This window comes from Mesoplodon bidens, assembly GCF_964165515.1.
Source record: "Mesoplodon bidens genome assembly, chromosome: 18".
Lineage (NCBI taxonomy): Eukaryota > Metazoa > Chordata > Mammalia > Artiodactyla > Ziphiidae > Mesoplodon > Mesoplodon bidens.
In genome coordinates this window covers 34,203,191-34,346,228 of record NC_138175.1, presented here as the reverse complement: position 1 = coordinate 34,346,228, position 143,038 = coordinate 34,203,191, and the positions used below count along the sequence as shown (strand labels likewise).

The following is a 143,038-nucleotide window of genomic DNA, read 5'->3' as shown; positions in this document are numbered from 1 at the left end:
CCTCGGCTCAGCAGGGCAGAACCGCCCATGGTTGAGAGTATGGGCACTGGAATCAGGCAGACCTGAAGTGAGTCCTGGTCCTGCTACTTCCTAGCTGTGCCACCTTGGACAAATGACCCGGCCTCTCTGTGCCTCCGTTTCCTTCTCTGTAACATGGGACTAATCAGAGTATCCAGCTCACTGTCAGGCTGTTGTGAGGATGAGATTAAATGATCTCTTGGGCCTGAAGCGTTCAGCTCAGAGCCAGGCAGAGCAGGCCTTCCGGACGTGGCTGCTACTGTTATGAGAATCCGGCCCCACCGCGCTTGTGGGGAAGGAGGTAGAGTCCTGATTGACAAAGGGTGCAAAGCCCCTGTGGATCAGCAGCTGCAGGGTGCCACCTCCCCACCTGCCTTGTTGCTTTTCCCTTCCACACTCCATGAGTTCACTCCATTCCTTCCAGCCCCAACCTGCAGTGTGAACTTGGGCAAGCCCCAGCCCACTCTGGGCCTTAAATCCCGAATTTGCATAATGAGATTGCCCTTGGCTCTGACAAGCTGGGCCTTGGGGTGGCAGCTCTGTGCCCTAAAAGGATGGGGCAGTGAGTGGTGGGAGTGGCAACCTAAAAGCCGGGCCCAGCAGCTCCTTCCCCCGGGTGGAGGGCGGGGGGAGCCCCAGGAACAGTCCTAGGCTGTCCTGCATCTGGGCCTCTCCTTGTCCTCCAGGAATCTGGCCCAGCCCCTGGGACCAGGCCCTGAGCCCTAGGACTGCAGAGAAATCTAAATCGCCATATCTATCACTCAGGGAGCCCTCATTGTACATTCAGTCTGCATTTGCTGACATCCTTGGAATAGCCTTGTGAGGAAACAAAGGAGGAAACTGAGTTACAGTCCAGCTAAATGGCTTAGCAAGGTTACCGTTAATGTGTTAAACACAGTGTGATACCTGTCCCTGGGGACAAGCTGCTAGTCACTCAACCCCCCCTTGCCAGAAACCTGTGGACGCTGACAAAGATTAGCAAAGACCAGCCCTACCCCTCCTCTGCCATCACCCCAGTCAAGTCCAGGGACATGTGAGTGCAAGGAAGGTCTGGGAGATAGGGCTGCTGGTCTGGCTCGAGGCCCCAGCTGCAGCCAAATGGTGCCCACGCTCTCAGGGTGCCCTGCCGGTCCCCTTCATTCACAGTGCTGATCCTGTTTGTAATTACAGCAGAGCCTCGTTACTCACGGTATTTACTCTCCATAAAGTTATTGCCAGCACTGATTTAGCCAGGTCTTAGGGGAAATATAGGGTTAGGTTCCTGTGAGCCTCTGGTCACAACGTCTCCATCAACTTTTTTTTTTTTTTTTTGCGGTACGCGGGCCTCTCACTGCTGTGGCCTCTCCCATTGCGGAGCACAGGCTCCGGACGCACAGGCTCTGTGGCCATGGCTCACGGGCCTAGCTGCTCTGCGGCATGTGGGATCTTCCCGGACTGGGGCACGAACCCGCGTCCCCCTCATCGGCAGGCGGACTCTCAACCACTGCGCCACCAGGGAAGCCCTCCATCAACTTTGTTTTGTGTTTTTGTTGAAAGACACCTGGTTTATTCTACAATGTTGATTGGTTAACACTGAACTCAAGGCCATCAGCCACAGTAACCCATGCCTGAATGAAGCTTGTCTAGCACACATATTCATATTTTCTCTGTAAGGCACACCACAGCCTTCTTGCTTGTAGGACCACTAGACAGCCCTTCAGCCATGGCTAACACAAAGCACAAAAAATGCAAAAAGCACAGTGCTGAATAGGCCACAGTAAGAACATGTTTATAGTATGAGAGCCGAAACGGAAAGGCAGAGTGTTGCCTTGTTTGATGTCAGCTGAGAACGCACACGACTAGTGGCTCAAATTTTTTCGGTGCTCTGCGCGTGACCACGAGTGACCATGAAAGCGCCATGAGTATTGATTTTGAGGTTACAAATAAATTTTAGTGAGTAGGCGAATTCACAAATAGTCTGTGAGTAATCAGGATCGACTGTATAAGCTTGCTTGTGCCTCTGATTATTTGGTTAACATCTGTTTCCACTAAAGTACTATCTTGTTCACCAAAGATTATTTTGTAATCCCAAAGGCCCAGCAAAGATAGGTGCTTGTTAAATATCTGCTGAGCTTCTGAACGATAGCACGTTCCTGGCCTGCCCACCCGGCCCCAAGCCAGATCTAGCATATGGCCGGCTCTCGGCACTCAGCACATCTCCGTTGATTGGATTCATGAGGACGACCAGGCAGGGGACACCCTCTCACAGGGTCCTGCTCAGGCTCCTTGACGTGCTGATTCAGCCTCCAGGAAGGGGTAGCAGCCTTTGGACAGACTGAAGCCCAGGGATGTGCCAGGGATGCTCTGGGTGGCACAGAGCTGAGGGGCAGCATCCCTGGGCTTAGCTAGTGGGCTCCCAGCACAGACCAGGGACATGGGTCTCAGGTGACTTTGAGTGGCCCTGTCCCCGGGCCAGATCCTCTCCTGATGGAGAGTGTGCTTGGCCATCTTAACAGAGGTCACCCGATTCCATTTCCTCTGGCTCTAGTCTCAAAAAGCAGCATCTGATTGTGATTTGTTCAGAAATTCCTAGCCAGAATGCCAGACTATTCTAGTGTGGTCCATCTGACCTTTTTTTTCCTTCCTCTTGCCTCCCTCCCTCCCTCCTTCCTTCTTTTGTGGTGGAGAAAGGATCTGGCATTTGAGTACCCCACTCCGTCTTGCTTTGCAGTTTGGTGACTGCAAGTCAGTCTGGGGTCAGACCACCCCTGTGGTGACAAGGAGTGGCCAAAATCAAGACTGATCAGAGCAAAGGGTGACCCAAACTTGGTGCTCACGGCTCAGAGAGGTCCTTCTCAGGTCCAGGTGGCCTTTCCCTGACCACACCTGTCTCAAGTTCATCACCAGACTCCCCTAACCATTCATACTCTCAGTTACTTACTGATCAACTGCTACGTGTCAAGACCATGCTCAGCACGAAATAAAACAGGTCTCCTTCCTCCCTCCCTTCAGAGCTTTCAGTCTCCTCAGGAGACAGCTGTCACACCCAAATTATATTGTTATCAACTGTGATAATTTGGGGGGAGACATGTGAGGGAATAACAGAGGGGGCCTGATTGAGATTGGGGCTTGGAGAGGGCCTCTCCAGGAAGCCACATTTAGGTGGAGACCTCAACAATGAGGAGGAATTAGTCTGGTGAAAGCTAGAGGAAACAGCTTGTACAAAGGCCCTGAGGTGCAAGAGAGGGTAGGCCATTGGACACATGGATGGAGACCAGAGAGGCTGAGCGCAGACAAGAGGGAAGCCCAGGGTGGGCAGGGTCTGGGGGGGCCACGGTGGAGAGTTTGCTCATGACCCTGAAGAAACATCAAGAAGTAGGAGGGTCCACAATAGGTTGGAAGGTGGGCACAGAATATGACCATCTGGCTGCTTAGTGGAGAAGGAACTGGAAACAGTAGCCTGGAGAGGAAGCCCTCATCACAGGACACAGGCCAGCCTGGTGCATACAAGTTGCTTATGACATTCTCACCCATAAAAGTGCTAGGGATCCACTTTTTTGTCTATACCTGAGTTCAGCAATGCCTTGCCTGCTGTTGAACAACGTCGTAAGGGTGAGAAGGAACAAAAAGTAAAGTTGGGAAGAACAAGAAGGCAAAGACAGAGAGAGACAGAGGCCTCAAACTGCTGAATTGGCGCTTGTGAAGGCAGAAAAGGAATGGCTGACTTATGTCCCTCTGCCAGGAGAGGGGAAAGAAGGGAGGCATGATATTGACTTAAACATGGGGGATTTAAAAGGCCCCTATGTTCCCACTTTGTGCTTTGCTTCTAACAGACAGCCTGGGACCTTTGAAGTCGGTCTGGCCCAGTGGGGAGCAGGCTTCTGTGGAGACAAGATGCTAACAGGGGCGGGGGAAGGGGGCCAGGGGGCGGCCGAAACTCTATTAGGCATGCTCTAGCAAAAAGAAAGGCAAATCCAATGATAATGTACATCTGTTTCAGGGAATTTATAAGCTTTGAACATTTTTTATGGGCAGATAAGTGGGTCCTTTTCTTACCATAACTTAGAACTTCAAAGCTGAGTGTGTGGATAATGCAAATTGCTGAAATATGAGATTTTCCCTACAAAGAGGTTTCCAAAAAAGACGAGGAAGCAAAAAAAGAGACCGAGAGAGAGAGAACGAAGGCTAATTGATGCCACAGTCTTTTATGTAGATGGCAAAAACGGGACAGAAATTGATTTTTATGAAAAAAGAAATTGATGGGAAAGATAGGGCGAGGAGGAAGAGGCCACGAGGCAGGTATGGGGGCTGAGACGGGGACCAGGCAGTCTGGTCTAGGCTGTGGCTTGGCCCAGGCGACACACGTCCCCTCCCTCTAGGAGTCCTCGCTCTTAATGGGGAAGATGAGACAAACGGACACAAGGACACTTCAGAGCCATCCAAGGCAGTGTCAGCCCAGGGCCTGATCCATCCCAAGTCCAAGGGGGCTTCGATGCAGGGTAGCGCCTGGGGGCCTGGGGAAGTCAGGAAAGGCTTCCTGGAGGAGGCAGGCATGATGGGGCTGTGGGGGGGTTTGGGGGTGTGATTCTAGATGGCGAAGCAGCTGAATCAGGGGACCACTGGGTTATGCCTCGGCCACCCAGCCCCCATCACACTCAGCCCTCTGTGCCTTTCTTGTCTCCACACCTCTGCCCCCAGCAAGTAGCCTGTGCACTCCTTGAGGGCAGGGACATAGTAAATAATACACGCTGGTTGAATGAACGAATCAGTGAATGAATGGCATTCCGAGTCAACCAGCTCCATCTTTTCAGTACTTCACGTCTATGGTGGAAGACTCAGACTGGAAGGGAAGATGGGGGCGTGCTTTGGTCCTTGTGATTGACCCCAATATCCTTTCTGCCCCTAGGTGATTAGTCTAAGCCAGTCTTTTTGGGTTTTTTTTTTTTTTTGCGGTACGTGGGCCTCTCACTGTTATGGCCTCTCCTGTTGCGGAGCACAGGCTCCGGACGCGCAGGCTCAGCGGCCATGGCTCACGGGCCCAGCCACTCCACGGCATGTAGGATCTTCCTGGACCAGGGCACGAACCCGTGTCCCCTGCAACGGCAGGCGGACTCTCAACCACTGTGCCACCAGGGAAGCTCGCCAGTCTTTTTTTTAAAACTACATTTTGGTTCTAATAATTAGAACATAACCAAATATGAATTTTTGAGCTTGTAAAGTTGTTCTCTTGGCATTATATATTTGAGTTCTTTTTCTTCTCTTTTCTGACCTTTTCTTCTCTCTCTACTGCCCCCCTCCCATTCCTCCTCTTCCTCTTCCTCCTTCTTCTTCTTCAACAAATTCACAGAAGTAGGAGGCCTTTTCAATTAATCGTACTGTTGGTCTCGGCCAGTCTTGGTAAAGCCTTCATCCCCTTTGCCAGTGATGGGGTCAGGAGAGGTCACGTGACCCTGTTCTGGCCAATGAGACCTGAAGGAAAGTCTGTTGAGGGGCCTGTAAGGCGTCATGATGACCGCCGTCTGGCCACCAGCCTGAGGACCACAGAGCAGGCACGGGGAGAACCCGGGCCCGAGAGGATGTCATTGAGCTACCACTTGTACAGTAACTGGTGGCTACTGAGCATCTGCACTCCAGTCGTTTGGCTTTTCTCAGGAGAAGATGGTGAGATGAGGATTTGAGAGCGAGTTGTTTATTTTGAGGCAATCCTGGGAAGTGCTGGTAGGGAAGTGAGGAAGGAGACAGTGCAGGAAAGATACCTAGAGCTTGATTCTGCTGGGAACCCACGTGAAACGCCCATGAGAGTTACCTACCCTCAGAGCCAGGAAGCTGGGGTATCTATCCACCCATTCCCACCAGTCATTAGTTGAGGGCTGCTCCCACCACAGGCAGGGGGAGCTCCGGTGGCCAGACGGAGCCTTCCACAAAACGCCACAGGCACTGGCAGTTGGGGAGCGGACTAGCAGACACAGAAATGCTTCACGCAGGGGACTCAGGGCCAGGCACTGGCATTGTATGTTCCTTGGGGTTTCTGTTGCTGACAGCATCTTAATCAATGCCAGGTGATCATGGAGGGCCTCAAAGGAAAAGGTGAGGGGTTTGAACATTTTCCTGGGAATCCAAGGGCAAACGTTCAAGGTTTGGGGCCATGTCATGATGACCATGAGAACGTTAAAGATTTGGAGGGGTGGTGTGGAAGGCGCCTGGGTCTTCTCTAAGGGAGCTCAGCATCTGCCTTTACCTGACATCCAGCCAGCATCTTAGGGGATTTCAGCACTCACCTAGATCCAATCTCTAAATTTTGTAAACCAACCCCCTCCCGGAAACAACCTCCTTTTTTCTTGTCTTAAGCTACCCACTCCTGAGTCCCACTGTGGACCCAGAAGTACCCACCCTGGAAGCCAAAGAAACTGCTGCCTTCCTCTGTCCTCACGCCTGTCCTTCTCACAGTGGTTCCCTCTCGGTTCTTCCCAACTAGCTCCCTTTCACGCCCTCATCTTCACTTCCTGCTTCCTCTCCCATAGCCTGTGGTCTGGATTTCCACCCCTCTCTGTCTAATACCTTCAACTCCATCACCTCTGTCTTTCTGCCCCATCCATCTGACAAAAGCCAACTCTGGAAAAAGTAAAGCGCTCAGGATCAAGAGCTCTGGGGTCAGATGGACAATTATAATTATCCCCACCAAGTTGCCACTGATTTTTTTGTCCTAAATCCAATGGGAGTTACAGTGGCTACCTTTCCTGACTTCTTGGCTGTGTTCCATGATGGTGACCATACCCTTCATTTCAGAACATCCTCCACCCTTGGATTCTGTGCACAGGATGCTAGTTGCTCCCCTGTATCCATTCTCCCTTTGTTCTTGGTAATAGGATCTCTGGTTTTGAGTTCAAGAATAAAGATGACAGTTTTCAGACTATTTTGTCACTAAATTTTGTGACTAAATTCCAGTCAGTTTTATGTGGCAGTTCCTGGAAATCTGCCTTAAGAGCTGGCTTGTTTATTCCTATCATCCCTTTTATTCTCCATTCCTTCTTCCATTCTGCTGCCTGGAAAGCAGGTGTGATGACTGTAATTCTAGCCACGATTTTGGACCATGAGGACAAGAACAACACCCCAGAGATGGTGGAGTGGCTGGCAGAAGCCTGTGTCCTTAAGGGTTTAGAGGAACAGGGCTTTTATTCCAGACCTGGAATCTACATTTAGACTATTAAATGAGGAAGAAATCAACTTCTCACTTGTTTAAACCACTCTCCCTTGTAATCAAACTGAATCCTAAGTGAAATTGCTTCCCTGACATCAAGCCCTTTTGGATTTTCTCCAGCCTCTCTGAGCTGCTTTTAGCAGTCGGCTTTGCCTAATCCTCCTTTAAAAATTGCAGCATTGAAACTGGGTACATGGGACCTCTCTGTACTATCTTTGCATAATCTGTAAGTATTTCAAAATAAAAAGTTTTAAAAATAGTGGCATTGCTTCAATCTCAGTTTGGGCTTCCTTGTCTTCTCCATGGACTCACTTTCTGGGACCTCATCCACTGCCATGGCCTTGATGACCATCTCTAGGCTGTTGACAAGGAGTTCCAGCTACATGCCCCTGAAGGAACTCATCATCCTACCTCAAAACTTTACTGTGGAGGTGGTGGACCTCTGGGAGGTGTACGGAGCGCTCCCGGCATGTCCACCTGCAGGACGAAAGGCTGGAGCATGTGTTCCCTGGTCCCAGACTGTGTCTTGGGGTGATGCCTCCTCACTTCCAGGCTGTGTGCTTGCGAGCAGACTCCTGGGGGACTGGAGGGGGCCCCAGGAATTTGCAGGGAGGCAAGCCTGCGGGGCAATGGGAGTCTGTGCTTGCTGGGCTGTCCCTCAGAGTTGCAGCTGAAGTTGTAGGTGGCCTTGGGTCTGTGGTGCATCTGCCCCACTCCCCCTTCGAGACCTAGCTCCTCTAGCAAACCCCCCTTGACCCCCAAGGCTGAGGCATGTGCCCCTCCTGAGCCATCCATGCTCCCCCCACATCACAACTGCTTGTCTGTAAACTAAGGCATACATGAGATGTGGTGATAGGGTTTAAAAGCAGACTGTGGAAACAAAGTTGGAGCAGAGACAAGGAACTGTAGAGATCCTTTAAATTTATAGAACACTGTAATAGGGCTTTAACAGAATCTAGACGGGCTTGGGGACCCACGGAGTTGGGGTGAGGAAGCAGCCACTTCCTCTAGGCTCTCTGAGGTGCCATGGTATCCAAATCCCACTGGAGGTAAAGCACTGCCCATTTAATCCTCACTTTATAAGGTAGGTTTTCTATCATGTCCATTTTACAGATGGAAAAGGTAAGGCTCTGAGGTTATACAATTTCTCTAGGGCATTTGACCTAATCATGTTGCAAAGCTTGTGTTCTGTGATATTCTCTCTCTCTCTTCCTTGCCCTCCCGCCTCCCTTTTTTCCCCTGAGCATCTCCTGACCATCCAAGATGCAGGGGCTGTGGTGGGCATCACATCTGCTCCCATCCCATTGGCCAAAGCAGGTCACAGGGCCAAGCCAAAGGCAACGGGGTAGGAGAGCACCCTCCACGCTAAGGGGGTGAGGGGGAGGGAAATCTGCTGGACAATAGCACCAGCTATCATGCCTGCAAATAGGGTGAGGCCACTCCTGGGGGGTTAGACAACTTGCGTCCGAGTCCCAGGCTGGCTGCCGACTTGCTCTGCAGTCTTGAGGAAATCATTTCCCTTTTGTGAGCCTTAGTTTTCCCACTCATGCAATGGGGTTAATAATACCATAAGTGGCTGGCTAGTGTGACCGGGAAGGGGGGCTCCACGGCTGCCATTAGTGAGGACGAGGACAACACACAGTGGTTCAGAAGGTGGTGACCCCAGTTTCCTCTCCACATCGCCTCCCACCCCGCCACCCCACACACACTGATTTAAATCTGGTTCGATCTGACCTGGGGTCCAGCTTGACCAGGTGCCGGGGGGTGGCAGCCACCCCAGCCTCGCTTCCACCACCATTCTCTGGACCCCACGCCTGCTCGGACAACCTGTAAGAATGCTCTGGAGGCCCACGGTAGCTTCCCGTCTCATGGTGGAGGGCGGGCCCGGGGCGGGGTCGAGATGGCCAGGGACGGGCAGGCAGGCTGTCCCATAAACAGTCGGCCAAGCGTCATGTGCCGCTGCCAACGGGTGGCTTCAGATGCGGGGATTATGAGAAGAGAGAATACAATTTCCTGATAAAATAGAAGAGGCGATTAAGTTAATGAAGGATCATTTTGCTGGTTTGAAAACTATAATTAATGGGCATTAATTGTATATTTAGAAGTTTAGTGTGGTGTGGGCTCGGGAGCCGTCGTCAAACACAATGACGCTGTAAGCGCTGCGTAATGAAGATAGGGCCCAGATGGTCCTCAAAGCCCCTAGCGAGAGCTTTGCGAGGGGCTGCTGTAATGATAAAAGATGCCACTTGCTGTTCTGCTCTTCCTTTAACGACATCCTTTCCGAGATGATGCTTATCATTTGTACTTTCATCTTCAGTTAAATAGCATATGGCCCCGGCTGATTAAACCCCCCTCCTGGTTTTAATCAGCAACTGGGGATCAGGTTTCTAATGGTGGCAGTGGTGGCCTTGCTGGTCCTGTGGTAAGCTTTTCAATCGTATCTAAGTCTGGAGAAAGAGCAGTGGGGGTGAGGGGCTTGGAGCTGACCTTGTCCATGGCCCGGTGGGTGGGAGAGCTGCTATGGCCCTGCTGGAGTGACCTGAGCCAGCAGCCGGTTTCAGGGATGCCTCGGAGGTCAGGCTGGGTTGCCTCAGGTTATCTTTGGGGAACCAAGTTGGCTCGAGGCCAGGCATGGCCAACCTTGGCTTTGGCCAGGAGGCTGGGCTGTCAAATCCCCTCCTTATAGAAAGTTTAAAAGGTTGAGGGAAACTCTGCAGGGGCCATTCACTCAGGGAGGTCTGAAGAGACCAGAGCCACTGAAGAAGCTTGAACCATGGAATCAGACTGATGGTGTCTGAATCCCGGCTCCATGGCCCAGGGCTGTGAGGCTTCCCCAGTCTGTGACTTACTTTTCTCATGGTAATTGGATGACTTCTGTTACTCTCTTATTATCCCCATTATACAGATGAGAAAACCGAGGCTCAGTCAAGGGATGAAAGCTGACTAATGCCAGGAAGGAGGGTGATGCTGTAACAAAGGGGGCACAGAAATGGGGTCCTGGGAAACTTCGATGAGGGTCTGCTTGATCTTCCCACCCCACCCCCCGTGAGCTCCTTAAGGGCTGGGACCAAGTTTGTCCCAGTCATGGTGGTGGACCCCATGCTGTGTACGGGGCAGGTTCTAAGTCATTCCTCAATAGGTGTTTGGTGAAGGAATGAGTGATTCCAGGGAGGTGGCAGAGTGGACCAGAGCTGGGGGTGTCTGAGAGGTTCCCCCATGTGTCCCAGCCCCCTCGCAGCTACCTGGGGCCACAGGCTGGTCCTGATGGATGGACTGCCAGTGGAAGTGACCCGGCTGGAAGGATTTAAGAGCTTGTGCCCATCCCCCCAGTCCTCCCTGCCCCTAGAGTCTTGTATTGAGATGGCAGAGCTGCAAGAGCAAAGCAGTTTGGTTTGCTAAGATGACGTTGCAGGAAGAAAACTATCCTTGAAAGTCACCTGACTTGCTCTGGACTTTGCAAGAGGAGGAAGGTAATATGCGATGTACAAAGCTACAGAGAGGTCAGGTTAGTGCGTTACTGCCAGGATAACCCAGGCTTATCTTAACTAATATGAGGTGGAGTTACTGAAAAGGAGTTGGGGACAGAGGGAGGACTGTGGTCAGGGATCTGGCTGGCATCTACTCCTAGCTGGTCTGGCTATGTGTCATCGGGTCTGGCTTTGGGTCATCTGGTCAACCATGGCCCAGTGCTCACACCCTTTGGGCCGTGCCCTCCTCTCCATATGCTGGGCCTGGCAGGATGCTTCACAGGGTTTCTTCAGTGGAAGAGGTCCCCAGGAGGAGGCTGGGGCAAATGGGCTCGGAGGGATTTGGAGGTGGTGGCCATCCCTTGCCTTGCCACCTTGCTTGGTGCAAGCCTGTAGGAGAGGCATGGGGCCACTGTACTGGCATCTATAAATGCTAAGTGTCCCCGAGATGCTTGTGAACCGGAAAACTCAATAGCTGGGCTCTGGGCTCCCCGTATCTCTTCTCAATAGTAACTAATTTACTCTCTTCACTGAGCACATTTAATTTATTGAAACGTCTAAACCAGTGGTGCTCAAGCTTTGTTCAGCATGAGAACCCATTGGAAGTCTTTTTGAAACACAGATTGCTGGCCTCAAACCCAGTTTCTGATTTAGTAGGTCTGAGGCGGGGCCTGAGAATTTGCATTTGTTATTCCCAGGTGATGATGATGCTGCTGCTCGTCCGGAGACCACATTTTGAGAACCATTGGTCTGGGGCATCTATGGCCCCAGTTCTTGGAAGACCGGCCCCTCTCTCAGGGGCACCTTGCCCTGGCATTTGTGGTTTCCTATGCATCCTGGTCTCCATCATGTCCCCACACTGCCAGCCTTCCCTCCCACTGCTTCCAGGGGCTCTACCCCCCCTAGATAACTAGGGAGGCCCATGAGAAGTGAGCTTCCTGTGACAGGTCTTCCTCCTGACCTCTGGGGCTGGCTGGGTCTAGCTGTTCCCTTGGTCCCATGACACACAGCCCCTTAAATATTTGAAGGCAGCTATATAATCAGGACTCTTTTGGTTACAAGTGACCAAATCCCAACTTAACCTGCTTTAGCCTAAAAAGGATTTATTGGCCTTTGAAATATCCAAGAGGTAGATCTAGAGCCTTCAGGTATGGCTGAATCCAGGAGCACAATCAACGTCAGCGCTTATTCTCCCTTCCTCCTAGCTGCAAGGTGGAGGGTTAAGTGCTAAGTGTGTGTCAAGATGAAGAGATGAGGGTAGGAGTGTCAGATGTTCCTGGTCCTGGCTGCCTCAGTCCCTGAACCTGGAAAATGGGACTGTCATGTTCAAGGAGCGTGAGTTGCAGGAGTCTCTAGGCTTTGATCCATTCCTCTGGGCTGTCTCTTGGGTGGGAAGATACCCAGGCAGAGACAACCCCGGAGGTGTGACCCATCCCAGGAACTCTCCATGTGGTATCCTACCTGAGTGAATCTCAGTTTCCACATCTGGACTTGTGCCCGCTAACTGAGAGTCTTCCAGTGTTGGTGTGTGATGAGCCTGGAAGGGGCTGAAATTGTGTCTGGAAATGTAGGGAATGGAAGAAACTGGATTTATATCCTTGGGCATAGGGATTTGTATCCTCACTGTAGGGAGTGAGGTGCTTGAAGACACAGGTTCAGATGATAAAAGATGATCATGAAATGGCCATCTGTTGTCAGAATGGAAGAAAAACGTCAACAACTTAAGCAAAAAGGGAGTTTATTGCCTTCGTATTCAGGTACAGTTTGATCCAGGAGATTAAGATCATCGGGATTCAGTGTCTGTCCACTTCTCCCTCCACTTGGGGGCTCCATTTCCTTAGTCCCTCTTGGGCAAACTTCCTAGCAGCTCCAGGCTTACATCCCTACCCAACCAAGTCCAGCCGGAAAAGCTGTCCTCTCTCCCAGTAGTCAATCCAATTGGAGCCCCAAGATTGCTTCTGCACAGGTCTGATTGGCTGATATGCCCACCGCAATACCAATTGCCAGGGCCAGGAGAATACAAGGTCTAAGTCACGCACACAGCCCATGGCTGAGGCTGGAGCCAACATCTCCTGAAACAGTTGAGGGTGGAGTTATCCTTTAGTCATCCTAAAGCAAAATTGGGATGCTCTGCCCAGGAGAAGGGGAAATGCATGCTGGGAGGCCCACCCAACCAGTGTTGGGTGGAGCCAAATTATCAGCCTGCCCGAGGTCCCCTCCTGCATCCCTGCCTGTAGCCTCTACCCTTCTCTCTGCACTCACCCCCCAAATCCTAAAGGCCACCCAGCCCCAGACGCCCTGCGAGCCTTCTTCCCCCAGGAGAAAGGAAGGGGGCGGCCACCACATTCTCTCATTAGTCTCTCTGACATCTTTTGTCACCTATCAGGGGAACAAGCAAGTGCTTTGATCACAGCAAAAGGAGAAAGAGTATTTAAAACACCGCCTGTGAAGATTTGCTGAGCATAAGGTGGGAAAGGCAGTCGGTGGCAGTTTTCAAAGCACAAACGTGATTTCCAGTCTTGCTTGTCTGAGGATTGTTAAGGAGGATTCGCCCACAGCTTGGGTTATTAAATGGGCCAGGAACCCTGAGGTTGCAGGGATAGGGGTGTCCCCAAGGGACTTGGTGGAAGGGAGTTTCTGGGAGGAAAGTGGCAGCCCAGCCTTTGATTCATCATGAATCACAGACCTTTAGGGCTGACTGGTCAGCTGGAGGGGAGCACTGGGCAGGGAGTCCAGAGAACTGGCCTCACCACTAGCCCTGCGTGGGACTCCAGACGCGTCCCGTCCCCAGTCTGAGCCTCCATGTCCATTCTGTATCAGGGCCTGGATCAGAATTCAGAACTCCCTCCTTCTTTTTCTCAGGACCCGCTGCCATATGGCATTTGCCAAATATGCCAATTTCTGCCATATCCACCATCAACTGGCCATTATTCACAAAGATTCCCTTTTCCTAACTCAAATGCATTTTATTTAATAAGGAACATTTATGTCACCAACATAAATAGAGGAAAAAATGAGACAGTATCAGGTCCATAACAACAACAAAAAAAAACATAAAAATAAATACAGTGAAAAACAACGTCAGTAAGTTCTAGCCAGACAGTCTTGTCCACCGGAAGCAACAAGAGGAGAGCAGCCACCTCTTTGGGGTTTTTTTTTGCGGTACGCGGGCCTCTCACTGCTGTGGCCTCTCCCGTTGCGGAGCACAGGCTCCGGACGCGCAGGCTCAGCGGCCATGGCTCACGGGCCCAGCCGCTCCGCGGCATGTGGGATCCTCCCGGACCAGGGCACGAACCCATGTCCCCTGCATCGGCAGGCGGACTCTCAACCACTGCGCCACCAGGGAAGCCCAGCCACCTCTTTGTTAAAAGCAGAGATGGGCAAGAGTTGGGGAAGTGTCAGGGAGGCTTTCTCCTGGCCATAATTAGAGGACGAGAAAGGCGATTGACGTCTGACTCTGGGGTGCAGGTGGTTTAAAGGAGGGGGTCACTGGGCTGGCCGCACCTCCACTCTGGGAGAGACTGGTCTGGATGAGCCAGAAGACCCTCCCCGGGCTTCAGGTGTGCACCTGGCCATCCAGGTGTGCCCCACAGAGTGAGTGAGTTCATTGTGTTAGCTCTTGAGAGGGAGACAGCGGGAAGTTTCCCGCAGCCTGTCTCTCCCTTCCCCCCACCCAGCTCCGCAGCCCTACAGCCCCTCCTGGCCCCAGCGCTCTGCTGCTGCTGTTTCTGAGGTGTCTTCAGGGACCCAGGGACAGAGGCAAGGGATTCAGGTTGGCCTTGCCTCCTTCCCCACTTCCTACCTCGCCCATCCCAGCAGTCTCCCCCTTTCTGCTTCTCTGCTTAAGCTCGGGTAGGGTCATGGCCCAGCCTCTCAGAAGGAGATCTGCAGGGCATAGGGTCTGCCTCCCCCCAAGGGGTGCTGTGGCATCATTCGATAATTATTTATGGAGTGCTTTCTCTCTGCCGGACACCAGAACAGGTTGCATAATTTACCAGGCCGGTGCAAAATGAAAATGTGGGACCTTTTTTCAAAAAGTCTTAAGATTTTCAGGTCCGTGACAGCAGAATATTAAATCGAGCGTGTGGCCCTTGTAGGCGTGGGGTCCCATGGGACTGCAGAGGTCACACGCCCACGATGCTGGCTCAGCCAGACACTCTTCTAGGTACCAAGGGCAGGGGCCTGGTGAGCTGGGCCTCAAAGGGACTCATACTCAAGGGGAAGAGGGGCAATGAGCAGACCCCAAGAGGAGTTTTCCTGGGGATGTGAGCTGTTAAAGAGATAAATGGGAGGAGGCAAAAGAGCAGCGGGTCACCAGGGAGGGTGTCCTGAAGAGCCATGGGAAGAGCACCCCAAGCTGGTGGGCCAGCAGGAGCAAAGGCCCGATACAGGAAAGACGCTGGTGTTTCTGAGGTTCAAGGGGGCCCACGCGGTGGAGGGGGAAGGGCAGAAATGGACGAGGAAAGTGGTCTGGGGCCAGATGGGCCAGGTGTGTAAAGGAGGGGAGAAGATGGATCTCGTAACACCTGGTACCTGCAAATGTGATCTTATTTGGAAATAGGGTCTTTGCGGATGTGATCAAATGAAGATGAGGCCATACTGGATTGGGATGAGCCCTAATCCAATGACTGGTGTCCTTGTAAGAAGAGGGAAATTTGGACACAGACACATACAGAGGAAGGTCATGTGAAGATGCAGGCGAAGACTGGAGTGATGTACCCACAAGCCAAGGAATGGCAAGGATTGCCAGAAGCCACCAGAAGCCAGGAGGCATGAAGTGGGTTCTTTGCCAGAACCTCAGAGGGAGCATGGCCCTGCTGACACCTTGATTTCAGACTTCTGGCCTCCAGAACTGTGAGACAATTAATTTCTGTTGCTTTAAGCACCCAGTCTGTGGTGATTTGTTACAGAATCCCTAGGAAACTAATACAACTTACCAGCAGAAAAACTGAGGCCCAATAAAGGGAGGCGCTGGCCCAGGGGCAGGCAATGCTCCCCCCACAACTACATGGATGGGAATCAGGGAGGGATGGCTCCCAAAGGAGAATGACTAGATGCTGTTTCCAGAAAGAGCCAAGCAGGCAAAACCCAGAGACGCCCAATGCACGATGCCCAGCTCCTTCCCTGGCCTCTCTGGCTCCTCCTGGACCTGGGGGATGCTCTGGAGCATCTTCTCTGCATCTGCAGACACCTGCAGCCTGACCATCACCCCAGAAAGTAGAAGAGGTTGGAAAAGCAGCAGGGAAAAGCTGCTCTAGGGGTAGCTGCTCCCTAGGGAGCTGGCTAAACAAGGGCTGTGCAGTGAGATGAGGGGAGAATAATCAAGGCAGGTGATCCCAGGGAAAAGGGTCCAGGGTCCCAGTGGACCCCAAGCTAAATATGACAAAGCAATGAAAAAAAAAGTTTTCCTGAAATTTGTTGACTGAGCGATTCTATCCAATGACTAAGGTGAGATGCCACGTGCACCATTTTGAAAAATAGATGTTAAAAAAAATCAGGTGTATGCCTTCCTTTTGAATGAGTGTTTTTATTCCTGAACACTTGGAACAGAAGGGCAAGCCCAGGGGTGGGAGGCAGGAGGTCTGAGTTCAAGTCTTGGTTCTACTCTAGTGCTCTGTGACCTTGAGGACATTTCCCACCAGCAAAATGACCCGACGGGGCCACCAAGTGGTTCTCAAATAGTGCTCCACGAAGAGCCAGGGGTACCACCGATGGGCCTAAGGTAGAGCTCCCAGACCTCACAGCCGGAAAAGCTTGGCTTTGGTCTTTTTTCTGTGTTCACTTTCTATATCAAATTTCATTTGAAGAAGACTCTGTGGCTTTAAAAAATGTCTGAAACTTGGACTGGATTAGCTCTGGAATTCCCTCCAACCCCAATATTCCAAGATTCCCCATCAGAATGACAAACTCTGTTCCAACACACTTCATCCTGTTTAGAAGTTGTTGCAAAGGATCCTTTCCATTGATTGTTTCCTGTAAACCGGCCTCTTGTTTATCTACAGGAACCATCTTCTGCTAGGACAGGATTTCTACTCAGCACAATCTTCATGCTGGGGACCTGGTGGCCCCGAGGGAGAGGAAAAGGCAAACGGGGGGGGGGGCGGGGAGGGTGACTTTCTTTTGAGAGTCTAGGGGTTTGGCGTCCTGCAGTTGGGGAAGATGCTCCTGGGGGAGCTGGCTGGGATGGACAGGCAGGATGACACAGGTTCTGAGGTCAGATCCCAGCTCTAGTTCTTACAAGCCATGGCTCCTTGTGCTGCTCATCTAACCTCTTGTCCTCAGTCTCCTTATCTGTCAAATGGGGATGGTAATAGTGCCTACCTCATAGGGCTGTTGTAAGGGTTATGTGAGACAGGTGTGTAAAGTGCTGAACCAAGGGCCTGGTGTGATAGATTCTCTGTAGACAGGCATCAGTAGCCTCACAGGTAATGTTGACATGGAGGCTGCTCAGAGCCTCAAAGGGAATCCAGTGAAGGCGGGGGTGTTGGGCAGACTGGCATTGATCACCCCCCATCCTGGGCATCTCCTTTCTGGAACCTCTTCCAACAAGTTCCTGGACTCCACAGTTGTCTACAGACAATGTATCAGTTAGCTATTTCTACATAACCAACAGCCCCCAAAATTCATTAGCTTAAAACAGTTTATTATTTGGGTTCACGAATCACATGGTTGAGAGGTGGCTGATCTTGATTGAGTTCTCCCTCATGTCTGGGAGTCGGCTCTCTATCAGCTACTCTTGGTTCTGCTCTATGAGTCTCTCATCCTCTGGTAGGAGACCATGGGCATGTTCTTCTCATGCCGATGGCAGAAGCTCAAGAGCGCAAGCAAAACACAGAAGGTCTCTTCAGGCCAAGGCTTGGAACTGGTACACTGTCCCTTCTGCCACATCGTGTAGGCCAAAGCAAGTGTCCAGAACAACCAGGACTCAAAGAGCAGGGAAATTGACGCTGCCTCTGTAGTGGAGGAACTGCAGTGTCACAGGGCAAATGGCATGGTGACAGGGAGGGATAGAGAACTGGGGTCATCCCTGCAATTCACCACACACTTTATTTAAATGAGGCATCTGTAAGGATTATTCCTGAATGTCTACCTTTCATGATTTCTTCCTGGGGTTTAAGGAAAGTGTGGATTTGAAGTCTGAGCACCACAGGTGCTGGGTGGGTGTGAAGTATCTTGGTCTGCATCGTTCACTAGTATGAGGGCTGAAGTTCAGGTAATCACATCCCCTGACTCCCACCCCCTCCCCATTGGTTTAGTGCTACAAGGCAGCACGGGCTTGGGGCAGAAGCCTTGGGTTCAAATTCCAGCCTTGAGCGCTGCATTACTTGGTGCACAGTAAATATTGATCCTGTATTGGCTGCATCCATTCATACTTTCAGAAAGTGCATAAATGCAATGGTACATCTTAACAAATTATTAGAGAGCAAATACCCTTGTAACCATCACCTAGGACTAAGAATAGAAATTCCCATACTGCCGAGATGCTCTCCGCTGCCTCCTATCAACTGACCCTTTGTCCCTCAGAAGTAATAGCCACTCTCTCAACTTTCATAGCAATGCTTTCTGCTTTTTTTTTTTTTTTTTTTTCCTTTTGGGAGTTTTGCCATCTCAGTAAGCATCCCTATCCTCTATCGTTTAGTTTCTCCTCTTGAACTTCATTCAATGGAATCACACAGGCTATATTCCTTTGTGTCTGACTTCATCCACTCAGTCTTGTTTGTGACATTCATCCACGTCCTTGTGTATAAGTGCAGTTTGTTTTCGTGGCTGTATAATATTCCAACATATGAATGTACCACCATCTACTTATCTGTTTGACTGTTGATGGAGATTTGGGTTGTTTCTAGCTGGGGAATATTTTGGGGAGTAGTCCTGCTCTGAAATTCTAGCTCATGTCTTTTGGTGAAGATGGTGTCTATCTATCTATGGGGTATATTCCTAAGAGTGGAATTGTGGGTCCTCAGAGAGCTGTTTATGTTCAGCTTCAGTAGATGGCGCCAGATGGTTTTCCCCAGAGTTGTACCAATTTACACTCTAACAAGCATGGTAGACTCTTCTTTATCCTCTCACTCTCTCTCCTCTTCCTTCCTTCCATTTACTTACTCATTCAACCCACGCTTTACCACCAGTCTCGAGACCGGGGGCCCAGGTATTTCATGGTAAAAAGAAGTCACGTTATGCTACCCCTCCCCCTCCTCCAGTTCCGCAGGCAGATGGATGGGAAGTCCCCAGCACCATCGGGGTCCTCAAGAGATGGGAGGTGGGATCTGGGGAGAGACGTGACACCCAAGGCCTCCCTCCTGGAAAGCCACGTGGCAGGGCTTTTGTGGGTGCCCACGCCCCCACCCCGATATTGGAGAAGGACCCTCCTCCCATACGGAGGGAGGCTTAGTCCAGCCCTCTCCCTCAGAAGCCAGCGGACCAAACGTCGGGCCACAGTGGGTGCGGTCCTGCTCCTGGAGGCTCTGCGCGCTGCTGCTATTTTCATGCGGCCCATTCTGTTAGGAGTTGCGGTTTCACTGCCTCCTGCTGATCGAGGAGGTGGAGGGGCGGCGGCGAGGAGGCTTCCTTCCGCCCCTCTGGGTTGTGAGCTGGAGGAAGAGGATGAGGGAGCAGAAATCGAGAAGTGACGTCCTGAACCGCAAGTGGGGGTCGCCCGGGTACCCCAAACAACACGAGCGGTGGGAAGTGCAGTGAAGAGGCAGCGAAGCATCAGCGCTTTCCCAGCAAAGCTCTTTCTTTTCAGCATTATTTCAAACCCCTTCCAACGGTTTTTCAGTCTTGTTTTTTCTCTGTTGAAAGAAACGCTCAATTTCCCTCCTATTTGTTTAAATGCCGTTTCGCCAGCGCAGCCCGCGAAGCTTTCGGTGCCGCCAATGCGGCAGCGCCATCTGCTGGCCATTTTTTTAAAATCGCGGAATAGATCCTCCCCAGGTCCCGCCTCCTTCCAGAAGTGGCTGATGGAAAGGGGAAAAGAAACATTTTTACAACTTTCAGCACCATAAAAACGACCAGGAATCCTATGAAAAATGCTCATACTCACCAGAAAGGAGGAAATGCACATTAAACCTTGGAAACCACTTCTCATGATCACATTGAAAATAGTTTTAAATTGCTAACATCCAGTGTTACGGAAGGTTCAGGGAAATGGCATCTCTCACACTTAGCTGCTGGAGGGGTGGGTTAGTACAGACTCTAAGGAGAGAGGGAAATTAGTATTATCAAAATCACTAACAGTGTTTATGATTCAGAAATACCACTGCTGGGCTTCCCTGGTGGCGCAGTGGTTGAGAGTCCGCCTGCCGATGCAGGGGACACGGATTCGTGCCCCGGTCTGGGAAGATCCCACATGCCGCGGAGCGGCTGGGCCCGTGAGCCATGGCCGCTGAGCCTGAGCGTCCGGAGCCTGTGCTCCGCAACGGGAGAGGCCACAACAGGGAGAGGCCCGCGTACCGCAAAAAAAAAAAAAAAAAAAAAAAAAAAAAAGAAATACCACTGCTGGAAATTGCCTTCAGAGAGCACAAATACGAAAAAGACACTGGATCGAGGCATTGGCTGCAATGCTGCCTGTAGTTAGGAAAATCTGGAACCTTACAAGACAGTTAAAACAGCGGTGGCACATACGTTAGAAATCAGCGTTATTAAAAATAGCATGGGAAAATATCATATATTCCAGGAAAATGCTCATGGTATACAGGAAAAATTTAATTCTTCTCTAATCATACTTTATCACACTCAGTATATTATAATGGTGCATACATTTGTCCAAACTCATAGAATGTACAATACCAAGGGTGAACCCTAATGTAAACTGCGGACTCTGAGTGCCAATGATATGTCACCGTAGGTTCATCAGTTGTAACAAATGCCCCACTCTGGTGGGAAGGCGATGCATGTGCGGGGGCAGGGGTATGAGAACTATCTGCACCTTCCACTCCATCTTGCTGTGGAAACTAAGACTGCTCTAAAAAAAAATTAAGTCTAATAAAAAATTTTTTAAAGCAGATTACAAAACAGTATGTGGAGACCGACTTCTGGTGAAGGCCGGGGGAGTTCATTGTGGTCTGCCCTGCCTGGGCTCCTCAGGAAAGGGCATGTAGGTGGGCGATTCCTACACATCCTACAGACCCGGGCTTCACAGGAGCCCTGAAGGGGGCTCCTGTGGAGTTGCCGAGAAGGAGCATATGAGGCTGGTGCTGCTACAGCCATCTTGTCACCAGGAGGAGTGCTTGTTGAGAGAGAAGGCTAAGCCGAGGAAAGAGAAATTTAGAGAGAAAGTGAAAGCGAGAAAGAAAGCAAGATGTAGAGGTCACGGTTTGAGTTTTGGGCTCCAACTTGACTTGAAGCTAATCTAGTCCTGGGCTTTTCAGAGAATACATTTCTCTTTGTCAGATTATCCTGGCTTTCTGTCACTCGTAAACCCAAAGGATCCGAGCGCCCTAAACACGAGCTCCCAGCTCATTCACGTTGCAACGAGCCAGTTACTGGAGACGGGCCACGGCACAGATGCACTTGCCAGGCGGCTTTCTGTCAGCACCTGGAACCCTTCCTCTCAGCAGGCACAGCTAGAGGAAGGGATGTCCAGGGCCTCCCTGCCCCTTTCCTGGGCCCGGGCCTGGGCTGTTGCTCCCTGGGGACAGAGGAAGTTCCTGCCTCAGAGCTGTGCTTCCGCTTTCCCTCTGCTTAAAATTCTCCCCTCCCCACGCTGCGGTGGCTGCCTCCTCAGCCTCCCCTATGGCTCCCTTAAACACCTCCTCCTCCGAGAAGCCCTCCCTGACCATCTGGCTGAGGGAGACCATTCTGTCCCAGCTTCAGTTTGCTCTGCAAGTGTCTCCCTTCTGATGTTTCAGCTCCATGAGGACAGCGACCCAATCTGTCCTGTTCACCACTGTGTCCCCAGCTCTTCACAGGGTCTGGCATAGAGTAGGAGCATCATCAATCGTTGTTTACTGAGAGAGGAGAATGTACATGGCGTATGGGTAAGGCTGGTGAGGGGCCCTATTCTGCTGACTGTGCTGGTAGGGCTTGTGCAAGGCCTTTTCCAGGGAGGGGCATTTTTTTGGCTCTTACCAGGGGACACAGTGACACCAAGTAGAGGACACGCTGCAGGTTCTGGCTTTGACCGAACCAGAACTCTCCCTCCATTTGTGGGTCTTACCTGATGTCAGGGTGTGAAGCCCAGAGCTGGAGCCTGGGTGCCACCTCCCAGGTGGGGTGAGGAAAACCAAGGATGTCAGCCAAAGCCGAAACCCGGCCCACGACTGATCAAGCAGGGCTGATACAGAGCATGGGACGGGGACCAGGGCCATGGGGCCCAGGAGAGGGAGCAAGGCCCCCAACTAGTCTGAAACAACGTACAGAGAACATCGGATGATCTAGGCCATGCGGTCAGAAGCTTATTTCCCTCTGTGGTATTTTCCATTCCTTCTGAGTAAATCAGAGAGCAGTCTCAACGTGGTGCTAACAGGTCTCTAAGGCTTGTCTCTGTCTCTTTTAACAGAGGACTTCTGGCGGCCTCAGACTCAAGGCCTGTCTCAGACAAAGGCCGCAGAGGTGTAATAACAGCGAGAGGTTTCATTGTGCTTATTTTTATAGCTACCCTCTCATTATAGCAGGTGAATCTGATTTTCCATGGAGGGTTGTAATAGGAAGTTTCTTTTTCAAATACATTTACATGAGTCAAAGGAGACTGCCAGAAGGAAGATGGCTAGTGTATGCTAGAACAGATGGCAGTGCTGTTGGGGTCCCCAGGGAGGATTCTGGGAAGGCAGCTGGAGGAGGACAGGAAGCTCTGGAGGAGCCCAGGAGGGTCTGGCTGGGGACACGGTGGGAGCTTCCTGTCCCCAGCAAGTGGAACTGGAGCTGGATTTGCTGCTCCAAAGCAGAGTTCCAGCTAGGAGACCATTGCTGAGCTAAGGGAATGTAGGCAGTGGGGCTGGAGCCCACCCTGAACAGAGCCTCCTGGCTAGCAGGCTAGCCGCCCTGGCTCAGGCCTCAGTACTGATCCTGCGCCCCCCAGGTCCAGCCGGGTGACCTCCAGTGGCCTCTTGGAATCCCAACCCGGGATTATTCTGTCTGCCCTGCCTGCCATACCATATCACTTTGATGTGGACAGCCCAGTCCTGGAGCTGCCCCGTCTCACCATGTGACCTGGAGAAAGCCCCTTCTCCAGGTCTCAGTTTCCCCACCTGTAAGCAGAGGGGAGTGAAAGTCCCTTGAAGGGACATATCCCCAGGGACATATCGGCAACCTTCTCCTCCCAGTCCTCCAATGTGGGGCTCAGGGAGGAGAGCACAGGCTGGGGGTGACACAGGCCTGCACTTAATTTCCTGCTTTACCTGTTGTTGGCTGTGTGACCTTGGGTAAGTCACTTAACCTCTCAGGGTGCCCGTATCCTTGTCTGTTAAATGGGATAAGAATATCTCTTGGGCAGAGCTGGACCGCCAGTAATCAGAGAAGCCCTAGACACACAGTAGGGCTCCAAAAATGCTGGGGAGCCCCTGGTGGTAACCGTTTCCCCATCCTGGCTTGGGGGTAAGACACCTGCCAGCATCTCAGGCATGGGGTCTCATAAGGATGACAAATCCCATCCAAAGGGAGACCTTTGGCTCTGTGTCACATCCAGCAGGAGCAAGAGGCTGCTGGAGCAGACCTTCGTGTGAACCGGACCCCCTCAGGCTCCGGGGCCAAGTGCCCAGAGCAGGTTCCCGGGTGTGGGTGTGGCTGGCATGGTGCTCCCACTAAGAGCTGCTCGGGCCCTGGGCTGGAGCATGTGTACCGGCGAGGGCCTGGGTTGGGAGGAGGTGGGGCAGGGAGGAACCCAGATGGCAGACTGCCCAGGCTCTGTGGATGGTTTTCCTCAAGGCCACCGTCAAGTCGGTTCAACATGGGGCTTCTCAAATTTTAACCTGCGTACAGAGGAATCACCTTCGTGGGGCAGCAAGGAGAAGGTGGGTGAGGGAATCTTGTTAACATGCAGATTCTGGTTCAGAAGGTCTATGGTGGAGCCTGAAATCCTGCCTGTCTCATAAGCTCCAGGTGACACAGATGCTTCTGGTCCAGGGCTCCACCCTGAGCACTGAGGGCAAGTGCCCCTCACCTGTCCTGTGGGCTCAACTTTTGAGAAGTCAGGAGAAAAGGGTCCAATCCTAGCTGCCACCACCCCAGAGTTCCCTCAAAAGAAAGACTTAGCAATACCGTGGGGTGGGAGAGGGTCCAGGCAAACAGGGAAGTGGGGTACCCTTGTGGGGTCACAGTGGGCCGCAAGGAAAACTTCCTAGAGGAGGGGGTTGAGGAATTCAAGGACTTGTTCCAGGAACCCAAGAAATGAGCGGGTCTCAGACTTCTGCAGCAAAGGGAGATGTCAGGAGGAGAGGCCGTCGGACACCCGGAGTGGATGAAGACACAGTGTGCGTGGCCCGAAGAAACACCAGTGGACCCACAGGCCAAGGCCGTCAGAAGAACTGGGAGGGCAGCATCTAGCATCACCAGGAGGAGACAACGTGGGAGGCCTGAAGCCGTGCTTTGTGGGTGGGCCCTTTTCAGAAGCCAGGGTAAGTCCTTTTCCTTACTCTGTGGTACCCAGCCCTTCTTTAAGGATACTGATGGGAAACTCCCCCATATGATTTCTTAGGTCCCTTTTACCTCGCGTAAGGTTTTTTCCTCTCTCTCGACACCACACACATGTATACCATATATATGTGATTTTCAGATGCACAGTCACCCTCTACCCCCTACACTTTAGCACCTCTGAAGTCAATGGCATCTTCCTCTCTATTGGCCTGGATCTATGCTGACTTCCTTCAGAGAGAATTTGCATCTGTGGTGCAAGGTACCTCAGACACCTGCATCTGAAACCTCTTTACCATGACTTCTCAGCTTGAGGATTTTGGACCACACTGTGTGTGTTTAGGCCCCAAACCTGGGTGAGTACCAGTTTGCAGTTCTAATTCTAGAGTCCACACTCTCCACTCAGTGTCAAATTTGATTCATGCCTTTCCTCACTGTCCCTTTCTACAAAGCAGGTTTATTTTACGTGGACCGTTACACTGGGAGCTAACTCTTTGCTCTCCCAGCTTTTTGCTGGAAATTCCTACTGAACTCCCCATGTTGGGCATTTTTTTCTTTCTTAGTGAATATTTGGTGCATCTAAGAGTCGATGGTGGCATTTTATATTTGATGAAAGAACTTGTAAAATCAATATGATCTTCTTTACTATTACAAAAGAATTGCAGCTCTTTTTATTTTTCCATTTAACACTTTAATTATCCACCTGCCCAGATTTCCAAGAAATCCAATCTCTCCCACTTAAAGTGTCCTTCTCCTGGAGTAAATTGAGATACTTGAAAACTTTCTTTTTCTGAAGGTGTCAGTCTGTGTCTAACCTCCAGGAAGGAGCCTGGTTGGGCCACTCCAGTTGTTGCTGTTTAATACGTTCGGTGTACTTCAGTGAATGCTTGTCCGCTGCCCTTTGCTGAGCTAGATCTTGGCTCAGGCCAGTGTGGTGCCCCAGGTTAAGGTTCCCAAGTTACAGCCTCACCCTGATAATAACCTCAGCCACATGGTTTAGGTCTTCAGGGACTACTAGCCTGACAGGCATAGGGGGTCCAAACCAGTCTGTACCATCATCTCCTGCCCTGTGCTGAACCCAGGTCATTGGTCCAGAATCCACTTCACTTGGAGCCTGACAGCAGACTTCGGTTAAGGGCATCCCAATCCATTGTCCTTCAGATGCGGAGGTGTCGAGCATTCAATCTCTTCTACCCAGAGGCCCCACCTCCTGTCAGGGCTACGTCTACGTAATCCAGAAAGGCCATTCAAGGGACGGTTGCCTTACAAATGAAAACCAACCCCAGGCAATGATTGCTGGTTCTAGCCCAGGGTCCTCTCACCCTTCAAAGGATGACATATGGCTCATCCTGGGGACAAAGCTGGCTTTGAGGAGCAGTAGGTGACCTTTTGTTTGGCTGAGTTGGGCCTACACCTGACAGGGAAGAGCTAGAACACTTAGGATAATAGGTAGGAATATTTGCCAGCAAGGCTGAGGTGGGAGGAACAAAGAGGAAAGACTCAGGGCAGCTAAAGAGAGACGTGTCTGAGGAAACGGATTAAGCTTTGTCTGTGATGTGCAGTTTAAACCCCTCCTCCAGCTACCTACAGAAACACCAGTAAGGTTGATATGACTCTCCAGTGTTTTGGCAGCTGGGTTTGTGGTTTTGAGACGAAGTGGGCCTGGCATCAGGGGGACACAGGACACAAGCAGAGGCTTCCAAGGATGCCCGGAAGCATCTCCGCTCAACATAGATGGGGAAACGGAGGACCAGAGGAGGGGATTGTTCAAAGTCATCCCACAAGCTAGAGCCCAAAGTGGCTCTTCCCGCTCAGAATCAACCCCCAAAAGCCCACGAGCTATGGTGATCCCCAATTCTCAAGCTTCCCCGGGGAGTGGCTAGTATAGATACTCTTGGACAGTGAGTTCCTTCAGGGTGAAGCCCCGGGGGGCGGGCTTCCGGAGCTGGTTCTCCTCCAGTCTCTTCTGCAGGGACACAAAGTCCTTGCCCAGCGTGTAGGCCAGGCGGGCCATGGCGTCCAGCAGCGGGGCGTAGTAACGGTGGCCCTCCCGGGCCTGCAGGCACTGCAGAGCCCTCTCCCCGGCGGCGAAGGCCTCGGCGGGGCGCTCCAGGTCGCGGTGGCACACCAGCATGGCGCACAGGGACGGCACCACCATCACGGGGCAGTGGGACGTCAGCTTCTCCTGTAGCGGCACCGTGCGCACCAGGATGTCCAGGGCCTTGGTGTACTGCCCCGCGCGCAGGCAGCCGAAGGCCTCCTTCAGCTCGGGCCGCGTGAGGAAATCGATGAACTCGCGCGAGCGCCGCACGCAGCGGATGGCGTAGAGCAGGCCTAGGTACTCTCTGAGGGCCAGCTTGCGCTCGGAGATCATCTCCGGGGTGAAGTTCCCCATCAGGTGCTTTTTGGGGAAGACGACATCTTCGATCTCTTCCCGGAAGGTCTTTAGGAGTTTCTTCTGGAGCATCTCGAAGTCTGAATAACGCCGTTCCAGGATGGCTTTGTTGCTGTCAAAACTCCCCGTCTGGATGACGACGATTTGGTACATCTGCGGTGCAAAGAGAGAGGGCCTTTGACTACACCCTCACGGAGGGTTTGAACGGACAGAGAGAGCCCGGGAAATAAAATAATGATGACCATCGTTTAAAGCATACCCTGGAAATGGGTGATGGTTATCTGCAATTCTGTTTTAAATTGCCATCAGCATTGGCTGAGCTGTAACAGCGAATCGTGACAAGAGTCAACCGGAGAATAACAAACACAGCGACGTGGAGGCATCCTGGGGCCGAAAGGGCACACAGGAAACTGCCGTGCGGGGGGCCTGGGGTTTTCTTGGTTTTACGTGGTCAAAACTGGGCCTCGGGCTTCCCTGGTGGCGCAGTGGTTGAGACTCTGCCTGCCGATGCAGGGGACGCGGGTTCGTGCCCCGGTCTGGGAAGATCCCACATGCCGCGGAGCGGCTGGGCCCGTCAGCCATGGCCGCTGAGCCTGCGTGTCCGGAGCCTGTGCTGCGCAACGGGAGAGGCCACAACAGTGACAGGCCCGCGTACCGAAAAAAAAAAAAAAAAACAAAAACAAAAACTGGGCCTCAGGTTCCTGAACTGGGAGGCTTGGATTAATAAGATCTGTGTTTTCCAGGTGTGGAACTCCTGGGAGATGGTTTTAGGTGATATACTGGCAGTGATGTTGTAAGTAAGAAAACTATTCTTTTCTCTTTCAAGAGAATGCTGATTAAGGACACAGACTGCCTCGGTTATAATTCCAGCCCACCACGGTCTAGCTGTGTGGTTTTAGGTAGGTACTTTAACCTCTCTGAGCCTCCGTTTTCTCATCCAGAGAATGAGGATAGTAGCCTGCCTCACTGGGTGAGGATTAAATGAATTAATGCACTGAAACCATGACGTGAAGTCAGCACTCAGGGTCAGCTATTATTATGACTCCACTCCCATTTGGGGAATGGTGGGGGGCAAAGAAAGGCTGTGTGGCTCTTCCATAGTCATTAACCTCTCCCCCAACATAGGCTGAAATTCCATTCCAAAGAAAACAGCCCCAAGCCCAGCTTTCCACCAGCCATGGTAACCAGCTAGAACTTAATAACAGCTCTGAGCTTTCCTTGTATTTACTTTTATAATGACCTTTTCTTATGCCGTGTGATACTGGTTTTCCATTTAAGGTATTTCCCTTTGAAATAAATCTATTCAGTGTTTTTAAAAAGTGATCCACTTTAAAGAAAAAATGAGGTACCTAATAAAAATGATATGAGGATATCAAAAGCAGTGAAGCAGGGACACAGATGCTAATACCGGGTAACATGGGATTAAACTGGGCAGTTTGCTTCTTAGGCTTAGGCACCTTGACTCTCCAATTCTCACGGTGCTGAGCATGAAATCTCACTTTTGGACCATTTTTTTGCCAGAAGACTTCTGTGAGTTAAAGTGTGTCAATCCATTTCCTGGTCAGGGAGACTGAGGGGCCACCGGCCTTGCCCAGGGCCGGGAAGGAGGCCGTGAAGGTGCGCCATCACCTTTTGGTCTCTGCTTACCACAAACTTGGAGACTCTCCCCTCCTCGATGCGGGCGGAAGCGATCTCGAAGAGCAGTTTGACGTGCTTCCAGCAGCGTTTCTGGGTCCGCCAGTACTCCTGCAGCTCCCGCGTGGTCATGCTGGAGTTGGAGCTTTGGCTGCCGTGGGCATCTGGAAGGACCACGCGCTTAAGGACTAGCACAGGCCAGTGCGCTTTAGGGGCAAGGGCTTGGGGAGATGGCTGGGTCTGTCTGGGATGAGCCGTGGGAATCTGGAAATGCTGTGAATATCCCTCTCCTCCATCCCACCTTGGATAGGCCCAGTCGGGCATCAGTCAGACCCCTACACCCAACCTGGCTGAATCCATCTCACCATGGGCAACCTGGAACAGCCCAGCGTCCCCAAGAGGCTTCTTGGTTGTGAAATGCAGTGTGTCTGTGGTACATCGTCCACGTCTGGCTGTTGTGAAACCCAATGATCCGGAAGAGCAGGGATGTGGCTGGTGGGTTTCCACCCTCCCTACTGTCGGCTGAGCGCACACCAGCGGACGATGAGGGCAGCTTTGAGGATGCTGGGCTCCAAGTTCAGCTTGGCGGGCCCTTCCTCTCTCATCTCATTCCCCACACTCCCTGCTTTTTCTTGCACATGCCACTTCTTTGCGGTACACGGGTCTCTCACTGTTGTGGCCTCTCCCGTTGCGGAGCACAGGCTCCGGATGCGCAGGCTCAGCGGCCATGGCTCACGGGCCCAGCCGCTCCACGGCATGTGTGATCTTCCCGGACCGGGGCACGAACCCGTGTCCCCTGCATCGGCAGGCGGACTCTCAACCACTGAGCCACTGGGGAAGCCCCTAACAGTGTTTCCTAAACCTCACTTGAGCCCTAGGCCATTCTGAGAATCTTGGGAAAGCTTAGAATCCTTCCTCTCCCCAAATGCACAAACCACTGTACATTTTATTTCAAAGGACATGTGTCCCAGGAGCCCTTCTCCAATATGTCCTTCAGGACCCAACCCATGTATCATTTCAACTGCCCTTTGGTGTTAGAATAAGAGCCTCCCACCTTGTCCCTGTGCCTTTTCCATGGCATCTTACATTATTTTCTACAGATCCGTTTCCTTACTAAACTTGAAGGCCAGCACGGTGTTTGATTGTTCCTGCTTCCCCAGTGCCGGCATAGGGCCAGGAACAGAGCAGGCGGTCAGCCAGCACATCTTGAAGGGTTGCATGCATATGACAGACGTTTGCTCCAGGAGCTGGCGCTATAGCAGACACTGTCAGTGCCCGGCCATGCCCCCTCACTGGCACTGACTGTTTTGGAACATTCCACTGGCTTCTATTGGAAGCACCTGGGACTCTCCCCCTGAGGGCTTTCTTGGGCCATTGCAGCATGCTGTGGAGCATACCTCTGCCAGTGGAGGATGGGACCAGGGGATAGCAGGCTGGCCTCCTCGCCGTTGGGTTGCGACAGCTCTAAGGTGTGATCCATACGGTCTCCCAGACAACCCCCATTGGGACTGAGCCCTAGTTGCCCACAGTGGTAATCTTTTCATCGACATCCCGTACTGGTTTCCTGCGCTTCCTTTCCTCGGTTTCCCACTCCCCTGCCATACCTCCTGGCATTGTCCCCTGGATAAACCACTTGCACCAAATCCCTGTCTCAGTGTCTACTTTGGGATAACACAAGTTAAGTGAGCTGCCCTGTTTCTCATGGCATCCACCGAAGTATGCACATTTGTATTTCAAATGTCTTCAAACCTCTGTCCCCCCGACCAAGCCCCAAGCCTCAAACCCACCTAAGTGCTCGTCAGGTCCTGGACGTGGGAGGTCTGGGCCAGGGGCTGATGCTTTCGGCTTGGTCCCTGCCATGCACTGGGCTAGGGGTCTTGTCCATCCAGGGCTCCTGGCGTGCTTGGGAGTTGCCATGCTCCAAGGCTGCCAGGAAAACAAGAGAGAACAGTGAGTGCCCACTTGTGCTGGGGTTCCTGGTGGGTCCTGGGGTCTCCACTGCTGAGCCCTCCACTGCCCACCTAGCCATCCGCCCAACTGCCATATGCTAAACCTGGGCCTGGCCCTTTGCTGGACTGATCAAGGCTGAGCAGAACCTTCTCTTAGAGTTAGGATCCTTATATTATCGAGTTGCTCTGAATTTTAAATGAGGTGACTTTAAGCAAAGGTAGTAGCTTAATGATTACTGGAGAGAAAGTTGCTGGCTTGTCCAGAAAAACCAATATTTCATTTCATATTACATGTGTAAATAAAATCTTAGTGTCCAAAGCAAGGAGGCTGGTATGTATCCTTCCCTTTTCTCTCTATCTTTAAGCAAACATTTACTAGCAACTTGTTATACCCACTTTTCGCAGGCTCTTCACACCCACCATCTGATTTGACACCCACGATAATCTATCGTGACTCGAATAACAGATAAGGAAACTGAGGTTTAGCCCGAGGTCACATGGCTCATGAGCGTGACCCACCAGCAGAGCCAAATGCCTGTGGTGTGCAGGCTGCACACCCTGCACTCAACACCCACTCTCTCACTTCATCTGAATCAGTGCGTGGTAGGAGTTTTTCGTCTCCATTTTATGGTAAAAGAACTGAGACTTTGAGCTGCCCAGGATCAAGAGCTGGGAAATGGTGGGCAGGGCACAAACGCAGGCTGGTCTGACTTCAGAATCCTCTCCCTGGTACTCAGGGGAGGGTGGGCAGCGGGAGTCCTGGGGTTCATTTTATGCATAACTCTGTCTGTGACCCAGGTAAGTGAACAAGATGAGCTGGTGCCTGGAAGTTATTTAACTTCTCTGAGCCTCAGTTTCCTACAAAAGGGACACAATAACCTTCACGAGGCTGGTGTGAGTGTTAAGTCAGGCACACTGTGCGAAGTGCCAGATCAGGGCTGCGCACATACCAGATACTGTATTCGTCCCTTTTATTAGTACCTGACCCGTGGTAGAGGCTCTAGGAAATACTTGCGAAATAAATGGCTGAATGAAGATGTAAGTTGGAATACAAGTTAAAATGTCTGAGACAAATTAGAAAAAGGGCCAATTAAAACATCAGCTCAGATGGAGCGAGTAGCTGGGGTACCATTTAGGCACAGAAATTCAAAATAAGAAGGATGCAAGTGACCTGACCTCCTTCTTTTTTTTTTTTTTTTTTTTTTTTGCGGTACGCGGGCCTCTCACTGTTGTGACCTCTCCCGTTGCAGAGCACAGGCTCCGGATGCGCAGGCTTAGCAGCCATGGCTCACGGGCCCAGCCGCTCCACGGCACGTGGGATCTTCCCGGACCGGGGCATGAACCCGTGTCCCCTGCATCGGCAGGCGGACTCTCAACCACTGCGCCACCAGGGAAGCCCCTGACCTCCTTCTTAACGTGCTCTTGCTGTGTCAGGTGAAAGGAACCCTGGGGCATTCTCCAGGGGGCTCTGTGCTGGTGTCCAGTGGGGGGCTCTCAGGGACTCTCTGTCCAGCCTCATCCTATACAGATGGGAAACCGAGGCACAGAGCAGGGCATGGCTGGACCAGGGCTGCACACGCTTGAGTACCCTATAGCTTTCTCCCCTTGAGGAGTCAGGCCTTCCGTCCTGACCAACTGTGGGTCCGTAGGCAAGTTATTTAATATCTCCAGTCCTCGGTTTCCCCACCTGAGAGGTGTGGCCACCAGCCCTGTCCTAGATGATGGATGGCTAGGAACAGGTTCCCTATATTCTGGTAGGTGCCCAGGCAAGATAGCAAGTGGTCCACACACTCTTATCCAACGGACTTTGGGTAGCCAGGACTCTTGGGGGCTCAGTGATTCCTGTGGGCACTCCTATGCACCTGCTTCAGTTAGCTCATCTGTAAAATGGGTGATGGCGAGTAGAATTGGCCTCAATGGTCCCAGCCCTTCCAGCTCTGCTGTCTTGATCAGGCAGCTGGTGCCAGGTCAGAAGCAGGGCACTGTTTGCCCAGAGACCCCATGAGACCCCAGGAATGATGGCCTTGGCTGGGCATTCCAGGAAAGACCTGGCAAAGCTGAGCATGAACCCAGAGCTTAGAATAAATACCAAATTCAGCAGCCAAAGCCAGCTCCCTTAGGTTCTCTTTTATGGGATCGGCTGAAACTGGAAAGTGGCAGGGAGAAAGTTGTCACTGGTGCATCTATGGAGTCTCTAGTCCTCAGTTTCCCCATCTGTGAAATGGGGAAAGCAATCCTGTGGCTCCAAGAGCTCTCTGGGGACAGCTGTACATGGTGTTCTGTGGGCCCTTCCCTCCCATCTCTACACCCCGCAGAGCAAAGATTTCTAGGCTTTACAACAAAATATGACGAGTGTTGGTCCTCCTGGCTTGGGGGCCTGTCCTTGGCCCAGCGGACAGCAGCTGCCCAGCCCCTCCACCATCCAGCTCCGGGAGCAGTCACCCTTGCTCCTTCCTTCCCAGGTGCCCTGAGCATCACTTCTCCCTCTAAGGGATGCCTGCCATGTCCAACCTTCTCGTGATGGGCACACAGGGCCCCCTTCAGAGCCCATGCTACCTCTCGGGGGGGGGGCAGGAGGGGACATTCCATCAGGGGTGAAACTCCAACAGAGTAAAGCACCCTGGTCCAACCTAGGAGACAGAAGATCCTAGACACTCCCAAATGTCAGCATATATCAGAACTTCCTCAGGGGCGAGGGTGGAAGTGGAGGTGCCGAGGGGCAGATTTCCTGCTCCCAACGTCAGAGAGTCCCATCTAGCAGGTCCTGGGGTGAGCCCTGGATTCTGCATTTTGCACCAGTCCCGAGGGCTCTGCTGATACAGGCATTCCCTGGCACCACTTTTTGAGAAACACAGGTTTGGTGGATTATTCCCCAGGCTCAGGAGAGGCTGGAGAAGCATCTGGCACTTCAAAAGGCATTGAGGAGACAGAGGGTCGAGGAGCTGCTCCCTGCTCCGCCCCAGTGCGCTGAGGGGAGCCCTGCGTATCTGTCACCAACCCTTCTCCCTACCACCCTGCCCCCAAGAGGTACCGAGGGACGGTTACAGGAGGAGGGGGCTCAGGCCACAGGTGGGCAGAGGCCCACTGAGCTTGAGATCAGACACTGACCTGAGGTCTCTGGTCCTGTGCGTGTCCAGGGGTCCAGGAGGGATGTCACATGGCCCCCTTCAGCTCTCTGTTCCAAGCTCTGGGCGAGCAGGCCAGTGGCTGCCACTTTGCTAAGTTCCCTGTATGAAAACAGGAAATAAGCTGTGTGACCCGCTCCTGGTGGCCCCAGCCCATTGGCTGATGAAAGATGGTAGTGAACTCAACTAACAGACAGTCTGAGGCTGCCCTGCTGGGCAGGACCTGGCAGGGCAGGGCGGGTCTGGATCTCAGTTCCCACATCAGCCTGTCTGACCCTCAGGGTCCTTGACAATCTCTGGCATTTCGGACATTAGTTCCCAAAGCTCTTTAATGTGCATTATCCTACCCTAGTGAGCTAGGCATGATGGGGGCCATCCTGCTCTAAGGACAGATGGGGAAACTGAGGCTTGGAGAAGAGAGCTGGTGGGATGCAGAGCCAGGGCCGGATTGGGGGGCGGGTAGACTCAGAGTGCCTTTCTCTGGCGGAAGCTGCATCCCACATGCCAGACAGAAAGTACCAGGGAAGCCAAACCTCTGGGCAGTTGCATGATTTGTAGTCAACCGTATTGTGGCCTGGAGTGCAGGAGGCTGGAACAAGACAAAAAATAAAACCTCTCCAGCTCACCCCGCCCCCCCAAGAAGTCTACCATGTATCTCTCCCCAGCTATGATTCCTCCCCTCCCCAGTCCTGATTTTGATGGGGATTAATTCCTTGCTTTTTTTTTTTTCTTTTCTTTTTTTTTTCTGCAGTACACGGGCCTCTCACTGTTGTGGCCTCTCCCGCTGTGGAGCACAGGCTCCGGACGCGCAGGCCCAGCGGCCATGGCTCACGGGCCCAGCCGCTCCACGGCACGTGGGATCCTCTCGGACTGGGGCACGAACCCGCGTCCCCTGCATCGGCAGGCAGACTCTCAACCACTGCGCCACCAGGGAAGCCCCCTTGCTTTTCTTTGTAATTTATCACCTACTAACAGACCCCAAAACAATAGTTTCATTTTATTCATTTTTGAGTTTTATATTAATTGAGCCACACATACTGTTTGTATGCTTTGGTGCTTTGCTTCTTTCATTCAGCATTTATGTGAATAAGATTCATCTATTTTTGTGTGTGTAGCTAAAGCTTTTTCATTTTTACTGCTGTATTGCTACATTATTTGAATATATCAGTACTTTTTTTTTGTCTATTGATGCACATTTGGGTTGTTGCTAGTTTGGGCCATCATGATCAGTGCTGCTGGGACTATTCGTACACATTCATCCAATGTACATATTTATCTGAAGCGAAATGACTGGGTCTCAGAGTATGAATAGCTTCAACTGTACTCAATCACGCCAAACACTTTTCCTGAGTGGTTGTGTCATTTTGCAATCCCACCAGCAGTGTATGAAGGCTCTAGAAGTTCTGCATCCTCACCTACACTTGCTACGGTCAATATTTTTTGTTTCAGCCATTCCAGTGGGTGTGTAGTAGTATCTCGTCATGGTTTTTAGTTGCATTTCCCTAATGACTGGTGATGTGAGCATCTTTTCGTGGGCTTATTTGCCATCCTTATATCCTTTTTGGTGAAGGGTCTGTTCAAGTCCATTGCTCATTTTTTTGATTGGCTTATTTTCTTCATGGTTTGTAGGTGTTCTTTATGTATTCATGTGGTTATATGTACTTCTCTATAATATCCTTCCCATCCTATGGTTTGCAGTTATACTCTCTTATAATGGGGTCTTTTGATAAATAGAAGTTGCCAACTTTAAAGCATTCAACTGTATCAATCTTTTCTTTCATAGCTGGTGTCATACCGTAAGACCATGGACGTTACTCCTTTATCGTTCTCTCTGCAGCAACTTCACAGGCCACTGTGAGGCGTAAGATGAGTTAAGACGCTCAAAGCACTTAGGACGGTGCTGGTATCTAGTAAGCACTGTACAAGGGCGGGCAATTCTTGTTATTCTACAAACCTTTCTAGTTTGCCTTTCTTACTTGCAGCAGTATAATGCCCTTAGAGTACGTAGATTTTTGTGTATGGTGTGAGGTAGGAGGTCCATGTTTTTTCCCCACATGTTCACCTACTGGCCTTATTTATTGAAATGGCCGTCCAATCCCACTGCTTTGCAGTGCCATCACTGTTATAAAAAGAGTATCCACACATATCAGGGTCTGTTTAGCTCAGGGGGAGGGGCATCAGTAGTGTGCCTCTGGCCTGCTAGCTGGTGAGCCCCTGGGGTGCAGGGGCCATATCTCATTCACCTCCACCTTGCACTGCCCCATAGAACACCTGGTGTGGCATGGAGATGCAGGTTCTGTATAGAGGGAGGCTGGAACTCCATCTCTCCTCCTCTCTGAGTTCTTTCCTGGCCCTGGAACCTGCGAGATGCCAGCATAGACTCTGAGTCCTTCTCTACAGGCCTGCGTGTCTCTCACCCACAACCAGCAACCGTGGGGAAGAGTGTGTAGAAGCCACTGCTTCCTCTTCTCAGGTGGGAGATGCTTTTTGGAAACCCCCAGATGTGCAGGAGCGTTTGGCCTGCATAGGAAGGACCTAGCTGGACCAGAGTAACCAGGAGAGGCCACACTTGGCCACCTGCCGGGTGTTGGCTTTTCTCTGCAGGACAGGGCTCGAGGTGGCAGAGGACCTCTATATGGCTACGAGGACAGGCAGGGCCCCGCTGTCGTGGTTGGGGGGGGACAGGAATGGGCATGCCCCCGCTGCACTATTGAAGCCAGAGGGGGCACCAGGGGGCCTTGGGAACTCAGGAAGGGAAAGTGCTGGTATGTCAGAGTCCAGGTGTCTTCCCTAGAATTCACCCTGCTTGGACCCTTCATTGGCTTCCCCCCACATTCCGAGTAAACCCAGCCCCCACCCCCCACCGCTGAGGCCTCCGTAATCTGCTGGTTGCTCCCTTCTTAACCTCATTCGCACCACTCCCAGCATCACTTACCGCACACCAGCTATCCGGTCTGCTTTCTGTTCCTCAAATGTGCTTCACAGCCTTTGCGCTTGCAATTCCTTCAGCCGACACCGTCCTGCTCTCGGTTCCTTCCATGACAGGCTCTTTTCTTTCTCATCCTCAGGGTGCAGCTCGATTGTCTCTACTTTGTGCAGCCCTCCTTGACACCCCCCGTCAAGAACTATCATTGTTTTGCTTATTTGTTTACTTGTTTAGTGCCCGTCTGGAATGCCTTGATCACGGGGACTTGGTCTGTGGCAGCGTTCTGTCCCCAGTGCCCACCGCAGCGCCTGCCACCTAGTGGATGCTTGGTAATTGTGTGAATGAATGAATGAGTGGGCGAACGCAGAGAAGTGGAGATCGGGCTGTGACTCCAGATCAGCCCTGACTCACTGTGCGACCTGGGCAGGCCACTGCCCTCTCCGAATGTCAGTTTCCTTAATTGCGACATGAGATTAAGTTAAGGATCCTCCCGGCACCAAAGCATTCCCCACTGGGCAGATAACAATACTGTAAACTACCACTCACTGCTGCTCTGGATGTCTGACCAGCTTGGGACTCCAACACCGAAACACCACTTTTGAGAAATTCAGTAAGAATTGATTGATCACAGGCGTGCCTCCACTTGTCTGGCAAAGAAAACCCAAACTGGTGAAGTGTTTGTTCGTAAGTAGGTGATGCAAAACCCGGTCATGTCAGTCTTGTTTTTCCATAGCCGGGTATACAAACATTAGCTTTTCAAAAAATCTCAAAAGTTCTTAATACTGCAGGGTTTTAAAATTAGGGCCACAGACAGAGTGCGCTGTAGGGCACCGATGTGATGTGGTTATACTGAGACATAGCAGAGCGTCGGGTGGGCCGGGGGGTGGTGGGACTGGGGTGTGGGTTTCTATTTTTATACTGCAGGCTGGGGAGACACCTCAGCCCTTCCTGGGCCTCACACAAGCTCTGTCAGTCCTTCTGATCTGTGTAAGAATTCATGGCTAAAATGTGGAGAAAATCTAACTTTAATTAGCAGCAGGACACAAACATCTTGTGTTCCTGGGAGATCTGTTTGCTTAGGTAAAGACTTTGATGAGTTTGCATGGGAGTTTAGGGCCATCACACGTAGTTTGAAGGTTTGTGCCCTGCCCAGAGCACCTCAAGAGGGCAGGAGTGGGGCTGAAATCCAGCCCTCACTCTGCTTTTCCAAGCTGGCTCCTGTGTTCCCTCAGGTAAAGGGGTTGCCTTTTTCTAATCTGAAAAGAAGGGTGATGTGAGCTGGCTGTGAGTGAACTAATGACGGAGGATTGAGAAACTGTTTTTCAAAGACAGTAAGTTCAGCTGGTGGAATATTCTGTTTTGCTGAAGTGGAATTTGTAAGCTTGGGGCTAGAAGGGAAGGGTTTGAGAAACTGAAGGTGATTCTAGAAATCATATGGGGGAGGGGAAGAAGAGAGGAGACACAGTAAGGGGTCTGCAGAAGAGGAGGCCCACCCATCAGGGGAGCTGGATTTGTTGGGTGTCTTATCTTCAGCAAAACCTGCCTGATTCACTGATGAGCTTGGAGGTGGTTAGGGCTGGAGGTGGGGGGAGGGGACAAAATGTGGGTCTGGTCTTGAGATGGGGATGGGTAAGACCAGAGGCTGTCCAAAGGCCCCAGGTACATTGGGTTCCCCAGGTTTAAGGCAGCTCAGTAAAAAGCCGCCTTCTCTCCTGTGCCTTTCCCTCATGCATTGTCTCTCTTTTAATAAGTCACTCAACAAACTTGGGCCAGGCACTGGGCCAGAGGTGGAGGTCCGGCAATGGTGAAGGGATGTCTCCAGCCCGCAAGGACTCACAGTCTGGTGAGAAAACAGGATGGACGCATGAGCTGAAACAGAACACCATTTAGGCTGAGAGCAAACAAGAGCACAGGCAGGCTGCTCCTTGGTAGCTCAGAGGACTGGAGAGTTCTGTGGGGACAGTGGAAAGCTACCTGGAGGGAGGTGGGCATTGAAGGATAGGTTAAGTCCCAACAAAAGAAGTGAAAGAAAGATGTGTGCTTGATTAACAGCTTCACCATCCTGTAGCTGGGTCATCTTAGGAAAATTGTTTACCTCTTGGAACCTGTCTCTTCATCTCAAAAGAGTGGGGACAAAGAATAGTACCTATTCCATAAAGAGGATCGTGTGATGGATGAGAGTACAGTGCCCGGCATATAGTAAGTACTCAATAAATAACATTCATATTATACAGAGTTTAGGGCTTACTCTGTGCCAAGTTCTATATTTGTACTCCTCACGACAAGATCTAAGTGAATTGTCAGCACCACCTAGCTGTTAGGGAAACTGAGGCCAAGGTTAAATAACTGGCCCAAAGGTATAGAGATCTGGGATTCAAATCCAAGTTTGCTGGAGTCCAAAGTCTATGCTATTCAACCTGTTGCCTCCCACTGAGGCCCAGAGTGAGCAAAGCACAGAGGTGGGAGGACCAAGAGCTATAAGGACACTGGTGCATCATTTGGGCCTGGTTGTAGAAGGGTCTGGACACTGGTGGGTGGGTGGGCTGCTTAGAGCAGGGGACCAGCCTGGAGACTGCTGCACAGTGTGAGGTTGAAGAGAGACTAGTTAGAATCATGGGGAATGGCTGGGTGCTCTTGTCAGGTGAGAGATGACAGTGATTTGGACCCAAGTAGTAATAGTGGCTACGGTAAGAAGTGGCTGATTATGAATATGTTTTGAAGGTCAGGTTGACAAATTTGCTTCCAGGTTGGGTGTGGAGTATAAGAGAAGATGAATCGGGTAAGTTTTCCAAGTTCAGTTGCTCTGTTACTTTTCTTAAGTAATCTGCTATTACTGGGCATTCAGGAGGCTTCCAGCTTTTTGCTGTTATAGATAAGATGGTGGTGAACATCCTTGCAGACGGATCTGTACACCATCTGGAATGATTTTCCTGGGGTTAGATTCAGTGCTTCTAACACAGCATTTCCCAGCCTCAACCAAATGTACACCAGCAGTGCAGGTATTTACCTGGAGGCAGTGTGGGGTAGTGGTTTGAGCATGAACTTTGATGTCAGACATCTGGGGGGCAAATCTCGGCTCTGCTGTCATGACTTGGATAAAGTAATTAACTTTTCTGTGCCTCAGTTTCTTCCTCTACAAATTAGGGTAAAGATAGTCAATAACCTGTAGGTAGGATTAAATGAGTTAGTATCTGTAAAGCACTATGTCAATGCCAGTTTTTTTTCTTGAAATTGACTTTACATTTAAAATTTTCCAAGTACAAATGTGTTTTTTTAAATTTATTTTTATTTAATTTATTTATTTTTGGCTGTGTTGGGTCTTCGCTGCTGCATGCAGGCTTTCTCGAGTTGTGGCGAGCGGGGGCTACTCTTCGTCGCGGTATGCGGGCTTATCATTGCGGTGGCTTCTCTTGTTGCAGAGCATGGGCTCTAGGCACATGGGCTTCGGTAGTTGCAGCACACAGGCTCAGTAGTTGTGGCGCATGGGTTTAGTTGCTCCGCGGCATGTGGGATCTTTCTGGACCAGGGCTCGAACCCGTGTCCCCTGCATTGGCAGGTGGATTCTTAACCACTGTGCCACCAGGGAAGCCTCCAATTACAAGTGTTTTAAAAGGAATGTTTATATTAATACCTTCCATGAAAAACCAGCAATCACTTGCCAGGAATAAGAAATCATAAAATAAAATAAATCTAGTGAAAACAAAACAGTGCTGGTGAATTCTAGTTAGATAAGGTCACAGAGCCAAGTAGACTAGGCAGTGTTAGAGAGGTGTTCAAGCCCTATTAGTACTAAACTGAGATGGCTTGCCTCAACTTAGAAGAATGGAAAGAAAAATGTAGAAAGAGGAAGTTTAAATGCCCTGTCCACTGTTACCTGACACGGAACCATCACACTCCAGAGAGCTCCGTCCTGGGACTTCACAATAGTAAGGCTTGAGATGACTATGAACTTCCTGACCCTCAAAGGGTGCGTCGGGTAATACTGACCCCAACAGCTTTCCTAGCTTTTCAATTCACAGGATACCTCCGCGTGTGTGTGTGTGTGTGTGTGTGTGTGTGTGTGTGTGTGTGTGTTGGATGGGGGACTTGTCCTGAGAGGCTCTTCGATTCCCTCTGGTTGAAAGGTTCAGGAAGGATGACATACTTGGCCCGGGTCATGCGGCACCGGCCGTCCAGCCTGCCTCTGCCCTGCGTGCTCCTCCGCCCACGGTCCGGCTGCCTCTCTCGGGAGGGGCGGGGCTGCCAGGCAGAGGGTGGGCAGTGGGGGCGGGGCACGTCGGGGGCGGGGCCGGGGCCGAGCGCCCGTGCATCCCAGGCTGGAGCTGAGCCGGGGAGTCAAGACTCAAGCTGCGGGGAGGAATCGGGAGGCCGGGGGTGAGTGGTCCTGAGCCCCGCGCGGGGGCGGCAGGTGCCGAGGGTCCCGCTCCCGGGACTGGGACGCCTGACTTCCGAGCGGTCCAGGCCGCCAGCCTTAGGATGGGGCTGCCTCGGTTTCCCCTTCAGGAGTCCTGGGGTCTGGAAGGAAAGGGGGGTGTTTCGAGGTTGGGGAACCTCCTGGTGGGCTGTGACTACAAACGATGAGGGGGTTTGGGAGAGTGGGCAGAACTTCTGCCCCAGGAGCCTCTGAGGTCTGGAGAGAGACCGTGATTTGGGGATCAAGGGGTTTGTGGGGGCAGAACATGCAGGATGAAGTTTCGAGGCACCGGGCCGGCCTGGGAATGAGGAGGCCAGGCTTCAGGTCTGAGCGGGAGCTACTCGCTGTTCAGTCCCCTCCTCTCTCCCTCAGTTTCCCCATTTTCACCTTGCTTGTGGATGGGTGGGTATAAATGAGAGTGCCTGGATAATCTCTAACCCTGCCTGTGGCCTTGTAACTCTCATGGGGGTCTCCTACCTCCTCCTCCTCCCCCGTGGTGGGTGTGGAGACCCCTGCCCACTCTGCATCCCGTCCCTGCCCAGACCCGCCCACACCAGGGCCTGCCGGCATCACATCCTTTGTGCTGTTCATCCTCTCCTTCTCTCCTAATGTTGAGGAACAGCCATCTGGTCCTACTTGCTTTGCAGCAAACTCAAAAGCCTCCCTCCATCCCCTCCAGGGAGGCCTCCCACCGCTGGACCCTTGGTTCTGAGTTTGCTCTTGCTTCTCTCTCTCTTTTGGAGCTCTTAGTCTCCTCCCTTTGGTGGGCTCCATCTCCCCATGGGCTGTTCCCTGGCCACAGGGTCCTTGTTCCATAGAGGGGAGAAGCCTGCCATGTCACCCGTCTCCTGACCCCTTGGTGAAGACCCGAGTGACATTCCGGTTGCTTCTGCTCTCCTGTCCCAATCACTCTGCCCCTAAGTTGGTTGGTTACTCAGATCCCCTTAGCCAATTGGCACTCTGAGATCTGAGGCAGGAAGGGACCCCATCTAGCCTACTGACCTCCCACCCAGTGCAGGATCCCTCTGTTGCATACGCTCAGTGATGGGAAGCTCATTCCTTATGAAGCGCTGTTCAGGGTCCTGCAGCTCCAGCTTCATTTAGTCAAAAATCTGTGGCTTGCACATTCCACCCCTTGGCTCCACTTCTGCCTCCTGGAACCATGCAGAGTAAATTCATTCTTTTATCCATTCACACAGTCTTGATCAGGGCCCTGCATGAGACACTGGGGAGATAGCAATGAAAAAAGCAGACAAAATTCCCTGCCCTCATGGGGTTGGTTTTCTAGAAAGGAGTTGGACAGCAGTCCCATAAGTAAATACAAGGTATGTCAGGTGGTAAGAAGTGCTATGGAGACTAATAAAGCAGGCAAAGGGGATGAGGTATTGGGCTGGGGGTATTGTGGTTTTATATAGTTTAGTCAGGGAGGGCCTCTCTGAGATGGTGACCACCGAGCAAAGCCTTGAAGGAGGTGAGGGGGGAGCTATGTGAATAACTGGGGGAAAGGACAGTGCACCCACAGAGGGAAGAGCATGTGCAAAGGTCCTCGGGCAGAAGCATGACAGGTGGGAGCAGGTCTGGCTTGTTCTAGGAACAAGTGTGGCTGGAGCAGCGTAGGTGAGGAGCCAGTGAAGGATTAGTAGGAAATGAGTGCAGAGACATAAGGGGTGGGGAGGTGTGGATCCATTGCATGGGGTCTTGACGGACACTGCAAGGGCTTTGGTTTTCACTCTAAGTGCACTGGGAGCCACTGGAGGTCTTTGAGAAGAGGCGTCACCTGCTCTTACCTAGGGGTTAGCAGGTTCATCTGGCTGTGGACGGGAGAGAGAATGCAGGGAGGTGAGGGCAGAAGGGTGGGGGGACCAGTGAGGGGACCACTGCTGTCATTCTGGGTAGAGACCGTGGGGGCTTGTTACCCATGGCATAGAGGCGATGAAAAAATACCAGATTTTCAGATTTGGGATATATTTTGAAGGTAGGGGGTGATAGAATTTGGGATGTGAGAGAAAGGTGGAGTCAAGGGTGACTCAGAGGTTTTGGGGCTGAGCATCTTGAAGTTTAGAGCTGTCATCGGCTGAGATGGGACCTGTTTAGGGGGAAGATCTGGAGTTTGGCTTTGTGCTTGTGAAGTTTGCGATGCCCATTGGGCATCCACGTGAAGATGTCCATTAGGCAGTTGCAAAAGTTTAGTGTGGGGCTTCCCTGGTGGCGCAGTGGTTGAGAGTTCGCCTGCCGATGCAGGGGACACGGGTTCGTGCCTCAGTCCAGGAGGATCCCACATGCTGCGGAGCGGCTGGGCCCGTGAGCCATGGCCACTGAGCCTGCGCATCCGGAGCCTGTGCTCCACAACGGGAGAGGCCACAACAGTGAGAAACCCGCGTACCGCAAAAAAAAAAAAAAAAAAAAAAAAAAAAGTTTAGTGGGGAGGTTGGAGCTGGAAATAAAATTTGGGGCATCATCACCATATAGCTGGTATTTAAAGCCATAACAGCAGGTAAGCTCACTTAGGGAGAGAGTGATACAGAGAAAAGAGGTCCCACCAGGGAGTTCTGGGGCTCCCAGCGTTAGGAACTAGCCAAGGAGACAGAAAGAGTGGCCAGTGAGATGGGAGGAAAAAGCAGAGAGTTGGGGTGTTCTGGACGGCAACGAGGCAGGTGCTTCAAGGAGGAAAGCGGGAGTGATTATGACAGATGCCTTTGGCAGAGCCAGCGAGGTGAGGGCTGAGAATCCAGCAACCTGGAAGTCACTGGTGACCACGACAGAAGTAGCTGGGGGCCAAAGGGGACACGATCGGAGGGTATAGGAGGGGAGAACTTGAGGACAGCAGTATAGACAACAGCTAAGGAGTCCTGCTGTGAAGGGGGCAGATGGAGAAATTATAGTGTGTGTATGTGCTGGTGAGAACTGCTCTCCCAGAGGGAAGCCCGGTGAAGGGGGCAAGAATGGAGGATGCCACAGGAAGTGAGAGGGATGGGTCCACTGCCCCAGCAAGGGCGTGGCCCCAGCTGAGAGCAGGACAGTTAGGCTGAGCTTCCAGGGCCTCCCTCTCTTCTGTCTGCAGTGGCCCAGCCGGCTGAGATTTCAGCACTTAAGGAAATCAACTGGCTCAGGGCTCCAGAGAAACCAGACTGGCTGTGTCTCAGGAGGGAGGGAGGTGTCAGGGCTTGGCCCGGGCTTGGGGATAAGGGGGTGCCCACGTGGGTTACCCCTTCCACTTGACCCTCTGTTTCAGCAAGGAAGTGCCCTTTTCTTTGCACAGACCTCACCTTCCTCGAGAAAAGACTACAATGACTCCAAAGTTGCAGTAATTGAAGCAGAGAAGAAAAGGCAACGGAGAGAGGCTGATTTAGTCTGAAGAGGGGAAGTCTGAGCAGGGAGTAAAGGGGCAAGAGGTAGGATTTTAGGGACAGTTTTTATGAGATAGGTGATGAATGGACATCTGTTTTCTCCCATTCCCAATTTAAACTGAAGCAGGAAAAACTTTGGTTAAACATAATGAGGAACTTCCTGCGCTGGTTAGTGAGGACAGCAACAGGCCAGGTCCTCTGCCCTGGATGTTTAAGATGAGAAAGAACAATGCCTTCTTAGAGACAGGATGCTGGCCAGATTGGTCCTTGGGGGTTCTCCCACTTCTGAGGTTTCCGGAAGAAGGCCAGGACAGAGTTGGGACTTTCCAGCTACTGGTGGGAAGATAGAGCAGCAAACCTTCTGGCTTGGGCCTGCCTCTTTCTCCAGGTGCCCTGACATCACGAGTTGGATATGTGTGGCTCAAGCATCCATCGGCTGACCCAGACTCGGAGTGTTTGGGAAGGGCCCCCTGCTTACTCGTAGCTTGTCCACTTGTGGCCTAGCATGTCTACGGGTGTGTCGGAGATCACTGGGCTTGGTGGGGTCTCTCAGTGCAGCTAATGGTGGAGGGGGAAGGCTTTGTGCCAGAACTGCTGAGAATTGTGTAGTTCTTCACAGCTGGTTAGCCACTTCTGGCTTCTGCCCATCTTTTCGGGGGTTTTCCCGGGAAAGAGGTGGGATCTGTGGGCAAATCTAGACCTGCCAGTCCTGTGCCACTCAGCCTTGCCTTCCTGCTCAAGGCCTGCCTGCAGATGACTTGGCCATGACTATTCTAAGCCTCATGATGTTTGACGGGGTGGGGAGGGTGGTCCAGGCTCTCCCGATGCTGAGGAGAGAATCAGCTGTCCATCCTTAGGCATCCTCTGAGTAAAAGGGGCAGGGAATGTCCTATCTCATCTTAACTCTTCAACTTCTTTAATTTCTGGCTGCACACATGCCCTCCAGGCATTGGGTCGGAAAGAGAGTGCTGACCCCATTTCTGGGCTGTTTCCGGAGGGGTGGGTGGTAGTTCTTTTCCCCAGAACCTGGGCAGGGGTGGTGATGGGGCTGAGAACCACTCCAGGGTCAAGCCCAGAGCTCTTCCTACCCTGTCCTGTTCTCTCCTCTCCCCTCTCCCCACCTCTACCCTCTTGCCTCCTCTGCTTGGCAGTGGGCGCAAGAAGGAGGCCTGCTTGGCCAGAGAGAACTATTTTCCTTTCTGGTTTACGGTGGCCTCTGCACTGGGGATGCCCTCCCTCCCAAGCTGCCAGACACATGGGTAACCTCGCTGCCTCAGTTTCCTCATCTGGCCAGCGCAAGACTTCCAGCCTAAGTGTTGGCAGCATTCCGAGCTGGCGATTTCTCCTTTCCCTTACTTTGGATGGCATATGAGGACAGGCGCAGAAAGTTCCAGCCCCACCCCTTCCCTCAGTGGGTTTTTGATTCATGAACATTCCCACTGTACTTCCCCTTGGCCCAGCCCCATGCCAAGCTTAGTGATGCCAGGATGAGTAAAACCCAGGCTTCCACTTGGGCCAAGAAGGGAGTTAGACGCATAAACAACCAATAGGAAATACACAGACTTTCCAGGCCCCTTGGCGTCTGCTCCTTGGAGTATCCTGGAATGTCCCTGTTTTGTAGAAAGAAGCTGGCGTTCCTCTTCTTTTTCCATGCCTACCTCCTTTCACTTTCATTTTCTGCGGGCACTGCCCCAGCTCACAGCCCTGGATTCCGTTACTGTCGCAGAAGCGACCCTGCTGAGAGATTTTCTCTGCCGCATGGGGACACTCCCAGGGCCTGAAGCTCCGTGAGATCGCTTCCCCACAGATTCCCAGGACGCAGAGTCTGAAGGCTGAGCCCAGAGCAAGCCATCGACAGAGGTGACGGCACATACTGTGTGGTGGAAGGGAGTGGGGGGGTGGTAAGGGCCTGGGCATTTGGAGAGGGGGCAGTGGACTGGGGTCAGTACACCCATAAGCTTTGAAACGTCTTAGTGGGTACCATGAGTTTCGCTTCACCTGGGTTGGCATCTTTATAGCAATGTTCTGGGTCTGTCCCTGGCGGTAGCAGTGGGTTACCTACACAGGCCTGGGCTCGGGCCCCTGTGGGGAACCCAAATAGAAGGGAATTAAAGACATGCCTTCTGGAGTTGCACTGCTTGGGTTCAAATCCTAGCTCTACCTCGTTTACCTTGTACCCTTCTACAAGCCTCAGTTGTACTCAGGCCTCTCTGTGCCTCAGTTTCGTCACATGTATAATGGGGCTGATCCTAGTACCCACTTCAGAGTGGTTGGGAGGGTTAATGAAAGCACTTAGAATAGTGCTTGGCACATTGTATGTGGTTAATAAATGTTAGCCATTGTTGAAAAGACAGCTGTGGTAGCCTGAATCCAACCAGCATGTAAGGGCCCTCTCATATGGCCTCAAAGAGAATTGGTTCCCTGATCCCTTGGGAGACATTGCTCCTAGTATTAACTCAAGCCTTTTAAAACTTCTTAAAGCAGGGATGAAGCATGGATGTGGGAGCCAGGGGCCTTGATTTAACTCCTGGCTGCTTCAAACCCTCTGTGGGACCTCGAGCCAGTTTCTTGCCTTCTCTGGGCCTCAGTTTGTACATCCATACAATGGGGAGCTTGCATTGGTAATGTCTAAGGGTAGAACTGTGGCCGTCTTGGTCTCAGGGTGGGGCTGACTTGCCCTCTCCACTGCCGCCTGCCTGCTTCCTGAGAAGTCCTGCACTGGACCTCATTTTCCTCCACAGATTGTGAAATGTACACGCAGGACGCTTTCCAGGCACAGAGGAGCCAGCTGGTGGAGCAGCTGGTCTCGGGGTCCCTGGAGGGCTTTGAGAGCGTTCTGGACTGGCTGCTTTCCTGGGAAGTCCTCTCCTGGGAGGACTACGAGGGGCTCAGCCTCTTGGGCCAGCCTGTCTCCCACTTGGCCAGGCGCCTCCTGGACACTGTCTGGAATAAGGGCGCTTGGGGCTGTGAACTACTCACTGCGGCTGTGCAGGAGACCCAGGCTGACAGACAGCCCCCCGAGCTTCCCGGCTGCTGGGAGCCCCACTCACCCCACCCAGCCCGTGACCTGCAGAGTCACCGGCCAGCCATCGTCAGGAGACTCTACGGTCACGTGGAGGGCGTGCTGGACCTGACACAGGCGCGGGGTTTCATCAGCCAGTACGAATGTGATGAAATCAGGCGGCCCATCTTCACGTCATCCCAGCGGGTAAGGCTCTTCCCTCTTGGCTCATCAGAATTCAAAGGAAAAGCGTGCTTAGTTACCGAGACTGGTTTGTGAAGTCAGCCCTGTGGGGAGACATGGGTCGTGGCGCTTCCCTTTTAAGGGTAGCCAAGCAGGTAAAAGTTGCTCTGGAATTTTGGTATCATGCCACTTCTGACGAGAGGCAGCGATATATGGTGGCGAGCATCTTGGATTCTGGAGTCAGGACGATGCAGGCTCAAGGCCTGTGACTTTAGGCTTCTCTGTGGAAACTCACCATCCTTCATCTCTCCTGTCTCGGATTCCTCATCTGTGAAACACAGATGGGAGAATTCAATGAGGTGAGCTACGGAACTCTTAGAACGGTGTCTAGCACGTAGTAAACACTCGTTAACATTACCTTTGGCTACTATCAATCTGTTATCAGTGATATTCTGTACTTGTACACTTTTAATGCTGTCTGCTTTAAATTCATAGCTCAACAGATGATAAAAATTCATTAAATTAAACCTGTGTTTAATAATGAATATAGCATACTATGTACTGATATAGTTTAAATGCCCACATAGGATTTCTAATATGAAATTGCATTAGATCATAGACATTTGGAGTTGGGATAACTGCCTCTGAATGTGACATTCCACAAGAACAGAAGAGTGTCTTTTGGGTATTTTTGAAACTCTTTGTTTTATTTTCTCCCAAATAGTGAACCTCAGGCCTCCCATGATGCAGATGGAACAGTCATTAACACCTCACTTTATGGATTGGGAAATTTGAGTCCCAGAAAAGTGGTTTGAAAAAGCTCACAGTAGGGGCTTCCCTGGTGGCGCAGTGGTTGAGAGTCCGCCTGCCGATGCAGGGGACACGGGTTTGTGCCCCGGTCTGGGAAGATCCCACATGCCGTGGGGCGGCTGGGCCCGTGAGCCATGGCCGCTGAGCCTGCGCGTCCGGAGCCTGTGCTCTGCAACGGGAGAGGCCACAACAGTGAGAGGCCCACGTACCGCAAAAAAAAAAAAGCTCACAGTAGTTCATGAGAGGGCCAGTGCGTTACACAGTGCTCTGACTAATTCATTCATCATTAATTTATTCATCCAGAATCTATTTTGATGCCTAATACGTGCCAGGCTCTGTCTTAAAGCTTGTTGTGTTGAGAGCCTTGTACATAGTAGGCACTCAAGAAATACTTGTTGAAGAAATAATGAATTATTGAATGAATGAATTGGAATTACATTGCAGTGTTAGGATGGGCTGGGTTGGGGGACTTTCTAGTTACTGTTTTTGTCTATTTTTTAAAATATGTATTTGGTGTCCATGTGAGTTTAGGTAAGCCTGGTTGAGACTGATGGAATAAGTCTGTTCAAGGCTGTTTTAAAGTATTTGTAGTATTTATGTTCAAGTATTTATAGAGCAGACATGTTCTGGTCCTCTCTCACTAGTGCACCTGAAACCTACAATTGTACCCTGAGCACTAGCTCCTTGAGCCTGGCCCTGGAGGGATTATAGAGACTCAATGAAATCACCTCTCATCCAAGTGATTTACATCTTCCAGAAGTGTTTTTCCTATCCTTTATAGGGTTATGGCGCTTTTTTTCCCCCTCTGTTTTCAGTTATTCACTCTTTCAGTGGGTCCTGAGAGGGAACCAGATTGGATGTGTATTCAACTGTTCATTTCACTACCCGATACTGTATTGACTTCTCTAAACGCATCTTGTTTATGGATGTTTTTCTGGCCTTTTATTGTGGTGGAAGAGAGATGCCCATGGTATTGTCGTAATCAGTAGAAACCTTCCCACACTTCTCCATCCGCCTTTCTGGAGAAATAATGACTTTTGCTTTCCCCACAGGCAAGAAGGCTCCTTGATCTTGCCGCAGTGAAGGCGAATGGGTTGGCTGCCTTCCTTCTACAATGTGTTCAGGAATTACCTGTCCCGTTGGCCCTGCCTTTTGAAGGTATATATGTGTTCTTCTCAGTTCATCAGAAAGGGGAAGAAGGACTTTCAGATTCGTGCTTAAGAGCAAAAACTCCAGCATGAGACTTGTCAGAATCCCACTTACTGGCTGTGCAAACCCCCCTAAGACTCAGTTTCCTCATTTTAAGGGCAACATCACCACGGTCTCACTGGGCTATTGGGAGGATTAACAGGATTAATGTGTGTAGTATTAGGGCTTGCTTTTATTTCTTCCTGCACTGTGGAGTGATCACTGGAGCTACCTTGTCCTGAGAGCTAATACAGCTGTTCCTTACTAGCCATACTCTTGTATTGGAAAGATGTGGGTACACTTTTTTTTTTTTTTTTTTTTTTGTGGTACGCGGGCCTCTCACTTGTTGTGGCCTCTCCTGTTGCGGAGCACAAGCTCCGGACGCGCAGGCTCAGCAGCCACGACTCACGGACCCAGCCGCTCTGCAGCACGTGGGATCTTCCCGGACCGGGGCACGAACCCATGTCCTCTGCATCGGCAGGCGGACTCCCAACCACTGCGCCACCAGGGAAGCCCGGGTACACTTTTTAATGGCTGGTATCTCTTGATCTCTGCAGTTTAGCTACTCATCATCAGAAACTCAGGAGCCAAATGGATTTAGATAATGTGATATCTCTCATTTCACATGGTCACCAACCCAGTTCAGGAATGGGAGAGGCTTGGATGGCACAGCTTGAACATCCTAGGCATCCTGCCAGGTGCTTTATTTACGATGTCTGTCCTTGGCAACAAACTTGAGAAGTAGGTATTGTTTTTTCCACTTTACAGATGTGGAAACTGGGACAGGGAGTTTGAGTGACAAGGTAGGGGGGATGGATCTGGTTTTAGGCCATCTGCACCTACACTGCCTCTTTTCCTGGGAGAAGAGCTTGTCGGTTGTAAAGAGAGGAAGCAAGCCTGGTGTGTCTTATTCCCACATCACCGTCAGGAAAGCTCATCGGCACCCAGGGTCCCTGAATAGTGCATGGTGCTGACAGATGGATTTATCACCCTGGGCCCTGCCCTCTGGGCAGTGAGCATACTTGTGGGAAGGATGTCGGAAGCCTGTGCTTGGTGCCTGGGTGTGCACCCTCTCACCTGAGAACAGAACACAGACGTCGGTTTGTGACAGGGGATGCTGCCCAGAGCATGGTACCCAGCTTGACCCTTGGTTAATGTTTAATGTTGATATCATCAAGCACAGCTGACTCTTCATGCACTGTAACACTGTGCCATGGTGCCAGATTCCCCAGGGTGATGATTCCAAAAGTGATGATCGACATGTGTTTGTTTTTAAAATGAGAGATATATTTTTTTTCCTGGAAAATTTTGATGGCAGCTGGAAAACCTGCATGGGAAATCAGGGTATTGAGAAAATATATATATTTCGGTGTCTGTTCAGTGCTCCTAGTTTATCCAGATGGCATTTAGAGCAATGACAGGGACTTCCCTGGTGGTCCAGTGGTTAAGACTCCACGCTCCCAATGCAGGGGACCTGGGTTTGATCCCTGGTCAGGGAACTAGATGTCATGTGCTGCAACTAAGAGCCTGCATGCTGCAACTAAAAGATCCCACATGCTGCAACTAAAGATCCCGCATGTGGCAACGAAGATCCCGCTTGCCACAGCTAAGACCTGGCACAGCCAAACAAACAAGTAGATAAATAAATATTAAAAAAAAAAAAAGCCATGACAATCATCAGCTTTGGGCACAGAACAGGAAGCACAATCACAGGGCATGTCCTTCGGACGACCATAAATACAGCTTCAGTGTGCTCAGAACGCTCTGTGAGAATTACCTGTTAGTCTCTGAGCTGAGAACAAATGGGTCAGTACCTGGTTGGGGGCAGTGAGGTTGTGATGCTCTGAGGTCCCACCACCCTGGGGTTCTGTACCATAATTTCCCCGTTTCCTATAAAAAGAACTAACCCCTGACACAGGGAGTGGTTTGCTCATGCTGGTATTAGGATGATAAAGGAAAAACAGCAGCTCTGTGGACACATCCTAGACATGAGAATTTTTATTGCAGAGGGCTGTATGAAGAGGATGGGGAAGTGGATATTCATCAGGGAACCTTGTCTAAGTCCTTGACCTGGGCACCCCAGTGACCCTGACACCATCCAGTGCTAGTTCCACCCATGTAATCCAGGATAATCTTCCCATCTCAAGGTCTTTAATCACGTCTGTCTAGTCCCTTTTGCAAGTAAGTTAACATTCACAGATCCTGAGGATTAGGATGTGGGCACCTCGGAGGGGCCCCTGTTGTGCCTATCACACCCAATAATAATAATGATAATCAACACCATTTTGTGAGAGTTAACCGTATGTCAACATTCTTCTAAACTCTATTTTATCTCATTTCTTTCTAAAACAATCCTTCAAGGTGTGAATTGTCTCCAATTTTAGAGATAAGAATACTGAGGCCAGAAAGGATGAGAGGCTTGCCCAAGCTGATGGTGGACCCAGATTTCTTTCTTTTTTTTTTTTTAAGATTTATTTATTTATTTATTTACTTTTGGCTGCATCGGGTCTTAGTTGCGGCACGTGGGATCTTCGTTGAGGCATGTGGGGTCTTTCGTTGAGGTGCGTGGCCTTCTCTTTAGTTGTGGCGTGTGGGCTTTCTCTCTCTAGTTGTGACGCGCAGGTTCCAGAGTGCGTGGGCTCTGTAGTTTGCCGCACCCAGGCTCTCTGGTTGGGGTGCGTGAGCTCAGTAGTTGTGGCACGGGCTTAGTTGCCCCACCGCATGTGCAATCTTAGTTCCCTGACCAGGGATCGAACCCACGTTCCCCGCATTGGAAGGAGGATTCTTTACCACTGGACCACCAGGGAAGTCCCTGGCCCCGGATTTCAAACTTAGGTGTATCTGACTTCAGAAACCGGGCTCCTAAGCCCTTAAACCTTCTGTTTGCCTTTAGAAAGAACAACTGAGGCTGAGTGGTGAGGGGACTTGTCTAAAGCTCCTGAACCAATATGGTGGGACAGGCATCAGAATGTGGGTCTTCTGACCCCAACCTGGTGCTCCTTCTAATCTTCTACAGCTCTTTCCAATGTCAGTAATAATAATGGTGCTAGGCAATGTCTTTTGACCACTTTGTGTGGGACTCTGAACAAAGAACTGCCATGCATGATCTTCATTGGGCCATGGTTTCTTACATGGGTCCCTATCCCTGTAAGGTAGGAACCACTGCTTCTCCCATTTCACAGGGGAGAAAACTGAGTCTTGGGAAGGTTACGTGACCAACCTCAAAGTCCCTAGCCTGTGAGTGGAGAGCCAGGATGAGCACCGCCCATGTGCCACATCCCATTCCCCCAGGCAGCCCACCCTCTGGTCAGGTCCCATCTTCATCATGGTGCCACCTCATTTGTTTCTTCTCCTGTCTTCCAGATGCCGCCTGTAAGAGGTACCTGTCCAAGTTGAGGACCACGGTATCGGCTCAGTCTCGCTTCCTGAGCACCTATGATGGGACAGAGAACCTTTGCCTGGAGGAAATATATACAGAGAATGTTCTGGAGATCCGGATGGAGGCGGGCATGGCTGGACCTCTGCAGCAGAGCCCCGCCACCCTGGGCCTGGAGGAGCTTTTCAGCACCCGCGGCCACCTCAACGAAGACGCGGACACTGTGCTGGTGGTGGGCGAGGCGGGCAGCGGCAAGAGCACGCTTCTGCAGCAACTGCACCTGCTCTGGGCTTCAGGGAGGGCCTTCCAGGAATTTATCTTCGTCTTCCCATTCAGCTGCCGGCAGCTGCAGTGCCTGGCGAAACCGCTGTCGGTGTGGACACTGCTCTTTGAACACTGCTGTTGGCCCGACCTTGGCCAGCAGGACGTCTTCCAGGTCCTCCTCGACCACCCCGAGCGCATCCTCTTAACCTTCGACGGCTTTGACGAGTTCAGGTTCAGGTTCACAGATCGAGACCGTCACTGCTGTCCGACCGCCCCCACATCTGTCCAGAGTCTGCTCTTCAACCTTCTGCAGGGCAACCTGCTAAAGAATGCCCGCAAGGTGTTGACCAGCCGTCCGGACGCGGTGTCGGCCAGCCTCAGGAAGCACGTGCGCACGGAGCTCAGCCTCAAGGGCTTCTCGGAAGAGGGCATCGAACTGTACCTGAGGAAGCGCCATCGCGAGCCTGGGGTGGCCGACCGCCTCATCCGCTGGCTCAGAGGCACCTTGGCCCTGCACAGTCTGTGCCACCTGCCCGTCTTCTCTTGGATGGTGTCCAAATGCCACCAGGAACTGTTGCTGCAGGGCGGGGGGTCCCCGAAGACCACCACAGATATGTACCTGCTCATCCTGCAGCACTTTCTGCTGCATGCCTCCCCGCCAGACTCAGCTGCCCATGGGCTGGGAGCTGGCCTGCTTCGGGGCAGTCTCCTCACCCTCCTGCACCTCGGCCGCCTGGCTCTGTGGGGCCTGGGCACGTGCTGCTACGTGTTTTCCACCAAGCAGCTGCAGGCAGCACATGTCGACAGGGAGGAGGTTTCTCTTGGCTTCCTGGTGCGTGCCAAGACGGTCGTGCCTGGGAGTACAGCCCCCCTGGAATTCCTGCACATCACTTTCCAGTGCTTCTTTGCTGCATTCTACCTCGCGCTCAGTGCCGACACGCCGCCATCCTCGCTCAGACACCTCTTCAACTGTCACGGGCCCGGCTGCTCGCCGCTGGCCGGGGTGCTGTCCAAACTGCGCGTGCGGGGTTCCGGGTGCAAAGAAGGCAGTGTGGCCGCTTTGCTGCAGGGGGCCGAGCCACACAACCTCCAGATCACAGCGGCCTTCCTTGCGGGGCTGTTGTCCCAGGAGCGCCAGGGCCTGCTAGCCGAGTGCCAGGTGTCTGAGAAGGCCCTGCTCTGGCGCCAGGCCTGCACCCGGCAGTGTCTGACCCGCAGCCTCCGCAAGCACTTTCGCTCCATTCCACCAGCCGTGCCGGGCGAGGCCAAGAGCGTGCATGCCATGCCCAGCTTCATCTGGCTCATCCGGAGCCTGTATGAGATGCAGGAGGAGCGGCTGGCGCAGGAGGCTGTGCGTAGGCTGGACGTCGGGCATCTCAAGCTGACATTCTGCAGCGTGGGCCCGGCCGAGTGTGCTGCCCTGGCCTTTGTGCTGCGGCACCTCCGGCAGCCTGTGGCCCTGCAGCTGGACCACAACTCTGTGGGCGACATTGGCGTGGAGCAGCTGCTGCCTTGCCTCGGCGTCTGCAAGGCTCTTTAGTGAGTGTTGCTGGGCGATGCTGGCTGGGCGAGGGGGGAGTGCCACCACTGGGGTGCAGGTAGGGGAGCTCCGTGCTGGGAGCCAGGAGTCCAGGCCCAGCCCCAGGCCCTGCCACCCCTTTGGTGTAACCCCAGCCGAGTCCCCTCCCCAGTCTGGGCCTTAGTTTCGACTTACGATAGCGATAGCCATAATTCATGAAATGGTCCACGTGCCAGGCACTGTGTTACGCTCTTCCCAGAAATACCTCCTTTAATCCCCATGACCACCCTGGGCTATAGGCAGGGACATTATTTTCCCCATGAGCCTCAATTAGAGGCTCCGAGAAATGAGGTAACTTGTCCAGGGTCACATAGGAGATGGTAGAGCTAGGATTCACAAATCACATCTTTCTGGTTACCAGTCTTTGCTCTCCACAAGCAACCTGTGTACGGACGGGCTTCAGAGGCACCAGAGCAACCTTAAAGTCACAGGCACAGTTGGGTGTAATATGTGTTTGTATTAGGAACCACCTCCAAATCAAAGGTGACTTGCACCCCATGAGAGATTTTATTTTATTTTTTAAATTTTATTTATTTATTTATTTTTAATGGACATATCGTTGATTTACACTAGTGTATCAGTTTCAGGTGTACAGCAAAGTGATTCAGTTATACATATCTATGTCTATATCTATATATTTTTTCTATTCTTTTCCATTATCGATTGTTACAACATATTGAATATAGTTCCTTGTGGTAGACAGTAAATCCTTGTCGTTTATCTATCTTATATATGGTAGGGTACATCTGTTAATCCCATAGTCCCATGAGAGTCTTTAAAATCCCAATGAGATGGAAATTTCGAGGCCCAAGAGATAGAAAGTGGCCACAGAGTTTCACCTGCTTTTTTATTCCTTACGTAGTGCAGAGATTTTGGCCTGGCCCTTCCTGCTCTCGGCCCCTGTCTGAAGGTGTGAGCTTTCCCATGTTTCTGCCTCAGCCCCCGTGGGCCTCTCTTCACATCTTGGGCCGGATGAGGGCAGAGGGTGTGCCCAGTCAGGTTTGCCAGCAGGCTGCAGGCTCCCCAACTTCCCTTCCAGCCTTCCTGCTCCCTGCTTTAAACCTCTGAGAATGCAGAAGTTATAGCTTTAACGTGAAATTGACTCACGGTCTCTCCAGGGCTTTTGGTCTACCCCAGGTGACCTTAGATTGACCCTGAGCAAAGAAGAAACCTCTCCTTGACTTTATTAGGGTGACCTACCTTCTCTGGGCCAAAGCAGGGAGATTTTTTTTCTGCATGGAGCCAAGCACATGGATATCTACTAGAAACTGTGTGGCGGCCTTTGTTATCAGGACCGTGGTCATAGATTTATAAATATAATGCAATAATAATGTACTATATAACATATCATAGAGAGTTAATATGTATATGATACATAGTTAATGTATGTGATAAACATGTATATATAGGGAGGAAGCTGATTTGGATGATTTGAGGAGAGTTTAATAAAGGGACAGCTTACAAAAGCTTGGGCAGGAGTTAGGAAGAGCAGGTAGAGACGGTGCAGGGTCCTGGGGCCGCTGACGGTGGGGATGGGGTAGGGACAGGGCTGTTGGCCTCCTTAGACCTGAAAGGGTGGGGGATGGGAGGAGTGGCTCTTGGCTGAGAGGAGCATGCGCAGAGAGGTCTGTCTGGAAGGACCGAGGCTGCAGCAGCCTGGAAGGGCGAGAGCTGGGGGTAAACCCTGGCCTTCCTCTCCTCCCCACTCTCGCCTTAACCCACAGGGAGCCGGAGCAGGGTGTCTACAATGTAGTCCACTGGAATCAGCTCCCCACCGAGAGCCAGGCAGAGAAGGGGGAGAGTGGATCTGGCCGGGTAGACGGAAGTTGGCAGCACAATACCCTAGTTCCCCAGGAAGGAGGAATCACGATACATTCACTCAGGAATTTCGAGACCTGTCTGTGGGAGCTGTTCTCCGGATAGAAATATGAATGTGTGTTTTTCTGGGTGGTGGACCTCCAGAGTAGTTCTCCAAAGGGTCCTTGAACCCCAGCGGGTCAAGAACCTCTGGTCTGGATGATCCTCATAGATGGATCCCCAGAATGCGTGGCTCCCCTTCTCCTGGGCTGGGAAGGCCCACGTGACTGCCACGGTGTGTGGAAGGGCTGGGTGGAGACTGGGGCCCTGCCTCGATTTTCAGAGAAAGACCAGGATGGTCTGGTTCTAACGCTCAGACCGGAGTGTGCAGGGGGACTTGTGGAAATGCAGATTCTTGGGCCTGTTCCCAGTGGGTTCCATTCTGTAGGTCTGAGGTGGGGGCCCCGGAATCTAGGTTTTTAACCCAGTGATTCTGCTACAAGCGGTTCAGAGGCCACACTGTGAAGACTGCTGCTCTGTGGGAACCAGCCTGATTTTCCATTAACAGTGAAAGTCCCTGACCAAGTTCCACCGAGCTTTACCCTACACACACTTGGTATTGAAACTGCCATTGCCACGGGGGAGGGGCAGAAACCATGAGGTTGCTGCGTGGGCATTTCCTGTGTGTGACAGAGACAGAGATAGTGAATGAGGGAGCGGGGCAGAGGGGCAGAGAGAAAGAGACAGCGACAGGGAGGGCGGGCGGGAAGGGGGGAAGAGAGAGAGAGGTTTCTCTCCCACAGTGCCAAGCTGCATCCCTCCCACTTGAAGCTGTTTCCATGCCAACCGAAACCCTCAGGCCTCAAGCAGCCCCATACACAAAGTGCCCCAATGCGTGTAGGTTTCTTTAGACCCCGATTCTGACTCTAGGGCGATGGCTTTCGAAGTTTTTTGACTGTGACCCACAGCGAGAGAGGGTGTGAGCAAGCACACGGGCATGTCAGATTGAAATTTCACAAAATGACTTATTAACCGTGATACACTCTGCTCTCTTTTTCCTTTCTCTTCTTTTTCCAATTTAAAAATGCTGCTCCAAACCTTCTGAGTTGATTTTGTGATCCACCAGTGCATGAATCTGATGTTAAGAGCCCAGAGCAGTCTGGAAGGGAGAGGCTGTACAACGGCATCGTTCAGAGTGGCCTTTGGAGCCAGAAAACCTAGGCCGCAATCCTTTAGGTGCTGTGCAACCTTAGTGAAGTCGCTTCACTTGCTGGGCCTCAGTTTCCTTCTCTCTGGTGGACATAATAGTACCTACTTCATTAAAGATTAAAGAAGGAAAAAAAATGAACAAAAACAAAAAAAAAGGTTAAGGAAGATTAAATATTGTTACTATTGGGAAGTGCTCCATACGTGCGAGCAATCATATTACAGGTAGCTTTTACTATGTGCCAGGTGTGCACAGGGCTTTATGTGAGCTATCTCTTTAAATCCTCACCAGAGCCCAGTGAGGTCGGCATTACCCTCCTTCCTTTTCTACAGATAACGGGACCAGCAAATAGCTAGTAAGTGGCTGCCAGGATCAGAACTTCCTTTGAGGGGCTCCAGAGAGCTTGAGGTGTTAACATTTAAGTCAGGGCCTCCCAAGTTGGCCCGAAGATGCAGAATCATGGGCACAGTTATTAAAATACACAGATCCCTGAGCCCCTCCCCACACTTGCAGACTCACCAGCTCCAGGGGAGGGGCCCGAGAGTCTGTATTTATTTATTTATTTATTTATTTATTTATTTGCGTGAGCTCTGGGTCCCCACTTCCGAAGCCCCCCACCCTACAGAGTGAGTGACATCAGCACCCTGGCCAGGCATGAGGGAGTCTCCACTTTTCTGGGGTGCTCGTTCCTTGCGGCGTTTTCCAGAAGCACAGATGCTGGCACTTCTGGCTTGAGCAAAGGTCCCTTTTGGGGTTTTGTTCGTTTTTTCCCCTCTCTCATTGGCTCTGTTTTCAAATTTATTTATTTTGTCTTTTTTTTCAGCTTGCGAGATAACAACATCTCAGACCGAGGCATCTGCAAGCTCACTGAACATGCACTTCACTGTGAGCAGCTGCAGAAGTTAGCGTAAGTCAGGCTGGGCCGTGGACGTTTGGCCCCGTGTCCCCAGCCTCACTCCAGGCCATGCTGCCTGGGCAACAGCTGTGAGCAAGGGACAGGCTGGGACAGGGACCTTTGCGTGGCCGGAGGGCACAGGGGGCTCCTGTCCTGAGGGACCCGGCTACCCGGGCTTTGGGTGGCCGCTGTCCACTGTGCCTCATCTCATCTACATGCCTCTTCTCTCTCGGAATTTTCCAGTCTTTTCAACAACAAATTGACCGACGGCTGTGCACACTCCATGGCCAAGCTCCTTGCATGCAAGCAGAATTTCTTGGCTTTGAGGTGAGCCTGGGGCTTCCCTACCCCTGGAAACTGTTTCTCATCCCCACAACTGAATCAGTCTGGTCTGGTCTCGGCTCATAATGGGCGCATGATCTCCTCGCTGAATACAGGGGCAGTGTCTCGTTGTGAGCAGGGTTTCACTAATGCTGTGACCTCCCTAGCAAACTCTAGACCAATTCTGCTGAGGCTTCCTGCCCTTTGACCTTTATCTCCCAGGACTGAAGAGGGTTTCCAGGACCTTTTTCTGCCCTGTGTCTAAGAGTGTCACCAGCTCTCTGGGGTGCCCGAGTTCCCTGATGTACATTGAGCACGTGCTTGGCAGGGGGCAGAATGCAGCCGTCACTTGTCACCACAGTGAGGCAGCCAGTTGCCAAAAAGTTCTCAGAAGGTCCTTTTACTGCTTGGTGGGGGGGGGGGGGGGGGCGGGTCCAGTCTGGGAAGTCTGCGTTTCTGCTGCTCCCAGCCCTCTCGGCCTCAACTGGAGTCTCTCTCCCATCTGACACTGTTGTGTCGCCCCTCCAGCTAGTCCCTGGGTTGGCCTGGCTTCTCTTCCTCTCTGGGATATTCTTGCCTCCTGGATTTATGAGGCAGTAAAAGAAGACAAAGTGAGGAGTTGCCTCCATCCTTTCTTTCTACCTGCTGGGCTGGGTTTAGGAATAGGAGCTGCCATTTTGAAATTGTTGACTCCGTCTCAGGCAGGGCTGCTGAGGCCCACACCAGAGGTGTCATTCTGTACCAAGGACTCTCTTTTGCTACCACCACCTCCTCCTCCCAACTCTGGAACCCGAGAGCAGCTGTGGCCAGAGCTGGGCTGGCCCAACCTCCAGGGAGGGCTGTAGGGTCGCAGAAAGGTGCTGCACCCAGAACTTGAGACCTGTGTTTTTGGTCAATATAGCATCAGAGTTGAGAGCACAGGGCTCTGGAGCCAGACCAACCAAGGTTTGGATCCAGCATCCCTGAGATTTGAATTAGCTGTGTGACCTTGGGTCAGCCCACTATCTCTGTGTCTCTGTTTTCCCTTCTATAAAATGGAGATAATGGTTATAGCTACCTCATAGGTTGTTGTGATGATTAAGTGAGGTAACATACATCAAAAGTTGGCACAATATAGCGAGTGCTTTCCATAAGGAGCTTAGTGCCTGAAAGATGGTGGGTAAATCACGTAAGTTCTCAGCACGTTTATTCTGTTCGTCCAGTGCTCCCAGGACGGATTGGATGTGCGACACAGTTATTGGGGAAAATGCCTATAAGGGAAGATTGGGGAAGGAAGCTGGGGGAGCCTGGGAGAGTTGGCCGACTGCAGGGTAGGTCTGACCCTGAGTGAGGGAGAGAGGGAAGGAAGGAGGGGTGGGAGGAAGCATCTTAGACCCCAGTGCAGATCGGGGAGAGGACAGAAGGCTGTTGGCGAGTCCTCCAGCCAGTGTGCCCAGCAGAGGAGTCTCAGGTCTCCCAGTCCTTGGCTGGGAGCAGCCCGTTGGAAACAGGCCTTGGTGCAGAGGGGACGTCGGACTTCCCAGCACGGCAGCTGGGGCCTTCGTTACCCAGGAAGCTCAGAGGTCTGAGAGGCTGCCACACCCGTTCCGGAAGGGAATACTAATACCTGCCCTACAAGATTGTTGTCGGCCAGAGTGGCTTAAAGTGTATGAAAGTTCTTTGAAAGATGAAACTGTATTATTATTCCAGGAAGCCTCGAGCTGTGGGTGAGAGTTCTGGGCACCTCCCTGAAACTCTCTGAGGTGTCTGGATTTTGCTGAAACCCCCTCCTCGACCCCTGCCCAAGGGCTTAGCAGGATCCCTTTCTTTCAGCCACCTGGGCCCGCCCCAGGCCCTTTCCCAACAGGTAGAGGCTACCGGGCAGCCACAATGAATCTGGGAAGGCTGCACGGGGGAGGCAGGGTCTAGCGAGGAGGCAGTGGAACAGTGAGTCACCCTTGCTCCCTGGGGGAAGCCTCCTTCCTGGAGGGCAGCCTCTTGTGGTTCCTGCTCAAAACCTGTCCCACTGCTTTGCAAAACAGGCCCTTCCACTCCTTTCCCTTTGCTGGTGGAAAATGAAGTCCGCAGGAGCCTTGAGGGAGCTCCCCCTGCGTGAACAGCACGCACCGCGTCTGCCCAGCTGGAACTGGAGGGCCGGTTCCTGCATCCTGCAGAGAAGTCCTCAAAGCTTTCTTCCCTGTTTCTCTGTCCAGGCCACACTTCCCCCACCAGACCCCAGTCTCGGGGCACTAACGGTCCTCCCATCCTGCTCTCTTTCTCAGCCTCCTGTGTCTTTTCCTTCCAGGCTGGGGAACAACCACATCACAGCCGCGGGAGCCGAGGTGCTGGCCCAGGGGCTCAGAGCCAACGCCTCCCTGCAGTTCCTGGGGTAGGTGGGATTCTGGGGCGGAGGGGCTTGTGAGGATTCAGGGGCAGGCGAAGCCAGCTCTTCAGCCAAAAGGCCCCAGGGGCTGCCCAGGCTGCAGTGGGGAGGGCGAGGCAGGGAGAGCGTGGGCGGCCCTTGGCTGCCTCTGCCTTGCTTCGAGCTCAATAAACAGGAAGTTCTGTATGCCAGGGTTGGGGGAGGGCAGAGCCCATGAGCGGTGGCAGGAGGTCCTCGAGGGTGCTAGGGCCGTGCTTCTCACCTTTGGCTATAGGTTGGAACCACTTGGGAGCTCCTGAAGAATGCCACTGCCTGCCCCAGACCAATTAAGTGAAATATCCAGATACAAGGTCCAGGAATCAGTAATTTTAAAAAGCTCCCCAGATGATGCACAGCCTGGGGTGAGAACCAAGGAAAGAGAAGGAAGTGGGGAAGTTTGGACCCTGGACCCAGGATGGGAGGGGCTGCACCAAGTCCTGCAGAGCCCTTACCACCTGTAGGGTCATGCCAGGCCTGCCAGGGAGGGGAGAGGGGTCATACGCAGGCGGTGGGGGGGCAGTCCTGCAGACCTCAGGGCCCCTGAGTGGGGCTTCCTCTGTTTGCTGGGCAGAGCGATACCCTCCACTGTTGTACCTGTACAGTCCCCTGCAGCCCCTCTCCTGTCCTGTCTTCCCCTGGTGTAAACTAGGATCCATTTGATAAGAACTGGGGGCTTTAGAACCCAGGATTGTAGGAAGAGAGAATGACCTTAGGGCTGGGTGTTCCAACCCATTTTATAGGCAGGCAAGTTGCCCTCCAGCTCGGTTTGAGCCCTGAGTGGGACCGCATTGCTGGAGACATCAGCACCTTTTCCAGGATGCATTAGTAGCAGCACAGAGTCTAGGAAGGGGTGGCTGCGGCCCCACCGAGTTCCTTCCTGCTTGAGATCACATCTTGTACATGGGGGGGTGTTTATCTCTCAACACGTTATTTATTAAGGTACCTGTCTGGGCCTGGCCTTGTGCTAAAATCCCAAACACTGTCATATGATACAAACTGTTCTGTAGCTTGCATTTTGTTTTTCTTCACAGTATATTATAGGCATTTTTTTCATATGACATGATCTCATTTTTTAAAGGATAGCTGCCTTAGTATTCTGGTGGATGTCGTGATGCGTTTAGCTGGTTGCCTGTCGACGCACACTTTAGGTTGTTGGCAGGGTTTTTGCTATTACAGTGTCACATCCCTGGAGCACAGAGCAGTGCTGGCACAGGGCCCGAGCTCAGTAACGATTCACCTAATGAGTGAAAGTGCAGTGAGCCTCTCAGAGCCACTGTCTCTGCTCACGTGGGCACCTACAGGTCCAGCCTAACTTCCCACACGTAAAATGACCAGGTCCCAAGGTATGACCGGGGCTCCACCTTTGAAAAGGGGTGTGTCCAAATTAGGGTGTGTCTGAGGAGTATGAGCCGAAAGGTGAAGGAGTTAGATGCCGTGAAGGGCCCGGGGATGCGAAGAAGGAGGAAGAAATGAAGAGCTGACTTGTGGAAGAACAGTTAGCCTTGTTCTGGGTGGTCCCAGAGGTAGTTAGGGACACATGGGTGGCAGTTAGCACAAGCACGTCTGACCTAATGTCAGGAAAAATATCACAACCATGAACTGGCATTGAGAATGAGTTCCTCGTCCCTGAGGGTGTACACTGGGTGGGCCTCTAACTATTTTGTAAGCCTGATTTAAAGAAGCTAAAAAAAAACCTGAGTGAAGTTTGGCCATCCCTCCAAAAAATGAAGGCAAGTTCACTTTGCTGGGACCTAGGAGTCCCCCTGAGACCTTTCTGGGATTGGGTGGTCCTGCCCCTCTGACTGAGGCCACAGAGAGGAAAGGCACATGTCTAGAACACATGGCAGGTTCTCACTGACACTATCTGTTGACTCTGTTGGACTTTTCAGGTTCTGGGGCAACAAGGTGGGTGACAGGGGAGCCCAGGCCTTGGCTGAAGCCTTGAGTGATCACCAGAGCTTGAGGTGGCTCAGGTATGCCTCAGTGTTTGTCCTGAAATTGTCATGGGGGAGCCAACAGGAGGAGGGAGGAGCTTGGGCCAGTTCTGAAGACCTTTGAACTTCATTTTTAGCCCCTATATTAGATAATTGGATGAGAAAGAAAAACCACTGGATTTGGAGTCAGGACACTTGAGTCTTTCTGGGTGACTTTGGGTCACTTCTCCTCTCCGGGGTCTTGATTCCCTATCTGTACACTGAAGGTCTTGGGCTAGATCAGATACACTTTAGCTCAAGGGCCAACTCCAGTCTGTTAGTGGGGGCTGCCCAGTGCACTATGTTGGGAAGGATTCTAAAGCTACTTCTGGGCTTAATGAAAAAGAGCACTGTAATCAATTAGTGATGTCTGACAGGGAGCAGACTAGGACATGGGGCAATGTGTGCCATGCATTTTGCACTTCATGGGTTATCTTATCTCTGAGGTCCCTCCCTGCTCTGACACATTTTTGTTCCTTGATTGCATCCAGCCTGGTGGGGAACAACATTGGCAGTGTGGGCGCTCAAGCCTTAGCATTGATGTTGGAAAAGAACGTGGCCCTGGAAGAACTCTGGTGAGTTTAGGAGATTCATTGCTCTAGAGAGGCAGACATCAGCCTTTCTTCATTCTCTGGCCTCATCTGTGGAAGCCATTGTGTGTGTAAGACAAAGATGGATGACTGAATGATTGGGTAATTGTGTTTGTCTTTGTCCTGGGTGACATGAAGCTTATAGAGCCTGGCATAGAGGTGCGAATTCTTTTCATTTAATTATACTGACCGGTTTGTTGTTTTGTTCACTGCCTCCCTGGGGCATAATGGTTAAGAGAACAGACTCTGGAATCCAGCCAGCTGACCTTCAAGGCCTGCTGTGATCTTAGGCAAGTTAAGTAACAATCTCTGAGTCTTAGGTTTCTTACCTGTAAAATGAGAGTATGGATGCTTTCCACTATAAAACACCTTTGTAAGAATTAAATGAGGTAATGTTTGTGAGGAGCTTAGTGCAGTGTCTGGAGTGTGTGTAAGCACTCCATAAATGTGAAACTGTAGTAGTGACGGTGTTTCTACTACTCTTGCTGCTGCTGCTGCTGCTGCCCCAGTGACTGCTGTTTTGTCATTTCGAGGTAAATGTGAGTGCCTAAGGACACTGGATATTAAAGCCAGGGTCACGTGCCAGGTGGAGTGGAGTTTGGCGGAAGTTAAAAGATGAACCGTGAATCATATTTATCCTGATTCCAAGCTTTCCATCCTTCAGCTGCCACTTGTCTAGCCTTCTTCGGACATATTCTGGGCAGTTCCAAATTATATCAGGGAGATAAAATGCTAAATGTTTGATTTTTCTGGGAAGTATAAAGGCACTGAAACCTATGAGCATGGCCACAAAATGAATATTGCCAGTGGGCCTTGGCAGGGCCCACTAGCAGGGCCCAGGGCTCACTAGCCCTGCCACTGTACCATTGAGTATATCCTGATTGGGTTCTACAGCTTGGAATTTCTTGTTAGAGGAGTGCCTCACTGTGAGTGTATCAGTTATGACTGCATTAGGCTGCAAGTGATGGAATACCTTTATTTACAGTGGCTTAAACTTGTAAAGGATTGATGTTTTCATGTACATGCAGTTTGGAGGTAGGCAGCATAGGGCTGGTATGGCAGCTACATGAGGCCAGCAGGGGTCTGGACTCTGTCCCTCTAATCTTTCACATCCTTAGCGTGTGGTTTCATCCTCATGGTCACAAGGTGGCTGCTGCAGCACCCACAGCACTCCTTCTGTATTCCAGGTTCAGTCTCTATATCCAGGAAGGGCAAAAGACTGGGTCTCTCCCCTTTAAAGAACATACCCAGAGGTCCCATCTGTCAATTTCTCCTTATGTGTTGATGGCCATGTGGATGTCACTTGGCCAACCCTGGCTGCAGTGGAGAGTGGGAAATGTAGTTTTTCCACCAAGCACATGGCTGCTCCAAATGACATTAACCTTCCATTAATGAGAAAGAAAGGGAAATGGGTATTGAGTCACTGGGACATGAGGGAACTTCTTATGTGAAGGAGCCCTGGGGCAAATTCTCTCCCAGAGATGTCCCAGGAATTGAGAACCCTCATACCCTGCTTGACCTGTTCTTACTTTACTGGTAAATGTGAGTTTTCAGATGTTGGATATTCTTAATTGGGCGGGGGGGGGGGGGCACATGCATTCATTTTTATTGACGTCATCTTCCATAATAAACATCACCACATCAACTGGGTTTTCTCCCTTGTTCTTGCCAGCCTGGAGGAGAACCATGTCCAGGATGAAGGTGTGTGCTGTCTTGCGAAAGGACTTGAGAAAAATTCAAGTTTGAAAGTCCTGAAGTAAGGAACCTGTAAGCAGGAGCTGGCACAGTAATGACTGGCCTTGGGAGGGGGTGTTTCTGCATCAGAGATCTGGGAGGCTTCCCAACCTGGCTAACTCACAGGAGGTAGCTCGGTAGAAAACTGCTGGTTTTTCTGTGTTCCCCCAATCTCAGGCAGGGGTTCCAGTGTACATTGTTTACTTGGGAGGTAGTCCCTGCAAACACTGGCGAGAGGGTAGTGAAATGAGGCCAGGGAGGGACAGTAACCAAAAAAAGGTGTGTTATCAAGCCGGTTATCACTGGGGACCTCTGGGGTACAATCCTGTGGGCGAGAGGCAGCGGGGGTATTTATCCACCAGCTGCTATCCTTCACATATTGAACTGTGCTTGTGGGGATATTTGTTTCCTGGCACATCTGGCTTGCCCCGAACATGGTTGAGCATGCTCCTGGGGTCAGCAGAAAGGCCTCAGGCAGAGAATGGGGGTCTTCCCGGCAAGCAGCCCTGAGAGGTAGAGGTGAGAGCTGAGGCAATGTGGCTGGGTTGCCCACAGCATCTGCTATAGTGGCTTACAGGCTGGGCCCTTCCCCTGCTCCAGGGGTCCTCTCTGACTCAGGCAGGAGAATTCTGATGGTCATCCCCAGTGGTTCCTCTTGGTGTGTTATGCAGGCAGGCATGCTTGCTTTTACTTATGTGTGCGTTCATCCATTTATGTGTTGATGCAAGAAATGTTTCTGGAGCAGCCAGTCTGTGCCAGGCTCTGTTTGAGGCACTGAAGATAGAGTGGTAAAAAGGCCCCTGCTCACATAGCTCTTAAATTTGAACAGGAGAGACAGATGATGAACAAGTAAACAAATGAGACCATTTCTGTTAGTAATAAGTGCTCTCAAGAAAATTCCAGAGAGAGATGACAGGGAGTGACTGGAGAGGGTAGGGGAGTTGCTGCTGGGTAAGGCCTCTCTAAGCAGGTGACCTCTGAGTTGAAACCTGAATAACAAGAAGGTTCCCACCATGCTGAGGTCTTAGGAACGTGCATTCCAGGTGGGCAGAACAGCAAGTGCAAAGGCCCTGTGGCAGAAACGAGCTTGGTGGTTTTGAGAACAGAAGGAGGGCCTGTGAGCTTGGACTGTAGTGGATGGTGGAGTGGGAAGGAGCTGGCCACAGCAGCCTCAGAGCCCTGGGAAAGATTCGGGAGTTTATTCTAAGGACATGGAGATGCCTTCGGAGGGTTTTAATGAGGGCAGTCATGTGATCTGATTTATATCATCCAAAGATCGTGCTTACTGCTTTGTGCAGAACAGGTGGAAGGAGAGTAAGATGGAAGCAGGGAGACCAGCCAGGAGGCTCTTGCACCCTTCTAGGCGAGAGATGGAAAGTGGATCAGGCTGAGGGCCGTGGAGGAAGCTGGTGAAAGGGGATGGGACCTCGTGCAGGTCCTGCGGGTCCAGAGCTGGAGGGCTGGGCAGCGGTGGTGTTGCCAGGGAAGTGATCGGGGGACCACTAGAGGTGCACTCGGTGGTCAGGGACCCATGCCACAAGGAGAGGGATGGCGGATCTGAGCAGGATCCCAGCCAGTGGTCACCACAGGCTTGTGGACCGGTGCTCTCTGAGGCTGGCGCCACACCAGCCATGGTGCCAAAGGTCTCACTTCCCAGGGATGTCAGGGCACCAGCAGATGGCTCTTTTTGCTAGAGGAGACTGCCCTCTGCCCTGGCAAGCGTGGCCCGGGGAAAACACTCACCTTCCAAGGCCAGCAGACAGCTGCAGCTGGGAGATCGTCTGCTTTGCTGCCAACCCGCCATCCACTCTGGCAACACTTGTTTGTGTTGCTTCGCAGGGGCTAGGAAGTTGCCAAACGTTTGGGGAAAACACTTCCACTCGTCACATGGGTGAAGCTCGGGCTCGGAGGCCCTGGTGAAGCTTGGGTTTGTCTGCGCTGGGATCCCAGGCTTTGCACACAGGGCGGCTCTCGGCAATACCTGGTTTATCATCAACCCTGTGTGGATGAGGCGCATTTGTCCTCCCTCACTGTCACAGGCTTACCCCAGTCGAACCCCACAGAGGCCAGGCGGTGGGAGCCGCCGATGTCCTACGCTGCTCTGTCGAGAGCCTTATAATTCAGCACCGCTGAACTGGATCCTCCTCCACTGTTTCCCCATAAAAATCGAGCTTCTCACATATCTTAAAAAAGAAAAGCAAAGCTTACATCCTTCTTCCAGACGTGGTCTGTGCCAAGCCTTGGTTAAGACTGCAGGCTCTGGAGCCTGACAGCTGGGGTTTGGGCCCCAACTCCACCATGACCAGCCGTCCCTGCTTGGATTTGTGCCTCAGTTGCCTCAAGTATAAATGGGGTAAAAACTGAACCCTCGGGCTTCCCTGGTGGCGCAGTGGTTGAGGGTCCGCCTGCTGACACAGGGGACACGGGTTCGTGCCCCGGTCCAGGGGGATCCCACATGCCGCGGAGCGGCTGGGCCCGTGAGCCATGGCCGCTGAGCCTGCGCGTCCGGAGCCTGTGCTCCGCAACGGGAGAGGCCACAACAGTGAGAGGCCCGCGTACCGCAAAAAACAAAAAAAAATACAAAAAAAACGGAACCCTCCGCGTCGGGTTCTGAGCATGAACCCAGGTGGTGTAGGTTATGAAGTGGCACATAGTAAGAGCTCTAAAAATATGGGCTGCTGTTATTTTTAGCACTGCCTTAGGGTCAGCTTCTCAGAAGTTCCTGAAATTGTTGAGGGGGAAGCCAGGTAGTGGAGATTATAGAAGGCCAGCTGTGAGCAAAAGAGCAGTGTGGGGACCACTTGGCTCTCCCCCTGCTGTCCCTGACTGTATGCCATCTTCCCTCCCCATTTCCAACCTCATATTTTCTTTAGTCTGTGTCCTTGTGCCCCCAGGGCCCTTAAATGACAATATTACTGTTCATGGATTATTTTCTGTCAGTTAAGTACGGTGCCCAGGGCTTTAGAATATGCCATTCTTTGTTTAATTCTTGTACTCCATGAGGTGGGTACTCTTCTAGGTCCTTTTTACAGATGAGGACATTGGGACTCATTTGCTTGAGATCAAAAAGGGAGTAGCGTAAGGTGGATTTGAACCCAGGAAGTCTGGCACTAGAATGCACATTCTTAACCACCATGCTCCTTCCTAAGGGAGCAGCTACTTAATACTCATCTGGTGACTGGAGGAGAGAGGGGTGCATTTCACTTTGGGCATTGAGCCTTTGTGGATGAGCTCATTGGGAATCTCAGGCAGGAGAGGGACATGCTGAGGGGGCCGGTGGGCTTCAGGAGGCTGGCCGGCTCCCAAAGCCTCCTTTAATTAAACAGGCTCAAGAAGAGAAGCAAGCATCCTCAAAGCTCACCATTCCATCTTCCTCTCCAGGCTGTCTAACAACCGCATCACCTCCCTTGGGGCAGAAACGCTCCTGCAGGCCCTTGAAAAGAATGACACCATCTTGGAAGTCTGGTAAGGCCCCTGGGCAGGCCTCTTTAACCTCCCTCAGTTTTCCAATCTATAAATTGGGGTGAAGGGAGAGAGAAACTTGAGAATTTCTAAGATCCCTTATGACCCTGACATTGAGTCCCATTCTGCATGTGATGGATCTGGCTCCCTGGGAAAGATGTCTTCATGTTTCTAAGCTGGGACCAACTCTCTCATTTTTAAATCATGAGCATTTATTCAGGAATGTCTCTGTTCTAGGCAACCGTGTGGGATTTGGGGTGTGGTTGAAGAGGGAAACAGAGAAAAGAACTCAGCTCTTGCCTTCCCTGGGTATTACATCTGCCTTCACAGGTCAATGCTGTTATATTAGACCCTCTGCAGTTCTGGGCGGCTGTTACACAGGATGGGAACTGTTGGCCAGTGTTTCCAAGTCTTATACGTAATGAAAAGCCATGTTCCTTTATGTATTTGAAAAGAGCAGTGCATCACAACTTCAAAGATTTCTCCTTCTTCTTTCCAGGGATCTATTTATCGCTCAGATTAGAGGTAGAAAGATTTCCCCTGATTTAACATGTTATGAGTGAATAACACTATATATGTTTCAGACACTGGGCTAGAAACCAATATTTTAAAATGAGGACATTCCCTATAAAAATCTATCTTTCAGGGGTTTCTCAAAAAAAGCTGGCCACTCTGGAACTCCATTTAGAATGCCAGTAATTAAGCAGAGTAGAGGACAGGCTGACCCCACGCAGCTGGGCAAACCGGCTCAGGCTGACCCCAAACCCCACCATGCTGATCGGCTTGGACCAGGCCCCTTTGGCTGCTGTATATTACACGCCTCATCCCTGAAAGCTCGTGAACCCTGCTTTACATATGCAGATTTGTCCCTCCCTCAAAAAGCACATCAAGGCAGTAGCAACTGTAGCTATCAAACGATGAAGTTAAAAATAAAGACTTGTAAAAATCTGTCCTGCGATGGAGAGATTTTTCCTTTCTGTGCGATTGTGTAATCCCTGTAGCCTGTGAGGTCCTCGGGTCCTGGGTAGAGTGTGGGCTTTATTTTTTTCTCAAACCGTTGCACAGTTCTGAGAAATGTCACATTCTGTGTCCAGGGGGAGCAAGCTAGCATCAGGTTGATATTTTAAGGGCTCTGATGTTATTGGCAGAGCTTGGGAGGACATTGGGACTTGCTCATTGCATTCTTGACAGATTCTGCTGCTGCCTTAAAAAGAATGGCCAGCCTTGGGAGTCAGGGCTGCCTGGGCCCCGTGTGGACTCTGCAGAGCCGTGGAGGCTTGTTAAATCGTGCACAGTGATTCATGAGCCATCCTGGCTGACAGAAGGTAAAACCTGAATAGACTTCTCTCCCAGGAGAGCTGCAGCTGGGCCGGAGGGCCAGGCCATCCAGGCATGAGTTCATAAAGCGGCAGCTTCCCGGTTGGAAACACTGCTCTGGTTCCTGTTCTTACTCAAACCTCTCTTTGCTTTATCCCCTTCAGGCTCCGAGGAAACACTTTCTCTCCGGAGGAAATTGAGAAGCTCAGCCACAGGGACACCAGACTCTTGCTTTGATGTCTCCAGGTCAACGTTCATCTTTGTTTGGGAGCAGGCCTTGGGTTTGGATCCCAGAAACGGGATGACATCTGACAGCAGTCCACTCAGATGGAACCTGGTCCTGCCCAGGGCCAGCCCAATAGGTCACCTTTGTTCTGGCAGAGGAAGGCACATCAGTGCCCTGCAGAGCAGACTTTCCCAAAGCCTATTTTTCCTGTCAAGTTCTTCCCAAGATTCAATCCTGGGATGTAAAAGAGGGGCAGTCCCCCTCTACATGATGGGGCTGGTCTCCGGCCAACCTGACACGGGTCAGTGGAGCCACGGATGCCACTGCGTGCTTATTGGTGTAGAGAGCTCCACGTGAGGAGGGGTATTCAGGAAGCAACTTTCTGCTGTGTCTCAACTCATGGTCACGCATTAGGTTGTTCTCTATGTCTGGTTCCTCCACTCATCCTGGACCCCCTGTACATGGCACTTCCTCTGTGGTTGAGGATTCAGAATACTGGCGTTCTCACCTTTGCTCCTTCTGTTACACCCCAGCCCTCCTCCCGCCTTCCCATTCCCCTCAACACCCCACACATCCTGGATGGGAAGGGCTTTAATTTACCCTGCTCTCCTTCTGGTACTTAAGACATTTTTGAAAGGGGACACATGACAGCCGTGTGTTCCTCAAGACATTCTAGATTTTCAAGAAAAATATGACCACACTACAGCTGGTATCGCATCTGGACCTTTATTTCCAGTGAAATCAATTACTCTTCAGTTAAACCTTTGGAAACCACTCCCCACCCAAATGCAGCTTTTTAAAATTAATCTGGGCCAGCATTTTGAACAGCCCCACTCTGATGCCTGTGAACTGAACTCTGGCAGCAGACTTCCAAAATATATTCATAAGAGACGGTTCAGTTTTATTTGTGCCGGAATGCTTTAGGATATAAAGTTATGGATCAAAAGTTTACAGGGCAAAATCAAAGGCCCTTCCTTATAAAGCAAATGTTTTTTCTGAATTTTTCAAAATGATGCATGTTGAAGCTTTTCTAAACTGTCAGGTGCTGTGCAAGTGTTCTTATTTTAAACACTGTTATCTGTGAAAAACTGGTTAATATTTATAAACCACTTGGTTTTTTTCTCCCAAGTTTATGTTTTTATAAAAAAAATAGGACCATGAATTTTATGCGCACATAATCACAGAGGAGAAAACTATTGAGTCACTGAAGCTATCTTTGTTGAGACCAAACATTTAAAAATATTCCTGAACATTGTCAAATATTAAAGCACAATTTTCTACTTGAAGGGGGGAAACATGATGTTTCAACCAGATAGTTGATTGCTTAAGGCACAAGCAAGTTGTAGAAATAGGCTTGCAATCAAAACACATTTGGCTTTGGTTTAGAAAAGTCTAATCCAGCATGAACTTTAGGCTGTGGCAAATGTGAGAAATGCGAGAAGGACCCCTGGGCCTCCCTCCATTCTCTCCAAGTGGCTCCGGGAGTGTCTAACAGGTGAAGATTTGGGAACAGTTCTCCTCGGCAAGCAGCCTCCTGAGTGGGCCTTGGCGAAATAATTCTTAGATGCATTTAATTAGCAAGGACTCAGGTGGCTGCTCATCAAGGTGAAATCTGCTTCCTTGAATGGTTTTGTGTGTGTCTGGTTGGTTAAATGTTGTGGCATCTCCCTGGGCCCTTGCCCAGGGAGAGCATGTGTGTGGGTTCTCTTTGTTTGTTTTAGTTTATTTTACTGATGCATAGTTGATTTACAATGTTGTGTTAATTTCTGCTATACAGCAAAATGATTCAGTTACACATATATGTACATATTCTTTTGCATTATGGTTTATCACAGGATATTGAAATAGTTCCTTGTGCTGTACAGTAGGACCTTGTTGCTTATCCATTCTATAGATCTTACGTCTGCTCACCCCAACCTCCCACTCCATCCCTGCCCCACCACCCCTCCCCCTTGGCAACCACAAGTCTCTATGTCTGTTTCTTTTCTTTTCTTTTTTGTTTTTGCGGTGCGCGGGCCTCTCACTGTTGTGGCCTCTCCCATTGCGGAGCACAGACTCTGGACGCGCAGGCTCACTGGCCATGGCTCACGGGCCCAGCCGCTCCGCGGCATGTGGGATCCTCCCAGACCAGGGCACGAACCCACGTCCCCTGCATCGGCAGGCAGACTCTCAACCACTGCGCCACCAGGGAAGCCCTGTGAGTCTGTTTCTGTTTCATAATAAGTTCATTTGTGTCCTATTCTAGATTCCACATATAACTGATATCATATGGTATTTATCCTTCTTCACTTAGTATGATAATCCCTAGGTCCATCCATGTTGCTGCAGATGGCATTATTTCATTCTTTTTCATGGTTGAGTAATATTCCATTGCATATATATATGTGTGTGTGTGTATATATATATATATATATATATATATATATATATATATATATACTGTATCTTCTTTATCCATTCATCTGTCGACGGACATTTAGGTTGTTTCCATGTCTTGGCTATTATAAACAATGATGCTATGAACGTAGGGGTGGGTTCTCTTTGTTGGTGGCATCAGGTTCTGTCCAGACCATTCTTTCAAATAGAGCAGATCAGGAGGAAGATGGAGGGGGGGCCTGCTTTCTCAGAGGAGTGGACAGAGCAGCCTGTTTGCATGGCACCATCTTGGATTGTAAATTCATCTGAACAGAACAGACACCAGCCCTGTCATCAGGGCACTGATGGGGAGGGCAGAGGGAGAGGCAGGCAGAAAACAAGTAAATTGAAAAATATATAATATAAGGTCCACTGTGGCAAGTGCTAGGAAGGAAATAAAGTTTCAAGATAGAGGGAAACCTTTGGATTGGAGGTTGTTCAGAGACAGGTTCTGCGAGGAGGTGACCGGTAAGGTGACAGGCCCCCAGATGAGAAGGAACTGGCCGTGCAAAGAGGGAGGGGGACCTGGGGGAGGGGGGAGGGGGACCAGTCACAGGGAACAAGCTGTACAAAGACCCTGTCATGGAAGAGAGCGTGGTGGGTGTGGTAGGCTGAATAATCCACCCCACCCCCCACCAAATAGCCAGGTCCTGATCCCCGGAACCTGAAAATGTTGCTTTACATGGCAAAAGGGACTTAAAGATGTCATTAGGTTAAGGATCTTGAGATAGGGATATTATCCTAGATTATGTGGGTAGACCCTAAATGCAACCACAAGTGTCTTTATAAGAGAGAGGCAAAGGGAGGCTTGACACAGAAGAAGAAGGCAAGGTGACCACTGAAGTAAGAGGCTATACTGCTGGCTTTGAAGGTGGAGGAAGGGGCCTCATGGGCCAAGGAATGCAGCTTGAGAAGCTGGAAAGGGCAAGGACACACGTTTTCCCTTAGAACCTCTGAAGGGAGTGTAGTCCTGCAGCTACCTTTGTTCTAGCCCCATTTTGGACTTCTGGCCTCCGGGACTGTAAGAGAATTAATCTGTGTCATTTTAAGGCACCAAGTTTGTGATAATTTGTTACAGCATCCACAGGAAACTAATACAGTGTGTTTGAGGCAAGCTAAGGGGAGAGTCCACCACATGGGTCTGCAGAGGTAGGTAGGGCCAGTTCATGAAGGGCCTAGTTAGCCATGGGAAAGAATCATGGCAGGCCATTGGAGAGTTCTAAGCAGTGCAGTGGAACCCATTGAAAGAAGATCTCTCTTGTTCTGGGGTGGAGAAGCGACTGGAATGCATAAAGGTAAGGGTGAGGAGAAGAGGAAGTAGGGAGACCACCTAGGAGCCATTTCAGGGGAGAGGCAGCTGGGCAGCATGAGGGGGTATCAGTGGAGGTGGAGAGAAAAGGGTGGATTCCAGAGATATTCTAGAGGTCAGTTCCCAAGGGTTTACAAATGGAATGGATGAGAGGGATGAGGGAAAGTGAAGACTCAAGGATATCTGCTAGATTTTTGTCTTGAGTAACTGGGGAGGAAACAAGTTTGGAAGCAGGAGAGGCTTCTGTTTTGGATTTTCAAGTCTGAGGTATCTAAATAGAAAGGTCAAATGGAGACGCCACGTTCTGGAGCCCATGGGAGAGGTCACCACCAGATATAACACCATGGGCGTCCTCAGCATCAAAAGGGGAATGGAGTCCTTGGGCCTGGATGATATAACCCAGGGAGAGATTATGGAGAACAAAGAGCTCAAGAGGGCCCACGTGGGACTGCTCTGGTGGAGCAGTGGCTAAGAATCTGCCTGCCAAAGCAGGGGACACGGGTTCGAACCCTGGTCCTGGAGGATCCCACGTGCTGTGGAGCAGCTAAGCCTGTGCACCACAACTACTGAGCCTGCGCTCTAGAGCCCGCGAGCCACAACTACTGAACCCGCATGCCACAACTACTGAAGCCCGCGCGCCTAGAGTCCGTATTCTGCAACAAAGAGAAGCCACCGCACTGAGAAGCCTGTGCACTGCAGTGAAGAGTAGCCCCTGCTTGCAACAACTAGAGAAAGCCCACGTGCAGCAACGAAGACCCAACACAGCCAAAAATAAATAAATAAATTTATTAAAAAAAAAAAATCTAAGAGGGCCCAGGTAAGGGTGGAACTGAGATCTTGACGTGTGATTACCGTCAGAGCTCAGAGTGGATGTTTCCTAACTTGCGAAAGGCCAGTAGGTCCACCAAAGGCGTTCTAGGTATCTGCAGGTAACTTGCGAATTAGTACTCTTAAAATTCTCCAACAGGGAGGTTACCTGAAAGATGTGTGCTTGTGGCCAGTGGCTTATCCAGGAGAAGGCAGATTCCAGATCTGTAGCTCAGAATATTTAATTCTTCCACGCAGAAAAAAAAGGTATCAGAGCAGAAGAATTTTTTAAAGAGCTTGAGACTTTAATTAGATTCACCATCATCTTAGAAGAAAAAAAACCGTCAATCTGAGTGTTTTTTTCCCAAAACCTAGAGTGCCAAACCCAGATGCTGAAATGAATACACCCCACGGAAATGTGGGAGGCGGAATCCCATTCCAAGCGGGCTGCGTTGAGACTACATGCAGCATCATTTCATTATTGCACCAACACCTTCACGCCTCCTTTCCTGCTCGGGAGATTGGTGCAGCACTGTGAGTGAAGCACACGGCACTCAGGGCACACTCCCCGGCAAGGCCTTCCGGGAGGGGACACAGGGCCTCGGGCCCTGGGTGGCAGGTTCCAGTGGGCAGCAAGGTCATGAACACCATCGAGGACCGGCCTGGGCAGTTGCCCTTGGAGAATTACACAGGGGGAGACTGCAGCTGTGCAGACTGGCAATCCAAGCTCTTTGGATCCCCCAAGATTTCCTTTTTTTCTCTCTCTCTCTAAATTTAATCCCACCTATCATCACTTCCAGAAAAATCCACAAATCCAATCCCCTAAGTGCTACCCCTCCCCCGTCAATCACCTGAAAATCCTTCCTCTCAGGAAGGGCTGCATCTCTTCTTTATCTGGACCTTCTTTCTTGACATCTTCAGTTCCACATTCCCCTCCTCCCACCTGCTCTCTCCCACCCCCCAAGAGACAAGGGGCTCCTTTGGGGCCCACCCTTGCCCGATTACTGACTGGTCTCTCTGCTTTTGTCCTTGTCCCTCTGAGTGAGCCCATTAAAACATAAGTCAGATGAGCCAGGGCTCTGATTTAAACGCCTCAGGACTTCCCATCTGGTGCTGGGTAAAAGACGAGGTCTGCTGCTGGCCTGGACCACCTCCCCTGTGCTTTCTCTGGCCTCACCCTCGTCACTCACACCCCCATTCTCTGAACTCCAGCCACACTGGCTTCTTGGCTCTTCCTTGGCAACGCCAAGCACACCACTGCTTCCAGACCCTCTCACTTGCCTGTCTCCTCCTACTGGGACACTCTTCCCTAGACGGCAGCATGGCTGGCTTCCTAGTTTCCTTCGGGTCTTTGTTCGCATGCTGCTACATCGAGGGAGCCGTTCCCTGAACAATCTACGTAAAATAGCAGTCCCCAGCCACCTCCTCGCCCCTTCCCTGCTTAGTCCTCTCTTCTCAGCATGACCACCTGATGAACCCTTGTTTCTTCCTTCCCCTAGCATGTCAACTCCGTGAGAACATGGGCTATGCTCACGGCAGCATCCTCAGAATCTAGAACGGTGCCTGGCACATAGTAGGTGCCCAAATATTTGTTGAATGGAGACTCCACCTACTTAAAAGGGGCAGAAATAGAAGTTTCTGCCCCTGGGGTAGATTCTGATAATGAGTCACTTTTTTCCAACACTGCTAGTGTCTCCTTCCTTAGGGAGGAAGGCTTCCTGGGACATGGGATCATTCCTAACGTATCTACTGCTCAAAGTGAGATTCTAGATGTAGCACAAAGATCCCAGTGGAGAGCAGGAAACCCTTTTTCTCTGTGTGTGTGTGTTTTCTAAATCACACAGAAATCATTTGTCATTGTTAAGAGCAAATAGCTCAAACAGGAGAACATGGATTTATAGTTCAGCTGGATTCGTTTAAAGATGATTAAAGTAATCTCTTTTATCTGATTAAAAAGAGCTTTTAGGTGACCGGAGTACAAGCCCTCAGACAGAATGTTCAGTTGTGTTTAGAGTGTGCCCTCGCTAAGAGAGAAGCACATCCCCGAGATGGAGGGCTCTCGACTCAGCCATTGACTGAAACACCACACTGGTCTATCATGGAGAAGGCAGTGGTATGGTGTCCTTGTCTGTGGGGACGCCTGGTCCATTTAGCCTCGTGGTTTAGAGTTCATGAATGCACACGTTGCTAGGACTGGACCCACGGGAGGCTGGATGAAAAACCGGCAGTTGCCATTTACTGAGATGGGGGAGTGGAAGTGTGAAATATCAGGAGTTCACCTTGGGTTGTGCAACAGGATATAAAATTCACACTGAAGTTGGCAAGGCTAGAAGTAGGGGTAGCCTGTGGCAGCGATTTGGGAAGCACGGGGCAGAATCTCATGAATAAGCATGACTAGTGCTGCTGCGAAGGTTTTGCTGAGACCTGACTGGGTGTTACTCCAAGTCATAGGCCTCTACCAGGCAACCAGGAGGGTCCCAGCTCCTGGGGGAGAGAGCTCCATTCAGTTCACTGGCTTTTTGTTGGGGTCCTGCTATGTGCCATAAGAGAAGTATGCAAGGTAGTGTAGAATTACAGTTACTACCCTGCTTAACCCCCTTCAGAGGGCTCCGACTGCTCTTGGGATATAGACCCCCCCTTGGTCCTCGCTCATCAGGCCCCGTCGGACAGGCCCTTCTGCGCCCACACTTTCTGTGCCCTGCCCCTTCCAGTTCCTCCAATATGTCATGTAACATGTTCCCTTTGCCTGGGGTGCTCCCCTCACCCCGGCTGCCAGTCAACTTTCCTACCTCATCTTAAAGATGACTTCCTCAAATAGGCCTTCCCTGGGTACCCAGCCACCTTTGATGTGTGCTCAGAGCAGTTCTCCTTCTGGGGCTCCCTCTAACCTCCCCAGTTAAGTGATGGTGTAATTATTCGTTTAAGGTCTGCCTTCCTTGCCAAAGGACGAGGGTGGCATCTCTCTCAATCACTGCCGTGTTTCTTGCTGCTCGCGAAGTAACAGAACCACCGGTCATGTGAAGCCAGGGCCAGGCTGAGTGGAAGAGGCTGCCGGGTGGTGGGTAGACAGAGGGGATCAGTGAGGCCTGGAACCATCAGCAAAGACCCCGGGAAGTGGGAGGACTCTGGCTGAGCCTTAAGTGAAGGAGGATTTGGAAGGCAGAGAGGATGGGCATTTCAGTTGGAGAATCCATTTAAACGAGGTAGAAAGAGCCCTGGCTTGCAATTAGGAGAATCAGGGTCCCAGCTCATCTCCTGGGTGACTGTTGACAAGCTGTTTTCCCTCTCTGGACCTTAATCTCCTATCTGTAAAAGGAATGGCTAGCTTACTAAGGACTGCAAATAATAGCACCATGACACCGTTTCCCATTTCATCCCCTGGCAGGCATCTCTCTTCCCCGTGAGCCTGAATACAGCTTTAGAATTGTTTTCGACACAATGTTCTAGGCGGTCATTACCAACTGATAGGAGACGGTAATTGAGATAAGCCCTGTTTATCCCATCTGGCTTGGAAGAATATCTGTTGGATGAATTTGGGCCCTGACACTGTCTGATTCAGGGAACCTGTGAGAGGAGGGCTGACCACCGCTGGTAGGGAAGAAAGCCCTCCTGAAGCCTAGGGCTCAGCGGCACCAAATGCCATCATCAGAAAGGACACGAGGATGTTCTGTGCCAGGGGTGGCAAATTCAAATGCCTTCAGGAGCCGGCAGATAATGTAAATGAGAGAAGTGCTCCAGCAGGATAAAATAGGGAATGGTGAGGAGTGTGGCAAACTGGAGAAAGGGAGTGGGCTTGCCCTGTCTAAAAGGATTCAAAATCTTTCTCCCTCACCCCACTTCCTCCTCCTCACTGTATGGGTCAAGCAAAAACAGTCCTCAGGCTGAATTTTTCTTCCCGACCGCCAGACTGTGACTTCAGAGTCCTATTGACTTTTTTTGGAGAATCTAGATCTAGAAGGGAAGTGTTGCCTAAGGCCACACTTAGAGTTAGGCCTGTTGAGTCTCATTTTATTGCTTTCCCCTGCATTGTGATCATGAAGATGGTTAAGGATGGACTAAGGAGGGACAAGAATGGATTGAGGTTTTTCAAAAGATGTCCATTTCCTTCTGGGCTCTTATGGCAAAGGAGATGGGTGGCCTGTTTACCAGTAATGTTAATAATCACTCCTGTGACTTATTTTATGGACTCACTGGTTTAAATTCTCCAGATTTTCAGAAATGTCACTTTCCACTGAGGAAATTTTCCCTCTCATGGTTAAACACGCACACACACACACACACACACACACACACACACACACCACGTCTTCCTTCCTCAGTATTAATCACCTTCTCCTATAATTGGTACTTAAAATGTCAAAGGAGAAGGAATTAATTAACAGGAGTATCCGGTGCAGCAAGGCATGCTGCAAGGCTCTGGGACTGATTATAAAAAGCACTTCCTTAAATATTGTGAGCACTTTTGGGAATCAGAAATCTCCCTTCTAATTGAAAGATCCTTAACTACACCCCAAGTCCTGGCTGGTGGCCAGGGGTGCAGAGCTGTGGGAGGCCTTGTGTGGAAATCCCTTCTCCATCACCCTAGGGAGACGTCCCTCCAAACTGGGATAGGTGGCAACGGAGGTTCAGAAACAGCAGGGGTCCCACACAGAATCTGAGGAAGAGGAAAAGACTTAACTTTACTGAGCTCTTGCTGTGTGTCAGGACTTTACATACGATTTTTCACAACAATCCTGTAACACAGGCGATCCGATTGTCTCCATTTTACAGATGGGGAAATTGAGGCTCAGAGCAATTGAGTTCCCCATGTCACGCGGTTACTAATTGAAAGCGCAAAGGATTCAAACTTAAGTCTTATTCTAAAGCTTTGCTTTTTCGTGGAATCCTAGAATCCTATTCCTAGCTTGCGTCTGGGCTTCTCCCCACCCCAGCTCCGAACTCTCAGTCTACGGGAGTTTTGACAGCTAAGCCAAAAGCCAAGACCCGGGTGGAGCCGGGAGAAGCACAGCGCCCCGCCCAGGCTCTGTTGTTAGCCAATGGGGCCGTGGCACCCGCAATATTTCATCCAATCAGCCAGAGCCCCCGCCCCCCATATCTCCAGTTCTCCTCCCCTCCCCTCCGCTTTCCCTTTGGCTCGACCGAGCTTGACGGAACGGAAAGTCCCTTCAGTCCGCTCCGAGCCGGCAGCCATTGGAGGAAGGTCTGTCACAGGAAGGCCCAATCAGAGCGTGCTTAGGAACGCAGCTCGGGCTGCGATTGGTTAGTGTCGGGGTTGCCCCCGCCTACCCCTCTCCCTCCCTCTGTCCTTGGGCGGTTCGGAGGCGGGGCAGGTGGGGGCGGGCCCAGGTAGCAGGTTCGGCTGCACTGGTGCTCGCGCGTTGGAGGTAAATACTAGGGCGGCGGTTGTGGGGCGCCGGTGCCGGCCCGATAGGCGGGCTAGCGAGACTGGGGAAGGGGCGACGCCCCGCCGCCCGAGGTGAGTGAATGAGCTGGCGGCCGAGCGGGCGAGCGACTGGCGGCCCGATCCCTCGGGCGCCCCTCCCCGGCCTCTGGGCTCCTCAAGCTACCGCGGCGGCCGTCGGGCCTCGGCGCCGGCCCGTTACTTGCCCCGGCCCTTAGCCGGCCGGGCCCGCGGGGTGCTGAGCCCGTGACGTCAGCCTGGACTTACCCACTTCCCGGGGCTTCCCCACCGACACCCCCGACACCCCGGCCTTCCTGAGAGGGCTCCCAAGTCGTGGGAGCGTGGTCACCACCGCCAGGACCCCGGGAGAAGAGAGGACTTGGGGGTGGGAGCAGCGCAGGAAACCGCCTGTCCCTTGGGCCCCCCATTTGCAGATGGCGAAACTGAGGCACGGGCCGCTGGCTGGCTCCTGACAGCCCGGGTTGGCATCGAGAGCCCCGGGTTGTAATGTCTCACATCGGTGCCTTGGGTTTTGGAGTGTTTGTGGCTCCCGTCCAGGAAGAGCAGTCGGGGTTCTGGCCTCGTTAATGGCGTGTTGTGTTTTTCTTTCAGTTTCTCCCTTTCCAGGGTGAGGACGGTTTTACACAACAACCCGGAGTTCTTTAGTTGAAAGGTGCGCTCTGTTGAAGCAAGGTATTCATTCTTTTCTTTCTTTTTTTTTTTCTTTATTGACATATTAACGATCTCTGGGGAAATCGTGAAGTCTTGACGGAAGATGGTGTTCCTGAGTTTGGTTTTCAGCCGGCTCAAGTGCCCAGTTATTCATTTACTTGGCATCTTTTCTATTCCGCCCTATGGCATTTGCATGTTTTAGGATGGTTGTCACCTTCCAGCCACCAAGCTTTTCAGTCCTCATCATGCCTGCCCCCTTCCTCTCCTCAGGCTCCCTAGAAAGTTGTATGCTTAGCTTAGCTTAGCTAAGGAGCATTCCCTGCTTGGCTTTTGATTTCGGGCTAATAGGGATCTTAATAGGATTGTTCCTTTTGCAGTCATTGGCTCCAGGAGAAAAATCCAGGCCTTGAGAGAGGGTGTTCATTCAAGCGTTGGTTTTCTGCGCACCCCCTCACTCCCCAAGTAGATTGAATGGTCTAAGAATTTAGCTTGCTAATTCCCTACTGAGTAGTGGGTGGATTTGAACTAGCACAATATTAGGTGAAAATGATTTGCTGGAAATTCTTGTTGAAGTTCACGTACTGTGAATGTTGATAACACCTAGAACATTCTCCGATGTTCTGCTACAAAATTTTACAGTACTCTTTCGAAGAAGCCTTCCTTTGGAGGGTAACTTTAGTGAAGAGCTGATAAGACCAGGGCACTTGTAATATAAAACAACAGACATGCAGCAGGAATGATTTCTTGTGATCTGGCATGCCTAAACTGTGATTTTGTTCAAGGAAGTCTTTAACACAGAAGAAAGGAGTAAATTATCCTATTCATCAAACTTTTAGTATTTTGTTCCTGATTTTCACACTGTGATCTCAAATTTGTCAAGGTATTTTCATTGGTTGCGCAGAATTTATAATTTCTGTGCAATTTCTATAATTTCTCACACCAGACATGGTGTGAGGATCTAGGAACCCAGTTTCAAATGAACCTCAAAACAACTTTTCGTAACTGTGAAATATTCCTTATCTGTTTCCTCTTATGTGTGTAACAGTGAAGTGGTATAAAGACTGACCATTCCTTCATTGAGCCAGGGAATTAAAATTAGCATTTATTTAGGGAATTAGGTAAAAACCATTATATACTCTCAACTCCTGAGTCTTTTCTCTTTTTCTTCTTTTAACCTAAAAGAAGCTTTTAATCACTTAAACGATTAGGATGAGGAAGTGGAAGTTTGGCTTTCATTGTTATCACCTGAGTTAACCAAGTCATTCATTCATTTCTTATGTACTGATTGTCTAACATACTGTCAGGCTCTTGTTTGGGCAGCGGAAATATAAAGATGAAGGAGTTAGAGAGTTCACAGTTTGATAATGCAGTGGCCAGGTTTAACTCCAGTGAGACAGGAGTGTTTCAGGTTCTTCGGAGAACGTGAATATGTGGATGTGGGAGCCAGACTTTCTTCTAAATCTCATAAAACCCACTTGTTTAGGGACTGAATATGTGTGTACTTGGGTCACAAATTAATCTGTGAGGAAAACGGACTCTTCTCTGGTTTGGTCTCTTTTCTGGAATCTCTGCTGTTTGGGAATATACAACCTTGTTCTTTTAATGGGAAATATTCTTTCTTAAAATGGTAATTATTCTAGCCATCTAGAAGCATTTGGAAAAAGTCCTGTGTATCTTCTTTTTTTGGGTATGCACACTGACCTCCCTACCTGTTTGCCATTTATAATTCTGGGCAATTTTTTAGTGTTGTAATGTTTATTCTGATCTACATAGCCCCCGGTGGTTTTTAGAACAAGTCACGATATCTCAGGAGATGCAAAACGTTACTGAATTGCATCTGTTTTTGTTTTCTTTAGTGAAGTTCTTTGAACAATAACCTGATAACTTGAGAATCAAAATGACATTGTTTCTTCTAGATAAGTTAACCATTGTCACTTTTATGTAGCTAATGCTGTTCATCTGTACTATATATTATCTTTGAGAACTAATTTGGACCTTTAATATTTTCATATGAAACTTAATTCTCAATCATCTTCTTTTCATTGCATTTGATAGGAAACTGATATTTGTGCCCTCCCACCCTCATCTTGGTTTAATGACTTTACTGTAATACAATTAAATTCTCCTTTACTCAGAATCCAGACCGTCAACAAGCTTAGATAACCAGATATATTTTCAAATCTATCTGACCCTGAATCTCATCCGAAATGTTGTCAAAAGAAAGTCCTGTTCAGTATGGTTTTAGGGTTAAAAATATTGTATTCCAACTCTTTGATAATCTTCATTCAGTACTTATAGTATTTATCAGGATATTCATAATTACTCAGTTTTTCGGCCTGAAATAAGTACGATGGTATTTTAGATGAATCGTTTGTGATACATTTACACTCAAAGTGAAGTACAGTATATTGTTAGAGGCAATTTTTAAACAATTAGACCTGGAAAGTAATAAAAGAACACAAATGATGGCAGCCACCAATCTTAAATCTTCTGTATTTTTCAGTGTCTAACACTGTGCTGAGTCCATAAAAATACTAAACTAACAAACCTCGATTGATAAAGAACTCACTGACAATGTGATTTAAATCTTTCCCATGTGGTCTTGAGTCAGTTTTTACTGCTTGGGGTTCTTTAAGACTTAATTTTAGTGTTGTGCATATCCCAGTGAAAGAAGAATGTGGGCATCCTTTTCATTTCTACAGGGAGGAAAGTCTGTATTAGCATATTCTGCTGTAATGCCAGTACGTTGAGATATTAATGACCATTAAACTTGTCTTATATACCTCTAATAGAGCCATAAAGTTCCCTGTTCAACTTTCTCTATCAGTTGCAATGAGGAGAATCAAATTTTAATATGATAATTCCAAACCTATTCTTTCTTCATGTGTTCTTTTTCAAAGAGGAAAAACCACATCCTTTTTACTTTTTGGATAATGCTTTTTAAATATTTTATAACTTTTGCTTTGGCTGTTCCAGTTGTCTAACATGACCCATCCTGTTAATGAGTTAAGCTCACTCTGACTTGTGCTAATGCAAGTCAGAAAAAAGTTACTACTCCTTGTGTAGTTAACTTTAAAACACAGTTCTTATTAACTATTATTAAATCACCCTCAACCTTTTTATAAACCAAAGTAGTTATATTTTACTGTGGACTGTCTCTTAAATGATTTGCAAAAAACCAGTCTTGTAATCAAATTCATTTAAAATAGGGTGTCCTAATGCCTTCCATACAGTGATTTAATTTTGTCTTGGTAATATTCCATTAGCACTAGTGGTTTTTATTTTAAATCATGACATGGATTGTTAAGCTAGAGCATCAATAGAGCAGAAGTTGTTGGCATATACTAATTATTAAGATTCAAGGAATTTCTTAATTTTAATATTTGAAGATATAATTTGTAGGAACTTAAAAGATTTCTTTTCAAAATAGAATTGTCATACTTTAAAAACAATTTTTGGCCCAAAATATTTAAATATATTCTAAAGAGAACAAAACAACTTCACTTTTTTAGGAGTTGCTTTTTGACCGTCTCATCCTTCCGGGAGCAACTGAAATAATGTCTATGCAATAAAGCCTATGCACTTTACTCCTAAAAGACCCGTTCAGAATTTATGCATTCCTCTTTTTGTTATTGTTTTGTTTGTTTTTTTTAAACACACAACCATATTTCATCACCTGGCTAGAAGCAATAAGTTGGAAAGCAGCAAGGCTGTAAAAGAAGTCAAATGCATGTTGCAGGAAACCACAGAAAATGGCTGATGGCAGGGTAAAACCATAGACTGTAAATCTACAAAAGGCAGATGAAGAACTCAGAAAGCATGATGTAAAGCCTCATAACAAAGTAACGAACACCCTTGCATATTGAGGGTCACACATAATAATTTATATTCATGTTGATAATTCAGTGATCAAGATAAAAATGAGGCTATTGTTGAAAAATGCTGACATTTAAAAAGAATTTCAGTCAGCAATAACAAATACTTCATTTGAGGACTTTTAAGGAATAGAGCCAAATTACGGTCTGGGTCGCCTTCCTAAGGGGTTTTGTTTATATGGGGTTTCCACAGGTGTCTTATATAAGTAGCAAACATAAATTGATCCTATTCCTGCTGAAGAGACAGTGCCCTCAAGTGGAATTAAGACAAACACATTATAAAAAGAAAGGAAAAGGAAAAAAAAAAAGAGAGAGAACCACTTTATGCTGCTTGCCCTCACTAAATACTGTGCATATATTTCGATAATGTTGGCTTGAGGAGGTGCCAATCTTCATGTCTCATTCTGGCTTGTAGAGGGACAGACTTTTAAAAACTTTACCATTGTAGAGAACCTCACTATCTACCAGTGTGTTCTAAAAGAAATATTATTCCGTGTGTAGATTTGCCAGATTACACATTTAATCATTAAGTTAAATGGTTAAACTTAAAGTTTGGCTCTTAAGTTTTAGGAGTATTTATTTTTTAATTCCAAGAACAAAATAGATAAATATGATAGTGCTATCATCTGCTGCCATTACCCAGAATAATGGAAATGGATATGGCTACCTCAGAGAAGGATGGAATAAATACCGTATTCAGAAACCAAATAGCCACATCCATGTGACAGAGAATACCTAAGAACTATTGTTTTCAGTAAGATAATTAATTAACAGAATGAATTAAAGTCTTTACTTGAATTGATGAAATTGTGTAGTTTTAAACCAGTGATTCAAGTAGGGTTGAGAAGCCTATTTTAATTGCAAAAGATGAGTATTCTTGTAAAAATTTTTACTGAAAAATTGAAACTGAAAAAGAAATAATCTTTCATGTATTCCTTTCTAGTATACATAGTTAAACTTGTGGTATAAAAACATTTTATATTTGATGCTGTTACATGCAAATGTAACTGCAGTTACATTTCTTCCTTATGTAGTACAAGTTTTGATGGCTATAAAATTGATTTTTAAAATATCTTTAATATTAAGCAGATTTATAATATCTGATATATATGACTGAGAGGAATTAAATGATAGCTATGATTGATACTATTAACATTTGCCTAAGGACAAAATGTACAAGATTAAGGAAATGAAACTGAGTTAGATAAAATGTTCCATTATCAAACTATGGTACACAGATAAATGAATTGTGGTTGAAGTTTCAGAATGTGATTTTATGGTATTTTTATTGATAAAAATGTTCAATATCATAATTGTGATGGGTAACTTTTTACTTAAACTACCTGTACAGATATATATATAAATAGCCTTTTTGATTTGTGTGTGTTGCCCAAATATAGCAGCTTATCCATTTAAGTTAGGCAGGATCTATTAAGACTTCTACTTTTGAAAGTTTGAAAATGTCAGAATATGTATATAAGGTTATCTTTTACTAGAATTTGAATTCACAAATTTCAGTGCCTTGGAAACAAACATTATTGTACTGTCTTTGGAGATAATTTACAATTGAATCTCCTTAATTAAATATGCGAGATTACAGTAGAAACAAGTAATATAGTATATCTTTTAACCTTTTAAGATATTTTTGGAAGTATGTCATTAGTGTGTGTTTTTACTAGTCCAATGAAGAATTTAAAAAGTCTTTGACCGTAATTTTAGCTCACGTAGAGTGAAGTGTAAAGTTTCTTTTTGCTTGTCCTCCAGGCGTTTTGATTTGCTGTCTTTTTACAGCATGGACACCAACTTGCTAAAAACATGCTTTGGGACTGCCAGTGAATTTATCTTTTGTGGTTTTACTACACACTTAGTAGTTCCCTTTTTTTTGAGTTAATGTTTTGGAGTTAATATCACAATGAGTTCGGGCTTATGGAGCCAAGAAAAAGTTACTTCACCCTACTGGGAAGAGCGGATTTTTTATTTGCTTCTTCAAGAATGCAGTGTTACAGACAAACAAACACAAAAACTCCTTAAAGTACCAAAGGGGAGTATAGGACAGTATATCCAAGACCGTTCTGTGGGGCATTCAAGGATTCCTTCTACAAAAGGCAAGAAAAATCAGATTGGATTAAAAATTTTAGAGCAACCACATGCAGTTCTGTTTGTTGATGAAAAGGATGTTGTAGAAATAAATGAAAAATTCACAGAGTTACTTTTGGCAATTACCAATTGTGAAGAGAGGTTCAGCCTGTTTAAAAACAGAAACAGACTAAGTAAAGGCCTCCAAATAGATGTGGGCTGCCCTGTGAAAGTCCAGCTGAGATCTGGGGAAGAAAAATTTCCTGGAGTTGTACGCTTCAGAGGACCCTTATTAGCAGAGAGGACAGTATCGGGAATATTCTTTGGAGTAGAATTACTGGTAAGTTTGATAAGCCATTTTAGTGGGCTGTGTGTATGTGTGTCTGTGTCTGTGTGTGCACATGTTTTTTCCCCTTTTAAATACAAAATAAGTTTTCCCAGAAATCTTCTGTAATTTTTAATATTCATAATCCTTAGGATTTACTTTCTAATGGTAAACTGAGATGATGCAAAGATGCTGCATTGAAAACTTTTAAAAACTACCTACTATAGTAGGAAATGCAAGTAGATGATGTAATTATTGAAGACTTTCATATCTTAGAAATTTTAACATTGAATGTTAAAAATGAACTCTATCAATTGTAAACGAATTCATTACTTAAATGTGCTGATTATCCTGTGATATTATCATCAGTAGGTTTCTCAGTTTTTCTTAAAGTGTACTATTAAGTAGTGAATTTTGGTTATATAAAGTTGCAGCAGTTTCTACTTGCTTATAGTTGTCCCTGGTAATATACGTGAAAATCATCTTGGAATTTGTTTCTACTGAAAAGAGAACCAAGAACTCTGTGATAATGTTTCCAAAATTAATATTAATTCTCAAGAACTTAAATGTCAGTTATATTTTGACATTCTTGCAAGTAGAATTTCATGCCTTGTTTGCTTTTTGATTCAATTTTTAAAAGCAGCAATTGTAAAACAATTGGAGATTTGAATCCTAGCTATGCCATTTGCTAGCTGGGTTACCAGGCTATTTAAGCAAGCCACTTCTCTAAATCTGCTTCCTCATCTGTAAAATAGTAATATTATACACAACTTGCAGTGTTTTTGTGATATATTGATTCAGGATTTAGCACAGTGGCTGGCACACAGTAAGCTCTCAATAAATGGAGCTAGCATTACTGTCATATTAAAGTTTTCTTTTTATGACAAAATTTTTGTTAAAATCACAATGTAGAATCTAGCCCAGGCTCTCTCACAGTAATGATTTGAAATTATCAAGTAATTTTATTTCAGCATCAGATACAGTTTCTTCCTTATTTTTTAAACACCCTAAATTCAGTATCAGCTTCTAATAATTATATTTCTTATATGTGTCATTTAGAATTTGTTCAGTGATTTCTCTGAAGTCCCCAGAGTGGATCTTTTTCCTTAGGGATCATCTTTCTCTATCAGTCAATCATTTTTTTTTTCTCTCATTTAAAAACTAGGAAGAAGGTCGTGGCCAAGGTTTCACTGATGGGATATATCAAGGGAAACAGCTTTTTCAGTGTGATGAAGACTGTGGAGTATTTGTTGCATTGGACAAGCTAGAACTCATAGAAGATGATGACACTGGATTGGAAAGTGATTATGCAGGTCCAGTGGACACAATGCAAGTTGAACTTCCCCCTCTGGAAATAAACTCCAGAGTTTCTTTGAAGCTTGGAGAAACTCTAGAATCTGGAACAGTTATATTCTGTGATGTTTTGCCAGGCAAAGAAAGCTTAGGATATTTTGTAGGTGTGGACATGGTAAGAAACTTTTGAATTATGTTATCTTTATGAATATATCTATTAGCTTTATGACCAATTTAGGTACAAATTAAACACTTTGAATATCTAAAATGGACTAATTTGTAGTAATGTAAAGAACACTTTATAATTTGTCTTTGGTAGAGGAACATTGATAGGGGGCAGGTGTCTAGTTGTAGATTTACACTTACTCGTTTTTCCAGTTTGAATAAACTGGAATAATGTTTTCAGTCTTTAAATTTGCTCTATAAATAGCTGACCAATAAACAGAAAAAAGCCCCACTGAAATATATTTCATGATGTCTTATTTTTCTTTATTTTGAAAAGGGTTTTTTTTTTCTATAAGCTGTGTTTCTCTTTTTGTAATATTTTGCTGAATTTAATTGGCTGATCTGATTTTAATGAGTAGTGTGTAAAAGTCATTCTTGGAAAATATCAATACCTGAAGAGAGGAAAGGCACATTGCTTTAGAGGAAAAGACAATTAGAATGTCTTCTTAGGATATAATTCACTCAAAAGAGGTTTTTTTTTTACTGTGGTAAAATATATGTGACATAAAATTTACCAATTTAACCACCTTAAAGTGACATTGAGTACATTCACATTTTTGTGCACCCATCACCCCTATTCATCTCCAGCCCAAACTGAAACTCTGTACCTATTAAACAATAACTCCCTATTACTCCTTTCAGCCAGTATTCTACTGGTAACCAGAATTCTTTCTGTCTCTGTGAATTTGCTTATTCTAGGTGCTTCATTAAGTGGAATCATACAATATTTGTCCTTTTCGTTTGTGTCACTTATTTTTAATGTTACCTTACAATCATATTTGTTAATTATGGTTACATCCCAATACGGCAAATTGGACGATACCTGTGGGATTAAGAGAAGGAGAAGAAAAAGTCTTGAGAACATTTTTCTCATAGATTGAAAATACGGACAAGAATTTGTTAGGTATAATGAAGGAAATTCGTACGGAATTATTAAATACTAGAAAGAGTTGGGAGAGGATGTGAGTAATAGACTTGTACTCACGGTGTTTTTCGTGATTATTTTTATCACTTCAGGTACACTTTTTAGTAGGATATGAATGTTCTAGCTTAAGTTTCTCTTATGCTGTGCTTGGAAATTCTATTTGATACCCATTAGTTAGACAAGTGTTACTATGTTGTTTAGACAAACACTTACTGAACATTTACCATGTGAGAAGTTAGAGCCAGCGTAAAACATGTGGGTCCCTCGGGATAGCTAGAAATAAAGCACATCTTTAAACCATTATTCTTTAAATATTCAGAACTTGTTTAGAGAAGAGGTTGTGGGCTGAGTGGAGGGAAGGTTGGAGAAAGAGGGCCACTGGTCATTGGGGTTAGTTTCCTCTTGCTTTAGGTCATTTGGGCCTTAAACTTGGCAAAAGCCATTTAGGCCTGTCGCTCCTTAGATGGCAGTCTACGGAGCATCTTGTTTACTTGGGGCAGACTGCCTAGTGATTGCACCGCCAGCTTCTCCCCCTGCCTCTGTCTTCCAGTTGGCTTGTGCAAGCATTCATTCCAAACCCCTCTAGTGCACTCCTTGAAAGGAAAGTTCCGGCAAATGCAATAGTGTTCATCTCCTATTTCTGATGACATTTCGCATGCTGTCCATATTGGTGCTCAGGGCTTAATCTAGCTCCATGAACAGCACTTGTACCGTGCTGTTCGTGGAGTACATTTTTATAATTAATATAAAAATCTCCATTTTGGAGGGAATTCTTGCATACCCATAAAATGACAAAAGAACAGTTAAAAAAATAGACTTTCTGTCTACAGAAAGGCACACAGGAATTCAAATCGAATATTTAAGTGCTCAGGGAATGTGAAGTGACTAGAGCAAGCTAGGGTTAATTAGGGGCAGATTTCTGGCTGAAACAGTGTGTGATTAATACATCTACCTATGTAGATGGATTGTTATTATATAGATAAGTATTGTCCAGTGAAATATGACAAATGCTTTTGATCCGTTGCTCATCCATGGGTTTACTATGGCTTGATTGTTCTTGGATCTCATTTGTTGGAGGATCTTTTTATGGAAAATACTTTCATATTTATGTTTTGTTGAGGAGGGTTTTAAAGTTTATTCTATTATTTAATTTCTAGGATAACCCTATTGGCAACTGGGATGGAAGATTTGATGGAGTACAGCTTTGTAGTTTTGCAAGTGTTGAAAGTACAATTCTCTTGCATATCAATGATATCATCCCAGGTATGTTTTCTTTGTGTTTTAAATATTATGAAGGCAAAGCTTCTAAGACATATTTAGTTATGAGGATGTAAATATAAGCTTCAAGATGCATTTTTGGAACTTGACTTTTATATTATGGAATTGTTATTACATAGAATATCCTTCCTTACCCCCAAATAAAAACAATATTTAAAGATTTGCATTTCTAAAAGTATGTGAGTGTGGGGTAGCATTTATTCATTATTGTTCACTTTTCCATTATGTGTCCCTTCTAAGTGGGTGAAAAAAAAACCCTTTCTGATCATTGCAAGGGTCAGAAAATGTAATAAACTGCTACCTGTTTGAGTGAGAGGCTGGTTTAAACTAGAAGCCTTTAAGCAGAAGTTGGTCATTTAATATAATCTAATATACTGTGGAGAGGATTCTTGCTGGATGCCCTACGATATCCCTTCCAGTTTTGAGAATGGCGTAATTGATCAGGCTTCATGACTCTGTAGTCAGAAACAGATCACTCAACTTTTACATCTTAAAAATAATCTTAAGCAACCTTTTTATTTATTTATTTATTTATTTATTTTGCGGTACGCGGGCCTCTCACTGCTGTGGTCTCTCCCGTTGCGGAGTGCAGGCTCCGGACGCGCAGGCTCAGCGGCCATGGCTCACGGGCCCAGCCGCTCCGCGGCATATGGGATCCTCCTGGACCGGGGCACGAACCCATATCCCCTGCATCGGCAGGCGGACTCTCAACCACTGCGCCACCAGGGAGGCCCTTAAGCAACCTTTTATTTGACCCTAAACAAGTAGCACCTAGTGGCTGCTGTCAACTAATTGATAAATTCCTATTGATAGCAGCATCAACATCACCTTCTCCCTGCTCTTAGTGGAATTCCAATTATAAGCTAGTCTGTTGGTAGTCATGGAACTAACAGAGGCCATCAGAGGTGGTGATTCTTATTGAGCATCGAAAGGCTGCATTCAGTAGCCACAAATGATGAATCTCTTAATTAGATTGGACATTAATTCTTAATTAGTTTCTACATTCTTGACAAACTTATAAGGTAGGTCTTAATTATCCCCATTTTGCTGATAAAAAACTGGGGCTTAGATAGAGATAAGACCGACTAGGATCAAGTAACATCCTAGTTGATTCTGGTAGAGCCAAAATTCAAATCCAGACTTGTCTGATTATAAAGCTCTGACCTTTTCAGTACCTCCTCACCCCAAATCCTGTGTGTATACTTAGGATGTGAAGCCCTGCACAGAAGAACATGATTCTCAGCCTCTCATGTATACTTGGGAATATTGTCTCCATGGAGATGTATTTTGTCTTTAATTCTTTAAAAACTGAATTTTACTATAGCAAGGATCACAACTGAACAAAATGTTGTTTTTGCTTCCAGTGTTATTTCATTACTGTTGATTTTGACACATAACACTTTTGAGTTTCCCAAAGCTCAAAAGGTCATTTCAGGTCCTCAGTTTCTCTTTTTGTAAAAACGAAGGGGCTAATACTAGGCGATCCTTGAGATTCCTTCTAGCCTGCCCTCTTTGTCCTACCTGTTTCCCTGTTGGCTTGGCAAGTAATAAATGCTTGTTTTGCTGAGTTAGGAAATGCTTTCTACGTTAGCTTTTAGCCTCACAGCAAGAGTACATTAATTTAGTTGGAGGTATGGGATTCAAATGATAGCTTTATTTTGATTTTGCTTTGTAAAACTCTGACATACTTTGTTTTCCTTGACTTCTTTAAAATCAGTTTTTAATTTCTTACACATTGTATTCTTAGCTATTTCTTTGCTTCCCTTTGGAAACAAATGGTTTAAATTCAGTGGAAAGCATACATGTGCTTTATATTTTATCTAGTAATATTTAATTTACCTTTTCATGACTGCTTATGGAAAAACACAATTTGTGATCTTATAAATCAAAATACTTTTTAATGTTACAATAAATGCTTATTGTTTAAAAACAGTTTTGTAAAGGGTTGTTCCTTCATCAAATATTATTAAAGCCTTAGGCTTCTTTTAGGTGTTGAGGATATAGTAGGAAGCAAAACAGGTAAAAGGTCTTCCCACATGGAGGTTTTATTCTAGTGAGTGAAGACAGACAATAAATAAGACTTATGGTCAATTAGATGGTGATTGCATGCAGAATGACAAGGCAAGGTGGAAGGGGAGTGCTGGGGTGTGAGGGGTGGGATTCTTCTACTTTATATAGGGTAGTCCCAGTGAGCCTCTCTAATGTGGTGACATTGGAGCTCTTGACATGAAGGAGATCTGAGGGCTTGGCCAGCTTGAGGAATAGCAAGGGGTTCATTGTGGCTTGAACGAGGGAGAGTGATAGGAGAGGTAGTGGAGCTGGACCAGGCAGGGCCAAGTGGGCTGGTGTATGGATTCTTGGCTTTACTCTGAGGGAGATGGGGAGCTCAGGTGGGTTTTGAGTGAAGGACAACTTAACCCTAACTTACATTTTAAAATGATCGCTTTGGCTTCGTGTTAGAAGGCAAAAACAGGGAAATCAGGAGGAGGACTGTTGCAATTATCCATATGAGAGATAGAGGATGGTGGCTTGGATTGAGGTGGTATATTGGGGTGTTATATAATATATTGTTTAGTTTAGCCTGTTTTTAAACTTAGTATAAACAGAGTCACAGTGATTGTATTCTTTAATGCTTGCATCATTTACTTAAAGTGTATTTTGAGAGTCTTTCCTGTAGATGATGGTATTAGTAGTCTGTTCACCCTCACTGCTTCATAGTATATTTCATTGTGTGAATACCTCATGATTTAATAACCCATTCTAATGTTAATGGATGTTTGGGTTTTGCGTATTTGCGTATCCTCTTCAACACTTGGTACTGATTAACATTTTTGCCAATCTGATGCCTTTGGGAAATGGTATCTCAAGGTGGTTTTAATTTGTAGTTCCCTGATTACAAGTAGGGTTGAATAACTTTTCATATGTTTATGGAACATTTGTGTCTTCTATTAAATACCTGTTTGTGTCTTTGCTCAGTTTTCTGTTGATTTATTTATTGATTTATGAGTTCTCTATTTTAAACTTTTAATAAAATATTTTTTCAACATTTTATTATGAAATTTCAAACATATGGAAAAGTTGAAAGAATTTTATACTGAACATCCCTATTCCTATGACCTAGAGTCTACATTTAATATTTTTGTACTTGCTTTATCATCTGTTTATCCATCCCTCTATCCATGCACTGATCCACCTTTTTTTTAATGCATCTCAAAATAAGTTACAGACATCAGTACACTTCCTCCTAAATACTTCAGCGCGCATATCATTAACTAGCGATAAGTATTTAGTTTTTTTTTTCCTTTTGAGATAAAAGACATACATGTAATGAAATATACATTGTATCATTTGAGTTTTGACCAATACAAATACCGTTGAGTTTAGTAACTATCAAGTTACTAAAATAATTTTTAATAAGAAATGCATTCACATAGCTCAAATCAAAATAATGAAACAATATAGGAGGGTATCTTGTTTCCATTCTTATCCCCTCTGCTGCAGTTGCCCCCTCACTCCACTCCTTGCCTCCCACTAGTAACTATTTTTTTTCAGTTTCTTGTATATCTTTCCAGAGTTTCTTTACACAATATAAATACATAGTCTTTCTTCCCTTTTTAGGCATGAAGCATAGTATTTACACGGAACATGCTTTATTCTCTTCACTCTATATCTTGGAGCTCTTTGTATATCTGAATAGAGAGGTTCTTCTCATTATTTACAGTGTTCATTTTTCCATTGTATTGTGGTTCCATAATTTATTGATTCTTATTGATGGATATTTGGATTGTTTCTAATTTTTTACTATTACAAACAATGCTGCATAGCCTTGTACATATATATTTTCCACATGTGCTTAACTTATCTATAGGATAAATTCCCAGAAGTGGGATTGTTTGGTGAAAAGCTGCATTCATTTGTATTGTTCTAGATACTGCTAAACTGCTTTCAGTAGTGGATATAACAATTTATATTCCTACCAGCAGAGTGTGAGGGTGATTTATTTTTATTTTTTTGTTGAAGTATAGTTGATTTACAGTGTTGTGTTTCTGGTGTACAGCAAGGTGATTCAGTTTTACATATATATATACACGTGTGTGTGTGTGTGTGTGTGTGTGTGTGTACACAAATTCTTTTCCATTATGGTTTATTACAGGATACTGAATATAGTTTCCTGTGCTATACAGTAGGACCTTGTTGTTAATCTATTTTATATAGTAGTTTGTTTCTGCTAATCCCAAACTCCTAATTTACCCATTCCCCACCCCCTTTCCCCTTTGGTAATCGTAAGTTTGTTTTCTGTGTCTGTGAGTCTGTTTCTGTTTTGCAAATAAATTCATTTGTATAATATTTTAGATTCCACAAATAAGTGATATCATATGATATTTGTCTTTGTCTGACTTACTTCACTTAGTATGATAATCTCTAGGTCCATCCGTGTTGCTGCAAATGGCATTATTTCATTCTTTTTTATGGCTGAGTAACATTCCATTGTATACATATACCGCATCTTCTTTATCCTTTCATCTGTCGCTGGACATTTAGGTTGCTTCCATGTCTTGGATATTGTAAATAGTGCTGCTGTGAATATTGGGGTGCATGTATCTTTTTGAATTAGAGTTTTCTTCAGATATATGCTTAGGATTGGGATTGCTGGATCATATGGTAGCGCTATTTTTAGTTTTTTTAAAAAAATATTTATTTATTTATTTGGTTGCACCGGGTCTTAGTTGTGGGAGGCAGCATGAGGGCTCCTTAGTTGCAGCATGTGGGCTCCTTAGTTGTGGCATGCGAACTCTTAGTTGTGGCATGCATGTGGGATCTAGTTCCCTGACCAGGGATCGAACCCGGGCCCCCTGCATTGGGAGCGTGGAGACTTATCCACTGCACTGCCAGGGAAGTCCCTCTATTTTTAGTTTTTTAAGGAATCTCCACACTCTTTTCCATAGTGGCTGCAACAGTTTACATTCTCACCAACAGCATAGGAGGGTTTCATGAGGGGGATTTTTTATAGCCTTGTCATAGATTTTTTTTCCAATCTGATAGGTGAAAGATATATTTCAGTATAGTTTTAATTTGCGTATCTGTGATGAAGTGGTTGAGCATCCTTTTGTATGATTAAGAGAAATTTGTATTTCTCTTTCTGTGGACTGTTTATACATATTTATTGTTTATTTTAAAAAATTGGATTATCATTTTTTTTCTGACCAGTTTCTTCTTTATGTGTTAGGGTTGTAAACTCTTTTGTGATACGAGGTGCAAATGTTCCTGTCTCATTTGTCCCCAACCCTCATTTGTCATTAGTGTTTTTAATTGTTTGCTTATCTGATTGTCCTCATTTTTAAACATTGTAATAAAATATATGTAATAAGATTCACCATTTTAACCATTTTTAAGTGTACAGTCAGTGGCATTAAGTATATTTACAATGATGTGCAACCATCACTGCCGTTTCCAGACCTTTTTCATAATCTCAAACAGAAACTCTATACCTATTTAGAAATAGCTCCCCATTTCTCTCTTCCCTCAGCCCCTGGTAACTTCTGTTCTCTACTTTCTGTCTTTGTAAGTTTGCCAATTCTAGATACCTCATGTAAGTGGAATCCATACAATATTTGTCCTTTGTATATAGCTTATTTCACTTAGTTTAATGTCTTTTGACTTTGCTTTAGGTGATTTTTGTCACACAGGATTTAAAATTTTTACATAGCTGAGTTTATCAAATTTGTTTAGAGGCATCTGGATTTTGTCATTCCAAGGTTATAAAGGAATTTCTCCATGTTTTCTTCTAGTACTCTTGTGGTTTTATTTTTTACATTTATATCTTTGATCCATTTTTATTTTATATGGTGTATGATGTGAAATATGGATCTAATTTAGTTTCCACCCCCCTGCCCAGATAGTTACCCACTTGTCCCAACACCATTTATTAAAAAGTCCATCTTTTTCTTCCTCCTTTGAGATGCCACTTTCATCATACTAAACTCCCACATATACTTCAGTTATTTCTGGACTTTCTATTCTGTCTGCTCATGCTTCAGCACCACATTGTTTTTAATGATTCTTTATAATATGTTTTAATAAGAGCCCTAGTCCTGTCTCATTGCTCTTCTGAGTTTTCCTGTTATTCTATATTGTCTTCTAAAAGTTTAATAGTTTTGCTTTTCACATTTAAGTGTATAATACACCTAGATTTTATTTTGTGTAGGATATGAGGTACATATACCCAGTTTTCACTACCGTGCTTGCTGGGTATAAATCACGTTCTAACGTGATCCATATGTATATATGGATCTCTGTCTGGGCTCTACTCTTTGTCTACATTAAGACCTCTAGGCCTTTATCATCATAGCTTTAGAAGAAGTCTTACAGCTGTAAGAGTACATTTCCCTTCTTGTTCTTTTTCCTTTTTCTATTTTATAACTAAAAAGATTTATTAAAATTAATAACCAAGTGTTTTAATTGACATCAGACGAGCAAAACAATAAACCCTGAGCTTGTTCTTTTTCTTAATGAGTGTCTTGGCTGTGATTGGCCTTTGACTCTTCACTGTAAATTTAACAGTCAGCTTCTCAAATACTATGAGAGTTCTGTTGGGATTTTGATTGGAATTGCAGTTAAGCTGTGGAATGATTTGAGGAAAATTGACATTTCTATTATCTTGAAACTTCTAATACATGAACAATGTATAGCCTTTCATTTGTTTAATCTCTTTTTAGTAAAATTTTATAATTTTCTCCATTTCTTGCATGTATTCTGATACATTATAAAGTAAAACATATTTTCTAATAGTTTTTTGGTGGTAAGTAGAAATATAGTCTACTTATAAAAACAGTTGTATTGAGATCTAGTTCACATACCATATAATTCACTAGTTTAAGCCATACAATTCAGTGTCTTGTAGTGTATTTACAGATATGTATAGTTATCACAACAGTCAATTGGAGAACATTTTCATCAGCTCAAAAAGGAACCTTGTACCTTTTAGCTATAACTCCATTATCCCTTCATCCTCCTCAGTCCTAGGCAACCATCAGTCTACTTTCTGTCTCTGTATGTTTGCCTATTGTAGACATTTCATATAAATAGAATAATATAATCTGTGCTCTTTTGTGACTGACTTCTTTCACTTAGCATAATGTTTTCAAGGTTCATCCATGTGATAGCATATATCAGTACTTCATTTTTTTATGCCTGAATAATACTCCACTGTAGTAATATACCACATTTTGTTTATCCATTCATCTGTTGATGACACTTGGGTTCCCTCCATCTTTTGGCTATAATGTATAATGCTGCTACAAACATTCGTGTACGGGTTTTTGTGTGGATGTATGCTTTCATGTCTCCTGGGTATATATCTAGGAATGGAATTGCTGGGTCATATAGTAGCTCATGTTTAATCATTTATGGAACTGCCAGACTGTTTTCCAAAGTGGCTGCACCATTTCACATTTTACAACGATGTATGAGAATTCTGATTTCTTCATTTTTTTGTTGTTATTTGACTTTCTGATTCTAGCCATCCTAGTGGGTGTGAAGTACTATCTCAGTTGACTTTTGTATGCTGAGTTTTGTTATAAACAATCTTATTAAAATCTTTTATTCACAGTTTATCTGTAGATTACTTTTTTAGTAGCAAGTCATTATCATCTGCAAATACTGTTTTACCTCTTCCTTCTAATCCTTATATCTTTCATTTTTAAAATATGGTTTTGTTATCCTAGTGTCCCTGTAAATATAATATTGGATAGAAGTGGTGATAGGAGGCATCTTGGCCTTGCTCCTGATCTTAAAGTGAATGCTTTCAGCATTGCACTATGAAGTATGATGTTCATCATAGGATTTTATTGTTGTTGCTGTCATTTATCAGGTTATAGAAGTTACCCACTATTCCCCATTTTCAAAGAGTTTTATCATGAGTGGATATTGAATTTTTTTTTTTTTTTTGGCTGTGTTGGGTCAGGTCTTCGTTGCTGCATGCGGGCTTTCTCTAGTTACAGCGAGCGGGGGCTACTATTTGTTGCGGTGCATGGGCTTCTCATTGCAGTGGCTTCTCTTGTTGCAGAGCACAGTCTCTAGACGCATGGGCTCAGTAGTTGTGGCTAGCGGGCTCTAGAGCGCAGGCTCAGTAGCTGTGGTGCATGGGTTTAGCTGGTCCGCGGCATGTGGGATCTTCCCAGACCAGGGCTTGAACCCATATCCCCTGCATTGGCAGGCGGATTCTTAACCACTGCACCACCAGGGAAGTCCCTAAGTTTTATCAAACTTTTTTCTTTATATATTGAAATAGTCCTATGTTTCTTTTCTTTTAATCTGCTAATTTTCTAATATTAAATTAGCCTTACATTCCTGATATAAGTCCAGTTTTATCATGAGTCATGCATTGCTTGGTCCAGTTTGCTAATTTTTGCATGTTTCAAAATTAAAGAACAAATTTGCATTGCATGTTTAAAAATTTTTTCACATAGTGCCCTGGAATGGGCTTGCCTCAGGAAGGGCCTGTTCCTTGGAAAGTGTTGGGGTAAAATTAAAAAAAAATTTTTTTAAATGCATATGTTTAAATTAAAAAACATTTTTGTTTGGTAAAGTGCATATGGCATAAACTTACCATCTTAACCATTTTTACATGTACAGTTCAGTGGTATTAAACACATTCATAATTTTGTGTAACAATCATCACCATCTGCCTCCTTAATGCTTTTCATCTTGTAAAACTCTGTACCCATTAAGCAGTAAACGCCCATCTCTCCCCTACCCTCAGCCTCTGGCAACTGCTGTTCTATTTCCTGTCTCTATGATTTGGATTACTCTAAGTACTTCATTTAAGTGGAATCGTACACTGTTTCTTTTTTAATGATTAGCCACTCCACCCGCCACTCCAGGGTAACCACCACGCTACTCTCTGTTTTTCTGAGTTTGTCCTTTTCAGATTCCACATATAAATGAGATCATATAGTATTTGCCTTTTTCTTCAAAAAATTAAAAATAGAATTACCCTACAATCCAACAAGCCCACTTCCGGATGTATATCCAAAGGAAATGAAAACAGGATCTCAGAAAGATGTCTGCACTCCCATATGCATTACAACATTATTTACAGTAGCCAAGATATGGAAACAACCAAAATGTCCATCAACGGATAAATGGATAAAGAAGATGTTGTGGAATATTATTTGGCCATGAGAAAGAAGGAAATCCTGCCATTTATGACAATGTGGTTGGACTATGAGGGCATTATGCTAAGTGAAATAAGGCAGACAGAGAAAAGCAATCTTGCCAGAGGATTCTCACTTTCATTTATTCAAAAAACCATCTTTTGGATTTCTTAATCCTTTCTAGATATATTGATTTTCTGTTTCAGTAATTTAAAAAATTATTTTTTCTTTGACTTTTTGTGGATTTATTCTATTTTTTTCTAAACTGTTTAGTTTGAATGCTTAGCTTGTTAATTTTTAGTCTTTTTTTCTAGTGTACAGCATCTAAGGCTATAGATTCTCTCTGTGTACCCAAATACCTACATTCCATAAACTTTGAGATATAGTTATCTTGTTACCATTAAATTTGAAGTGTTCTGTAATTTCCTTCATGATTTTTTTAATGTAATTCATCAACTATTTTAAAATGTACTTAAAAAATTTTCAGGTGTCTGTTTTTATCGCTATTAATTTTCAATTTGATTGATATGGTGAGAGAATATGATACTAATCCTTTGACATTTGTTGAGGCTGGCTTTGTGGCCTAGTACATGATCAATTTTCGGAGATGTTCTGTGTGTACTTGAAAAGAATGTGTTTTCAATTACAGTTGCATGTAGTTCATGCATATTTTATGTGTCCCTTAGGTCAAGCTAATTTATTATGCTATTCAAATTTTATGTATCATTACTGAGTTTTTAATTGTGAGGTCTAACAGTTACTGAACAGGTGTATTAAAACATCCTCATATGATGATGGATTTGTTAATTTCTTCTTAATCTATAAGTGTTTCCTTTAATTTTGAAATTATTATTTGCTACATACAAGTTTAGAAATTTTAGGTACCTAGAATTGAGAATTGTTGTATCTTCTAAGTGATTTCTCATTATGTGGTGACTGCCTCCATCTCCAGTAATTTTTTCTTTTTTTTTTGCCTTAAATTCTGTTTTGTATGATATAGATAGGTTTTCTTTTGGTTAGTATTTTCCAGGTATATCTCTTTTTCATCATTTATTTTTAGTTATGTCTCTTATAATCGCATATAGTTGGTTTCTTAATATAGTTTGACCATTTTTATATTTTAACTGAAGATTTTAATCTATTAATAGTTATCATTGCTGACAGTTGGATTTATTTCTACCATCTTGTGTGTTTTCTATTTGTCCTACTTTATCTGCCCTATCCCCAATGTGTGTTTTTGGATTGAGATGTTTCCCCCCGCCCCACCTTCTTTACTCCATTTTCCCACTCTATCCCACTTGTTTTCTTTTAGACAGCATGTCATTTTTTAAAAAATCCATTCTGATGATCTCTGTCTTTTTGTTGTTGTGTTTAATCTATTAACACTTAAAGTAATTTTTGTTTTTTATGTTTTCTATTTGTCCCTCTGTTTTTCATTCTTCTTAGTCATTTTCTACCTTTTTGGTAGATTATTTGAAAATTCTTAAGAATTATATGTTAATTAATCTATTGGTTTTTAAGCTGTATTTCATTGTAATATTGCTTTTAGTGGTTTCTCCAGGGATTATAGTATATATCCTTAATGTTTTAGTTTAGTTTGGGTTAATATTGTGCCAATTATATACATCAGTATAAGGTGTAGAAACCTTGTAACCATGTAAATCTAGTTACTTCTTCCTCATTATTTATGCTATTAATTGTCATGTACATTACATCTGTGTACTTTAAAAATGCACAAGAAAATGTTATTTTTGTTGAAATAATTATTTATATTTTAAATAATTAAAAGATCTGTGCATCTATTTATCATTTTCCTTCATCCTGAAGAACTTCTTGTGGTGTTTGTTGAAGTGAAGTCTTCTAGAAATGAATTTCTCTTAATTTTCTTTGAGAATGTCTTTATCTTGCCTTCATATTTGAAGGATATTTTGGGTATATATAGAACTCTGCTTTAAAGTTGGTTTTCTATGATTTTCTGGCCTTCATAGTTTCTGATGAAAAGTCATCAGTAGCTTGAATCATTGTGACCCTGTATGTAATGTAATATGTTGTTTTTCTCTGGGTGCTTTGAAGACTTTATATTTGGCTTACAGCATTTAACTATGATGTGCCTAGCATGATTTTCTTCATCTTTATCCTGGTTAGCATTTGCTAAACTTCTTGGATTTGTAAATTTATATTTTTTAACAAAGTAGGAAATGTCTAGCCATTTTTCCTTCAAATGTTTTTTCTGTTCCTTTCAGTGTTCTCTCTTCCTGTACCTTCAATTTGATATATGTCAAAATTTTTCGTATTGTCCCTTATCCTTAAGGTTCTGTTAATTTTTTTTCAAATTTTAGTCCCTCTGTTCTTTAGATAATTCTATTGTTCTACCTTCAATTTTATTCACTTCCCCCTCTTTTATCCGCATTGTGCTTTTAACACATCCAATACATTATTTTTTGAGATATTGTATTTTTAAGTTTTTAAAAGTATTTTAGGACTTTCCATCCAGTTCCTTTTTTTGTTTCTCTAGTTTTTATTTCTCTGATGAGATCCTATCTTCTCCTTCACTGTAAGCATATTTTTCTTTACTTCATTAAGCATAGTTATAATAACCTCTTTACAATTCTTTTCTGCCAATTACAACATCAGAATCATCCATGCATTGGTATCCATTGCAGTTTTTTCTTTTGAGTCTGTCACAGTTTACTGGTCTTTTTTGTTGTTGTTTTTTGGTATGTTAAGCAACTTTTAAAGTTTTTTGTTTTGTTTTACTTTTACTTTTAGCATTAGTACAAAACCTTCATAAGAAGGTCATTTTAGTTGTAAGCCAGTAGTTCTCCACCTGTGGTGATTTTGCCCCCAGAAGACATTTTGCAACGTCTGGAAACATTTTTGATCATCGCATCTGGGGTAGGAGTGCTGCTTGAATCTAGGGGATAGAGACAGAGATGCTGCTAGACATCCTACAATGCAGCAAGCAGCCCTCCGCAAAAAAAGATCTGGTCCGAAATGTTATCCTTGCCGAGGTTGAGAAGCCCTGTCCTAATAAGCAAATTCTGTGAGTTATGCTAATTTTATAATGTTAACTTGCTAGATAGCTAAAGGGAATCCCTTGTAAAATCAATTTTCTTTCATTATTTATTCTTACAGGGATAATCAACTCTATGCTAATATCGTCTCACCAGAACCACATGGATAAATGTAATTTAACTTGTTTTACCAAATCAAATATCTCTGTGGGTATTTCTTTTTCTTTCTTTCTTACCTTTTTTTTTTTTTTAAATGTCCAAAGGGTACTTTTGAAAGCTCAAAACCTTATTAGTATAACCATCCTTTTTACCTACCTTAATTGAATTTCTTTAAATTTTCCATTTTACAACTAAATATAATTCATTATATCAAGTAAGTTGGGAGGCTGGGGAAATCATTAGTTCAGTATTATAATTTAAGAAAGAAAAAGATACCTGAAATATGAGGTTGGCTTATGTATAATTGATTGTGTTTTTCTCAGTTTGCCATAGAATAAAGATTTGAAATGCCCCCACCCCCTTTTTTTCAAACTCCAGAGCTGTATTTCTTTCTGGATACTTTTTCCATATCTCGATTTGGTTTGAAATGTAAATGATCTTGGTTTCTACAGTAGCACTTAAGAAGAAAAGAAAAGAAAAAGCTACCATTTCTATTTTTCATGTGATGGAATTATATATAACCTCACAAAGAATTCATCTTTAGTAGCATTTATCTTCAAAAACATTTACAATTACATTTTATTTAAATAGTGATGTAGGATTAAAATAATCAAAATTAGTTACATGAATCTCTTAGGAATCACTTGTCAGGCAAACTTTGATCTTATAGATCAGTGGCTATCATTGTCATTGTTACTGGCTCTCAGAGCAGTGTGACAGGCAAGGCAAAGAATGCTTTTTTTTTTCTTTTAAACCTTTATTTTCATAAACCATGAATAGAAGATAATTAGGAATGATACCAGCTTTTATTACATAATACACCAATTATACTTTTTTGCCAACAAAATAAAGCCTGCAAATAGACTTAAAAAGCAAAGTTGTCTAAATGAAAATTAATTTCATTTATTTAAATAGGTCTTCATCTATATTTCATGTCATCATTAACACCCATTTCTTGAGAAAGAAGAAAATAGTCATAATCTCATTTAGTTTCTTAGTTTCTTTCTTGCCCTATTACCTTCACTCGTAGGACAAAATTATTTACAGAATTAAAAAAATTTTTTTGGAAGCAGTTGAACAGTTGATGAGATTAGGAAAGAATTCATCCTATTCAATTGCTTGTTACAGTAGGCTTCTGAAGAATACCATTGACTAAAAATGCAGGAGTCTTCAACCTGTTAAGAGTTTTTCCTTTCTTCATTACTGTTTTATTTTTTTAAATTTTTAAATTAATTTATTTGTTTTTGGCTGCGTTTGGGTCTTCGTTGCTGTGCACGGCCTTTCTCTAGTTGTGGCGAGCTGGGGCTACTGTTCATTGCGGTGCGTGGACTTCTCATTGCGGTGACTTCTCTTGTGGTGGAGCGTGGACTCCAGGCATGTGGGCATCAGTAGTTGCAGCACACGGGCCCTAGAGAGTGCAGGCTTCAGTAGTTGCGGCGTGTGGGCTCAGTAGTTGTGGTGCACGGGCTCTAGGGTGTTCCGGCTTTCAGTAGTTGTGGTGCGTGGGTTCAGTAGTTGTGGCTCATGGGCTCTAGAGTGCAGGCTCAGTAGTTGTGGCACACTGGCATAGTTGCTTCGTGGCATGTGGGATCTTCCTGGACCAGGGATGGAACCCATGTCCCCTGCATTGGCGGGCAGATTCTTAACCACTGCGCCACCAGGGAAGTCCCGTTTGTTACTGTTTTAAATGTTAAAAACCTCTAACATATCTAATTTGACATTATATTCAGGTTCTTAAATCTGTTGTGATGAAGCATATCAATTAGTGCCTCCCCTAAATTTCTGCATTTCTTAGTCCAATCTGTGTTGTCTTTTTTAGTTTTGGGGGTTAGGAATGTAATACTAATTTTATTTTTCAGATTATATAGTACATTCATGTTCGCACAGAATTTTCAAAGGGTGTATGAGACCTTTTCCTCCTAGCATTGCCCCCCAACTACCTAATTATCTTCTGTATCCTTCTTGATTAATTCGTTTCTTTGTTCAGTGTTTACATATTTTATACACTTTTTTGTACCTTCTTTTTATAATCTTAACAATTTTAGTGAGTTTTAACTGACATACAGTAAACTGCACATATTTTAAGTTTATAGTTTGTTATGTTTTAACGAATGTGTAGACCAGTGAGACCTTTACCGCAGTCAAGCTAGTGAGCATGTCCATCACCCCAAGGTATGCCCCTTGTGTTTGCTTCCTTCCACTCTGCATGTCCCATCCTCCAAAATCTAGGCAACCATTGATCTTTTTTCTGTCAGTATACATTTGTTCACATTTTTCTAGAATTTTATATAAATGGAGTAACTCAGGATGTATTCTTTTTTTTTTGGTCTGACTTATTTCATTCAACGTAATTATTTGTTGACTCATCCACGTGCCCCTTTTGTTGCTGAGAAGTATTCCATTCTGTAGTGAGAAATAATATATATATATTATATATGAATAATATATATTATATATGTATAATATATATTATATATATGCATTATATATATTATATGTGTGTATAATGTATATATAATATATATAAATGTATAATATATATATGTCTCTGCCCCTGAGTCTTGCTAATGTTTGGTCTTTGACCCAGGTTCCTGACACAGAGCTCCTAAAATCCTTTGGAATTTTCTGGGTGATAGAAGTGTCTTTTGTTCTTATGAGGTGATTCTTAGTGGGCTCCTGGATGGAGGGCTGGTCACTACAGAGACCAAGCCATGATTAGAACTTCAGCCACAGCCCCATCCCCTGGCGAGGGGAGAGGAGCTGGAAATTGAGTTAATAATCAAGCATGCCTATCTGATGAAGTCTCCATAAACATTCCCAAAGTATGGGGTTTTGAGAGCTTGCAGGTTACCGCAAAGCTTACGGTCTTTTGGGACTGAGCCCTTAACTTGTGGGATTTGCCTCTAACCCTAGGTAGATAGCGTCAGAACCAAACTGAATTGTAGGACACCCAGCTGGTGTCACAGCTTAGTGTGGGAAAACTCCTCACACATTTGGTGGCCAGAAGTGTCACAATTGTTTTGAGCATGAGAACAAAGGGAAAGACAGTGTGTTTTCCCTATAAGCATAAGGATATACCAGTTTGTTTTTTCATTCACTTGTTGGTGGATATTTGGCTTGTTTCTATTTAGTTTGTGGCTATTATGAATAATACTGCTATGAAAATTCATGTATAAGTCTTCGTATGGACATAGGTGTTCATTTCTCTTGGGTAAATACCCAGATGTGGAATGGCTGGTACTATTGTAGGTGATTGTTGAACTTTAAAAACAAAACAATAGCAACCTGCCAAATGGTCTTTCCAAAGTGGTTATACTATTTTACATTCCCAGCAGCAATGTGTGAGAATCCCAGTTTTTGCATGTCCTTGCCAGCGCTTGGTATGGTCAGTCTTATAAATTTTATCTATTCTAATAGCTATATAGTGGCATCTAGTTGTAGCTTTAATTTTCATTTTCCTGATGGCCAGTGATGTTGAACATCTTTTTATGTGCTTATTTGTCATCTGTATATCTTCCTTGGTGGAGTATCTGTGCAAATCTTTGGCCAATTTCTTATTAATTTATTTTTATTATTGGGTTTTGAGAATTCTTATAAATCTGAATATAAGCCTTTTGTCAGATATATGATTTAAAAATATTTGAGATTATTATATATTTGCATGCAGTTGTAAGAAATAATACAGAGAGATCTTGTGTACCCCTTGCACAGTTTTCCCCAAAGGAACATCTTATACAACTACAGTGTAAGATCACAACCAGGGTGTTGACATTGATATGGTCAATATACAGAACATTCCCATTACCACAAGTATACTTCATGTTGCCTTTTTATTGTCACACTGCCCGTCTTGTCCGCTTAACCCTGGCATCCACTAATTTGTTCTTCATTTCTACAGTTCTGTCATTTCAAGAATCCTTTTGAGATCAGCTTTTTTTACTCAGCATAATTCTCTAGAGATTCATCCATGTTGTATCACTGGTTTATTCCTTTTTATTGCTGAGTTATAGTCCATGTTATGGCTATACCACTATTTGTTTAACAGTTTACCCATTGAAGGACATCTGATTTGTTTCCAGTTTTTAGCTGTTATAATTAATGCTTATAAACATTTGTGTAGAGTGAACACAAGTGAACATAAGTCTTCATTTCTCTGGTGTAAATATCCAGGTGTGCCACTTCTGGTCATGTGGTACTTGCATGCTTTATAAGAAACTGCCACACTTTTCCAGAGTGGCTGTACCATTTTACATTACCATCAACAATCTATGAGTGATCCAGTTTTTCCACATCCTCACCACCATTTGGTATTGTCACTATTTTTTATTTGAGCCATTCTGAGATGTGTGTAGTCATATCTCACTGTGGTTTTAATTGAATTTCCCTGATAGCTCATGATGTTGAATATCTATTTTCATGTACTGATTGCCATTTATGTATCTTCTTTAGTGAATTTTGTTTTCATCTCTTTTGCCCATGTTTTCATTGGATTATTTGCTTTTTTCTGTTGAATTTTGAGAATTCTTTATATATCCTAGACACTAGTCCTTTGCAAATATTTTTTTCCCCAGTCTGTAGCTTATCTCTTCATCCTCTTAACAGAGTCTTTCACAAAACAAAAGATTTTGATTTTTATGGAGTCCAGTGTTTCTGGCTGTTTTTGTATTTCTTCTCTGTTCCCTTCTCTTGCTCTCTTCCTTTGTGGTTTGATGACTTTGTTTAGTGGTATGCTAAGATTCCTTTCTCTTTATCTTTTATGTAAAAAGTTTTATATTTTTCATTTTTTCCTAAGTGTGTTTGTAATTGCTTATTGAAGCATTTTCACCATGATTGCTTTACAGATCTTTGTCAGATGATTCTAACATCTCTGTCATCTCAGTGTTGGCATTTATTGACTGTCTTTTTAAATTAATTTACTTTTTGGCATCTTCCTGGTTCTTGGTATAATGAGTGATTTTTATTTGAAACTTGGACAGTTGGGTATTATATTCTGAGATTCTAGATCATATTTAAAGTTTGTTTTTGCCGCTTCAAGGGGTGTGTGTCACCTCATTATTGTCAGGTGGAGACAGAAGTCCAGATTCCCCGCTTGGCCTTTGTTGGAGTGGGTGTGGCCGCTGTGTTTGGTTGCAATAGAGGGATTATTGTCTAAAAGTTTCTGTCTAACTAGGGTTTGTCTTTTCTCATTCTTTGACTAATGAGAGGATACCTTTGTTGGCAGTTTCTTTTGTCTCTCCCCATTGGCATTTCCAGGTTGCTGCCTTCTTCAGCTCTAAGTCTGGGATATATGAGGCAATAAGAAAACCCAGGGAAATCTCGTGTCACTCCTTAGGTCCCGTGCTCCCTAGCTGATCTGCCTTCTCCTCTTTGCCTTTCAGAGGCTTCTCTGTTTTGTTTTATATGTTACATCCAGAGTTTTTAGCTGTACTTATCAGGAGGAATAGGAAAAAGTACACCAACTTATCTTCCCAGAAGAGTAAGTTGCACCTTTTTAAAAAAAGCTAACAGTAGATCTATCATAGGGATCATTTTATATTAGTACATAAATTGCATACTTAATCTTTTGCTTAAATTATTGCATTGTATTTCATTTTATAAATGTATCAATTTTTTGAAACCAGTCCCCTACTGATGGGCATTAAGGCTGTTTTCAATCTTTTGCTATTATAAACAGTGCTTCAGTGAGTAATGTCATACGTATGTTTCAGTTTGCATGTATCCAGTATAGCTAAAAGATTACTTATCTGTTCATTTGATAGAAGAGTCACTTTGTCCTGAAGAAAATTAGAGTATTTCATTTTAGACAAATCTAATTGTGAAAAAGTCTCTCCTTGTATGATACGTGCTTACCTCTACCTTCCTGTAACTTCCCTCATTGATTCTAGTTCTAACTGGGGATGAAGTTAGGACAAATCCAGCCTCTCTTCCTTGTAGCAACCCTCAGATATTCAAAGATGAGTGTCCTTGACACCTACATCTTCTGTTCTCCAGCCTAAATAGTTTGAGTCATTTTAGCCATTTCTCATATGGCATGCCTTCCAGATATTCTGAATAAGACCTGGTTTGTTAAAGACACCTTCACACTTGGACACCTAGAGGGGAACAAAATACCGTAGTCTGTATGTAGACTAATTATTGCAATAGAACAGGACTTTAGCAGAAAAGATTTTGGGACAGCCCTGTCACAGTTTGAATTATATTACCAGAGACACGGTAATGCCTTCCTTGCATGGAGTTGGTGGTATTTCTTGACTAAATGAATGCACTTATAAACTAATGAATTAATGATTCCTGAACTTACGCTTGACTTAAATCCCCAATTTTGTTCACATGTACTTCTGCTTCTGATCTATATTTGTATGGTTGATTTGGGGGACATATGGCAGGACTTTACATTTGTCCCTGTTTAACTTCATGTCGTTAGAGCTATCCAGTCTTCCATTTTCAGATCATTTTGGATACTAATTCTGTCTTTTCGTGTTTTGTCTCTCTCAATATCATGTCATCTGTAGATTTTTCTTGTGTGCTGTCAGTATACTTTTCTGAGTATTTAAATGGGATATATTATACTCATATTTACATTAAAATATTTATAAGATCTTAAAAAAAAGATAACTTCCTGGAAGTAGACTTGCTGGGTCAAAGGGTATGTGTACTTTACATTTTGATAGATAATGCCAAGTGGCCTTCTGTAGAGATTGTCAGTCTGAATCACCCTGAATGTTGTCTGTATAGGCAGGACTCCTCTCATATGAGACAGTTAGAGCCCAAAAGGTTATTTTGAAGCACTAGATCACAGTATGCAACCCTCATGTTATCTCTATGGACTTTTCAGGATTTCTTGAACCATTTTTCATATAAAATTGTCTAAAATATAAGGAAGATATTTACTTTGATCAGTAGTCTCACTGTAAGGAGATTTTTGCTTTGTTGTTGTGTATAGTATGTTTGGTATTGGGTTTTATAATTCTTCATTCTACCCAAGTAAACTTACATTTTCTTCAGTAGATTTCTCCATGGATATTAAATTCTCATTTGGGTTTGAATTATACTCTTGTGGCTGATGATGTTAAGCAGTACATCAGTTAAGCAATTTTCTCAGTTTAGTGGGTCATTCAAATTCACAGACATTTCTTGTGGTTTGTTATTGTTCACTGGTTTATTGTTACAATTTCTAACCCAAGTTTCTCCCAAGGATTTTTCTTTTTCTGATTAAATCAATAAGAGTGATGGGCAGGCTTCTAATTTTATCATTTTGAATGCATTCCTGCTGTGTATATATAATGGGTACTTTTGGCTTCATTTCTTTTCTCAACACAGTGTCCATGTTGTGTATATCAGTTGTTTATTCTTTTTTTATTGCTATGTAATATTCCATTGCATGAACAGATCACAGTTTGTTTATCCATTCTCCTGTAGAATGCATTGTTCCAGCTTTTGGTTATTACAAATAAGGCTGCTATGAACATTTTATACATGCCGTTTGGCGGACATGTCTTGCTATCTCTTTTAATATCTTTTAATCAGGATTGTTTTAATCTCACAAAATTGCCTGCCAGATTTATTCCTTACTTTGTTTACTTTCTCATGCTTGCCTTTTCCTGAGATGGTAATCTCTTAAAATTCATTTAAGATGGAAGGCTTTGACTTTGGATCATGAATATAGTTGTGATAAAGAAAGAAGAATTAGTTGGTATGTAACTGCTGGAGGGCAAGTTAGATATGGCATGTGACCCTTTATCTGCATAGAATTCTGCAGGACTGTCCTATTCCTCAAAGTTGATATTTGAGCCCCTACCTCCCCCATGACAAAGTCTTTGACAGAAGATAACCACCATTTCCAACTCCAGTGCCCTGCATATTCCTAATCCTTGGAGTTCTCCCCTAGCATCACCAGCAGAGTTGTCACCACCGGCTCATCCATTGGCCTTTTGGTACTGCCAGGCGGCCTTAGTTAAGACCATTTTCTGCCTTTATTATAATCACCACTAACTGTATAATGTATATAGATTATGGTATACATGTGAATATCTTTTCAAAATGGACTTACATGCAATTAATTACAGTTAATAGTGGGAGTTAGTTTTCTTTAGTCAATTTATATACTGTAATTTGGAAACTTTTGCCAGTGACTAAGAAGTTTTACCTTTCACAGTAGCTGTCACATGTGGTATTTAGAGATATTGGAATGGTAACATCATAAAAATATTGGTAAATAGCCTTTCATTTACTATATCACCTGGTTAAACACATGGTTATTCAGTATAATTTTTGAACTAAAATAATATTCCATTTGATCACATTATGAGACAGCTAAGATATAGCTTAATAATGCATTCTTCTCCCCCTCCAACTGTGGAAAAAAGTTACCAAGCATCATTTATATATAATTAATTCAGTATTATTTCCTTTTTCTTAAAAAAAATAGCCCTTGTGTTTAAAATGTAAAACTTTCCCTCTTTTTCTCTTTCTGTTCTCAAAAATCCACTGTGGGTGATATTGTTTTTGCTGATACATAGCTTTATCAGGTAGGACTCTTAAGTGTCATGTTGGACTCCACGGGTATGTTGAACTTTCCAGGGGAAAACTTTCCAGACTGACTTTTCGACATTTGTTTGATCAGTTTTTGTGAATATCTTATGAAAATCACTGGCCTTTAAGGTTTAAGGTAGTCTTTGTATCAAAAACAAAATTATTGCACCAATTTTTCAAAAAAGTTTAAAGTGTTTTTTTCAAAAATATTGCTGCTATTTATCTCTGGCTTTCTGCATTATTCATTTGTGTATTTCTCTGTGTTTTTTCTCTTATATGTATATGTGTTTGTGTTATTCTTAACATATATATATATATATATTTTTAAACTGATACATATACCTAACCAGACTTTTTCCAATCTGTGTCCCATGAAATATATTAATCTGAGATGCTAAGTAGAGTGGCACAAAAAACATTATCAAATAAGTTTATTATATCCCTTTTTGAGAGATTCACAATGCATATTAGCATATTAAAGGTTCTGGGGTTATGCAGTAAAGAAGTCTGTTTATCTCAGCATCTTCTAGAGATATTTGAGAGTGGGACACTTCATAACACACAGGGGTGTTCTGGGGATAACTGATTTGGGAAATCCTGCAAAAAACTGAGTAAGGTTTTCTTGGTGGTGTTTCAACATATCAAATAAAATTGATTAAAAGTGGTTAAATTTTCAAGAAGTTAAAGCACTTAGCTGAATTGTACTTGGGGTGTATTATCTTGTAGAAATTATGTTTTGAAATACAGCAATGATTTCTTTTGGTATGACCTTTTTCAGTACTTTTTATGGCCTTGATGAATTTGTAAAACTACTCTGAAAATTCTGTTTTTTTGTTGGAAAGGGATTGTTGTTGTTATTGTCATTATTTGCTCAGTTGTTTCTCTTCTATAAGAATTTGCTTTTATCTTTAAAAAACATGTTTACTGTTTCAGATAGCATTACACAGGAAAGGAGGCCTCCCAAACTAGCCTTTATGTCAAGAGGTGTTGGGGACAAAGGTTCATCCAGTCATAATAAACCAAAGGCTACAGGTATGGATTAATAGAATACAGTTCTTCGTTATTTACATGATTTTTTATTTGCCATAGCATTGAAAAAAGGTTAAAAGGTATTACTCCTTAAGGTATATGTAGACTTTCTTCTTGCAAACATTTTTAGTAGTTTACTAAAAAATGTTTATAGATGGTGTTGCTTAAGCCAAGGGTTCGCAACCCTTTCTAAATGATGAAAAGTTTCCTGTGGGGACCTGTGTCTTTTTCTGGTCCATATACGCTGGTTTTTGGAATTCCCTACTTGTAACATTTGTATATATAGTTTAGAGTTGCACTGTACACAATAATCATTTATGGATAATGTTTATAGGATAAAGTATACTATAGATTATGTGGATTTTGCTAACAGAGGTGGCACAAATTAAATTCCAAACCACTAAGCAAAAATTTTTTTCTTTCTTCCAGAAACTCCCTTACAATACATGTGGAGTTTTTAGTTGTTTTTTGGTTAGCTTCCACATATTTCATAGGTGAATAGGGTGGTAGTTATACAAGCTAAACAGCTAATTTAAAAAGCTGCAAGAATTTTTAACTCAGATGTAGGTTAAGAAAAGAATTTTTTCCCTCAATTATCTAGTGAAGAAAACTTTTTCTGCTTATTTAAAAGGAAATTGTACTTTAAGAAATATTTTATGTGACATTGGACCCTGGGAGATGTAGAATTAAATAGAATATATAAGTGATAGATAGTACTTTTTATGTTAACCTGTGGATCTAGATAGGCTAGCACCAATTTGCTACTCTCACTTAAATATGAATAGCCTCAAGATTTTCTTAAGATATGTGTACCACTTATGTTGTAACAGATCTTAGTTATAGGTACGAAGTGTAAAGTTATCTGCTTTAAATTGAAAGAGAAATCAGATTTTGTTGTAGGTTCTAGAGACCCCACTGCTCTCAACGATAGCATGTCTTCTTAGTAATGAGGCAGGGGAATGTCTTGATGTGTCTGTGGCATAGCTACACTAAATTTTCTTACATTTAATAAATCTAATGTATAAGAGATAATACTGCTTCACTTTTTCAGAGACATGAAGAAATTCAGCAAGGGATTTGTTGACTAACAATTCAAAAATGTTTAAACCTTAAATCTTTTAAACTTAATTTATGCATCTATTTATATACATTTGAAGACTGCCTTTTTTTGAGGGCAGCCGTTTTAAAATAATATGTTAAGTTTGTGAACCAAGAGGTTTGTTAAGTGAAACTGGGGAATGGTGATTTTGACATTTGGAAATAAGCCATAGTACATGAAATGATTTTTTAAAGCAGTTTGTTTAAAAAAAAAAAACCAAAAAAACAGGCTTTTCTTTTAACTTAACTCCTATTCTCCTCTTACATTGTTTCTTGGGCTGAAGAATCTTTTTTTTTTTTTTTTTTTTTGCGGTACGCGGGCCTCTCACTGTTGTGGCCTCTCCCGTTGCGGAGCACAGGCTCCGGACGCGCAGGCTCAGTGGCCATGGCTCACGGGCCCAGCCGCTCCGCGGCACGTGGGATCTTCCCGGCCCAGGGCAAGAACCCATGTCCCCTGCATCGGCAGGTGGACTCTCAACCACTGCGCCACCAGGGAAGCCCTGACGAATCTTTTTGACACTGCAAAAATGGTTACCAAAATTTTAAAAGCTGAAGGCACTAATAAAATATATTGTGTTTGTATACATCTGTTGGTTGTATAAATAATTGTTAACACCATATACATATTATTTTCTCTTACGGAAAAACTTTCACTTCATATTGACTTTATTTTTAAAAGGAACTTTTCTTGTTCCATAGGATCTACCTCAGACCCTGGAAATAGAAACAGATCTGAATTATTTTATACCTTAAATGGGTCTTCTGTTGACTCACAACCACAATCCAAATCAAAAAATTCATGGTATATTGATGAAGGTAATCTATAATTTTAGTGTTCTTTATAATGATTCTCTCCTTTTAACTCACTAGAGAAAAAATGGCTTTTTCACCAATATAGATAGTTTTTGGAAACAGAATGAGTAGACCATTCTTTATTAATATTGCTGAATTAAAATATTATACACAGTTTGAACTGCACTGCTGTTAAGGTTAATGTAGTACTTAGAAAGTGTATTAGCAGCTTGTTCTCTGCACTTCATTGATCTGTTTAAGGTAGAAGATCTCTAGAATCAATTGAATCATTTAAAGACTTTACTATCTTGATATCCTTTTTTTTGATACCACTTTTAAAAAACTCTACCTTCCCTTGGTTCTGGGACATCACTTTCTTCTGGTTTATTCTTTTTTCTTTTGTTCATCTGTTCAACAAGTATATATTGAATGTTTACTGTGTGCCAGAAACAAATGAAGAATTGCAGTCTTGATGAGTGTAATGAAGGCATATGATGCTGTGAGAGTATATTAAGGGATGCTTTTACTTGAGGGTCTCAGGGATATTTCTAGGAGGAAGTGACATGAGCTTAGATTTACCAGGGGAGTGATAGATAACAAATTGAAATGGGGCAGAAGAATGTTTTAGGCAGAAAGAACAGCATATGTAAAGGCCTTGTGGTAAAATGGAGCTGGTGTTTGCCAAGGACTAAGGAGAGCCAGAGTAGCCAGAACAGAGAGATAGAACATTTTATGAGATGAGAATGGAGCGGCAAACAAGGCCAGGGCATGTGGAGCCTGGTGTATCCTATTAAAAGGAAATGGCTGGCCAGTGAAGGATTTTCAGCAAGGGGTTTGCAGGGTTTGCCTTTTGAAAAGACGATTGTGGCTGCAGGGTGGACAGTGGACTGAAGCAGGGGCTGTGTGAATGCAAGGACACCGTTGAAGGCTGCTGATAGGCTCAACCATAGATTAAAGTTGCTGGGGCTAGACTTGTTGGGGAAAGGATAGGGAGAGGTGGATGGCTATGAGATATCAGAAGTGAATTGACAGGATTCACAGATAGATTGAAAGTGAGAGGTAAGGAAGAAAGAGACGTGAGTGATGACTCCTAGTTTTCTCGCCTGCATACTTACTTAGGTGATGATGGAGGAACGTGATGGATTAGGTGATTGTGGAGGAAAGTGATGGATTTGCTTTGAATATGTTGAGTTTGAGGAGCCTTTTAAACTTCCCAGAGTTGATTTGTCAAGCGGGCAGTTGCATATGCAGATCCGGAGCTTAAAAGAGATGTTAAGAGCTGGAGAAATAAATTTGTAGGTTGCCTTCACGTATGTGGTGATTAAAATCCTGTGAATAGTATCACCTATGGAGAAAGTAGGGATGGAGGGTGTGGCTTAAGTCTGAGCCTTGAGGAGCATAATGGCTGGGAGGAGGAGAAGTCTTCAAAGGAGACAGAGAAAAGGTAACCAGAGGATGTGGGCAAAACAAGAGGTTATTGGGCCAAGAAGCCAAGGAGCTAATAGACACCAGTGTCGAATGCTTCTGAGAGGGCAAATAAGATAAAGACCACACAAAAACCCGTTGGATTTAGCCAGTGGCAGTCGCTGATGGCCTTGTGAGTTATGTTTTTACGGAGCGAGGAGATGGAGACATGAGTCCAGTTGCCTAAAATGTAAGTTTCTGCTTCATCCTGGACCTCCTCTCTCTCTCTCATTAGTCACATCCAGATGTCACCAAGTCCTAGGGATTTCCTCCTCTTTAGTATCACTGGAATCCTTCCCCTCTCTTCATTTCTGAAACCACTGCCTTAGTTCAGATCCTTTCCTTTGTTTTTTGCTGTCTTGATTAATATAGTGACCTTCTAACTGGTCCAAAAAGACATATGAAGTAATGAAATTTATATGGAATAGGCCTGCATCCTTAAATTAGAAAATAGAAGCAATTTACTTGTAAAAGAACATCATATCTGTAGTTGTTTTACTTACACATTTTAAAGGCTATTCTTTATAATGTTTAATTCATTTATTCAATTTTTTTATTACAAATATTGAGTATTTTCTTGTGTTAGTGGCTATACCAAGTGTTATGGATCCAGCCATGGAAAAGACTAACAAAGTTCCTCGTTGTAGGGAGCTTATATTCTAGTTGGTATGATAGACAATAAACATAGACAGACAAGGTAACTGTGACATGTGCAATGAAGGAAATGAACAAGGTGATAGCAGCTGGTGGGAAGCTGGCTCCAGAGGTGGTTTGGAAAAGAGTCTTTGAGGAAATGATATTTATGTTGAGATCTGGATGATGTGAATGAAACTGCCAGAAAAAGAGCTTGACAAGAGCATTCTAGGCAGAGGAAATAGTAAAGGCAGAGGTCCTGAGGTGAGAAATTATATTTGGGGAACAGGAAGTAGGCCAGAGTGGCTGCAGCAGAGTAAGCAAGGAAAAGAGGTGTATGAAATGAGTTTGGAGGGGTAGGTAGGAGTCAGATCATTTAGGACCTAGTAAGTGTTGGTAAGAAATTTAGTATTTATTGTAAGGTACTGGAAAGCCATGGACGGTTTTAAACAAGGGAATGATACAAGATCACGTAAGATCTTTAAATTTTAAAAAGATCTCACTAGTTGTGGTATGGTAATTAGATTGGAGAGGGGCGAGAAGAGGGACAGAGAGTCCAGGTAAGAGACTGGTTGCAGGGTGAAAGATGATGGTGGCTTTGACTGGGGAGATGATGGTAGAGGGTAAGAGGGGTGGACAAATTTGAGGTATATTTTGGAGGTAGAAACAACAGATCTTACTCTATGGAATTGAGTGTTGGGCTTGGGGGGTTGAGGGTTTGGGAAAGAAAATAATAACTTAAAATTTTTTTAGATTAAATATCATCAGTAAAGAATCTTAAATGGAAAGGTATAAAGTACAGTGAACACCCATGGAGTCGCTACTCACTTTAAGGCAAAGAACATTTTCATTCCCTTTGAAATCCTCTCAGCGCTTCTTCCTAGTGTTGTTCTTTTCACTCTCCTCTGAGCTACCATCATCTTTAATTTAGTGTTTATCACTCTCTTGGTTTTCACTATCGCTTTATGAGTTTGTCCATCTAAACAGCATACTGTTAGTTCTGCGTGGTTTTGAGCTTTATATACAAGGAATCAGACTGTATGTATATTGTGTAATTTCCTCCCTCAACATTATGTTTCTAGATTCATCCAAGTTGTAGTATGTGATGATGATTTATTTGTTTTCGTTGCTGTATAGCATTGCATTCCATTCCATTTCATTTCTGTGAAATATGGTATTTAAATATACCACAATGTAACTATCCATTCGACCATTGATGGACATTTGAATTGGTTTTATTTTCTTGCTATTATTAACAGCTCTGCTATTAACATTCTTACCCATGCCTAGGGTATGTACCTAGGAGTGGAATTACTAGATGTACATGGGATATGCACATCTTTCCTTTACTAAATAATGCCAAACTGTTTCCTGGAATAGTTAATACCAATTCACACTCCCATCAGCTTTGTGTAAGGGTATCATTGACTCCTCATCCTCACCAGCAGTTAATGTTCTAAGACCTTTACCTTTTGAAATGCTATCTCATGTTGATTTTGACTTTCTTTTATGTATTTACTAGTGAGGGCAAAAACCTTTTCATTGATTTGTTGGTGATTTAGGTTTCTTTTTTTGTGAGCTCCCTTTTCAAGTCTTTTGTCCATTTTTTTTCCTATTTTTTTCTGGTCTTTAAAAAAAATTGCTTTATAGACCTTTTTCAAATTCTAATCCTTTGTCAGAAATAAGGATTACAAGTATTTTCTCCTTGTTTGTGGCTGATATTTCTACTCTTGCTATGATGCCTTTTAATGGACAAGTATCTCTTAATTTTAATGTGGTCATATTTGTCAGTCTTTTCCTTTTTGGTTTGTATACTCATGTTTAAGATATTTCTCTCTACCCTAAAGTCATAAAGAACATTCTTCTATATTCTCTTCCAAAATTTGTAGTTTTGCCTTTGACATTTTTCTTTAAGACATCTGGAAATTGTTTTTGTGTAGAGTATGACAGAGGAGTCCAATTTAATTTTTTAAAAATATGGATAGTTGATTATCTCAACGCCATTTATTAAGAAGTTTGTTCTTTCCACACTGATTTGCAGTACCTGCCTGGCAACTGTATTAGTTGTTTTAATGAAACAGCTTTTGGCTTTGGTTCTTTTTATTGGATGTTTGTTTTCTCTTTCATTAATTTCTGTTTTTGTGTTTATCCTTTCCTCTTGACTACTTTTGGGGAGGTTATTCTGTTGTTTTTCTAACTTCCTAAGTTGTATGCTGAGTTTATTAATATTACCCTTCCTTTTTTTCTAAAATGAACTATTAAGTCTACATTTCTTTTATAAGTATTACTTTAGTTGTGTTCAAGTGTTTATTTTTTCTTTATTTAAAAATTTACATTATCATTTCTTCTTTGATTCATTTGTTATTTAGAAGCATCTTTCTTAATTTTTTGCTCTTTTTTTTGTATTGGTTTTTGTAACTTAATTGTATTTTGGACAAAGAATATAACCTATACAATTCCAATCAATAACATATTTTATTGGTTTGAATAATTGGGTGCCATTTACTGAAGAAGAAAAATTTGGAGGTGGGGATGTGAATCAAGAACACTGACTTGGAGGTAGTAAGTTCGTGATGCTTATGAGAATCATACTAGAAGAGGTCAGGTGGGCAGTTGGACTTATGTATATATTAATCTTTAGAGATGTAGGGCATATTTAATATTCTTGAATAAGTTTCTCTAATTAAGAATAATTTTTTATAGTTGCTGAAGACCCTGCAAAATCACTTACGGAGATCTCTTCAGACTTTGGACACGCTTCACCACCACTGCAACCTCCTTCCATGAACTCACTATCCAGCGAGAACAGATTTCATTCCTTACCATTTAGTCTGACAAAGATGCCCAACACCAATGGAAGTATTAGCCACAGTCCGCTCTCTCTGTCAGTTCAGTCTGTGATGGGAGAGCTAAACAATGCACCTGTGCAGGAGAGTCCACCCTTGGCCGTATCTTCTGGTAACTCACATGGCCTGGAAGTGGGCTCGCTGGCCGAGGTTAAAGAGAATCCTCCTTTCTATGGGGTAATCCGTTGGATTGGTCAGCCACCAGGACTCAATGAAGTACTAGCTGGACTGGAACTGGTAATTTAATTTGACCTAAAAATTGCATTTCTTTTCTGTCTGGGGTTTTGTACAGATCTTTCACTATTCTTTGCTTTTTGGTGAAATATTTTATTTATCCACAAAGCCATCACTAGAGAAAAATTTTATTACCATGCTGCCTGACATCCTTTGCCACCCATTAAGCATGCTGCCTGACATCCTTTGCCACCCATTAAGCATCTGATCCACTTATTCTTGTTTTGTTTTGTTTTTTGTTTTTTTTGTTTGCGGTATGCGGGCCTCTTGTGGCCTCTCCCGTTGCGGAGCACAAGCTCCGGATGTGCAGGCCCAGCAGCCATGGCTCATGGGCCCAGCCGCTCTGCGGCATGTGGGATCTTCCTGGAACGGGGCACGACCCCGTGTCCCCTGCACCGGCAGGTGGACTCTCAACCACTGTGCCACCAGGGAAGCCCCCACTTATTCTTAATGTTAGTTGATCTGTGTTCAAGGAATGAAAGTAGATTTTTAGGCTAATATGTTTAGGCTCATTATATTAAACAGAATGCAGTAAGGAAAGCAAACTGTTATCAGTTTTTCTTTCTTTTTTTTTTTTTCTTAGCCTCCCTCCTGCCATCAGTTCTAATATTTCTATCATTGACTTTAAGATTAATCACCATTTTTAGTGATCTTTTGAGATCTTTGGTAGAGGGAAAGACTTTGGAGATTAGAAAGCATATTGTTTGACATTTCATAATCAGAAAGAGAATTTGAGTACATTTAGCTTTTATTTAAATATATTTCTTGTTTTTTTATTTGTTGGTTTACAGGCCAGTGAATGCTATTTTTCTCTTTGGGTTGTTAAAATAAACAGCCCCTTCTGGCCCCCTCTCCCCACTAGTTTTAATGCTTTTGGAAATGGTGCAGGGAAGTCAGTTAACCAGGGAAGGTTTAACATGTATTCTGAAGGGAAATACATTGAGGATTTTATGCTGGAATAAGGCATTAATTTCTCAAATCGTCAGCTGTGGGCTGAAATACTGATTAGTCAACCCCTTTTTCCTGATGGAGTTCTCAGTACAGGTGTGACAACGGAATTCTAAGAAAGGGTAAACTTGAAACAAGTCTTAGTTCTTTGTATACCATCTTTGCAAGATGGAGAATAATGCATGTCTAAGCACTTTTTTTTTTTTTTCTTTTTCAGGAAGACGAGTGTGCAGGCTGTACAGATGGAACCTTTAGGGGTACTCGATATTTCACCTGTGCCCTGAAGAAGGCGCTGTTTGTTAAACTGAAGAGCTGCCGGCCGGACTCTAGGTTTGCGTCCCTGCAGCCAGTTTCCAATCAGATCGAACGCTGTAACTCTTTAGGTATTTGTGTGCCTTTCATTTATTCATCCATCGGGAATGACTCTAGTTCTGACCTCATGTCATTTTGCAGTAGTTGGTAGTAAACAGTGTTTCTTTCTTTCCTGCCAGTGTTCATCAAGCTTTTAAATTAGAAAAAAATTATTACTTGGTGTATGAGAAAGTTACAGTTATCCTAAGAGGGGACATTTAAAAAAAGTATTAGCCAGGAAACCATGCTTGAGACTTAAAAATTGAGAAATAGTGGGATTTATTTTCCCCTTCCTGTTGATTACAGACATTTAATTTTCAACAACCCAGGAAGTAGAGATTGAAATGTGGCCTTCTTTATAGCACTGATTTTCCTCTCTCTGTATTGTTCAAGTACAACAATAAGCATGTCTTATCAAGAAGTCAGCATTATTACAAGAAATAGTTTTAATTGCTTGATGAAGGACAGATCTCATCACTTATAGTAGGTGGCAGTTTTCTGATACTGTTCCTTTCCAGTTTTGGATAATCGTGGTGAAACATCTTGAGGGTTAAACAGGTATAAATAGGAAAGCCATCTTTATGAAAAACAATTTTTCTTACAGTTGAAGTAGTGCTTTGGAATTTTTTGTTTTCTTTTCCAACTTAAAAATGGAACATCTTCAGACAAAATATTTGGGGAACAAAATATTTTACCTGGCAGATGCTTTTTTACATTACTTGATACTCTAAAGTGTTTTTTAAATTGTGGAGGAAGTAAGGTTGAAAGCGAACATTAGCATTTTTTATAAGCCAAGCTGAATAACAATTAACCAAAACCTACCTTTAACTTAGTTTTAAGTTGGGTAATAAATTGTGCATCAAAATACAAAAAGATATTTTTAAGTGAAGAAATATGTATGGGAATACATAACTATAATAGTTTAAAAGAATTATTTTCATTTTTATCTTTGCAGCATTTGGAGGCTACTTAAGTGAAGTAGTAGAAGAAAATACTCCACCAAAAATGGAAAAAGAAGGTTTAGAGATAATGATTGGAAAGAAGAAAGGTATCCAGGGTCATTACAATTCTTGTTACTTAGACTCAACCTTATTCTGGTAAGTTTAAAATGAATGCAGTAGGAACATAGTGCCATGGGGGTAGGTGTGTGTGTCCGAGAGAGAGAGAAAGAGAGAGAGAAAGAAACTGCTAATTGCCTCTGAGTGGAGAAACTGGGGACTGGGGTTCAGGAGAGAAAGGGATATTTGCATTTCACTATATACTCCTTGGAAGCTACTGGATGTTGCCTCATGTGCCTGTATCCAAAAAATTAATATAAAAAATAATGCAGTGAATGATGGATAAGAGGTGAATGATAGTGTTACAGGTGGTACAGATATTCTGAGGATATGTGGGAAATCATAGGACTGAAGAGAATAAATACAGGATCTTTGTGCACAAATCAAATAACTTGTCATAAGCCATTGACTGGCTTGTGTTTGTTTTACTAGGCAGAGGCAATCATAAAACTATTTTAAAGAAGTATTTTCAGTAGAAGCACAGTTGCCCTCGTATATGTAGTTTGTTCCAAAGTAGAACGATTTAACATGGCAAGAATTTTTACACTCTGAAGCTTGAAACAAGAACATCGCCAGTTAAACTGAGCATAGCCTGCCAGCTCTGTACAGCCATGTTGTAAGAATTAGGAAGTTAATGGGATGTTAAAATTTTTTTTTTTTTTTTTTTTTTTTTTTTTGCAGTACGCGGGCCTCTCACTGTTGTGGCCTCTCCCGTTGCGGAGCACAGGCTCCGGATGAGCAGGCCCAGCGGCCATGGCTCACGGGCCCAGCCGCTCCGCGGCATGTGGGATCTTCCCGGACTGGGGCACGAACCCGTGTCCCCTGCATTGGCAGGCGGACTCTCAACCACTGCGCCACCAGGGAAGCCTAAAATTTTTAATACAGGGAGAAGAATAAAAGTGGTGGGCCATTTTTTGGGCAGAATACTTTGTTTCTCAGAGGTGTTGACAAAAGCAAGAATTGATATAATATTCTTCAGATTTTCTGATAAAAATCTGTTTAGCCAAATTTTCTTTTTCTTTGATATCAGCAAGTCACTGCTGTTAGTCACTCACAAGTGATTTTGACATTTAAAGGAATTCAGATTTCTGCAAAGGGCTGTGGAGAGAGAGAAGTATAATACCTAGAGTGGGTTACATATTGGCTATGTGTTTGCCTTGGGAAATTAGTTTCCAAACTTTCTCCTCTGTTGTAGTTTAACTCAGATTTGTAGACCTTCTTTCAGCTTTTGCAAAGAAGTTTTCCAGTGTACTGAAGGCGTATTTTTAATCCTTTAACACTGTCAATCTGTAGTTTGCCTTCTTGATACTAGTATTCTCCTTAAGGATCTCTAGGCCCTGATGATTGAACCATGGGAACCTTGACAGGGGTCTTGTTTACCTGTATTAATAAAAAACACTAATTTGAAGAAAAAAAAACCCCACTAATTTGTATGTTATTTGTTTTCCAGAGTTTGTGATTTTTCTCTTCATATTCTTTTTAGTATGTGTTTCTCAAAAATTAGTACATTTACAGCATGAGGAAAAATATTCTTTTTATTTTGCAGCTTGTTTTCTTTTAGTTCTGTTCTGGACACTGTGTTACTTAGACCCAAAGAAAAGAATGATGTAGAATATTATAGTGAAACTCAAGAGCTGCTGAGGACAGAAATCGTTAATCCTCTGAGAATGTAAGTAGAAGATAGTTATTTTTGCCTTTAGGTGGTATCCTAGGTGCTGTTTTTTGGTACAGTAATTAATTTATTCCCTGCTTTCCTTTAATGAGAAATGGGAGAGAATTAGTTCTCTCGATGATGTGTTAACATCTTTTTTAACTTTCAGTCCTTGTATTGTCTTTTTTTTTTTTAAAGAAGATTTCTGTTCAGTCTTTGTTGCTACTTTTATTTATTTATTTTTTAATTTTTATTTTATTTATTTAATTATTTTTTGGCTGTGTTGGGTCTTCATTGCTGCACATGGGCTTTCTCTAGTTGTGGTGAGCAGGGACTACTCTTTGTTGCGGTGCACGAGCTTCTCATTGCGGTGGCTTCTCTTGTTGTGGAGCACAGGCTCTAGGTGCATGGGCCTCAGTAGTTGCGGGGTGTGGGCTCAGCAGTTGCAGTGCGCGGGCTCTAGGGTGCATGGGCTTCAGTAGTTTCAGTGCACGGGCTCAGTAGTTATGGCTCGCCGGCTCTAGAGCACAGGCTCAGTAGTTGTGGCGCACGGGCTTAGTTGCTCCGTGGCATGTGGGATCTTCCCGGACCGGGGATCGAGCCTGTGACCCCTGCATTGGCAGGAGGATCCTTAACCACTGCACCACCAGGGAAGTCCTGTTGTACTGTCTTTACTTCTTTAACAGTTTAAATCTGGCCAAGGTGTAGCACATAGTGTATGCCATGAAATGATTAAACCATTTTGGTAGAGTGTACTACAATTCAGCAATTACAGTAGGTTTATAAAAGCTGATATAAGGTATTTGGGATTCTTACCTTCTCCAGTACTACCCCTAATGTAATCATGCTTATTAGTTTAATCGGTATGATCTGGCTTCTTAAACTTAATTTTATCTGAATGAATAGCAGCAAGGGAAATTTTTATTTATAGAGTAGCAAGTATTTAATAGTTTTATGTTAGAAACACATGAGATGTATTTTATTAACACATTTCTTGGTTAAAGGAAGATATTTAGGCCTCCCTCCACCTCTCTTAAAAAGGTGATGTTTTTGATTTTCTCCTAGTTTAAGAATTATAAGTATGTCTTTCTTTGGCCACAAGAAGCAATTTGTAATGGTATAAGTACAAGACATCTAGTAAGGACTTTTGTTAAGTGGTAGGAGGAATGTGTGATAATGTCACAGTATAAAATTTAAACTATGAAGAGTCAGGGCCATAGATCACAAATCTGTTCTTTTAGGAATATAGGGAGCAAACTATGTAATTTAGAGTCCATATTAAGATAAATTTAAATTTTGTGACATACTTTTATTATTTAACAATTAAAATAAAAAATAGTTTGATACAAGATTTTGACCCCAAAATGCAGAACACTGAAATATAATGAGCATTCAGAATGACCTACTATATAACATGACTAGGAAAGTATATTATAGGTGAATAAATTTCCCACTTGTATCTTTTGTTTTCTTTGAATTCTGTAATGATGAAAATAACTGTAGTTTTTACCCCCTTAAGATAATTATGAATCTTGAGTTTTACATCAATTATATTGTATTATATTTGTATAAATGCAAAATTTAAACATACTGTCTATTTTCCCCCCAAGTGATTGATACTAGAACAAGACAGATTAAATCCAAAACTCTAAGGCATGTTACCACTTCCTTCTTTCCTTCCAAACACCATAAGTCCGTTAATAAACGTTCTTTGAATACTGTTGTCCAACCAGTTAAGAATCATGGTTTGTCAGACTTTGTCACCCTGTCCACAACAAGAAACTTGTCAGATGCCCTGTTTTGATCAAGATTCCCTGTGTCTGCAGCAGTCATATCTAGATTATAGCTGACTGGTTTTACTTGGTACTGAAACACGTGCTTTCTCCATTTCAAGCTTCTCGCAGGCAGAGACCCTGTTTTTTCACCTTATTCATTTTTGTATTCCCAGTGACTGAAAGGTTAGATTACTATGTAAGTGGTAGATGCTCAATATATGTTGGCTGCAAAGAGCTAATGAGTGAGTGAGTAGCCGATATGAAAAATGGATATAAGATTAGGTGGTTCTGACTTGCTCTTATGAAGCCCATGGTGGCCTCTAAGCTGTCTTCTGAAGCCATTTTTAGAATTAGAATTTTGTCAAGGATTGACAGGAAGCTTATTGAATGTATCCTGTATTCAGAGAAAGATAAGAGAAAATGTCATAATTACGATGATTGGTTTGATTGCAGATTTTAGAATTTCAGTTCCTTTTCCATCCCCCTTGGTAGCTATTCATCCTTTAGTACAACATTAAAAGGATTCTTTCTCAAAATTGTATATTCTGTTTTGTAAAGTACACGTTTTAATTCCTTAAGTAAAATAGTATTAAAAAAACAGCCATCATAAATTAAAAATATTTTTTCTTTTATTAGTATATGATAGTTATTTTTAGGTTATCATAGTATCTGGGATAACTCTGATTATAGATTAAAAAATTTTCAAACCTCAAGAAGAAGCTTATAATTGTATTTTCTGAAATACTTATTAAGCTTACTAATTTATGACACACTGGAGTTATATAAGAAATATTTGATTATCAAAATGTGTTATGTTCATTGTAAGCCAACTGTCCTTCAATAAAAAATGTGTTATATTAATTTAATATATATGCTAATATTAATTAATAGTTTTTTACTAACATAGATATGGATACGTATGTGCAACAAAGATTATGAAACTGAGGAAAATACTTGAAAAAGTTGAGGCTGCATCAGGATTTACCTCTGAAGAAAAAGGTGACTGTTTTAATTTATAGGATATGCATTAAAAATAACTTGAAAGCATAAATGCTAAATTGTTGGCTGAAATGTTATATCTGTGTAGTTTTGGGGATTATATTTTAAAATATAATTTTTTTCTATGTGATGTACAATTTTCTTCTCTTTTGTAAATGCTTTCGCTCTTCTAAAAGTGAGTGATATGTAGAATAATGAACCCCTTTAAGAAGCTGGCTGGTTTTAGTATATTATGAATAAATAAGGAGATCTTTCCATCCAGCAATGATATTCGGAGTTGTTTTCTTTTCAGGGGTGAAGAGTTGCACTGAGTCATCCACATTTCTCACTTAGCTTTCCTTGTTATAAAGGGAGTTACAAATGGCTGATTAGGATTAAGTTTATGGTTAGAGACAGTGTTTTAATCTATTCATAGCTAATGAATTTACTCAGAGATTCAACTCCTGACTTTGAATGTATTAACAGCATATTGTAACTAGCTATAATATTTACAGACTTGATAATTATTTAAATAGCAGGAAAAAATAAGGTCATATGTCAGGTTTTATTACACTTATCTTAAGCCCCCCCCAAAGAAATTAAAATTATTTCCCTATATGTGAATTATTATACCCTTTGAAATATAATAAAGTTATAACAAAATTGGCACGTAATACTTTATCATATCATTTAAATATCCTTTGTAGTTTGTTGTTAGGAAAACTTGAGAACTATGCTTTTAATTGAAATAATACTGATTATGAAATTGAATTCTGTATAGGAATATGACTGTTATAAAGAAAAAATAGAATGATTTAAAAATCTTGTCTGTGACTTATTTGATTTTTTATTTTCTCCTAGATCCTGAAGAATTCTTGAATATCCTGTTTCATCATATTTTAAGGGTAGAACCATTGTTAAAAATAAGGTAATTTTAAACTGTTACAGAAGCATTGGAAAAATAGACAATCCTCATATCCACTGCCATCATTCAGTAGAAATGATTTCCTTAATGATTACTTAATATTGTATTTATTTAGCGATCTTAATATGTTAGGTTCCTGCAATGCAAATTAATTTAAATCATTATCTTTGCCATAGTATCATACTTAACTTGAAGAACAAATCCAGTGTAAATTTGTGCTTCTAATTTTAACCCCAGTAATAAGCACTATTGCAAATCGTTTTCTTATAAAACTGTTTATAAATATTTTTGTAATTTAAATTAATGAATCCTTTTAAGAGAATATTATTCAAACTCAATCAAACACTGTGGGAGCACTGTTTTTGACGACCCATTAGTCAAAGAATTAATTTAGCCCTAATTAGCTCTCTTGTTCTCAGTTTTATAACTTGGTCATCTTTCCCCCCATCTTTAATGAAAGCCTTGAATCTAATGCAGTGAAGTTCTTAGTGAGATGTTCTAAATCGATGAACTTTCCAGATTGAATGCTGGGCCTTTTTACATTTTAGTCTGGGTTTCTTTGTTGAAAAATCTTGCTTATATACTATTTACTTCCCTAAAAGCTAATCACAGACAAGTATTCTTACTCATCTCAGTGTCTTAAGTGATGTTCTTTGATGTCAGTGTTGAATTGATGAGTAAGAAGGACGGAGGGAAGGGTGGACAGTACTGCAGTTATAGCTTGATATTGTTTTGGAAGTTCTAGCTAATGAAATAAGATAAGATATATTTATTATCTATTCAAATAAGGTCATACCTATATGTACACCCAGAAAATCCTAGAGAATTGTTTAGAAACTACTAGTATTAACACAAGAATTTGTAATTTGACCATGCAGGAAAAAACCATGGAGAAATCAGTCATATTCCAGTATTCCCACTAGCAAATATGAAAAAGGGATAGTTTCATACTTCATGAAAGTATAAAATGCTAAGAAATCAATTTTACTGAGATAGGTTTTTAAAGAAGACTTGCACAGAGCTAAAAGGTGATGTAATTAATTAGTGAGAAAGATTGTGTTCCAGGTAGGAAGAGTAAATAACTTAAAGATGTTAATGTGGGCTTCCCTGGTGGCGCAGTGGTTGGGAGTCCACCTGTCGATGCAGGGGACACGGGTTCATGCCCCGGTCCGGGAGGATCCCGCATGCCACAGAGCGGCTGGGCCTGTGGGCCATGGCCACTGGGCCTGTGCGTCCGGAGCCTGTGCTCCGCAATGGGAGAGGCCACGGCAGTGAGAGGCCCGCATACCGAAAAAAAAAAAAAAAAAAAAGATGTTAATGTTTACAAAATAACTTGTACATAATCAAGATCTTAACTTTTTTTTTTCCTTTGGAACTTAGTAAAATGATTTTAGAATTCTCTACAAGATGAAATGGGTGAAAACATTGCAGTTTTGTTTTTTTTTAAAGAATTCTATTATAAGCTATAAAGACAAAACAACAGACATTTAAAACCGTGTGATACTGGTATACAATTAGAAATTGGTTAGATAGAATTGAATAGAAAGCCCAGATATAGAATTAACTATATGTGGTATTTCAGTATTTTATAAGCCGACCTTCAAAAACAAAGGAGGAAGGAAATATATATTGAATACATGATGTAGGAAATCTGCCAGGCAATTTGGGAGGAAAAAAATCACTTCTGTTTTTCATCTTGAAGAGATAAATTTCAGATGATTAAAACAGTTTTCATTCTTTTTTTTCATAGCCCAACACACCTTGGGTTGTAATACACTCCTGGTATGTTACATAGGATGAATACTGCAGTGCACAGGATGTACATAGGATGAATACTCCAGTGATTCTCAGAGTGGGTGAAGAAGGGTCAGTCACATATAGGAATATGTCTGTGTCTGGAGGGCTTGTGGAGTTTGAAGAGGGCCCTGGGAGGCTCTGCCTCTCCTCCCCATTCAGCAGCCTCTTCATATTGAGAATCACTAGTTTGAAGATTATAAAAAGATTTAAAAAAATACTTTAAAAGTTAGCAGTTTTTTCCCAAGTGTCATTCTTCCCCTCCATGAGCCTGTCTTCCTGACTGAAGGAGCGTCAGCTGATGCAACAAATAGGAGGATGAGTACCTTAAAACCTTGAAATAGTAAAATAGTCTAAAAGAGTCTATTCTAAAATGATATTCTTAATATGAATATTCTTAAATAGTTTAAGAGAAAAAGAAGGACTTAGATACCTATGGAGGATAAATGCAGATTTGATAACAAAGAAAAATAAATAAAAATAAAACTCCCCCAAATAGAATAAAAACTATATATGTAGTTATATATATATAGCCATATATGTATATACGGCTGGGAGAGGGTACCTCACTGAATGCAGTACGCACAGCTAAAGAGAGAATTGCTTACTTGAAAGATAGATCTGAAGAAATTACCCAGAATGTAGCCCAAAGCGATAAAGAGTTAGAAAACAAGAAAGAGGAGATAAGAGACATGGAAGACAAATTCTAATTGTCATTGTAGGAGGAGACACTAGAGAGAATAGGGAAGAAGCAATATTTCAAGAGATAATAGCTGAAGATTTTTTGGAATTTTTGACAGACTTAAATTCTAAGAATAAAGCTGCACAAAATTCCTGAGCTGGAAGAACCAAGACTAAATTACCAGTCAAAGACTTATTACAGGGTGTACTTTAATAACATAAAACTGAATTTAGAATAAAGGAGTGGTATGCAAGAAACAAGAAAGCCAAACAAGAAATTGGTAAATGTGGGTAAGTCAAGCCTTCATACTTAAAACAATAGCAACGATGGTAGTAGTAATAATAATGACTGTGTATGGGGTGCTAAGGTGAAGCTAAAGTCATAGCCACTAATGAGAGAGGCTAGTGGATGGAGGTAAAGCATTACAAGAAAAATAATGGAATAAGATCAGCATCAGGAAGCAAATATAAGGGAATATTCACGTTGTATTACTGAGTACCTCTCATTATAGAACAATAGAACTGGTGATTCTTATTACATGGGTATGCTATATTCCATAGTACTAGATAATCCAGAATCTGTAAAAAATTTTAGTTGACTACCCATTATGGTCTGTGTTACAAAGGTAGATAGACCAATATTATGCAAACCCATGGATACTTTTTATCTTCTCTGTAGACGTCTGTTTTCTTTTAAGGTTAATACAACATTTGTACCCTTCTGCTCTTAGATGTTTTTTGTGATAAACAGCAATGTAAATTTCATGGTTTTGTACAACAGCACCGGTTTTGTTGTGATTCTTTTATATGTGTGTCTTAATGCCCAGCTAATTACCCTAGGATATTAGCCTTCTAAAACTTTAGTTATGAGGTTTGAGTGGTTGCTGCCCCCCTCACCCCCTCCAGTTTTTCCATCCCAGTATCCCAAAGCTGTTGGTATTACATCCTCATTTCTGGTTCCCGTCTCTTGTGTTTGCCACTCCGTGCTCCCTCCACTATTATTATTATTTTTTCCCATCAGTATTATTATTTCTAATTTTTGCAACTACTGACCTCTACTACTTTCTGCTTTCTTAGCTTCCAGTCTTATTTTCTCTGTTACCTATTAATTTTTTTAAAATGCTTTTTGGCTTTTTTTAATGGCTTTTTTTGGTAATGCTTTTTTGCTTTTTGGCCAGAAAAATGCTGGCCTTTTATTGTCATCAGTAACCAATTAAAATATTGGTACAGCATTAACCTTCAGGTGTTTTGGTTATCATTTTTTTTCTTTTTTTGTTGTAGCTTCTCAAGAATCTTTGCTTTGTTACCAAATAAGTTGTGTTTATTTCAGGATATAAGTTGCTTTGGGAAACTGAGGGTTTCTGAGGTTGGCCTCTCAATAACTGAGATTTTATTATGAAATCTATGTTAATATTTTTCCCTAAAAATCTTGAACTGTACTTGTAAATCTGATTATAAACAGTCTGATTCTATATGCAGAAATTCTGCTAAAAAGGGTAAATAGTAAATTGAAAGATTATTGATTCTTTTAGTAGAGTTAGTTTTGAATTTTCATGCATTCTGAAGTAAAATATTTAGAAGGGAAAATGTTCAATATAAGGGTAACACTGTGATTGGCATATAGTGGGCCCTAACTTGGTGTTTGTTGAATAAATGAGTGACCATCTAAAGAGACAGCATGCTTTAGTGCAAAGAATAGTAAGCAGTTGTTAGGACACCTGGGTTTTATACCTGGCTCTGATTTTGAGTTACTGGGAAGGATTATCCTTCCCCAGATCTCAGGGCCTTCATTTTAGAAATGAAAAGTTGCATCTGGAAGGTCTCTCAGGGTCTGTCCCATTCAGGCATGTACAAATTAACTTTCCTGTTTCAAGCATTAAATGCAGTTTGCTCCTTTCTAGCTTCGGCAGTTAAGTTGAACCAAGTGATGTTAGCTTCTGGTTTTTATTGTTCACACAGTGCTTCTTGACTGTGGATGTTATTGCATTATTTTTCTTCTAATCACTAAGGCAACTTTTCAGTATGAGAACTTAAACAAGAAATCATTTGCAAGGTCTTATGCATAAGTACATTTAATTATTTTATCTAAGTGATTGCCTCTGTTGTTCTGAGTGTCAGAGTTGCACCATCGGTTCCTGTTCTCAACAGTTTTTCTGTTCTCAAATGCCTCTGGAACCACTTCACTTTTTGATGCATTTCATAAATAAATTATCTGCCTTTTTTCTGCATATTTTTAGATCAGCAGGTCAAAAAGTTCAAGATTGTTACTTCTATCAAATTTTTATGGAAAAAAATGAGAAAGTTGGAGTTCCTACAATTCAGCAATTATTAGAATGGTCTTTTATCAACAGCAACCTGAAATTTGCTGAGGTTAGTGTTAATTACTTATTGTATTTTTTATGCAAGTCATTAGGGTTCTCCAGACAACTATAGCTTCTATAACTATTACTTTTAACCCACTGAGAATAGTTAGGAACACAAATTGTTAACAAAACACAAATTTAAAAAAAATATGCCGTGCTTCAACTTTGTCCATGTAGAAAATACCTTAGAATTGATTGAACTTTTTAAATTTTTGGTGCCATAGAAAATATCCTTCTAATTTGTAACTTGAAAACTTTTAAGTAGCTTAAAGCAAAGAAGATTTGTGTTTTTTTGTTGTTCTTGTCCTTTCACCCAGCTTAACATTTTACCCAATTAAAAATGTTTCCCAAGCATATTATCCAAATATATCAAAAAAAATGTTTACTTTTCCTCCTTCAATAAAAGACAAAATTCACTTACTGTAAATGAACAAGTGATTTAAATTACTTTTCTTTTACTGTTTACTGAGTATCTTCATGATCTTAGTGGTACATGCTTGTGGTTCGTTTTCATTGTATCCATCTCTGAAGGAATGTTCTGGTAAAACCTTAACAGCTACCATTATTTATTTGTTGAAATATAAGGAATAGTGTCCTTCAGGTTTTTCCAAAGCCTTTTAAAAATATAAACCCAAAGTAGATGACTCTGCATGATCATCGTATTATTTGAGACCCAAGGTTGTTGAACTGCCTGACTTCCGTGTCCATGTGTCCATAGATCTTGGACTACTTGAGGCTTGTGGCTCCTTGGTGCTCTGCCTTCACAGTCCATTTCACATGTGGATCCCATCTGTGAACACGGAGTAGCCATCCATATTATGGTGGAACCACTGCTTGGTCTGACAACCACGACTATTTCAGGGAAATTTTTTTTCAGCGTTTTGATTCTAAAATTATGTATCTTTTTTTTAGGCACCATCATGTCTGATTATTCAGATGCCTCGATTTGGAAAAGACTTTAAACTATTTAAAAAAATTTTTCCTTCTCTGGAATTAAATATAACAGATTTACTTGAAGACAGTAAGTATAAGATTTTTTAGTTTGTTTTTCAGAAATAGTCTGTCAGGTCATTCACATTAATTGTGAATAAGAGTCTTAACAGGATAACGAGTTTTCTAAAGGACAATTTGGTATCTGAAGAGCCTGGAAATACTACACTAAAATTTATTCTGAAAAAATAATCAGACATGTAAATCAATATTTCATATGTAAATATGTTTATGAGTAAGAAATTAGAAGCACTCTATATGTTAATGAGAGTAGTTAAGTGAATTATGGTGTATCTCTACAACAAAGCTACTGCCATTAAAATTCATGTTTTTGAAGACCAATGTTATATGAAAGTGGTCATGATGTAATGTTAAGTGAAAAGGAGAGTATGCTGATATTTTCTATAAGAGGAGCTACACACACACACACACACACACACACACGCCGAGTTATATGAGTGTGCAGATATAAAATTATCTGAGAAAATTCACAGTAGTATTGACAGTGGTTATCTCTTGCTAACTGAAATTGTAGATGCTCTCGGTTTTCTTATTTATACTCTCTTGTATCTTTGCATATTCATCAATAGAAATTTTATAATCAGGGGAAACACTCTAGAATATATTATTTTTTAAAAATTGTCATTTGGTCAGAGAAAATGTCTTTAAAGATATCCTGAATCCAAGAAAATCCAATAAGCTTATGGGGATGGGGAGGGGTGGACTTTACTGAGTCCATGAGCATTATCCTTTTTAAAGCTTAACTTTTCTTTTTAATCTTTTTAATGAAAGAATGCATTTTTAAAGACCCCTTAACTCCCCGCCACCCCCAACGTTTTCAGCCCCTAGGCAGTGCCGGATATGTGGAGGGCTCGCAATGTACGAGTGTAGAGAATGCTACGATGACCCTGACATCTCAGCTGGAAAAATCAAGCAGTTTTGTAAAACCTGCAACACTCAAGTAAGTTTGACTTCACTTAATGGCTATTCTCTTAATAAACAGTGAATCATTTGTAGTTTAAACAAATTTCAGGTTTTGAAAAATTTTCAGAATCATAATTTAACTTTAAAAATTCCATAATTAAATGGTATTGTTTATGCCTCCTCTGTTTATTTGATGGACTTCTGTCAGGTACTCAGTTGCTTTTTGTGAGGATGTATTCAATTAGAGTCAGTGGCATTCATTCCCTTCAAACACTGAGTTCAGCTTCTTAATGGCATTCTCTTCATGTTCCCTTTCAGGTCCACCTTCATCCCAAGAGGCTGAATCATAAATATAACCCAGTGTCACTTCCCAAAGATTTACCTGACTGGGACTGGAGACACGGCTGCATCCCCTGTCAGAATATGGAGTTATTTGCTGTCCTCTGCATAGAAACAAGCCACTATGTCGCTTTTGTGAAGTACGGGAAAGACGACTCCGCCTGGCTCTTCTTTGACAGCATGGCCGATCGGGATGGTACTTTCCAGACCTTTTCTACATGTGGCGACATTTGAGTTTGTAGTGGGATAACCATAGTGGGCTAGCCTGGTCTGAGTAATAAAAAGTTGGGAAAAGCCGTTCAGGAATATCTTGGTGACATAGTCCAAAATCTTGAAATGCATTAACAGCCCTGCTACTAAACTAAGGGATAATATTGTTGTGATATTTTGACATGCATAGAGTCTTTAAAAAAAAAGAAAAGAAAAAGGAACCAGAAATTTCTTTCTTTAGGGCTGAAAGGTTTTATTTTCAGCTTTGTTGTCTTTGACTTTCATGCTTCTCTTATTTTCTGTACCATAGTCACCATTTCCAAAATACCAAGCTCTCAGGGAGGTACTTTACATCATTATACCTAAATCCTTGCAAGATGGGAATGATTCCTATTTTTCTCTTACTAAAGCTGAGATTTAAGGTGCCTAAGGTCTCAGAGCTTGTATTTATTTAATTCAGTCTTTCTGACCTCAGTGCTTATGTTTTTTCTGTTGTCTTCTAGATGACAAAGCTAAGAATAGAAGTAAATGTCTTCTTTGGAAAAATAAGCTTATTCTGTGTGTAATGTGTCTTCCTTAAGTGGGGAATATACTGCACCTTCTAGGCTGTTTTCTAGGATGTTTAGTCATTATTTAACAAATACCTAATGAGTGCATGTGAAGTGCCTGGGGCTCTAGAAGCCTTCAAAAACGAAACAGTTGTCAAAACAGCTGTACTTCTGCTTGTATAGAGTTTACAGATTAGGACTGGTCCTAGGCAATGTTGTGAAGTATGACTTACACGTTCCTCCAGTTCTCTGATACCCCATTTTTCCTTTAGTCACTCTCACGCTCCAGACCCCGAGTCTTCTGGTGTGGCCCTCTGGTGACCTAGGACGCCACCTTGTGGCAGCCTCTTGATCAGATGCCCAAGGTTTCTCAACGTTTTCTCAGCTCTCAGACGGTTGAGGGATATAGCACAGCCCCAACTGTAAATAGGTCCTTACGCCAGTTAAAATTTGCATGTAGCCATGTAACTCAAAAGCACAAGGGTTCCAGGCATTTTTAGAAAAGCCACTGGGAGGCTAAAGCCTTTCCTGGAATCCCTAAGACCACGCCTCATAGCATCTTCATTCAGTCTAACTAAATGTAGAACAAAACCTTGCAAGAATCACACAAATACATATTTTAAATTTAGCGGAATAAAATGGTATTCATTTTACTAGATCTGCCCTAAACTGGACAGGCTCATGGTAAAGCAAATAGGGAGGGGTGCTTGTGTCTGGGAAGGGATTTGGGAATGTAAAGAGTTGAATGTGTGTGCGTATGTGTATGTAACATTATTCCGATTGAATACACAGAGAAGCCTGGGAAGTAGGTTTTGGACTTTGCTCAGGATATGTGTCCTTTTATCAATAGTATTCACTGTTGGTCCCGGAATCCTTTCAGAAACCAAGAAATGAGACTCTGTCAGGAGTTAACAAGAGGATTTAACTTCTAGAAACCAGAAGTAAAATAAGGTCTTTCAGGTCCTGGGAATTAGCCTTAACTAAATTATGGAATTGTAAAATTACTTTGGTGGGGCAGGACAGCAAAAGGGTTTAGAACTTGCCTGCTCTAAATACAGCTCTTCCTCTTTTCCATAGGTGGTCAGAATGGCTTCAACATTCCTCAGGTTACCCCATGCCCAGAAGTAGGAGAGTACTTAAAAATGTCTCTAGAAGATCTGCATTCCTTGGACTCCAGAAGAATCCAAGGCTGTGCACGAAGACTTCTTTGTGATGCATACATGTGCATGTACCAGAGCCCAACAATGAGTTTGTACAAATAAACGGGGTCATCTGGACAGGTGCAGAAACCCAATGCACAATTTTAATGTTGCATTTCACGCGAGCTGGCAGATTTGTTCAACGTCCATTGCCGGCAATGGATGTCTTTGTGGTGATGATCCTTCAGAAGAGGATTCCTGCGTTTAAAAACAAATTGCTTTTGTGTTACTAAAGTATTTAATAAGAAGCATTTTGCACTCTAGAAAGTATGTTTGTGTTGGTTTTTTAAGATGCCTAAATGAAGTTATTAATACCTGAAGCTTTAAGTTAAGTGCATTGATCATAAGATATTTTTGGAAGCATAAAATTTTAATTGTGACAGTTTAAAACCTCTTTTAGTCCATTGAGAATGTAAATAAATGTGTCTTCTTTATGGACCAAGGATATGAAATCATTTTTCCCTTGTAGCTGATGGTTGCCTTGAGGAGGATATATTTTGGTTTTATTAAGAGTCTACTTTCAATCCAGTTGTTAAAGTTGTACTGAGTTTGATTTGTTAATTCTTCCCTGTATAGTGCTGATTCCTGCATGTCTGAAATCTGCTGAGTTTCTGTGTTTCTGCAGTAGTGGTCAGAAAAGTATTTAAATTCCCTTAGTGGTGTTTTCTATTTGTTCTGGTTTTGAGATAAATGAGTGATTTTGTCATAAAATGTCCATTTTTGATGTAGTTTTCCTGGAGGATTAACGTATACAGCAATTGAAGCTCTAAATTCATAGTAGTAACTGTCAGCTAACAGCTTTTTTTTTAAGGCTCTCTATTTTATGCAACAGGGCACAGTAAGTTTTATTAAAGCGTTGGGGTGATAAATATATTCCTACACAAATATATATGGTTCATAAGAAAATTAATTTGGCATATAGAATCACTCATTAAAATTTCCCTGAAGAGATGTATTGGATATCTAAACCTCTACTATTTTAGATAAGACTGTCCAGAACTTAGATCAGTACCTGCATTAAATTCCATCTGATTTCCCTTGAGATAATGACAATTACGAATCAGATATTTTATTGAAATGTTAGCAGCAGCTTTGCCTTCCTCCTGATTAGATAAGTAGAAGATGGGTGTTTCTGTAGCTAATATCCGTAGTATGTATCTGTTGTAGACTAGAAGCATTGGCTGTAAATGTAAGTGCTGTGGGATGTGTTGTATGGCGTCATCGTCTCTCTGGAATGACTTCCCAACCACGTGGAAAGGCAGAGGCTGTCACGTGTGTCTAGCATATGACTTCATAAAACATTGAATGTCCAAAAAAAGGGAAAGAATCCTTGCAAACCCTGCAATTGTTTCTTTTTCAAGTCACGTTTACTTTTTGGTTCTGTCATTCCATTTTCCTAATATTTATTAGCTTTATAAATCATAATAAGGTACAAAAAGTTCTTTCATCTTGTGATTTTTTCAGTTTTGGAATGAAGAAGTCCGCAACTTGTGTGTGAAGTTTTGCTCAGTGCCTGGGTGGGGGGTGAGATGGTTTCTAGATCGGGGGGACGGGGGTGACCCCGCCCTGTCACCCCGGGGCAGGTGAGGAGCATGGGACGCAGGATGTCTGCGGTCCCATCCAGTCCTGACCTTCCGCAAGTCCAGTCACCGCATGATCAATACGTGCTGGGGAGTAAATGGATGAAGGAGCTTATCAATGTGATTTTAAAAGGCTGTCTGGAGGAGTGACTAGGACTCTATATCTGGGTACGACTGGATTTAACACTTAAAAAAGAGAAGACGGTGCCTTTCCTGTAAAAATTACAACAAAGTACAAGTTGAGGAAGCTCTGTCGTGCCCAGCCCCTCGCGGCCAAAGACTTGAAGAGGATTTGCAAGGGCGCATGTGCCGTGTCCCGAGGTGGGTGGAGGCTCTTTCAAGTGGGAGGGGCCTCATCCATAAATGATTTCTAAGGACAGACTCTTCAAGCACTAGCTGAAGAATGCTGACAGTTCTTTTAGTATTAGCTGGGGAGGGAGCACCCAGTAAAGGGAGGCGGGGCCTGCTGTGGTGGTTCCTGCGGGGGCAGGGTCCTTTCCGGCCCTGGGTGTCCTCCCTGCCCCCCCCCCCCCACAGTCCTGTCTTGTTCCTGGTCCAGCAGAGGCCTGTGTGTCAGGTGGGCACAGGCAGGGCTGGGCTGTGTGGCACCAGTGGCCCGTGTGCCTGTTGATTTATTACTTTTCAGCCTTAAATTTTCTTTAATGTTTTCCTGTTGGCTTTTCAAATGTTTTTGTTATCCTTTCTTCCGTATCATATCTACAGTCAAGATGGCAATATAGTAGAATCATCTTATTTATAAAACAAGTCATGTTCCCCCACCTCCATTAAGTACACACGTGTAAGTGTGTGTGTGTTTGTGTGTGAGAATTTATATATGTGGGGTGGGGAGGGAGAGCAACCATGCCATAATGTGTTCAGTCCCTCCCTATCAGCTTTATGAAGGAGTTTGACTCCATCCACAAAAGAACGTTTTATAAGACTAGGGATACACATTGCAAACCAAGAGAAACAGTAACAAAACTCAATAACATATAGTTGTTACAGTTGCTAAGGATTATCTCCCTGGACTAGTTGAGGATTTTTATAATTCTTATTTGCCAAATGTTATAGGTAAATAACTTCTTTCTATCCCATGGATTCATTTATTATTATTTTTTTTTACATAATTCACATAATTCAGGAACAAGTGGAAGACACGGTAATTCTTATGGAACTTGCATTGTCATTCAAATTCCTGTTGTGTGAACATGGCACCTTCATAAATTCAGAGGCGTTACTGCCCTCCTCAGGTGGATCTCGATATCCAGCTAGATGATTTTGCATCTGTGTGGATGATCGCAGACAGAGATGTGAGTGGAGAATACAGAATGAGGCCTTAGCTGAGGGGCTGCCTGCCAACAAGTATTTCTTAGACACTTATAACCTAGGATTGTGTCAGAAGGAACATGAGACATGGTCCCTGCCCTCAAGCAGCTTACCACCTACTTCTAACAACAGAATGTCTGCTAAAGGCTGCTTAGCCTAAGTGTAAGGGTACCAGGTCGGGGGAAAGCTCTGGGATGCAGTGAGGTGTGACAGAAATAGTGGTGGACAAGGGGACAAGAGAGCTGGTGCTAGCCCTTTCTCTGTTGCTTGCTCTCTTAGTCTCGGGCAACATCTTGACTTCTCTGGGCCTTAGTGTCCTCCTCTATACAGCAAGAGGGTGGGACTATTGAATTTTATAGGAAAAAAAGACAAATTTCTGGGTCCCTGGCTATGCCCTCTGGATCTGACTCTTCACGAATGGGGTCTAAGAAATGTCAAAGGCCCAACCAGGTGACCCTGATGATTAGCCAGATTTGAAAAGCACTGAACTGAAAGATCTCGCAAATATATAATACCTTCTCTTTATGTGATTGTGTGATCATAGAATGTTATTGTGTTAATTACTCTACATTCACGTGGGTAATCGTATGTTTGTCATATTGTTTCTCTGTGTTTACATGTGAATTTATATAAGAAACGCATTTTAGTATCTATGCCTCAGCCCGCTGTTTCCTAGAGGTTTTAGCCATCTTTGGAACACACTTAAGACTTAAAGAGGACGTTGGATGTTATTTACCTGGCTATTTGCATTTCATTTAATTTCTTTAGGGGAAATTGAGGCTCTGGGAACCAAAGAAATGGAAAAACAAAATTCTTATGCAAAGTTAAAGAAAAAAATGTAAACTAACTAGCTGCTACTTTATAATGAAAACTTTAACCCTATATGAGAAGATTCTGGTCATAAAGTAAACTGTCCTTGTTAAAGTAGGGGGACTCTAAGGCTTATAATGAAGAAATAAAACCACCTTTTCTAGGGGTCAGTGATGTTAACACACCCACAATTCTCCTTCAGTGAAAATAATACTAGAATTTCCCAAGGCGAGTTGGGGTGGTGGAGGAGGGAAGGCCACCAGGTGTGGTACCCAGCCTGTGAAGGTGGGTTCTCTGCTCGCAGGCTTATGTCGCTGCTCAGAGACTGGGCTGCAGAGATCGAGGCTTCCTGCAGGGAGTCAGCACTGCATTGTCTAGTTTCCTTTCAGAAGCTTTACTGGAGGGAAAAGAGAGGAAAAAAGACTCTTCATCTTACTCTAAATCCTGGAACAGCCAAAGGGTCTTTCTTGAGTCAGAAAGTGGTGGTAAAAAGCTAACCAGCAAATATGGCCAAGGATAATGAAAAAGGGGGAAAGAAGGACATTCCTTCTTCCTGTTCACAATAAACATCAGTATTTGGAGCAGGTCACTCAAGAACCCCATTTGCTTTCCTGACTCTCTGTCTTGTCAGTGATGCCAGTTTTTTTCGCTGTATTTTAAAGTCCTTCTATAACACAGGTTGGAGGAAAGGCCAGGTATGGAGGGATCATCCTTGGGGGCATCGCAGTCTCAGATATAATTCTCTTGCACTTTTAAACCCTGTCCACTTTTGCTTTTCATTTTTTCAATAGAGATTGTGTTGGAGACTCAATTGTCCTTGGTTTTATTTTCTAAAATGGCCTATAGTACTTCAGAAAGTCATAGTATCCTGTCACAAACATTCATTTTAAAAAAAAATCCCATTTGGAACCTCCCAGGGAAGTCGTGGTATAGGAAATTGGTATAAAGGAGCACATTTTGTATTGCATTTCCCACATTTGGTATCTCGTTCAACATTTTTTTTTTTGGCCTGATGAACATTCTATATTTATGAAGACATTCTTTAAAAATAAAACCACATAAAATATCCCTTTACTATCAGATTGCTCTGATTTAGCCTTAATTTTGTTAAATTTTTTAGAGATGATTGAAGTGTAGCTGTGGAAAGAAATGTACTATATACTATTTCTGTATCATTAAAATTAAATTTGTATGGTTCCTTTTCCTTGATTTCTTTGGGGAAGGGTTTTGGGTTATGGGAAGACTAGAATTGAGTACAACTTCATAAGTTTTTGCAGTGGTGCCGGGAAAGAAGATTGCTTTAGGAAAATGCTGTACTGGGCACACCTATGTCTTCCTCAAGTCTCTGCCATCATCACGATTGTTTTAGAAACCCTTACAGACTTTTCCTGTTCTGGGAGACATGCCAGTGGCCTCTGGGTTGCCTCCTGACATCATGACTCCTTGTAGTTTCTTGAAGTAACTTGGTACCTCCAAGCTCTGATCCACCAGTCTCTAATCCAGCCAGAAGTTGTTCATCTCTAAACATGGGCACAAAGCTGTTGACTATAGAATAGTGTGTCCTGGTCCCTCACAGCTGCCAAGGAGGCAATTAAACACTTTACTTTTCTGTATAATCCAGAGACATGATTACATGATGCTATAGGACTGAAACTTTTACCTTCTTTTAGGTAACTGATATAACAAGACTTCTACAGGAATTACTACTTGGATTTTAAGTCACTTGTTATGCCAAGGTAAGAAAGCCAGAATGGTCTGAGTTGGCAATATTCATATGAATATAGAACCTTCAAGAACTTTCCTGTTTCAGAAATGCATAGCTGAATGACACATTCGTGATAATGTAACTTTGCCATTTTAACATCACTCAGATTTTCCTTTGTTCAGACTCAAGGGTTTTCATGCTTTTTCATAGATCCATTCTTTCTCTTTGTGGGTGTGTCAGTGAGACAGTGATAGTTTATATGCTTGTGTCCATCTGTGGATGTGGACAGTCAAAGCCAGACCTTGTTGGAGGCAGGCTACCCGGCTGGCAGAGGACCATGGCCTCTCTAGGCCTCTTCTCCTGGGTCCTGGCTCCCTGCTCCTTTCCTGACTTGCTGAGGCCTCTTGTCCCTCACTTTTCTGAGAAGGGCTGTGGTGCCTACAGCAGCAGTTCTCAATGCTGGCTGCACACTGAATTCACGGATGGAGGCTTTTAAGATAACTCATGCCTGTGCCCATCTGAACCCACTGGAGTCTGCAGATGGTGCTACCAAATGCAAGTTCCTGTGCCTGATGCACAGTAAGGCCAAACAAACCGAAACAGTTCAGAGCAGAGAAAGGTTTATTGCAGGGCCATGCAAGGACTGGTGGCTCGTGCCCAGAAAGCCCCCAACTCCTCAAAGAGTTTCAGCAAAGCACTTTTAAAGGCCAGGTGAGGGGGGAGGGTCCCAGGGTATGCGATCAGCTTGTGCACAGTTCTCTGATTGGTTGATGGTGAGGTAACAGGGTGGTGTCACAGGGGTTAACGTCATCAATCCATAGGTGCCAGAAGGTCTGGGGGCTACTGCTCATGATCATCAAATAGTAAATTTCTTCCATTTGGTGGTGGTTTTAGCATCTGAAAAACTCAGGAAATATGCATCAGATACTATTATCTAGGTGCTTCAGAGAGGAGCTAAAGCAGAGGATATAGGGTAGGCA

General features: G+C 44.6%; 3 protein-coding genes across 14 annotated transcripts; 2 read left to right on the top strand and 1 right to left on the bottom strand.

The window, feature by feature from the left end:
- Window positions 1–26,110: 26,110 nt before the first annotated feature.
- Window positions 26,111–33,659, bottom strand: SNX20 (sorting nexin 20; the record flags this gene model as incomplete). Its single annotated transcript, XM_081216585.1, has 4 exons — window positions 33,319–33,659; window positions 30,049–30,187; window positions 28,274–28,425; window positions 26,111–26,779 (listed from the first exon to the last, which is right to left on the bottom strand). Exons 2-4 carry the CDS (start codon window positions 30,176–30,178, stop codon window positions 26,111–26,113), a joined length of 951 nt encoding a protein of 316 aa, XP_081072711.1. The 5' UTR covers window positions 30,179–30,187; window positions 33,319–33,659.
- An 11,903-nt stretch (window positions 33,660–45,562) lies between these two features.
- Window positions 45,563–70,470, top strand: NOD2 (nucleotide binding oligomerization domain containing 2). Of its 6 annotated transcripts, none has more exons than XM_081216698.1 (12): window positions 45,563–45,882; window positions 46,764–47,230; window positions 49,069–49,174; window positions 52,568–54,383; window positions 58,251–58,334; window positions 58,566–58,649; window positions 60,928–61,011; window positions 62,934–63,017; window positions 63,509–63,592; window positions 65,280–65,363; window positions 68,723–68,806; window positions 70,285–70,470. In XM_081216698.1, the coding sequence occupies exons 2-12, from the start codon at window positions 46,772–46,774 to the stop codon at window positions 70,355–70,357; spliced, it is 3,042 nt and encodes a 1,013-aa protein (XP_081072824.1). In that variant the 5' UTR covers window positions 45,563–45,882; window positions 46,764–46,771; the 3' UTR covers window positions 70,358–70,470. The 6 variants fall into 6 exon arrangements, with proteins under 6 accessions (XP_081072824.1, XP_081072825.1, XP_081072826.1 ...); XM_081216699.1 differs by having other exon boundaries at window positions 46,507–47,230; XM_081216700.1 differs by lacking the exon at window positions 62,934–63,017.
- Window positions 70,471–80,203: 9,733 nt separating this feature from the next.
- Window positions 80,204–141,550, top strand: CYLD (CYLD lysine 63 deubiquitinase). 7 transcript variants are annotated; one of them, XM_081217529.1, is made up of 18 exons: window positions 80,204–80,261; window positions 80,891–80,951; window positions 86,590–87,241; window positions 88,392–88,694; window positions 90,827–90,932; window positions 112,741–112,839; window positions 114,634–114,750; window positions 119,527–119,906; window positions 121,069–121,234; window positions 122,158–122,299; window positions 123,807–123,929; window positions 126,594–126,685; window positions 127,526–127,592; window positions 132,302–132,434; window positions 133,340–133,448; window positions 134,260–134,378; window positions 134,660–134,876; window positions 136,516–141,550. In XM_081217529.1, exons 3-18 carry the CDS (start codon window positions 86,738–86,740, stop codon window positions 136,698–136,700), a joined length of 2,862 nt encoding a protein of 953 aa, XP_081073655.1. In that variant the 5' UTR covers window positions 80,204–80,261; window positions 80,891–80,951; window positions 86,590–86,737; the 3' UTR covers window positions 136,701–141,550. The 7 variants fall into 7 exon arrangements, with proteins under 7 accessions (XP_081073655.1, XP_081073653.1, XP_081073658.1 ...); XM_081217527.1 differs by having other exon boundaries at window positions 80,891–80,971; XM_081217528.1 differs by having other exon boundaries at window positions 80,207–80,353.
- The last annotated feature ends 1,488 nt before the right edge of the window (window positions 141,551–143,038 follow it).

What these genes read in the sequence shown, in the direction of transcription:
- CYLD (XM_081217529.1), top strand. Translation starts at nt 86,738, where the DNA reads ATGAGTTCGGGCTTATGGAGCCAAGAAAAAGTTACTTCACCCTACTGG. An exon ending in TTCATGGTATATTGATGAAG is followed by an intron (nt 114,751 to 119,526) that starts GTAATCTATAAT and finishes AATTTTTTATAG; the next exon opens with TTGCTGAAGACCCTGCAAAA. An exon ending in CGAACGCTGTAACTCTTTAG is followed by an intron (nt 121,235 to 122,157) that starts GTATTTGTGTGC and finishes TTATCTTTGCAG; the next exon opens with CATTTGGAGGCTACTTAAGT.
- NOD2 (XM_081216698.1), top strand. Translation starts at nt 46,772, where the DNA reads ATGTACACGCAGGACGCTTTCCAGGCACAGAGGAGCCAGCTGGTGGAG. An exon ending in TCTTCACGTCATCCCAGCGG is followed by an intron (nt 47,231 to 49,068) that starts GTAAGGCTCTTC and finishes CTTTCCCCACAG; the next exon opens with GCAAGAAGGCTCCTTGATCT. An exon ending in CAGAATTTCTTGGCTTTGAG is followed by an intron (nt 58,650 to 60,927) that starts GTGAGCCTGGGG and finishes TTTTCCTTCCAG; the next exon opens with GCTGGGGAACAACCACATCA.